General features: G+C 39.1%; 2 protein-coding genes across 7 annotated transcripts; one reads left to right on the top strand and one right to left on the bottom strand.

Annotated features, from left to right (window-relative positions):
- Positions 1–1,477: 1,477 nt before the first annotated feature.
- FANCB (FA complementation group B) lies at positions 1,478–17,028 on the bottom strand. Of its 3 annotated transcripts, none has more exons than XM_074814767.1 (9): positions 16,921–17,028; positions 14,941–15,979; positions 13,805–13,957; positions 13,200–13,292; positions 8,454–8,582; positions 7,428–7,594; positions 4,985–5,427; positions 3,897–4,134; positions 1,478–1,966 (listed from the first exon to the last, which is right to left on the bottom strand). In XM_074814767.1, the coding sequence occupies exons 2-9, from the start codon at positions 15,874–15,876 to the stop codon at positions 1,546–1,548; spliced, it is 2,580 nt and encodes an 859-aa protein (XP_074670868.1). In that variant the 5' UTR covers positions 15,877–15,979; positions 16,921–17,028; the 3' UTR covers positions 1,478–1,545. The 3 variants fall into 3 exon arrangements, with proteins under 3 accessions (XP_074670868.1, XP_074670869.1, XP_074670867.1); XM_074814768.1 differs by lacking the exon at positions 16,921–17,028 and adding an exon at positions 16,530–16,907; XM_074814766.1 differs by lacking the exon at positions 16,921–17,028 and having other exon boundaries at positions 14,941–16,907.
- A 205-nt stretch (positions 17,029–17,233) lies between these two features.
- Positions 17,234–58,293, top strand: MOSPD2 (motile sperm domain containing 2). Of its 4 annotated transcripts, XR_012621956.1 has the most exons (16): positions 17,234–17,331; positions 17,507–17,573; positions 26,503–26,658; positions 27,390–27,476; positions 29,892–30,046; positions 35,453–35,513; positions 36,667–36,705; positions 37,702–37,826; positions 40,391–40,561; positions 43,283–43,395; positions 46,842–46,938; positions 47,744–47,840; positions 48,481–48,610; positions 52,629–52,731; positions 53,243–53,486; positions 56,268–58,293. XR_012621956.1 is itself a non-coding variant. In XM_074814763.1 (15 exons), exons 1-15 carry the CDS (start codon positions 17,323–17,325, stop codon positions 53,387–53,389), a joined length of 1,554 nt encoding a protein of 517 aa, XP_074670864.1. In that variant the 5' UTR covers positions 17,247–17,322; the 3' UTR covers positions 53,390–55,269. The 4 variants fall into 4 exon arrangements, 3 of the variants coding, with proteins under 3 accessions (XP_074670865.1, XP_074670864.1, XP_074670866.1); XM_074814763.1 differs by lacking the exon at positions 56,268–58,293 and having other exon boundaries at positions 17,247–17,331; positions 17,510–17,573; positions 53,243–55,269; XM_074814765.1 differs by lacking the exon at positions 56,268–58,293 and having other exon boundaries at positions 17,253–17,331; positions 53,243–55,269.
- The last annotated feature ends 63,603 nt before the right edge of the window (positions 58,294–121,896 follow it).

Below are 121,896 nucleotides of genomic sequence, written 5' to 3'. Positions count from 1 at the left end.
AATGCAAAATTTCCCTTCTATATAGTCAAAAAAGGAGACATTTAATACTTTAAAAGTGAGATGACATCACTAAACTGTTGAATTTACAAAGCACAGCATTCTCTCATTTATTGTTTTTCTAGCTAGTGGTCTGTCTTTAGATGTGCATTGGTTTACTCCTGTTGCCAGTATGAGAAGATGTCTCAGACTGAAAAACATCACCACTCTAATGCTTCTGGAAGACATACATGCAGAAGTTGAACTTTCTGATGAATAAAAGATATATAATTATTCTGAAATGTCAGTGTTCCTTTGAGTCAAAACATATCTTCTGTTCTTCCTGCCAAACTTTTATTATCAGAGTACATGCTGCAGATGTTAACTATTAAAACTGTTTCTAGGAAAACAGAGAAGCAAAATTTTTACAACTTTGGAAAAATGGTGACAAACACTAGGAATGTTCTGCTTACATAAAGCAGAGATAAAGGAAAGTAAATTGTTGTGCTTTGGGATTTTCTAAGCTTTCTGCGACTCACAAAGCTGAAAAATGGTGGAAAAACACGATTTAAAAAGTCACTACCTCAGCAGGTAGTACCTGCAAGATCACAGGCAGTTCTGTTCCTGGATGCATAGGCGGTATCTTGTTCAAACTAGAGAAGGCAGGAATAATAGGCAAAGAGTTGCCCATTATTTAAAACACTTGAGATAGGCCAAATACACTGAACAGCTAGTATCAGCAGACAATCATTTATGACTCGGGGAACAAGCAAACAAATCTTCTGACATTGAAACTAGGTTAAGGTCCAAGGAGGGACAGTTTCCTCCAGGATATACCAATGAGATTAGCCCTACCACTAGATTCTGGGTGGGAATGGACTCCTCAAACCTGAAGGCGTTTTATTACAGTGTGCACCTTCATGAGTTCTTAAAATTTTGTAAGAGGCCTGATCTGGTTGTCCAGCTCAAATAAATACCCTGAAATCTCTCAGATCTGAGGGTGATCTCTTGAAGATAGGGCTGCAAGGTACAATCAGTTTTCTTCAAGTGGCATCATTAAAAGTTATTTCAAAGGCTCCATATATCACGAAGATAAGCTGCCTCTTCTTGGAATTTGTCAAACCCCATACTCAAATTATGAATTAAAATTGGTTTCTTAACTTAGATCCTTTCTATAGCTGTCTTAAGATTTCTAAAAAGAGCTTAAATCTTACCTGTGTAAACAGTCATCTTTCAAATTTAATAGGACTATTTTAAACAGTAGATGCTTGTTAGATTTTTTTTCTGATATAGTTCATTTATAGTTCAGGAATTATGACTTTGAAATAGGATTTATTAACAAATACCTTAAAAATAATATTTTCAAAATTTGTAACAAAATCATGACTCAGCTATCTTTGATATTAAATTCTTGCCAAACCAGCTACAAGTCATCAACCAAAATACCGGTATTTACCTGTAGAAATAATTGAGCTATAGAATAAAAATAAGTACCCATGAAAATATAAATATTATTTAATAATGTAATTTAAAAAAATCTTTATTCAAAATAAATTTAGTGAATAGTTTCTAGGACTTGCTCAGTCTCCACACAATCATATCTGAACTGAGCTGAGCTTCTGCTATTTTCAAAGCAAGTTCCTGGTAAAGGGCACCATTCATTGTTTGATTCATACTTAGCACACTCTCTTCCCGTTCATTCTGAAGCTTCTTTCTGAACTGCTGAACTCCTTCCTCACTGTCCAGTAAAGAAGCCACAGGAGGATCACTGATTTTCGTGCCAGGCTCATTCCCCCATGTGAAACTGTTTTCAGCTTTACTTTCTTTTGAGAAGAACAAACTCCTCAAGGTGAGCATTTCTTTTTCCAAAGCCAGTGCTAACTGTTCAGTAAGTACACCTTTGCTTCCAGATGTCAGGAGTTTTACATCACAGCTTGGTGGGAGAACTCTAGTGAGGCTATGAAGGCACTGGAACAAGACAGTCAGATTTCTGTAAAATAAGATTATTATTACTAAAGCTACCTTCTATCTTCAAAATTCTATAGTGGGAAATAAAACAAAGTTACTTTAAATCAAACAGGGAAAAACTTATGCTGATTATAGTTTTAAGTATTATCTGCACTGTACATATAAGAGTAAGAAAGGGCTCTCTAATGGTGTGCACACTAGCCACTGTATGTCAAAGAACTGACACTAAGCAAACTTCAGCAACATAAATACTCTATGCTAAAATATATGTCCACGATTAGGGTTACATGTGAATCACTTTAAGACGCAGTTCATTATATGTGAAGGCCACATGTAAGAGCACAAAGTAAATGTGTTGTCTGGTCTACATTTAGGTGCAGAAAAAAAAGTCACTTATATTCATAGATTGTCACTATCAATAGGTATGTACAGCATGGCTATTAGGTGGCCCACAGCTTGTCTTTTTTAAATGGCCACTGGAGAGGGAAAGTTGCACTTAAAAATCAGACATTCAAAATTATTAAGAAACCAAGATAAAATAATGCTGGGAACCGATACCAGTGTAGCATATACAACACAGTGACACATTCCTCACTCTAAGAGGAATGTAGAGTTTGTTCAAAGACTTATTTCCAGTATTTCCCCAGATGAACTCCTCAAAAGATGTCTTTGGTTGAAAAAAATCCCCAATTATCTCAGGAAAAAAACCCAAACAAGGCACGAAAACCAACCAACCGACCCCCAAAACCCCACAAGCATGCTTAAGTAGCTAGTTTTCTCACACAGATCAGAAATGCATCTTTCCTTAAAGTAGTTCTATTTCAATTTAGTTATCTTAACATTCCACTACTTATAACAGATACCATTTATTTTGGTTCTGAAAGGCTGTGGAAAAGAATAGTCTGTAGCTCCCACCTATCACAGAAATATCCTAGCTGGACAAAAGTTCTATCTGAAGATGGGAAAAAAAAGATATAGAAAGTACAGTCATAGTTACACCATAAACTTACAGCTCACTAAGTATTAATGTAAATTGGATCAAAAGTGAACAGTTTTCAATTAACCTAACTTCAAAAGGAACCAAAAGTCTTGAGACTTAACATTTTACTGATTGATTTGTTAAACATTTCAGCCTTTCCTCTTACATAAAAGAAGGAAATCAACTCCTAATTTGAGTAAAAGATTGAACCTCACGATAAATTAGAGACTCTTAAGATATACACCTTTCCTTTCTTTTATATTTTAGCTTGAGCAGGCAGCATTTTTCAATACTTGAGAAGTACTTCTCACGTTGTGAGCCATATCCAACTAAATCGTAAATTATGGCAGTATTACTAACTTGTGTAGCCTGGTTTAGGAAATTTTATAGATACTTGTCCAAGAATTTACAGAAGAAAAGGAAATCACTGAGACTCTTCAGATTATTTCATTTTCAGAATCATGGTAGATAGGAAATAAATATATCAGAAACATGAACAAAATTAGACTAAACTACAAAATGACATAGCAATAAATTTAAATTTAGTATAACTTGGTGTTTGTTGTATGTTTGGGGTTCGGTTTTTTGTTTTTAACATCTTCTTAAGGAATTTTTTCTAAATCAACACATGTTGAAAAAAAAAAGTGTATTACACTAAGAATAATGTAAGAAAAATGAATACAAAATTATGATGCAGTGAAATGAGCAAATGAAATAGTACCAAGCAGATATTAAAGGAGACTAGACTTATTTGTAATTCAGTGTTCTAGCCTAGACAAAATGCAGTTCAGGTTCTGCCATAGTTCTGATTTGAAAAATAATTCTGTTACTGCTGATGTTTATCATATCATCATATTGGAAGCCTATTGGTTATGATTTTGGCTGGTGTTTATGGTACCAGTATGAAATAGTGTAAAGATAAAAAAGTGTGTATGCAAGATGAGTATACGCTACACTTTTTGAGCAATTTTACCTGCAAAATAATGTTAGAACTCCTTCAAATGGATTTTTCAGTGTCCAGTTGAAAACTGTACCGTACACATTTCCTGCTTTATGACAGAATATGTTGTCATGGTATTCCTTAAATGGCGTGCACTCCATTTCTCCCAGTAACCATGAATTTACTGGAGTCAATGTGCAGTCAGAAGACATGATCTGAAAGGAGAATCTGACAGATACTGCAAGGACAGCATGTATATCTTCCATGGAACCTACAACAAAATACAGTAAAGAGATATTTGACCTAAATATTTTGATCATGTTCCGTGCGTTAAATGTGCTTAGATTTTTTGTTCACACTCCCGGTTTTATATGAAGAGTTTGCACCTGCATTCAGGCATTCTTTGGGAATTTTATTCTCACTTAAATTCTTATACCTACTTCTGTCAAGCAAAATAGTTAGCTGATTAACAGAGCCCCACCTATATAAAGAACGCTCTAAAGATAAATATCGTCTTGCCAAAAGAAGACTATTAATAGCCTCCTGTGATACTAAGATGACATGTTGGCTTTAGCCAATGATACAGCAATATAGGAAGAAAGAAACTAAAATTCACTGCAAATGATCAAAAGGATATTTCATTACATGAGCAGAAGCCCTGTTCAAAATCAATTCAATCAGGCATATTAAAGGAAAGGAAAATAAATTACCTTAACAGACGTGTAGATGAGGAAAAGCTTCGATTATTTTAGTATTATTTAAGAGCTAATACTATGTCAGAAAAAAAAAAAAAAATCTATGTATCTAATCAACAGTATCTTATAGAAAAAAAGCAGGCTTCAGCATTCTGTACTCAGACTCATCTTCAAAATTAACCTTTCCAAATAAACTTCAGCACTCATGCTAGCACAAAACCTTATAGCAAGTCACATAACATTTTTTCCATTTTGAAAAATGTTCTGTCTTGCATTTCACCCAGCTTTTAATTCCCAACAGGTCCATGCAGTTTGTATTCAAAGAGACAGATGTGATTACACCTTGAAAACTTAGCTTGGCATCACCTACACTAAATGGAAGAATCAACCATATATTTATGAATCCAAATTATATCATCCATTTACCTGTACAGTAACTATTATCCCTTAGCATTGTTACTGAATATTTTCCATTTGAAATATCTTCCAGACTTAACAAAATCTTCCCACAGAGTACAGTAATCTTTTTGCTCTCCTGTAAACGTTTTTGTTTCTTTGCATGTAGAAGAACTATGCAACGTACACGATGAAATGCCAATAATGGTGAAAGGTTGGTAACAGCAGTGACTGTCTTTGTTTCATCCAGCTGAACCCTTGAACATCTCTTAGGAAACTCTTTTTTCAGCTCATTCTTGCTGTGCAAGTCCAATTTCATCTTTTTTGGAGGAGGCTCAGTCTGACACGAGGAGACAGCCAATGCTGAGAAGGCTTTGTTCAGCTTAATGATTTTATTTCGACACTCGATAATGGGGGAAATCGAAGAGAAGTTTTGATCCATCACTAGAGATAAACTGACATCACTCAGTGACCTGTGAAAATTCATAAGATGACTGCACTCCCAGTTTGTATTTTGCCTTCTGACAAATAACCAGAGCTTTGCAGATACATACAGACATTTAAGATTACCACAAACTCCAATATCATTCCAGGTTAAGTCACAGATTGTGCAAAGAGTATAAGTCCTTCAAATGACTATTTCAGCTAAGCTTAGTATAAAGTTTTTCAAACGTGGACTGAATTTTGTAAGAGCTTCTAGGAGTTAGATGCCTCATTGCAACTGAGAGAATTTGGTTGTCTAATTCACTAAAAAATGTTGAAAATTACACATAACCCACATGGATACTCTATGACATTTATAATAGATTTTTAAAGACTTAACTTTGTTTTAATAGAAAATTATAGAAAGTATCAATTCTGCCCTCTTTGACAATTAAAAGCTCTTCTGATGTTCTATATTGTTTTATAATGTTCAAACAAAATTGAATGTATAAAGTAAAAGGTTTAAAATACTACTACCTTAAACATGCATTAATTTCCTGAAATGTAGGAAGAACTTTATTTATTCAACACAGGGTTCTTTCATTTAAATTACTGTTTCAGATCCTCTCTTAATGAATATTTTATTCTGTCAATCAATTCAGTCTCAAGATGTCACTGACATCTGAAAGTCTTACGAATGTCTAATTTTCTTTACTGAGAAATATCACCACCTCACAATGAAATCTAAAACATCACTGCAATCTTGCATTAGTAGGAAGCACAAAAATAATCAATAAAGACTTACAGTGTTGGGGCTGGAGAGAAAGCAAGCCCTTTTCCCCCCAAAACACAGGTCACTGTATATAGTACTGAACCAGAGCCCAGAAGACCTAGGTTCTGCTGCTAGCCTGCCAGGTAACCTTTGACAAATTACTTCATCTTCACAGATCTTTTCTCAAGTGTAAAAATGGGGGAGAGGGCAATATCGCTGCTGGTTTTTAAAGAATGGTTCCAAATCTTCTGAAGATTTCTGAAGCTATACAGGAATTGTTTCATTTTCAAAAACAAAGTCATCATCATCAAAGCTACAAAAATAAACACTGGAAAGGCAAAACCAATCGTTTGCCTCAGTGGCTCTTAACAGAGGCTGTCAAGAAGATGAGGTCAACTTTCTTGTAAAGTTACAGCAATCTGGCAGTTGCGAAATAATATACCCACAGCGCCAGCAAAATGGCCAAAGGGCGTAACAGGTCAGCTCCCTCACAACCACTTGAATGATTTTCAGTGGCACCAGTAGTCTTTAAGCTTACCCTAACACAGTCTCAGCTACACTGCTTATGGGAATATAGCTCAAAAGGTAAGTTCCGACTCCACCAAAGTTTACATCACACAACACACATCATAAATTTATGTTTCATGTAATCCTGTTTTTTAAACTGTGTTCCAAACTAGTTCCCTCCCTGTGAAGGCAAAATGACATAAGTAGTAGTTACAACTAGAACTGAGCAATTAAAATGAACAGAATAAGCAAATAATTTTAAAGACAAGAATAAGCAACTCATTTTGAAAGTTTTGAAAGCTGAGCATTAAATTGATCAGAGAATTTAAAATGTATTCTTTTGTGCTTCTTTAAGCAAATAACTCTTTAGGAACAGCAAGATATTAACAGTAAGGTATCAGGAACTCTATAGCTGAGAGAGCTTTATCTAAACCACATACTGATGCAGCATAGCTATGTCAACACAGATTATAAAGAACCATAATTTTTGTCAAAGAAAACTCTGTTGTAAAAAGCCTCCAGTAATGATGAGATTATACTGACACAACTGATTTTTTGCTATACAATGTATTTTTTGCACAGTGCTAGACAGAGACAAGCAGCAGCAACAATACTGACAAAGACACAGACTTGAAATAGTTTATATACACATGTTCAAAATAAAAAAGTTCAAAGCTCAAAAATCCACTCTTGCTACTGCAGAGCTTAACCTGCAAATTCAGTTTCTATGAAACTACTCAATGAAATTATTAGATAAATGTATATACTTACAAGTAAAATGACTCAGTTATCTTTACTCCAACTACCAAGCTGTCACCCACAACACGCTGCCACAATTTCTCTATGAAGTGCTCTGGGACTTTAGACGCCAATGATGTCTCTTTACTAAGAGAATGAGGAGGATTTTCTACATCATCCCAGAGAGAGACAAGACCTTCCTTACAGAAAAACGTTTTTTTTTAGATAAGTGGAGATATTAGTTCTTTTTATACTGCATTACTTCATGTTTTACCACAAATGATTGCTGGAAGTGCTTTTAAGATACATAAAATTAAATCTGTATAAACTATTTATTCTCTACGATAGATTAAAAAGATAGAATTGCATTTTCTTAGAACACATGATATCATGAAAAGCACAACTCATTCTATCCTTGTAAACAATCACAGGTATAAATCTTGAACTGTCATACAATTAATTGTCCAAAGAAGATTTAAGGTACTAGAATTTATTTTATATCACTGTATTAATTGCTTAAAATTTTTTTGTCTAAACCTGGACTTGAATGGGACCACAACATTAACTGAAAGGGAGATCAACTCCATCTCAAGTAAATTAGGAGGCTTCTTTTGAGCAACATATTAAGATAACATTTTCCCAACCCCCATCACCTTCTCAGCCCACAGCTCACTCTGCCCCCATTATAAAATCAATGTTGTTTACAGCGCATTTTTCGTAACATGTTAGATCACAGACATATATTCAATATCTAGGCAACTGCGCCAATTAAAACTGTACACTCCCCCTACTGTTTGTCACTCTTTGTTAGAGGTTACTCCTCCAGACAACTCAGTTGGCAGGAGATATTGTGCAAATCAATTTGAAGTAGACAACTAAATTTACTCTTATCTCCATACATTGACAGGTTAAGGTGATGAACCAGATTGAAAAAGCAGATTAATAAGTTTTGGTAGTGGCAATCCCTACTGGTGAAAGCAACAAGTGGTTGAGGGAAACACCCTCAACAAATGGCTCAGCAGAATTCAGAAGTGATCTGTACTTTCTTCTGCATTTTACCTCTTTTGCAGTTGGTAGAATATGGGTTCTTTCTTCAACAAGATCTATTAATGCTCTGCAAGATTCAAGAATCACCCTCTTTTTGAGCCTTAAATGCTGCTGTAGCTCTTGAACAGAGGTGTAACCAGCCTGTAAAAGATAAAAATGACTGTTAGACTTATGCTTAGGTCTACTGCAAATAAGAATTGATACTGAGGCTACCAAGATATCTTTTCAGTTTTCCATTTTTATGCAAGTATCACAAGTCAAGATCCTGGCGTTCCTCAAGTAATGCTTCTAAAAAATGTTCAAGTTGGGCTACTCTGCTGCTAAAATATGAGTTTAAGAATCTTGGTCTCTCAGTATTAAACCTGGAATTTAACGTTTACTTTAGAAGCTTATCTTATCAAATTATGTAGATATTCAGCCCTTTCATTATTATTCCTGCTTCACTTTTCCATTGATACCAGTTTTGATTTCTTCTCAAGACTTGTATTCATTATTGGTCAAGTAAATATATTGAAGAGTAGACAGTTTTACAAATAGACATACATCATACATGCAGGCTATGTCTCAGGTAAAAAAAGACCAAAAAAAACCACACAACAAAAAACCACAACATGCCAGCACCAGCTTCTTAGATTTTAAGAAAGCCCTTCAAAAGCTATTCTCTGGAAAGCAAGATCCTGAGAAGCCCAGTGCTGCCAAGGAAAGAACAAAGCTTACCATTGGAATGCAAAACAAAACTTCCCTCCTCCCCACCCCCCCAAAAAAAACCCCAAACCAAATCACAACCAATCATACCCAACCGAAAAGCCTTGACTAAAAAGCACTTCATGTAAGCAAAGTGATGCCCTCTGCTCAAGCTGAAACAAGCAAAGGGCATTTAGAGCAAGTGGCACTCATCATATCAAGTTCTGTAAAAAATTTATTTGCAACCTAGCAAACCATATATCTTAAGTACCATTTCCAAGCAATAATCCAGTGTCAGACTTGAGTCAGGAGAGGAAAAGGAAGAGTTAAGAACAAAGATAATTCTACAGTACCTTCCTAATCTAGGTCATCACAATACCAAACCATTACTTACTCCCATTGCTGAGCAACTCCTGAATAAACAACTGAGAAGGAAAGCAAATGGAGAAGCACAGACTGAGAGCCAAAGATCCACTGATGTATACTTGCTGACCAATCTGACTTTTGCAAGCCCTTCTTCCCCATAAAGCAATACAAGAAAGAGACCTGAAATTTACCACATGGCAATCCCAAAACTCTTTAGCACATCCATCAACTCTCTCTGGAGCAAGAGACATGCACATCCTTTCTGCCATATGCCAAGATGTACTGCCCAACAAGCATTAGCAGAAGTCACAATCTTTGCACCAAGAAAATAAAACTAGTTCACCTTAAAATAGAAAATAAACATCAACATAAAAACAAGGCAGTCCAGAGACAAACACAATAGAGCTGTGAGTAAATCCAGCACGAACAGCAGAACAGATGAATCACTGTCAAAAGCAAAGCAAATGAAGGCAGAGGCTTAGTAGTAAGTGGAACAGACAAGTGTTTTGACACATTGCAATTAAGGTGGCAGAATTCATAAATAGATAAATAATTTATGTATGTACCCATACATACAGAGCTAAAACTACTGGCTCAGTAGTGTGCCTCAAGAACCATGGCACTTTTACAAAGGAAATAAAATAGAAAGGAAGATTCAAAATTTATAGGTCTAAAAAATATTGGGAAAAGCAAAAGTAAAATGGAAAAAGTAGACAAAAAAGAGAGACAGGACATAATTCAGAGATCTATAGGCTGAAACTGCTCATATGGTAAATAACTGGTTCTATCTTTTTCAAGTGACTGAAATCCCTTATGAAGAAAATATCAAAAAGAAAATTGGCCAATCCACAGCAAGACAAAAAAATAAATAACACACTAAAAATAGTAATAAAAATCAAATCTACAGAACATTTCTTAAATAACTTTCTACCTACCACCAAATCAGCATTATCAGAATGAGAACAAAACAATTAGACATTGCAGCAATTCAATAAATCAGCAGTAAGGATTAAAAAAAAATACCTACCCCTAAACAGGCAAACCAAATCAAAGGAAACAAGTTAATCATAGGTAAAAGAATTTGGCATTATAATTCTTACAAAATTGTTAAATACTTGGGGGGAGAACAGGCCAGTGGACATAAAAACACACTTCTGACTCATGCAGTTTCTGCCCCAACAGCCAACTAAAACCATGAGAAACCTAACCTCAGCTGTTGTAATGTAACTGCAGTACTCTGCCAAAGGAAGTCTTCAGAAGATACTAAAACAAGTGTTAAAGGAAAAAAATCTTCAGAGGAGAAAAGGCTGGGTTCAGGCCCAAAAGATTGTATACAAGATAAACAGAACAGTTAAAAATTTTTCAATTTCACTACCTGTAAAATGCAACTTATATGTATTACTGTGTATAACTTAAAGGCAGCCTACTTATTTGCAGTGGACCATAATTCAGTCCTGCCAAAGTTCTCACATGGCTAGAAAACAGCTACGCAGTTGTGGAATAAGGGGTAAGCAATGAAGTGTAAAAAAGCGCTGCATCTGCTATTTCATTTTCCCTAGAAGACAAGATTCCATAGAGACTGCCAAAACAGGATTTGATTGCGTATTTCTAGAAGACCTGAATTTTGATGATAAATATCAAGAAGCACCATTCCAAGGCTAAATAACCTTTGGAAATTCCCAGTCTAAGCCGAATCCATGTGTTATTGCATCAAAACAATTGCCCTTGAGATTCAGTTATACATCAGAAGACAAAACCCAGCAAGATTACTTCACTGTTCAGGGAAACATACAGAACATTGCAGATCTCAACAAGAAGCAACAGTAAGGCTAAAACCAAGTATCTGCACCTACTTCCAAATTCACCAGCATGACAATTTCAAAGATTTACAGCATTGAAACATAGGAAGATTTTCAACTTGCTTACAATGCTTGCGCTAGCATGTGGCTTTGAAAATCAGAGATCAAAAAGATCTTAAAATAAGTAAGTAAATAAATAAATTAGGTCTTATTAAGGCTTGTGTGTCTGTAATAAGAACTTTATCAGTAGATGATACATGAAATCTCCAGCCAGTGGCTTGTTTCCAGGAGAACCAGTAGAACGTGCAAACCAGACTATTGCCTTGATCCTAACACAGATTCACAGAACTACACAGCTGAAAGTCAGTTGGTGTATTAAAAGAACAAAGTCATAGAACAGTTACATAGAACATGCAGCTGTCAATGGCAGGGTAGACAATCTTCATTACAACAGTGGAAGGAGCAACAAATGGGAGAGATGGAAACTAATTTTTGTTCTGTAGAGGAGGAAAGTAATGTAATGAGTAGGGAAAGAATGCAGCATTAAAGAAATCAGTTTTAAAATACATGACTACCCAAAAGAATCAAGAAACAAACAAACAAAAAAAGCATTTGGAAGGAAGTTTGCACTTCTGCATGTAAAAGTCAATAGTCCTCTAACGTGCACACTGAAGAACTGTAAAATGTAAGGTCAGAATGGACCTCAAGAGGTCCTCAGAATTAATCCAACTTCTACTTTCTTGTGTCTTCCAGGAAGGAAAGAAACCTACTGTCCAGTGTTCTTCAAACAAAAACTTTTATCTTTTGGAAGATGTATAATAATATCTTTTCAGTCATCTCTTTTGTAATTAGAACTAGAAAAATTGTGGGGTTTTTTTCAGTCTTTTCTTAATGGGTTGTAGTCCTCCTTTTTTTCCAGTACTACACTTTTCCCAGTTAATTTACTTCATTTTTAAAGGCTGGAGATAAAACTGCCACAATATCCTACTTAAATTTTCAATAATTCGCAAATGATGGTAATAGTTAGCTCATACTTAAAGCAGTCAGACAAGTAACAATTGCCTCACATCATTGACTCAATTTGAGATGTATCTATCTCCTAAAGCTTTTTTTTCTTTTTTTTCAATAATCTTCCTATTTTGTCAATTATTACCCATTTGGTATAGGCCAACGCACAATACTGCAAAAGAATATCTTGGAGAGTATTTTGGGGGTTTACTAACAGCATGAAAGGTAGAAAGAAAGGCAATGATATATTCCCATTGATTACTTGGACTCTGGCAAGTTTCCCCCAGCTTGTTTTATAAATGATGCTAATTTAAAAGGAGGATACATTTTAGCTTCATTTACTCTACTTTACAAAATTATCCTTATAAAACTGCTAGCAACAGGACGAAAAACATCAGCAGGTGGTGAAATAACCATGGTCACTAATTTGGGCAAAAGTAAAAGCCAACTTGACTGAAGTCCATGGACAAAGAAACAGACTAAGACTCTTCTTGATTTTCAGGATTAGCCATCACTCATCAGTACTCACTGGGAACTTAGCACTACTGTATCAAAGAATGTAGTGTGGAGCAAAAGTAAACGTTCTCATTTTATTAAACTGGCATTTAAACACCTATGAGTAAAATGACCGTTATGAAGCTTTGATAGGACAGCTTCAGCATTATCTCAAAATTTTAATTAAAATTAAATTAGACTCTTCCGATTACCCAAATGCATTTGTAACAACAGAGAGAACTGAAACACAGGCTACCACTGATTCAAAAAGGGATACTTAATGTTGTGTTTTCCCTGAACCATTTGTCCAATAAAAACAGTAATATTAACCTTACCCTTTAGATAACTTAATGATATGGAAAAGTAATTTGAAGAAAATATGGAGGCAGAACTATTGAGTACAAACCTGTAATCTTGTTTCAAGGGCTCGGACAGTAAGCAAACCATTCTCTTGCAATCCTTCTGCAGCAGGAACAACATGTTTATAATTAATACCACTCTGAAAAAACAAAACAAAACCCTGAATCAATTAAAAAGCTGAAAGTAAGGTACAGGCCATTACACAGCATTATAAAAATCTGGGGGAAAACACAGAAAACCAGAAGAATCACAGTACGCATCTTAAAAGAAAAATTTTATATTCTGAAAGCAATTAGAGGTTGACAGTACGTAATGGAAAGACCCAATTATGAGAAGATAATTAACAAGCACTATGTTCTTAATTAAGAGTTCTTAGCCAAAAGGTAAGCATTGTAGCAAACCTGTTACATATGGGAAGCATTTTCAATGGCATTACTTTAATTTCCCAAAAGAATGTTGATGCTATCGAGGAAGTAGAATAATCTCTGCAGATAATTTATGATTACAGGGGGGAGCATTGTATTCAAACTTCAGGGCATTTCACAGCAGACATCCAATTTCACTTTGCACTGATACTTTAATGATTTCTTGAAGTCATCTTAATTTAGTAAGCACAGACTGAGTAGCTGAAAAAAGGCAAGCTGAACTTACTGCATAGTTGACCGCTCCAAGATCTGTTATTTTGAATGTACTTAACACGTCTGCATTGGAGTCATCCTTAAAAAGCAGTAACAGTTGCTCACTTCCAGAGCCAATAAAATCATCCACCAGAAAAGACTTCACTTCTTGCCATTTGGAAGCCACCTACAGTAGACAAGGTTTAAAAATATATATATATATATATTTGAATTAATCTTGTATTTGAGATTTCATTTTGGTGAAGCTCACTTTTTCTAGAGAGGCAGCCTGTTCAGGTGTGTGGAATACAGTATTTTAAGAAGTTTCAAGCTCTCACTCTTACTCCATCATTTAGAGCCTATGTAACTCTGGGAAAAATTAGCCATTCCTCTTTTAAACATCACTTTCCAGAATGCAGGTTGCAGAGATCACAACTTCTCAGTATACTCAAACAGCTGAATAGCTGAATGCTGTAACATTTATTTAGAACCAGTAATACCTGCAGATCAGTTAAAGACATTATACATTTGGCATTCAGAAATATCTCTGCTGCATTGCACACAAATATTTATGAAAGGTAAAGACAAATTTGTACAATAATGCCGACAACTAAATAGGACAAACATGCATTTCTTGAGTTATGTAAGCTTTCCTGACAGAGTATTACAAAACCCTAGCAGTTAGCTCCATCTCTCTTGACTTTAGGAAACAAAAGCAAGGCCTCTTCTCATTTTCATGAAACAATATTTTTTGTTACTAGGCTAATGGGACTTGAAAGGTTTTTTAATTCCAATGAGAACTTTATGCTTTGCTATTATATCAGTTTACTTTCACTTTAACACAAATTACGTGGGCACACTCATAACTGAATTACAACTTCAAGTTCTCATACTATGAAAGTTTTTAACTAGCAACACAAACTTTGGTTCCGATTCATAAAATGTATTATTAAGTAATAGAATACAGGGTTTATTTTCAGATATATATAAGCAAGCAATAAAAGCAAAACAATCTCATACTTTAGACAGGTTATTTTAACAAAAGCAACAATAACCAAAAAAAAAAAATCTATAGAACATGTAACTTTTCAATCACAGAATCTCCCAGTAAGACAATATATACAAAAAAAGACACAGCAGTAAAAGGGACCTGTTTAAAGCCACAAATACCTGTAAGCTGTCTCTCCTCTGTACAACACAAATATTTCCGGAAGCAAAAGAGACAATAAATAGCAATTCATTGCTACTGGTTACAGCTGTTTTTACTGAACATGGTTTCTCATAAGGAAGCTCACAAACACCTTTAGGGAGCCCATCTTGGAACCAAATAAGCTGATTCTTGTGAGTTACGGCAACAAGTGATATTCGGAGCTGTTTTTTCAATATCTCATTCTTGCAGACATGAACAGAAGATACCACTCTGCTGTAAGCATGAGGCATAAAGCATGTGCCAGTTAGCATTTTTTGTGACTCAATTGCATATCCGAAGAACTCACTACCCCAGATGGCTCTGTCTGAAGTGGAAAACTCATCCTCATCTTCACTCTCTGGCAGGCAAGCAGTTCTTATCCCTAAGACAACAGTGCCTTCATCCTCAATTTCACCTGTCCACACAACAGAAGAAAGATGAACAGGAGCACTTAGAACTGTGCAGGTGTTGGAAGAGATGTAGAACAGCTTGTTGGCATGCCTCCACAAAACTGAAGGGCCAGCAAACAACCTGATGTCTTCTTTCACCTCATAATCCAATTTAAAATGAAAGGACTGCTCAAACTGATTTGAGCTGTGAAGCAACAATAAAAGGTATTTGACAACATTGTTCCGTTTTCTCTTTTTCATCAAAATGCAGGGAAGAATAATCCCTGTCCTGGAATCCGTTGTGCAGCTACAACAAATTATATCCATCTTTAAGGGACTGGCACGCATGCTGAATACTCCAGAAGACTTCTGAACAAACAGTTTAGTGTCTCTGTCGAACGCCATTCTTCTGACACATAAATTCATTGTTTTATCAGCTGCTCCCTCTGCATGTTTTGTTTTTGACAGATAAAATATAAGGACTTCTCCATTGTAGGACAAGAATTGTTCTTGCTCACCTAGAGGCATCTTTATCTTTATGTATATTCCTTTACAAGAAAAATGTATGTGTCTCCATTTTTTTCAGGATTATTTCTCTGTGGAAATTTTAATCTATCTGGACATTTTCCATCTACAAAAGTGAACAAAAAAAAAAGTCAAATCGTTCTGGGACTAGCTGAACTAATCCTTGAGAATAAAAAAAATTATATGTTGTAAAGCAATGACATAGACTAATTTGAGACTGTGAGGCCAGCATGTGCTTTAATCTCACAGATTAAAATGAAATTAAGCAACCTTGTACTGAGAGATTTACATAATAGAAACATATTTCAGAAATGCATCATCAACATGCTCATCAACAGCTACACGGCATAATAAAAATTAAAAGCAAACAAACCAAGCCATACTATGCACTGTGTGTGTGACTGAATTCAAGGCATTAACTCCACAAGTATACTGAGCAGACTGGAAAGCAGCAGTGCTTCGAATTCTCAAATTTAAGAGCCTTCACTCAGGTGGAGGCTTTATTAATAAATATAATTCATTCTTGGCTAAAACTGTAAAGCCTCTTTAAGGAGAAAGCTCTCTGAAGAAGAGTCCGGTCATTTTGCCGCCAAGTAGGCTCCCTCCCTCCCCCAGACAAGACCCCGGGGACCCAGGGCGAACCGCAGCCGTCTCACCAGGTTTCACTCAACTTTCGGGGTACGAAGCGGCGCCCCTCGCCTGGCTCGGACGCCTGGGCAGGACAGCCTCCCCCGGCCGGCTGAGGGGGCCTGGGCAGCTGAGGCGCCGCGGCAGCCGCCCCCGCGCCCCTCACAGACTCGGCCGGGCCTCACCACCCCCCTCCCCGCGCCGAGCGGCTCCCAGGGCGGCGGCAGCCCCAGGGCTGAGGCGGCAGCGGGCCCAGCCCGACTTCCGCCCCTGAAAGCCGCTGTCCCCTGACAGCCGCTAACAGCCTCCCCGCCCAGCCCGACCCGGTTCGGCCCAGCCCGGCTCGGCCCGGCAGGGGCCACGCTACGGAGAGAGCCGGTGCAGGGAGGCACAGCAGGCTCCACGCCGGCCAGGCCTTACCCGGCTCCCGAGGCCGCCGCACTCCCGGCCCGGCCCCGCCCCGGGGCGGGTGGGGGAGGGATGGGGAGGCGCGCGCCCGTCCGAAACTCGCGCCGCCGGGAGGCTGACGGGAAGGGAAGCGGGGGAGGGGGCGCGAACCGAGCGGGCCCGGGGGCGGGACCAGGCGCCGAGAAAGGGGCGGAGCCAGCGGGAAGAGGCTTCCGGGTGGGTGGCTTGGGCCGCGCCGGCGCCTCCGCGCTCGCGGCCCGGGGAGGGCGGGCCCTCAGTAGGCCACGCCCCCTCGGCCCTGCGCCCCGCCCCCTGCCGGGGTCACGAGACGGCTCTGTCCCCATTTATCTCTGCCCCGTGCGGCGGCGGGTCCTGCTGCCGCGCTGCGGGCGGGGCGGGTGGCTGTGCCGGACCATGGCTGAGGTGAGTCCCTGCGCTCCCCCTCTTCTCCCTGCTGCCTTCCCGCCCCCGCCCGCCGGTCGTAGCTTGGGGCGGGGGGGATGGCTGGGCCCGCCGTACGGGTGAGGGGCCAGGGCTGTCTCGGGCCCCGGCCTTTCCTTTCCTAGCGCGCTCCTCCCGTTTCTTGTTTCCCCCTCAGCAGCGCCAGGACAAGGCCGCGCTGATAAGCGAGACTCGGCGGCGTTTCGATGCAGACTACCTGCCAGGTGAGCGCTTCGGTGGTGGGGCAGGGGGTGGGCCGGGAGCTGTGGGCCTGGCTCCGTGGATGTGGTCCCTGGGACTTGCCCGGTGTCGCTTTTTCTCCGTGGGTTTCCTCTGTCCCCGCTCCCCAGGTGAGTGGGTGTTTCTGCCTTTTCTTCAGGTGACCGAAGCTACCGGGTGGGGATGATGCACAAAGCTGGAGGTTTTCTGTGTTGGCTCTTGATGCTTTCTTCTAGGTCTCTGTCTTGGGCAACAACACATGTCGGAACAAAGGGTCTGGGTAACAACTGTGTTTCGTTGTAGTGTGGGGTCCGGGACACTGCTGTGCTTGGTGCTTTTTGGACAGAAAACGTGGGGGGGGGGGGGGGGAAGAGAAGAATTCTGACCTCGACCAGTTTGTCAAGGAAAGAGTTGTTTTTCTGGAGTAGCTTGCACTTCAAATTTATGTTGGCCTTAATTAAAGCCATGCTGCGTGTCCAACTCAATTCTTAAGTGTATATGCTTTTAAACTTGTAAATGAAAGCCAGGCGCTCCTGGGCATGCCTTGGGGAAAGGCAGTACCAGGGTAAGCCTAGAGGTATTTTGTTTTATTTCAGGTTTGATTTGCATTGCTTATGATAGAAGAATATATAGTAGTATGCTAACAACTACAGTAAGCAGTACATTTTATTATGAATGTCTAAAGACTTTCTATTAAAAACATTCTTCTGTCCAATTTTTAATGCAAATACAGTAAGAACCCAGTAGTTTAGGAGTTGCATGCGTCCTTTTTAATATAAGCCTCAATCCTGCAAACACACGCCTTACTTTGATGTTCCTGATCAAAATTATTGAGGTTACCTAGTTACTACTTCTGCATGAGGCTTGCACACTTCTGTGACTTCTTTGTGATTGGCTATAGCATTTTCCTGGCAAACTGAGGGTCTTGAGGGTGGTACAACTTTTGCTTCATAGGGTTGCTCTGCTAACTTTCATAAAGGAAACTACTTTGGCCTTGATTAGACATGACCTGTATTTCTGGCAAGATGACAAAACTATAGAATAGTGTCTTGAAGAAAGAGCTTAATTTACCATTTGTTATTTCTATGTGAATCAAGATGTCTTCAGCAGTCTTAAAGATCAGGCTCAGGAGAGTGGAGGATCATCTTAAACTATAAATTATTTTGGCTGTTAATGTTTTCAGTTAATGTGTATATTTTCGTATGACCGGTGATTCATCTTGCTTTGTATTCTATTATCCTAGAGTCACACTCATAAAAAATGACTTTAGGAAGCCTAGAAATGCTTTGGGACAGTTGCTGCTGAAAGGGAGTATTACCTTTTCACTTGACCTATCCCTTACAATCTTGAAATTCCACAGGTTTCTCTAGTTGTAATGAAGCCTCTGTTGGGCTGGTTGTTACAGCCATTAAAATAATTGAATACCATTGCAAGGTAAGCTGTAATCCTATTTGCAGTATTTTTGAACATAGTTTCTCAGTAAGCCCATTTTTGGGTCATGGTTTAGGGCTCTTAGCCCTTTCAAGAAAATAGGATTAGGATTTTTTGAGTTTACATTCTTAAGTCCCTCCTTTGAATTTAGGAACACCACAAGCAAATTAATGTTGTCATGCCCACTTCAAGTGTGAAAAACGGGGGTTTAGTTTTATTGTGATCCTTCAGCCTTTACTGTTTGTTCTAAAATGTATTCTTTTATGCTTCCTCTTAATGAAAAGGGGTGTGGAGCAGTGCATGTGTGCAGACACCCCCAGATAGTGACTTTCTATGTTATGAAGGTACAAATGATGGCTTCATATCCAGAAGTTTTAGTCTGCTTTCAAAACTTGGGGCACACTGAGAAACGGATACTTTCTGTGAAAGTTTAGTGTGATCATAGAATTGTGAGCATCTACAGAATGAACTTAATTCCATTTACAGGTGAGCTGCAAATGTTAAAATTTGAGTAAAATTTTCAGGCAGCTTTATTTCTGGACAGTGTACCTGCTACTGTTTTATTTTCTCTCTGAGGAAAACTGTACCTGATTATCTAGAAACTTGGTGTTTATGTTATGAAATGATTCTTCCATGTTATGGAATTCATAGTTACTGGTTTCCCCTCCATGCGGGAAGAATTGCTAATGGTCACAGATGCTGTGATGGTCTTACAGTAATGTTTATTTTTGTTGTGAAATGAAAACTTAGAGGGCCTTCGAAATCCTCATTTTGAGTTGAAGTTATTTTATTGGCAGAAAACAATGTTTTAAAGTAGAATATGCAAAAATATGTTATTGAAGTTACAACCAAATGATGTGCTATGGTCTTGACAGTTTTCAAGGTAGGAAAGAATTGTTTTAATAGTCAGATACAGTTTGGAAAATACGGTGTCAGAAAACCTTAATAGCTCATTTTCCCAAAGTTTGCACGAGAACTTTTTTGATGTTCAGCAAATGTGGCCATTGAGGGATTCCAGAAGGAAAGCTTTGCCACTGTGAGATTTTAATCTGCAAAGCAGTGTTTAGTGTTAACTGTGATCTTGTGGTGGTGTTTTTCTCTTCAGTGAATCTTCTAGCTGTATTTGAACGAGAACTTCTGTTCCTATGAGGAATGTATATCCTTAGTAATTAAACCCCTTGTATTTAAAGGGCATATTTCCAAAACTGAAAAGTTCCTGTTAGTTCAGTAGACTAGTAAATGCTGTCTGATGTGGTAAGCAAGCAGCACTATCTTTGCAGTTTTGAGGCCTAATTTCTGTTTTGTCTGTTTGGATTCTTTGTGATAGTTGGTGATGTAAATGATTTGGCTGGTGACAGGAACAATGAAAACAAAAGAATATTTTCTAGTACTGACTGGTACTAACAATGTTTTCTAGCAAACAGTCTTGTATTTTTCTTCCTTAGAGGATTTCTAAAATTAGCTTTTATTTCTGGGCTATTACTTTCCATTTTAATGTTACAGTGGAAATTATAATCAAATCTTGGTAGATTTTTCCACTCAACAAGTCTTTTCCATACATCCTTTTGCATATTTACCATTTCTTATTGTCTGTGTTCCCTGCCCCTTCCCATTTGCATCGTCTTCACTTCTCCTTTAGGCAAAGCTTAGTTTTCAGGAAAAAGATTTTGCAAGAGAGGTTTCCCCCTCCAATTAAAAAGATTAAGTTTAATCATTACTTTCTTTAAGCCAGTAGAAAAATGTGTTTTGTTAATCATATTGGCCAATTGCAAATAAAATTGTGGACATATGGGGCATCCTCAGAAAGCATAGTGATATGACTGTTGTAGAAAATTCTTAAGGTAATGTTTCAAACACCTGCTTATGCCTTTCTTGTCTGAAAAATCGATTTTCCCTGATTCTTGACTTTCAGGCTGAGAGATGCTAGAGGGATAAGATAGAAAACATGGATAGGATAGAAAACATACTTTTATAGAAAGGTATGTGATATTAATGCTTGAACTTTCTACTGAAAGTAGTCTTTGTCACTGAGAGTGTTCAGTTTTGCTAAAAAGATAATTTATCACATCTTGTGGAGGTAGATACTTTATTTGTTTATTGCTGCTTGATTTTGTCGAAATAACTCCTTATTGGGAGGAAATAGTTTTGTTCACTTCAGCTCTGTGCCTGTATGGCTACTGACCTTCTTAAATTGTTTTCAGTCTTGCCGATTTCCTCATGGAACTATTGAAGGCACATACCTGAATGGTTATAGTACTTAGCTTAACATGTTAGGCATCAACAACCAATTAAAATGGGTTTCCCCTTTCTAGCCAAGGTCAGAGGAATAATTATGGCTGTTTCAGAGCAGAGACTTTTTGGCTGAAATAACTTAAGGCAGTAGTTAAAGTGAGAGGCTTTGTATAATGGAGCACTTGACATACTTTGCTAGATTGCTTTTTTCCAATTTTTTGTACAAAGGTACATAGTTGCTATCCCTACTTAGCTTTGTGTGTGACTTGTTCTGTAACATTTTTTTTTCTAGATAAGAGCTCTTCCTGAAGGGAGGAGGAGTCATTCTTACAGGTTGTGAATTCTGAACTTCTGGATTAATTTAGTGTGGACTTAGTTATACTGCCTGTTTTCCAGTCCTGTAGTCTGTCTTCTATATTCTTGTTGAATATTCTCAATTTTCTATTTTTCCTAAAGCATGAGTGCCAGAAGACATCATAGCAGTGCACCAGTGGTCTTCTGGCAATGCAGATGGCATAAAAAAAAAAGTGAAGAGAAAGGATGCTACAATTTGTGTGTCAAAAGAATTTCATGAATTCTTCATTAAAGTGTTGCAGTGAAATCTGTGTTTGTTTAGCTTTGCATGATTCTGGAATTCTTTTCAGAGCTGTTGTCTTGTGTTATACAGGATCCTTTATGTTGGAAGGTAGTAATTAAGCCAGAGTTTCACTGTAAGTTTCTCAGCTTGGAGACCACTATGAAAAGGGCAGAAGGTGGTCTTAGAGGAACAGAGCTCCTCACTCAAACAAGAAAAAAGAAGGCAACTAATAGGAAGAAGCTGCTGTCAAACAGAACTTTTCCTGTCTCTCCCAGTCTTTTCCCTTGACCCCAAATGTTCAGTGTGGAAATGAAAGTAACTTTTAAGTAGCTATTTTTAAAGTAAGGTTAAATAAAATTATGAACTTGAAACCTTTAAAGTTCTGTCTGATTAATCTGGCTCACTGAAATTTTCCTGAATGTCTTTTTAGCTGAGGGAATGAAGAGAACTAATTTTGGCCTCTTCTCACAGAATCATCTAGGTTGGAAAGGACCTTGAAGATCATCCAGTCCAACCGTTAACCTAGCACTGACAGTTCCCAACTACACCATATCCCTAAGCGCCATGTCAACCCGCCTCTTGAACACCTCCAGGGTTGGGGACTCCACCACTTCCCTGGGCAGCCCATTCCAACACCTAACAACCCATTCTGTAAAGAAATACTTCCTAATATCTAGTCCAAACCTTCCTTGGCGCAACTTGAGTTGTTACTGTTACTCCATGATATATAACTTAAAACTTGGTTTTAATTCTCTGGTAAATGTCAGATTTGCTAAACAGATTATGCTTTCTCTTGCTTTTCTGGATCTGAGTCTTGCTTAGTTTCTACACAGCTTATCAGTTTGCAGCATCCTGGTTTAGCCCCTTTCACTGGCTGTGGAACTATTCTGGGATACAGTAATGTTTAAATCTCTTGGGCTGAGGGAGGAACTGAGTTTCCAAGCTTCTGGACAGTTGTTGTAACTGAAATGTTTCACAAAACTGTCACTGCTGTTATATATGTGGCTTTCACTGTCTCTTCCTGAACAGAAGTAGCTGTGAATGCTGTTCCTTGTGTTATTTTTGGGGCAAGTGAGGCATGTTCCAAATACCTTATGAAATTCTGTCTGTTATGGATTTAATTACAGAGATGTCACCTTCCCTGAGTAGAAGGTGACTAAACTTAGTGTGACTGCATTTTAGTGGCAGTTCTGCAGGTGTGAAGTAACAGGCAAATTTCTAGTGAGAAAAGCATCAGTATATGTTCACGTGTATCTTAAGTGGGTAGGCGTGGACATTGTCTGAGGTAAGATACTTCAGTTTATACTTTCACCTGAATTTCCATTTGGGTGCCCCTCAAGTTCTGTTTCCTTTTTGTCCTCTTAACTGTTGTGCAGGATATGTTTAGATTATGTGTTGAGAACCCCAAATTATGTGTTGAGAACCCCAAAGGTCTATTTTTCAACTAATTCTGTTTTAACTCTAGGAATTTCTAACAATTCAGTAACTGCAGTCAAGTGTTTCATGAGTGATTTAAAATTAGAAACATTCAGATTATTTCACAGCGTAGTTTGAAACCAAGTTTCAAGATGTCTGTAGAATTATGGGAAAGTCACAAATTTGAAGAGGAATTACTCCTCTGTATTGACGTATTTTCAATGACTGGATTATTGGAAGGACTCCAGCAATTTCATATCATTCTGCTTTATATGTGTGAGAACACCTTTATTTTGGGTTCACAATCTCATTCTAAATCTTATTTTGTAGCAAGAATTGGATAAATCAGGTAAGGTTACAACATTAATCAATACTTCTGTTCTATCAGTGTAAGCCTACCTGATTGAAATACTGGCATCCTGCAAGTGCCAGTGGAGGCAGAATTTGACTAGTTGTTCCTGCTTCAGTGTGTTACAGTATATATGTAAATTCATACTACCTGTGTCTTGTTGAGAATTTAATTGCTGAAGAAAAATATCTTAAACTCTCCCTGTTTCTGAATCCAGCTTGCTTTTCATTGATGTTGAAAGTTTGGCTAAAATGTTATTTCAATTCCTCTTTCATTTCCTTAAAATATTCACAAAGTTAAATGTCTGGTTTTTAATATTATCTAAGTTCAGAGTTTGGGAAAACTTGCTAGTGGCCCAGCAATGTGTGTTCTGGGTGTGTTCCACATAGTGATATGTGAATGTTTTTTTTTTTTTAAATTATTGTTTGATACAAGATGTCATTCTGACAGTTCTGCTCTCGAATCGGTACTGAGAGTAAAGACAGCCTTAGAAAGCAGTGTGAAATGTTATCCTCTTAGTTTTAACTGGTGGTGTGTGTTTTTTCTCTTTAATTACACAGTACCCAAATCCCTTATACAAATAGGATATACATGGGTCTGATTTTTGGGTCTGATTTTTGGAAAAAGTACTTGGCTGATTAGCTGCAGTCACTCTTACCTGGAAGCTAGTGTGTGTAGTAGAGATTATTAAATCAAGTTGAAGTAAGGTAGCTCAGGTACTGGAGACATGTAATACTCATGTTAAAGTAAATCTTTGCTCTTGCAGAGGCCTAGTTTGGTGTGGCTATGAGTGGCTGTATATGGTTTGGACAGCCAATATAGCATAGTGGATAATTCACAGCATAGAATAGTTTAATATGCTGTGGCTAAGACAAGCCAGTGCTTCTCTTACTGTAGCTGGCTCTGGGTGTGCCAGTTTAGTTACTGTACCTGACAGTATCTCTGAAGGGGATCTGAGTTGGAATGTGTGTTACATGCACAGAGGCTGTGGAATCTTTCTACCCTTTTGAGTTTTTAAAACTTGACTGAAAAAGGTATTTGGCGACCTGTTTGAACTTAGAAGTTAGCCTTGCTGTGAGCAGGAGTTAGGAGTGAGATGACCTACAGAAATCCTCTTCAGTGTTAATTTTTATGGCTCTAATTTGAAACGAGGCACTGCTCGTGTTTCTCAGGCAAAACTCTCCAAACTGCAGATCATTGGGGGAAGAATCAAATTTCAAATAAGCAGTTGAGATTTTGCAAAGTTTAATACTGAAGATCTTTGCAACTTGTTCCATCTGTGGTTGACCTAGAGCCACAGAGAAGTTGAACAGCATTTCAGTCTTGTACTGAGTGTTGACTTTACTGGACTTAGTCAGAATGTAGGGAATGAGCTGTTTGGTGCAAGTATGGAAATGATGAGAAAGGAACTGAAAGAATGAGAGTTTTTAGTGGATTTGGAGGCTTTTGGGCAGAGAAGAGCAGCTAGGGGACTAAGATTAAGGGAAGTGGGATTTGACAGTAGGCTTGGTTAAGGAACAAGGTAAGGTAGTGGGATGGGATCAAGGGAAGGAGAAATTTGAAACCTAATGTAACTGAATAGATTGTGAGAAGCAGTCAGATGTGAAGAGATGCATTGGAGGAGTGCAACTATAATAACTCTTGGTGGATGGGCACATTTAAAACGGGTATATTCTTACAGTTATATTGACTAATTTGTGACAGGAAACAGTATAAATTAAAAGACAAGTAAAATAGGTCATATCTTTGCACACAGGCCAGTAAAACTAAAAATTAGCAGAGTCTAATGGTGCCTTTTTCTGAACATCTTCCTCAGAATTAAGATGTCTGAAATATACATCCCTAAACCATGCAGTCACAGTTCTATATAGTTATTTTAATCGTGATGGCCCTGAAAGTAGTTATTTTGAGTTTATTGCTGCCGACAGAAGAATAGTCTTTCAGTATGTGAAAATTAACATCTATTTTATTAACAACCAGTCTTAACTTTTTTCATGCTAATCATAAATTTAAGTGAATAGTTTAAAAGCTTGGTTTTTTTAGTAGTTAGCAAAGAAATGTGTGTTGGTGTCTATTGCGTTCAGAAGCCTTTCTATCATAGGCTCTTGATTTACATTCCAATTATGCAGATTTCTCAGACAAAGAGGAGCATTGATCTAAAAACTGAGTCTTCACTTAAGCATATCTACAATAAAAATAGGTCCACTTAGGCATTTGTATTTTACAAACCTTTTCCTGTCTAAAAAATAATAAAAAGAAGTAAGGAGCAGCAGCAATTCCTGTTTCATCTGAAGTTCTTCCTAAAGCATTTTAGCCTGTTCTCCTGTTGCTAATCTGATAGAGTTTGAGGCTTGGGGGTTTTGTACTGCTCTAGTTGTATGTAGTTTCTGTTCAGTAAGGTAACAATTTACAAGTGTAGAATGTGTAGTCTTTTTAAAGAAAACAATTTTATTTAATGCAATGATATATATAGCGCGTGGTCAAAAATAGTTATTTTAACATCTGTTCTCTGGTGTTTTGTGGTCTGACATGCTGATGCCTATAAGTTTAAGAACTCAAGCTTGAGCTAGTGATGCTTAATATACATTCATCAGTACACAGATTCTTAGACTATATACTAATTTGTGTTAATTATAATTTTTCCAAAACCAGGTTTCTATACCTACCCTACACACACCTTCTTTTCTAATGTTTTTTTCTTTGAATAAGAATCACAGAAAATATTTTTCTATGGAGTAATCTTGTGTTCCTAAATATCATTACAGTAGACAGATGTTTTTAATCAATTTCTTATGCCATGCTTTGTCTGCTTGAGACTGTAAAAGAAATCCTATGTACCTAGTAGATGCTTATATTGAAATTTGATAAATCTCTTTTTCATCTTTTCATACAAATGCTATAGCCTTACAATAATTTCTTTATTTGCTAGATAAATCAGATAAATACGATTCTAGAGATGTGGAAAGACTTCAGCAAGATGATAAATGGGTTGAAAACTATCTGATTTGGCGTCACGATGTTGTGGATGATACATTAAAGATGATTGATGAAAGCTTTCAGTGGAGGAAAGAATATACAGTTAATGGTAAGCTGTGTTATAGAATGACTTTGTGTGTTGCTTTTCTATTGAACTACAACTGACTTCTATATGTAGTTTTGTTAAGCACCTTTTAAAGGTTTTGTAAGTACTGCAGAGCTGAGCAAGAACTTTTGTACTCAATTTAAAAAAAAGAAAACTAAAATTACTGCTTTTCATGTTGACCAGTGCTATCTCACTGTTGTGGTTCCATATGTCTATTGAAAGGTTGTTTAAGAGGAAGGAAGCCGGGCAATTATCTCTTGTTTTGTCTCTGTATTTGCTAGAATGGAGTCCTTAAAGGCAACAACAACAAAACCCACAAAAGAACAGGATTCTGTTGTTCATGATAGTAGCACTGACACCCTAGGTAGAATAGATGTGGTTTTTGTCCTGTGAGAATATTTTGAAGCTGAGCTCTATCTACAGGACTTCACAATCAGAATTAAAGGATAGAGCAAGAGGGGCTTCAGATACAAACAGAAATAAACATTTGCAGCTTCAGATCAATTTTTATTCTTATTTCTTCCTAAGTAGATCCTACTCTACAGCATGAGAGGAAGAAGATAGTAAAGATATCAAATGAGCTCAATATTTGCTTTAGTTTAATAAAGGCTTTGGGAAGTGGTTTATAAAGACATTCTTGTATTGTTAGACTTCTGCATTTTTAGTGACTTCTGTTAAATTACAATGTGATTATTAATATGATTACTGAAATAATCTTTCATTTGGCTTTGCAGACTTGACAGAATCTGTCCTTCCAAAATGGTTATTTGAAAGTGGTGCTCTCTTTCTTCATGGATATGATAAAGAGGGCTATAAATTATGTAAGTTACACAGAATACAGTATTTTCAGTCATTGATCATTATTTTTTGTTTCCATCATTTTAGTGTCTAGTTTGAAAAATAAACGTTTGGAAAGTAGGTATGTACTGGCAACTGTTTTTACTAAAAATGATGAGAAGTTGATAACTGAGTATCTCTTTGGATCACAGAAGTGGAATGAGGAAACTCAGCAGTTTCCAAATATCTTAAACCTTTATCCTAACTGTAATGCAGTTTTTAACTTTACTGTCGAAGTTTCTGTATCTCCTGTGGTGTGTATATGACTAGTATAAATGTTCACTATTACAGTACATTGTCATTGCTTTTCTAGCAGCCCATGTTCTTGCATACTTATGGTGGTTCACAGGAGGTCTGTAATAGTTTTCTTTTGTCTCTTTCATTTTTTCTGATCTCATTGAAATGTTCAGTAACAGCGTGAACAGCTGAGAACTGTTGGAGAATGAACTCTCAAGTTGTGTGATTAGCTTCTAGTAATGAAAGAATAAGATTTGTAGGGAAACAGTAAATATTGCCTGAAATACTCTGGAGTTTTTATAATAGTGTATAATAGATGGTCAGAATTTTTTCTATAACTTAATCTGTTGTAACATCTCGCATATTTACTTTTAATTAAATTTAAATCCTATGAAGCAAAAGAGTCTTTTTAAACAAATCATTCATGAGGCTTTCCAAGCAGTGATCTTGAACCTTGAAAAAACCAAAAATTTAAATCTGAAATTCTGCTTTTTCTTGGTTTACCAGGGCTAGTTTGTACTTCCAAAATACACTAACTATCCAGTGTTTTACATAAATGACTGTTTTAAACACCAAAACACTAGTTTTCCAAAAAACAATGACCAGAAAAATAGAGCTTTTATTCTATGGCAGTGTTGTGTCAGACTGTCCTTTTTCTTATTGTAAGATATCACTGCTATATGAAAAATTGCTGCATTGTTATATTTCATGATTCTTCTCTTAGCCTCCCATGTAAGTATTCAAGGATTAGTGGTGGTGATACCTTTTAATTGCATTTAGAAAGCTGAGCATGATTATACTGGGTGGTTCCATTTGGTGAGATAGGGGGTGGGGGTGGAAGTAGAAAAACATGACTTTCCTGCATAATTTTATCAGTCCAAGCACCGATGCAAGTGTTTCATGACAAGAATGTGTAAGTCAGGTAAATAATAATTTCTGATTTTATTTTCACTGAAACATAACTAATGGCTCAATTTCCCATACCTGGAATGTTTCTTCTGTGAATGGAAATTGAGTCAGAATATCTGACTTGGTATGCAAATTCAGATTGTATCATAGGTAAGAGTTCCTGGTTAGTCAACATGTGAGAAATGTGTTTCTTGGGCCACGTGCTCCATTCTCATTGTGATATGTAAAACAGACACTTTAAAGTATAAAGAAGTTCTTCAAGAATTATTGGTTACTTTCACAAGAGTCCTGGTTTTGAATAGGGGTATCTTTGAAATTCTGAACTTACAGCATCTATTTAATATGCTAGGTTTAAAAGAAAGTTTGTTTCTTTACATGCGCCATAAAATATTTTTATTTACAATTGGAAGTAAAAGACATGGAGAATAAATTTGTTTTTTAGTAAGACTTTTCAAGTTTCAGGGAGAACAATTAAGTTTATCTACAATCATTTTCAGGGCTTGTCTAATGTTGGTATTGTAGAGGCACCAAAAATGAAGGCCACTCTTTACATTGTGGTCCTGAATATTTCTTTTATCACTTCATTGTATAATCAGTAATTTGGTTTCAGGCACTTTTATAAAGTATGTTACTTTGAAATATGCTACTTTCATGGAAAAACTTGTCTCTGCATGACTTGTTTCTTATTCCAGAAGGGGATGTATTGGGCTTTCATTTATATAGTGTTGCTCATCTTCTGGATTTTTTCACTTCATTTTGAAAGGTCTGATGCTTTTCATATAACTCATAAGGTGTGTATAAATAGTTTTTCAAAACACATCAACTACAATGTTGTAGAAGACATAAGCACGAAAAGAAACATAAATTTCACAACCCCAACAGTACTTACAATATTATGTTTTGCATAGATTCTATCTGAGGACTGTGTGATTTAATTTGAATTATGAAATTATAATCTAGGTAAGAAGTAGTCTTTAAATATATGAAAAGTATTTTCCACTCTATTTCTTCTGTGCTATAATTCTTTGTATTTTCAGTTTTTAAAAAGTTCCAGTATAAAAATGTGAGCAAGACAAGGGGTGTGTGTGGAAAGGTGTGCAGTTGTTTTTACGGCTGTTCAGTGGCCACAAAATCAGTAGAAATGTAGAACACACTGAGGTGAATACATTTGTTCATCCTGTATAACTATACATAATGTTTTCTGCTAATTTGGATCTGTTGATTCAATTTTTGTGTGTTTTTCTTCTCACAAGTTTGGTTCAGAGTGAAGCATCATACAAGAGATCCTAAACAGCAACTTGAAAAAAAGAAGCTGGTTGCTTTTTGGTTAGAACATTATGCCAAGAGAGATCATGGAAAGCCCTTAACAGTGGTATTTGACATGGCTGAAACTGGAATCAGTCACATAGTGAGTATTTTTGTCTGTCTGATTGCTTCTGAATTATTTAATTTATGTCCCCAGAAAAAAGGGAGTCCCCGTGCAGTCCTTGACACCTAAATAACTTAACAGTTGCTCACATCAGTGATATGTAGATTTTGTTCCTGTGACATGAGCAGTTTCCAAAATCTTTTGTTACATAATTAAACTTTAAGTCTTGTGTAGCACACTGAAAACTAACTTTGGTTCAGTCACCAAACTAAAAGCTACTGAAGCTCAGCAGCTTGGTTTGTCAGTCATCGTGGATGACAGTAGTAGAACTTAGTTTTTAAGCACCCAAAAGGCAATAGGCTGAGCCATCTTTATTGTGAGTATAATTGCTGCCACTTCTTCAATAGCTCCATTTTCATTGCTGTCTCCTTTTTTGGATGAATCAGTCAATAGTAAAGTATGGAAAAATGGGATAATGGTGAAGCATTAAAACCCTCAGGTGCAGTTGCAGAGATCTTTGAGAATGATGATCTGTTCTGACAAGTCAGCATCTTCAGTAGACAATTCTGATCCTGGTCCTGCCTCCATCCTCCATGCTATGTAAGCTGTCCCCATACATTTAAATTGTGTTAATTTCTTAAGTCCCTGCATGCACCTTTCCACCCATTGAATTTTGTTGAAGAGAAGTTAGCTGGATGCAGAAGAGCAGTTCTTCAAGTTGGCATGGCTTTCAGGATTCATCTTATATAGCTGGAGTCTGTCTTTTCTCTAACTAAACATGTTATTACAGTAATGAGACTGATATGGTGAAGAAATCTACACGCTTGTGGCTGTGTACAGATAGAGAAAAAATGAGGGTGTCTGAACAGATGTGATAGACTTCTGAATGGTAGGCCTGTCTATCAGTTTTTACTTCAGGAATAATTATCTTCACTCCCTTTTTCAGTTCCTTGTCCAAGCTGTCAGCTTTACTGAATACTGCTTCTTCTAAGCTTGACCTTACATAAAGAAGCAATTCCAACTTTTCAGAAGAGACACTTGTTTTAGCAAAGGCTTTTATGCATTTCCAGATGTTCCTTAGGACTACAAAATGAAGGAGGAGCCGTGTAGCTCAGTCACTTCTGTAAAGTGACAACTGTTCAAAAGGTTGCAATTAGATAAGTAAATTCCAATGATTTTGAGTAGGATTTCACCTTTGGCTTGGACATAATTGTAGAACTGAATCATTAAAGAAGCCAAGAAGAATTACACTGGTTTTGGAAACTATTCCAGACAACTGTCTGCCATTTGTACAATAATTTAGAAAATTCAGTTTCTTCATTTTTAAAAACATTTCAGAATTAATTACTTAAATTCCATTTTGTAGGTGTTTGGAAATAAGTATAAAAATACTTTCATATCAATTAGTCATATGTCAAGTCAGTAGTCAACTTTGGGAATTACTTGGAGACTTCCTGTTATACATAGGACTGGGTAATACCCTGCCTGAAGTAAACTTCAGAGAATGTTTAATTTTAGATGCTCACTGGAATTTAGCAAATTCTTCATGTATGTTATATGAAACTTCAGTGTATTTAGGAACTGTTCCTGAATTGATGTTCTTAACGGTTAAGTCCTGTGCCTATATGGAAAAGTAGAAGACTTGAAGAATGTGATTTGTGGAGGTTCCAATTTCCAGAAGGTTTGGTTGTCTCTTTGGCCATAATATTTAACAAATTGATCCTGACAACATTGCTGTGAAATGTTTAAATTTCCCCCAAACTCCTCCCCGTGGAGTGTTCTTACTTTAGAAAACCAGTAGTTGAGTATTTTTTAAATTTTTACTAAAGCTTTCACAAAGCATGTGAGTATCTGTTTTTATATGACCTCTGGAATTTCATAGTGTTCGAGGACACTCCATATTTGCTTTTGCTTCAGTGATTCCTGCACACTCTCTGGACCTGACGTAACTTGGCATCCATACATATGCATTTCTTTGAGGGATGCTAAACTATACTGAGATTGTAGTGTGGTGGCATCAACGCTGTGGCATGTAGAGTGGGGCTGCTTCTAGTCTGAGCTGGAGGTTCAGCACAGTATGGTATTTTTCCATTGTTTTCCATTGCAGTGCAGAAATGCTGTTATCTATTTCAGGAGTCAAATCAGTTGCCTTAGTACATACTCCTTGTGAACAGTTTTTTTCTGATATGATGGATTTCAACCTACAAAACATACAAAGAAATGCATTTGGTTCACTTATTTAAGCATTTACTTTAGTAAATTGAGATAGGGATCTTTGCTGATGCCCATTGGTATTTCTGTCAGATGTGTCAGCACTTTTATGAGGACCAAAATTACAAACTACTCCTTGGGGAGTTATTTGCAAATATATTGTAGTTGAAGACAGAATTGTCAACTGCATGCTGTGGGTTTTCTTTTTTGTGGTTCTCTTTCATTTCCCTTGCTTTGAGATAGAATTTTTGATCCCAGTACATTCTTCTCCCTTCTCAACACTCATCAGTGCACTGACTGGTTGCACAATGTCATCTGGACTTTTTGTATATTTTCTAGAAGTTTTTCAATACATATTTTGCTCCTAAGATTACTCCATAGTTGGATTTAGGTATGTTTTATTAAAAAAATCTCCTGGTTCAAAAGCTGTTCCTGTTATAGAGCAGAAGTTCTGGTTAATATCTGGATCACTAGATTTATTTAGTTCCAAGTGCACCAGGTGCAATCTTTGTTTTATGTTGTCATCTTTACCAGACCTGGGGGGGTTTTGTGATTCACTTAGGTATGAGTCTGGGCATCAGCTTGTGTACAGCTTTATCTACAGTTGCTGTTAATACAGTCTGAACGATATACTACCACTACGAGTAGTACTTGATCTGTTTAGTGGCATAGAATGGAGCTACAGCGTTCTTATTGGTTGAGGTCGTCTTCTAAAATTTGGAAATGAAAATGTGTTTTTTAAACTTGGGTAAATTTCGGAGTGAATGTATGTTGTAGTATCTCTCTGTTCCTTTAGGTCTGGTTTTCTACCTATTAGTATCTTTATAAAGAAAGCATAAATGCATATCCATAGCTTACTATAGCCATCTTTAAGATTTGCTTTGTAGAAGCTTGTTTAGAAGATTAGAACAATATCACCTCCTTCATTTTTACTGATCCTCAACTTAGACAACCTAAAATAAGGAATTTTTTTGAGGGGTGGAAGGAGGCAACATTTGAATAATTTTAATGTGGATAGATGAAAATCTAAATTCTGTCATTCTCTTCAACTGAGTTCATTAGAAAAAAGTGTACATTTCTAGCACCCACTTTCAGGAGCAGAATCTAAGCCGGTTTAGATGGCAAGACAGATCTTGCCTACCATTACATATTTATAGATTTAATCTAATAACTAAAAATCTCATAGATTGGCTACAGGTAAAAAAAAATAATCTTATTTCTATAGAATACTGAAATTTTTCTTGCCAAATGCCATGCTGTCCGGTTTTTCTTAAATGGCTAAAACTTGTATCTTGATATTCTTTTTTTGTTGGTAAGGCAGGAATGCACTTAAATATAAGCAAAGAAGTTTCCTTTCTGCCTTTTCCAGGCAAGATGGTTAATGTTGCATTAGAACCTTGCAGCTGTGCAGTACAGGGCCATAAGCTTTTGAGAGGATATTTTGACAAATATGGTGTAGTTCTGTTTTGCAAGGCAGAGTTGATGCTCTTAAATGTGCCTTGAGAGCTGTCAATCCATACTGCTAAAGATAATACTAGAGCCATGGTTTTATATAACAAGAATAAAGGATTGTAATGATTTCCTTGATGTGAAAAAGCAACTTCATTTGGGTCTTATGGAGCATGTCCTGAAGCAACTTCTTTGTGGTGTCTTTGAGACTCCCAGAAACACCGTTTTCAGCAATTCCTGTCTGTAAGTGTCCCATTATACGATCTTGCTTTGTAGTTAGTACGTTTATCACAGAACAGGAATATTTTTTTTAATGGCTGTTTGTAGCCATGTAGAGTAATTGATAAATTTTATCCTAAAAGAACTTGTTTTTCTAAGTTATTTTCTAGAGTGTGCTTCATTTATTTGTTCCATTGCTATGGACATCTACTCTATCAGTTTTTATCCCTGGTATGCAGCCAGGTAATTCTGATAGCTCATGCCTTGTGGCACCAGTTTAGGTAACTAGAATAGATGCAGTTATTGAATGATCTGCTGAAATCTGTACTAATTCCGGATTTTCATCAAAATAATGGTTCCATCCTCCTAATATTTGATAATGCTGCTTTTGAATAGGCAGCAGAATAAAGAGCAGCATTCCTGTTAATGCACAGGAGACTCTAATTGCTTGGAAATCTATCACTTTATGCTATTAAATGAAGGATACTGCATTTGGTACAAGCAACAGCCTTCTATTAAAGTCTACCTTCTGCCTCTAAAGATACCAAGCTTTCAGTTAGTTTCTAGTTATTGAAGCTACTAATAAAGCTTTCAGGTGGGTAGAAAATCCTCTTACGGGTTGTCGAGTTTTTTCTCTGTCTGCAAATGTTATAATAGTGTGTTTACATCACTCCAGGAGGCTGTTCCCCATAACATTTTTACTGTTATGACAGGCATTGGATCCTCCATCAGCAGTATATTTTGTTCTGTTTCTGAAATTAGTAGTAGTAGTGGTTGCTTCTGTTAGGATGACTGGGGAAAGCTATGAGTACTCATGGCAGGCTTTGCACCTAACCAAAGTACCTTATTGTGATAAGGTATCTCTTACTTTATTGTCTATACCTGTTTCATAAAATGCTTTTTTTGCCCATTTCTGTGTAGTCCTATTATACCTGGATTTTGCAATGGAGAACTGCCTGTACTATTTCTGTGTAGCTGCTCACTGGATGGAAGCACCCTGAACATGGGTGGTATACAAGCAGCTCGAGTGCTGCCTCTGCCCACAACTTCTCTGCATACCACAAGCTAATACTAAAACCATTCTCTTAAAAAGGAAAACTTTTTTTTTTCTGGAAGATCCTGAGTTCAGTAGTATATTGAACAATATGTTAGGTAAATTATTGACAGGAAATTTCAGTATGTTTAGTGTTCTCCCCTATAAGGCTTTAAGATAATCTGTCAAGCTTCTCTGGTGCTAAAGGTTTATTTTTCCTGTATCTTTCCTGTATGGCTTAAAACCTGTTGATACTCTACAGAAGTTTAGATACCTAACTTACTGCATTAATAATAGGTCTGTTGACTTCTTTCTTAGATCATAAAGCTAAGTTTGACCACAATCCTGCAACAGTTTAATGAAGTGAAAAGCATTGCATTCAGTTTGAATGATGTTTGTAGTATGTGTAAAATTTGAGTATAGATGATTACAATATAGGTGCCTTGTGCTATTCAGTAAATGCCTTAGCTTAACTAAGCCTGTATTTTTGATGTTTTGACTTATATTGCATTTGCTCTGTGCTTTTATTTTAGGACTTGGATTTTGTTCGGTTTATTGTCAACTGTTTTACAGATTATTACCCAAACTTCCTCAGTAAGTATTGTACATTAAATCTGAAGTACTGTAGACTTGTGCAATAAGAGCATTTCATAATATTGCAGATGATGGGGTAGATGAAGTCTTTTTGCACATGCTTTATGTGGTGACTACATGGAACACATGGATGTTACAGATTTGGAATATTTTTGTGCTCGTAAGTCAGCACAACTTTGTGTTGTAAGTTAACTTTACATTCATCAAAAATCAACTGGCTTTTCATGAAAAAATAACCTAAGACATGTTTTTACAGATGAAAAAGTGATATAAGCATTTAGTAGAACTGAAATGTCCTGTTTTTTCCTTTGCTCCTTGTTACTTGTGTAGGAGCTTTGCAAACTTGCATGGCAGTTTATATCCTTTAGGAGTCTTCAGGGGATGAAGAATGAATGGCTATAGAAAATTTTAGGAAACAGTGGTTTACTCCAAACAGGAATAAAGCATGTTTGTGTGCACACTTGGAAAAACCTGCATAATTGCCTGTTGATTTTTGTGGATAGGCTAGGTCACCTTAAATGAGTTATAAATTTTAGGTGAAAATGTGCCTGAGTATTGAAATTCTGTACAGCAACTACTTAAACTCTCAACTTGATGATCAAAGTTCAAAACTTATAGGCAAGTGCAACATGTTTTTAGTTTTTTGATATTAAAGAAAAATTTTGGGATGCTCTAAGTCCAAGTACTAACTTTTCAGATTTCTCTGATTAAACAAATCTTGGAAGAAACGTGGATTTACAAAGACTCTTGCTATTTCTTTCTTTAGAAAGAAGAGGTGCTGAATTATACCTGTTAAACTTCCTTTTCAGTGTTGCTTTTCTACATCAGGTTGAGATTTTACCTTTCTCTGCCTTGTTTGGGGAGATTCTGTTGGTAACTGTGTTAGAAAAGTAGTATCCTAGAAGTGTATAAACAGTGTATAACTTAGGATTTTGTTAACTTCCAAGCAAAACAGCAAATGTTTTTATATAGTAATAGAAATAGGTTTATACATATTAAAAACAACTCTACAAAACTGCTTCTATGGTGAAGTGAACATGGACATTTCTAAAGATGAGTATTCACTTTTTACATGACCAATATTGCTGTGCTTTCTCTTAAACAGAAATACATAACACTTGGTATTCAGATTATTTCCTTTTTGTCTTTTCAGCAAAGATAGTGATCTTTGAAATGCCATGGATAATGAATGGTGAGTTGTTTGGCTTTTGTTTTTTACATCATGATAACTTTTTAAAATCAGTAGCATAAATAGGAGTATAAATAGGCATTTTCTGCTCTGTGTAGATACAGCTGAATGGTGGAATTTTTTAAACATGCATCTTTAAATCTCTCAATCAGTAGGTTGCATACTTTTTCTTTTCCTTCTAGCATTGTATTTTGGATCATATCTTTAAATAGAGCCTGTATTCATTCTGTGATCTCTAAAGATTGAGACCTTGATAAACAGTCTATTCCTTGAATGTTTCCAACTGTAATCCTTTCAAAGCTAGATCTGTTCATGATTTAGGAATACTATCATCAACAAATGATAGACACTTATACCCAGCCAAAACAGAATATACAATTTAAGATAGATGCTTGACACCAGACACTGATACTGTTACATATGTTTTGGTGTGTACTTCAATAATTATCATTAATGCTTATCCTGTACATTAGAATTATTCCTGTATTTTTAGAATACATATTTTTATGTAGGCTTTATATTTTTCTGTATGTTGATGTTCTACCATCACTGAAATAACTGTGGTGTTTGGAAATGCTTTGTAGATCTAAACAAGTGTCCTTTAAAGTAGCAAAATATTTCAACTGGGAAGAGTATACATGTATCTTTCCCAACCTCCCTCCCTCAAATTTGAAATACAATTGGTTTTACTCCCTCAGTACTTGCTGGGCTAAAATCCAAGACGACAAAGTTGTCATTAATTAAATCAAAGATACTCTTTCATGAAATTCTGTTGTCTGTCTGCATTTATCTATATAAAAGTGTATGTCCATGAAATACTTTCTGTGTAAATTATACTCCTTTCATGCACTGTTTAACCCCATTATAACAGATACTTTCAGAGCAGGTCCTGCCATATTTTACAGGATATAGCTCACTTGTGTTCTATAAGGTCTATCAATACACTGCAAGAAAACGCTTCCTGACAACTTTGTGTACCTCTTTTTTTTTTTTTTAAAGCTGCTTTTAAAATTGTGAAGGGTTGGCTTGGCCCAGATGCAATAAGCATGTTAAAGTTCACGAACAAGAATGATGTACAGGAGTATATCAGTGGAGAGTATCTTCCACCTCACATGGGTGGAACTGTAAGTATATTAACACTTCATGGTCCTTTTGTGATATTGAGACACACCTGTATAAATTACATATGTGGGGCTGAGAGTTGGCACTTCATGGATGTGAGATTTCTTGAAATTGTTCTGCTAATGATAATTTGTAAATCACACTAATATAGGTTAACTTTATGAGAATTTGATATCTGGCAGTCTTAAATACAGAAATATTTTTTTCTGAATCATTCATCCATGCTCCTAGAGCAACATGATTGTGTTGGTCTATGAAACAAGTTATGTGAACAGAAAATAGGTTTCATGGCCCTCAGTTTTCATACTGCTCCAGAGCTATGATTCGGTAAAGACAATCATATTGCTCTAGGAGCAAGCTCTGATAAGCAGTCTGGAAAACTAGGCTTAAGTGCTCAAAAACCACTTGCTCATGGTTTTCATTTAGTAATAAATGTATACTAAGTCACTGTTTTCCTGATCCCCAATCTGTTGTATTCCACATTCTACCCTTTCCAGCTGTTGATATTGCTGGTGGAACAGTCCAGTCCTTAAAGCATACATGTTTCTGGCCAGCCAGGGAGATTTGTTGCCTCTTCAATAACATTTTGTGCAAGACTGATACACATACAGTGTACACATTGATGCAAGACATGTAGATACAGTAGGGTTTTAGTATGTGCAATTGCTCAGTTTTCCTTTTGTCAGAGATGGATTTAACAAGGATGAATTGCCCAAGATGCCCTCCACTGGTGCCAGTATTGAACAAAGCGTGCAGTTAGAATGCTGTGCTCTTCACTTTAGTAACTGAATTGATAGCCCATAGCTTGTTTTCTTGGAAGTCCCTTTTTATAGGTCAGTGTTCTGAAGTTATACATCAGGTGTTTTGCATGTCATTTCATGGCCACTGTGTACATGTAATCTTAGAAAATATCACTACCATGATTAAGATATCTCTACCACAATTGCTGAACATAGTGTAAATTCTCTACATCTGCTATAAAAGAAGACTATTAGTCTGTAGAATGGATGTATCAAGCATTGAATAAATCTGTCTTGTTTGCCTGTCTGAGATTTTCACCCTGTTAGTAGATAAACCTGTGTCAGTGAAATTTATGGACTGTGATTGGGAAGTGTGGGACTTTGAGTAGTCCCAGTGATGAGATTCTGTTCAGCTGCTGAAGCTATCCAGCATCGTGAATTAATGTGGCCAAGTGAAATGTTCAGTAAAATTGACGTCTCTTAATTAAGGTTATTTTGTCTTATGCCTTTCATCATATGCTGGAAGGGAGTGAAAAGGCTTTTTATCGGTTTGGTTAAGGGTAATCTGGCTATTTCTGCCTTGTATGTGGAAATGGAGGATGTCAGCATTCTGCAAGCCTACTGGAATGTTTCTAACAGTCTGGAGTTCTCCTCTAATAGCGAATAGCTCTGTTGCTGATACTTAAAGCTTGTCCTTTAGGCCCTTAATTGCATATTGCTTGAGCCAGTGGGTACATTTCACTCATCTAAAGGTCTGTGACTTGCTTCAACCTGAACAGGAGAGAATTTAGGCCTTGATTTATAGATTAACGGGAAGTATGCTGCTTTGGGGTTTCTTTGGCCCTGTCTAAGGTTTTTCCTTTTACTTCATAACATCACACTATTCTTTGTTTTGAGAAAACATACTTGCTTATGGTGAGCTCTCTTGAAACACCTTTTTTTAACTCCCTGCTGGTAGCATAGTTTGGGAACTGTGGGCATGCTCAAGTCTGCCTCACAGGAGTCAGAGCTATGTTATTTCCCCCCTCCACTGGAAAAGCTGACAGACTAATTCAGTTTATTTTGCGTTTAAAAATGTTTGAAAATGCAGTAGGAACAGAGATCCCTTTTTCTAAAATTAGATGTAATTAAACAATTTTGAGAATGTTAAGAGAATTTCTAGTTAGCAAACCCTGTGTGTTTTTTTTTACTGGTCTTCCAATAGAAAAGATACCTTTACTGTAGAAGCATTGAGAACTTAAGTATGCTGCTTCTAAATTACTTGGATGTCTTCAATATAGTCTTTAAATTGATCTGGCATTCCAAAGACAGAGGTCTGAGTTGCAGGACATGTTAAAGGTCCACACACCAGGTTAAACTTGAGGGATTGTTTGGGGTTGTTTTGTGGTTTTGGGTTTTGTTGGTTTTTTTAAACTGTGGCTATTGTGAAACTAAAATACAAAGAACAAGTTTTTCATCACTTCTGGGACACTCTTTAGAATTAGCTGTCATAGTTTTTAAACGATGTTTCCTAGAACTAAGAACAAAACGTCAGTATTAAGGCTATGGATGCTGATCCTCAATAGACCATGTTCTGCTGTGATTATAAATAACAACAGTAGTTAAAATTTAGTGGCTTCATTGGTCACTATTTGTCTATTAGTGAGAAAATAAAATTTATTGGTACTGTCAGCTTTCTGCATAGGGGTTTGGCTTAAAATTGACAGTGAAGCATGTAAGTCATGTGAAACAAAAAAATTAATTTATAGTATTACTATTAAAACTAGAGAAGGTGCTTTTCATCATCCTAAATAACTGGTCCTTTAAAAATGTCGCTTATGTTTTAGGATTCATTCAAGTACAGTTATCCTCCATTGGTCGATGATGATTTTCAAACTCCCTTATGTGAAAATGGGCCCATTACTAGTGAAGATGAGCATGAAAGTAAAGAAGAGATAGATGTGGACACTAAGGAGACTGGGGAGCTGAATGAAGAACAAAACCTTAATCAGAAAAAGGTATCTAACTCTGAAGGTTGAGGCAAGACTAGTTAAATGGTTGAAGTGGGACAGGAAGCATATATTTTTTTTCTTCTCTTCCTTCATGTGTTGATTTTTTTCAGCATTTTTTTTCTGCCCTCCAGTTTGACAAAAGAACCCAGTAAAACTGATAATTATTCTTGCAGTTCAACCTTGCTTCTTAGTCTAAGACCAGTTTCATGCTTCTGAATGAGTATCTCTGCAATATAGTGAATTGTATAGTAAAATTTTAAAAGCTTCTGTGTTTTCAGAAGTTATGTCTTTCTAGTTGGTTTATTTTCAATCTTGGGTTATCTAGTGGTGTACACCTTAAAATACGTCTAGTTTTCTCAGATGCTTAAGTCAGTATGTACATGAGAAAATATTAACAGTTTAAATATTTGTACTTTATTAGATATTATTTTCTTAAATTATTGATAAAATCTCAAAATATAAAAGGTTTCATTTAGTCTCAGGAGAACTTGTATCCCTAATCCATCAATCCTGTTTTACAATATAATTTTCCTGCAGTGGTGTTTATCCAGAAATATAAAGGCATTGTTTTACACAAGTCCATATGAAGTGATATTTAGTAATATGCAATGATAGTGGGCATATTGCTCTTGAAAATAGTAGGAAAAATCTGAAGTTCACCACTTTAGTGCCATGATTAATTTTTGAGTATGAATTGCAAAACTTATGTTTAATGGAGTGGAATACTTTATTACACTTTCAGTTTCATTTACTGCTTTAAGTTTTTGTCAGAAGAATTTGAAACACATGGCTCACTTGAAGTAGTTCAGTTCTTTGCAACTTGGCTAGCTATTAAAAAAAAAAAAAAATTCACTGACCTTAAGTTCAAAAGGAAGCATTACATGGAACCATGGTGATTTTTCTGACCATTAGACTCAGTAGCTTGTTTGGGTTGTAGCACACTTTCCAAACTCTGATTCTCAAGTATGGAAACATGGAGAACTCTTGTTAAGTGTGAGTTCGTTTTGGTGCTTAATAGCCTCAGTGTTTTTGTTTTTAATTTGCTTGGCTGACTTCAGCTTTCTAGTTAAGGTAATTTTTTACTTTCACTTTTAAAAATAATGATTATTTTATGGTATTTTATACAGTATAATCAAGCTGCTACACAATCTTTTCAATGAACTAAGCTTGACACTTATGCTCATTATGTATCAATCTTAAGGCATGTTTAAGGCCTTACCTTTAACATACTTTTAAAATTGCAGACCATATCTTGTTGGTACTGTTTCTGTAAAAAGTAGATTATTGTTTTGCTTCAACTCACTATTCTTCTGTTCACATATTTAAGAATAATAATTGCTATTTCCTCCACAGCAAGTATACCATTGTTTACCACTTCAATGTTATGTTCTTTTCCAAAATGTTTTTCAGAAATATTCCCTTATTGTTTCAGAATGGTTGGCACTTCTTATTTCCAAGTTAATTATTTTTTAGTTGACTGTCTAAATATAAATATTCAAGTATTTTTTAATAAGGCTGGCTTCCAAACTAACATTTCAAGTGATCTGTGAGATATCATTGTCTTCATTTACTGCACTATCAGCCTTTAGATAAATTCTTAGTGATGACAAGAATCTGCATATGATTTATTTTATATATGTATGCCTTCTCTTATTCTATAGAAGGGCATATTTCTTTCCACAGAGTAGAGGGAGCCATGAGTGATAAACTTGGTTAGTAAGTCCCTGTCCTATAGATGCCTTCACCTTTAACATGTGCTATTGTAATATTTTTCTCTGGTAATTTTATTTAGATTTGTGTAGAATAAAGCCCCACACATAACGAGTGCAGTGTGTTTACACACTAACCTTTTAATATAATTGTAATTATAAAAAAATCAGTGTTGTCGCTTCTTTTTTATAAAACCTATTTTCTATAAAATTTTGTATTCCTTTCATTCCCATACTTCAAATTTACATAAACTGAATTGTCTTCATGTCTTCTCCCTGTATTAAGTGGAATAAAAACAAGGCAAAGCAAATTGTTCAGCTAGCTGATCTTGAGTCATGATGTTACTAATTCTTTGTCTTCTATATTTCCCCCTGCCCCGTTTTGCACTTAATTCTGGAGTTCTTTCATTTTTTGTATAATAAGATGTCCAGGCCTGCTGTGTATTTTCTTAATGTAATAGAGGAAAACGTTCAAACTAAGATATCTAGAGTTTTGGATGCACCAATTCAATCAGCATTATTTCTTAAGTTCTCCAATACTTCAGAGTTCCATCTAAAAGCAATGAAGATATGTTTAGCAACTCTGCAATACAATAAAGTGTGAAAAAGTTACTGTGTTTTCTGTTCAGTGTTGCAGTGATAGTATTGGGGTGTCTGTTTTAATTGAAAAGTTTTGCCATGGAAGAATAACATCAGTGCTTTATAATCTTAAATATTTGAGGTACTATAACTTAACATGTCTGGAGTTTTCAAGAATAACCACCTTTGGGCATCAGGAAAGTACATGGAAAAAACAGAGCAGCAGTTCTGTTTCATGCATGCTCAATACATAATGTAACTTATGTAACAAATTATTCAGTGGACTTCAGGAAGCTTCAGGGAATGAATATATATTAATCTTTGTCTGTAATATATAAATTGTTGAAATAACCCTCCTCATTCTTTGAAATACCTGTATGTTTCTGTAATGTGTCATCCAGGTTTCTAGTTAATGATTATAACTATCATTTTTACTCAGATGAATTCTGTAGAACAAATTTCCAAATCAGAGGAAACTGACAAAACAGAGATCAAACCAAAAATTGCAAAGAAAGCATTAAGCACTTTTAAAGGACCTTTATTACATATCAGGTAACCTTCTTTAATTTTTTTCCAATGTGCCTTGGACACTTGAGTACTGAACTAATTGGTTTTCAAAATAAACTATTTTTTCAGATTATTAGAGGGAAAACAAGTTATAAACATCCTTTTAAGAATTATTTTTACAAAGCTCAATTTTTCTTGTTTTACCTTTTTTTAGCAAATCTTTTGGTGTCACCATTGGCATGCTTTTTGTACTAGGTAGTAGGTCTACATTTCATAGAATCGTAGAAGCATTTCATGGTTTCATTGAGAAACTGTTATTTGATTTAGTTAAACCTGTGCTTATCTGTAATGAGAGCAGTGGTTTGACATTGCATTGGCTTAAAAAAACCAAAGCATTTACTAAGACAGCTTTCACTGTTAAATTTTGCTTGAATTCTTTTAACTAAAGATAGTGTAAAGGCATACTCTACTAGTTTGTGCTAATTAAGCTTAATGAATGGGTCCAATTTATTTTGTGTGGAAAGTGCTCTGTATAAATGGCATATCTGCTCAGAAGATGTTTGTCATTCAAGATGCTTACATCTTGCAATTTATCTGCTTTTTATTGTTAAAGTAAAAAAAAAAATCAATTGGCCAATATAACTTTTCACTGCCTCAGATTAAGATGCTTGCTTAGAAATTGATTTAGATGTTAACTTTTATTTTCACTTCCAGTTTGCTATTAGATGAATGAAGACAATATCTAATTTATAGGTAATTCCTTAGCTAATTTTGTAAGTGCTATACTGAATTAGTTTTGGAATGAATTTGAATAATGACATGCTCATTAGCATCAAAAAAATATTTTGTATGTGTCAGATTTTCCTGGTTTTGAACTGAGTTATCTTTAGTCCTTTGTGCAAAAACCTCCTCTGTCCCATCATACAAGAAACTGCAGTCTATGCCTTTGTATAGACTTAGAATTATGATTTTAAAAGAATGTTTTTCTGTCCTTATGACAAAAGGAGCAGTGTTCTCCCATCCACTCCTAAAAAAAAAAAATCCCCAAAAACAAACCACTACAAAAAAACCCACCCAAAACCAGCAAGAACCACAACCATACAACCAAAAAAAAATCCCAAACAAAAATAACACCTAAAACCCCCCACACGAAGTTCTAGTTCTACCCTTAGAATAGAAGTGTTGGACTTCATGTAAATTACATGAAAGAGTAAATCTAATTATATGTGTGCTAATACTTGTAGTCTTGCTGTAATGGAAAATAAAAGACTGTGTGTCTCTTGTCCTTGCTGTTTGGTTTATTTCCCTGGAACCTTTCTCAGGACACTGAACTGAAATGTATTGAACTGATAATATGTAGTGCCCTTTATGACTAGTCACAGGCACCTGTCTCGGAGAAGTCCCGGGGAAGTTCTGCCTGTATAATAAGCTGCTTTCCTTGCTCGTACCAGCACTGCCCTGTGAAGAGAGCAGCCTAGAGCCTGACTGGGCAGCTGAGGAACAGCAGCTCTGGCACCATGAAATGGCCAAGAACTGGCAGCCTTTCCACACCTAACTGCGGCTGCAGAAGACTCAGTTGGGGACCTCCTTAGACCCCCTGCAGGAAAATTCCTTACCTCTCACTGATTCATACCTGTTGGCTCTGGTGTGTGACCAAAGCTGGCTACTTATGCTCTTCTGTTTCTCATCTTTGTAGTCATATTCTCTAGTCACCTGTCTCACTGATTTAGACCACTCTTGCATTTGCCTTGCATACCTTTCTATGAAAGACTGGTCTTTATTGACCTTTTTCCTTAATAAATAACTTTATTTGAGAAGACAAAAAGCAGCACTTTACTTGCACTGTCTGGCAGTGGTGTGTATTGAGATGAGAATTTGTAGTACATGCTGAAATGGTTACCCTGTGCACATCAGAGTAAAAGTGTTTTAGTAAAAGTTAAGAAGCTAGATGTTCATTTAAAATAAAACACCCCACCCTCCCAACAACTCTACCCCACCCACCCCCAACACTACGGAACTGCTTGATTTCACCGACAACAGGTCTACAGCCCTATTTTTTTTTTTATCAATAGCCACAGTTAGTGGAACAAAGATCAGGTTCTGGCAGAATGTTCCTTTCCTTGAGCTCTTTTTGTGGCATATTTTGATGCTAGTTAATGCTTTTCTGCCTCATTCATGGTTCATCTTGCAATTGCTGTAATGCACAGCTGCAATAGTACACAGTATTAAGATACCCAAAATATTTTGTAACTACAGTCCTTCCTTTCAATAGTGTTATTTACTTAAGTTGAAAATTTGGGAAGGAAAAAAAGCTGAGAGGAGAAGGGGATACAGTTACCCTATTAATCTGTTTTAAACCCATCACTTTCTTGCTTCCTGCTGCAGTCAGCACACTTCCTTCTTCCACACCAAAAAGAAAAAAAATATTGTGGACTGTCTAATGCATTGTAAAACATAGGCATGCACACACACGCAGAGTTGCTATTGAACTCTGCTTCTAGTATGGCCATTCAGGTTTGTCCTGCAGCACCAAGGACTTTTCTTCTCAGCTAACACTGGTTTAAGTGAGAGAAGAAGGAAGGATTGATACTGTAAAAGGAGGTCTTCTGAGGAGGAGGTCAAGCAAACATGAAATTGGCATTCTGGAAAGGGAAGAAAAATACAACACGATTTTTGAAAAAGGCTTTCTGTCAGACAAATAAGCAGTTCTGTAGCACTGCGTAGTATGGCAGTTCTTTGTGTATTCTTAATGTGACACGTTGAAAGAAGAGTTTTTCACTTGTTACTTGAGTTTCCTCTCAACTTACAGTAGTATAGGAGCATGCCCTACTTTTTGCCTAAAAGTGTTCATTTGAATGCCTATTCCAAAATGAGTTGTGATAGTTTGATATGGTTTAAAATATTTCATGCATGACTCTCCTAATCACAGAAGAATATTAAAAATGAGCAATAACTTTATTTATGCATGTCACCAGCAGTATGTGAAGACTGACTCATAAGTACAAGTGAATTTAGCTGTAGTGGTTGAAATGATTGCCACTTGCAGATATCTGCCTGTTCCTTTTATGTGTGCACTATACCTATTACAAGGATAGATGTATGAGGTGGAAATTACTCTTTAATATTACCATAAATTAAAATTAATGAGGCTTTCCCTTAACACACTGCTCCAAGATGCAGTGACTGAAGTGACCGTATATATCTTGGCTATTCCTGCTGCTGCAGGTGGTCACACTCTTCCAGATGGAAGAAGTTAAGGGCAGTAATCAGCTGAGGCAGCTAGGTCCGCTTGTGGTCATGAGTCAACCCTGAGCTTCACTACAATATTTCTGCATTTTGTTTTCACAGCTTTTTTGATGAAAAGCTGTTTATAGGGACTGTAGCTACAGGGTTGAAAGTATTTTATTTTCCTGTAGGTGTGCTCAGTTTTTTTCTATGATATGTTGTAAAGATAATTTGAAGAAACTAATTATTTTTAAATTTCTTGCTAGCCCAGCAGAAGAGTTATATTTTGGATCCAAAGAAACTGGAGAGAAAAAATGTTTGATAGTTCTCACAAATGTCACTAAAAACATAGTGGCTTTTAAGGTAAGTATTTTATATGTGGCCTGGTTTTCTTTACTAAATGTGTAACATTTTCTTGTTTTGGTTAAGGAGGAAGAAATACTCTTAAAGCCACTTTTCAGTCTAAATTTTTTATTCTGTTGTGATGTTTGAAGCAGATAAAGAAATTTGGCTGACTTTATATGTGTACCACACTAAAGGGGATAATCAGTAATACAAATCTTTGGAGCAGTGACTGAAAAAGTGCTATGGTGATGGTTAGGTCTTTACTGAGAGTCTAATACTTAGTGAAAAAGAAAGTCTTGAGCACTGAAAAGTCATCTTTCTAGAATTCTTCTCCTTTTTAAATCTTGTCTGGGATCAAGTTAGTAATGCTCCAAAATGATGCAGATCTATCTGTAAATGTCACCATCAAAGGAATGAATGCAGTTATATTTGCTTCAGAAATACTGAGCTGACTCACATCTTTGGTTTTCTACCACATCTTTCGTGTTCTCTCCACACACAAATAACTAAAGTTTCTATACTTTCATATTAAAAATTTTAATAGTCTGTTTGATACTCTGGGCTCTTCTTAAATACATATATAAGAGAGAAAAATAGTATTTGCCATAAAATAAAGGATAGAAGTTGTCAAGAGAGAGGAAAAGGTGAAATACCAGTGTCTGATTACTCCTACAAAATAAAGTATTTTGAACACTGTATGTATTACTTGGTCTTAATATTTAAGATTTTGGGGATTTTATTTATTACAGAATGAGGGAGGTTATGAAACAATCAGTTTGTGCGTGCATTTACTATAGGCTTGCTTTGTATTTTTTGTTTGTAGGTGAGAACAACTGCTCCTGAAAAATACAGAGTAAAACCCAGTAACAGTAGCTGTGAGCCTGGCACATCACTGGATATAATAGTCTCTCTTCATGGTGGTAAGTAAACTCTTACAATAGAAATTTTAAGGAGTTTGGACAAGTTTTATTAACAGGCTGTTGCTCCAGATACTAACCTTTGTATGTGCTTGCTGGGATGTATGACTGACACCCATGTCTGCTTGACTGTTGTATGAGAATGTTATTATTTGTAAAAACACATGGATGTCAGACAGCATTTGAGTAACTACCCGGACTGACTTACTACTCCACAGGCATAAGCAGCTGTTGACTGCAGCCTGTTCTGTTGTCTCTGAAAAAAAGAAAAAAAGTTGCAGTGGCAGCTGTCTCACTTGTGCTCTATTATGGTGGGAGTTTATCTGTGATAAATCAGTTTCCTAAATTGTTAGGAAGGACAGAGGCGAATTTGCTGGAAAATGCATTCTTTACAGACTTCTGGGTTGTCCTTGAATCATTCAGATGAAACTAGTTCTGTTAAAATGAAACCGTAGAATTTTAGGAAAACTGTAATCAAAACTGTTGAGCTTAAGAGAATGATTTCATTATTTTTATTTCTAGGAAGTCAGTCCTGCAATAAACAAGCTCTCATTTTAAAATTCTTTTGTTCAAAAATGCCTCTATACACTTTGTAATACTGCCATTTTATCTAAGCACACTTTTTTTTTTTCTTTGAGGGCAGGTTTTGCAGCTTCTCTGCAAGATCGTTTCCTTATCATGGCAGCAGAAATGGACCAGTCTTCTGGAGCAGGTGTACCAGAACTGACTCAGTTTTGGAAAGAAGTCCCTAGGACCAAAGTGATGGAACATAGGTGAGCATTGACAGGAGGTTTTCTTAGCCATTATCATTTAGCTGATTTATTACACTTGCATATCATAATCAGTGAAGGATTCTCCAAACACAGTTGTGTGCTTACTGATTGAAGTATATTGCTGAGGCTTCTGCTCTGTTTAACTGATTAGAGGTTTTTTTAATGCATAAAATGTCATGGTATTCTGCACGTGCACTTCTTTTTATTGTTGTTGTTCTTGTGCTGATTAAGAGTTAAGTGGAAAAATGTGAATGGGTGTGACAATACACATGGACAGTATGTTATTTTTTTAAAATAAGAATGTGCACTTGAATTTTCTAGAAAAAAGGAAGGAAAGAAGACATATGAAATGCAAAACTGTTTTCTAGACAATATTAAAAAATATTCCCTTTCTGCTAGGGAAAATCATCATTTTGTAGATTTCTGTAAAACCTGTCGCATGTTCATATGCATGTTTTCCATATTTAATGCTGAAAAAAATACCACTTGGAAAATATGTTTCCCCACACACTCTTTTAAATACACCTGTTACTCTTCTCTCTCATCCGTTCACATTTAGTTATATCACTGTACATTTCTAGGAAAAGTTCACTGTAGTTCTTTTTCACCTAGAAGTCTTAGAGCTATGATATTGAGATGCTGTTTCATCTTTAAAAAAAAAGTAATTTGACTGTATTTTTACTTTAGATTGTTCCTGGTTTGAGGTGGGGGGGGTGGTGGGGAGTGGTGTTTGGGGTTTTTGGTTTTTTGGAGGTGCCTTTACCCCCTCCATGGCCAAAATGAACGTAGAAAAAAGAATTTTTGAGACTTGATGCCTAAGTCTGGCTCTATCTTTGCTTCAAATGCTTATCCCTCATTTCCCTATTAAACAAAATCTACATCATGTGAGTGATCTTAAGTGTCCTTGCATAAATGTTGCAATTTTTTTAAAGAGATACCTTGAAACAATAGGGAGAGATTGTTTACATTAGATTTATCACCTGCAAAGCGTGTCATGTACTTATGTTACTGATGAATACAAAACCAACCTTTACTTTTTATTAAACCCAGATTAAATGTAGTGGAGAATATAATTATTGTCTTTTTAATATTATATGTGCAAGTACTTTATCTCAGGAAGGTACTTAGATTTTATTACACATATTTGTCCCTGGTTTTGTTTTGTCTTTCTGGAGAAGTTTTAGGGTTTCTTTTTCCTCAAAATGTTGGAGGCTGTCTAGGGTGCAGTGATCATGAGATGATTGAGTTTTCGATCCTTGGAGAAACAAAGAGAGGGGTTAGTAAAACTGCCACCTTAGACTTCCGGAGGGCTAACTTTGACCTGTTCAAAAGACTGATTAACAAAATCCCTTGGGAGGCTGCCTCGAAGGAAATGGGAGTCCAGGAAGGCTGGACATACTTCGAGAGAAGTCTTAAAGGCACAGGAGCAGGCTGTTCCCGTGTGCCGAAAAACAAGCAGGCGGGGAAGGAGACCGGCCTGGCTAAACAGGGACCTTTGGCTGGATCTCAAGAACAAAAGGAGAAGCTATTGCCTTTGGAAGAGGGGCTAGGTCTCTCATGAAGACTATAAAGATTTAGTGAAGTTATGCAGGGAGAGCATTAGGAGAGCCAAAGCACAGCTAGAGCTCAACTTGGCTACAGCTGTTAAGGATAATACAAAATGCTTCTATAAATTTGTTAACGGCAAAAGGAGGATTAGGGAAAATCTCCCTCCTTTACTGGATGCAGAGGGAAACATGGTAACTAAGGATGAGGAAAAGGCTGAGGTGCTCAATACCTACTTTGCCTCAGTCTTTAGCAGTGGAACTGGCTGTTCCCTGGACACCCAGCCTCATGAGCTGGGAGATGGGGAGGGGAAGCAGAATGAGGTCAGCACAGTTGAAGAGGAGGTGGTCAGAGACCTGCTACACCACGTGGATGCACCCAAGTCTGTGGGACTGGATGGGTTACACCCAGGGGTGCTGAAAGAGTTGGCAGATGTGCTCGCCAAGCCGCTTTCCATGATTTACCTGAAATCATGGCTAACTGGGGAGGTCCCATTGGACTGGAGGGTGGCAAATGTGACACCCATCTACAAGAAGGGCAGAAAGGAGGATCCAGGAAACTACAGACCTGTCAGTCTGACCTCGGTGCCAGGGAAGGTCATGGAGCAGGTCATCTCGAGTGCCATTAAAAGTCATATAATGGACAATCAGATGATCAGTCCTAGTCAGCATGGGTTTATGAAAGGCAGGTCCTGCTTGACAAACCTGATCTCCTTCTACGGCGGGGCGGCCTGCTTATTGGATGAGGGAAAGGCTGTGGATGTTGTCTGCCTTGACTTCAGTAAGGCCTTTGACACCATTTCCCACAGCATTCTCCTGGCAAAATTGGCTGCTCATGGCTTGGATGGGCACACGCTTCACTGGGTAAAAAACTGACTGGATGGCCGGGCCCAGAGAGTTGTGGTGAATGGAGTTAAATCCGGTTGGCAGCTGGTCATGAGTGGTGTCCCCCAGGGCTCGGTTTTGGGGCCACTCCTGTTTAACATCTTTATTGATGATCTAGACGAGGGGATCGAGTGCACCCGCAGTAAGTTTGCAGATGACACCAAGTTGGGTGGGAGTGTTGATCTGCTCGAGGGTAGGGAGGCTCTGCAGAGAGACCTGGACAGGCTGGAGCGATGGGCTAAGGCCAACTGTAGGAGTTTCAATAAGGCACTTCAGCCACAACAACGCCCAGCAGCGCTACAGGCTTGGGGAGGAGTGGCTGGAGAGCTGCCAGTCAGAGAGGGAGCTGGGGGTGTTGATTGACAGCCAGCTGAACAGGAGCCAGCAGTGTGCCCAGGTGGCCAAGAAGGCCAATGGCATCCTGGCTTGTATCAGAAATAGCGTGGCCAGCAGGGACAGGGAAGTGATCTTACCCCTGTACTCGGCACTGGTGAGGCCGCACCTCGATTACTGTGTTCAGTTTTGGGCCCCTCACTACAAAAAGGACATTGAATTACTCGAGCGTGTCCAAAGAAGGGCAAGGAAGGTGGTGAAGGGTCTGGAGCACATGTCGTACGAGGAGCGGCTGAGGGAACTGGGGTTGTTTAGTCTGGAGAAGAGGAGGCTGAGGGGAGACCTCATTGCCCTCTACAGCTACCTGAAAGGAGGTTGCAGAGAGCTGGGGATGAGTCTCTTTAACGAAGTAACAAGCGATAGGACAAGAGGTAATGGCCTCAAGTTGCGCCAGGGAAGGTTTAGACTGGATATTAGGAAGCATTTCTTTACAGAACGGGTTGTTAGGTGTTGGAATGGGCTGCCCAGGGAGGTGGTGGAGTCCCCATCCCTGGAGGTGTTTAAGAGTAGGGTCGACATAGCCCTTAGGGATATGGTGTATTTGAGAATGGTCAGTGTTAGGTTAATGGTTGGACTGGATGATCTTCAAGGTCTTTTCCAGCCTAGATGATTCTGTGAAAATAGAAAAATGCAACAGCCTCAATTTAACCATTTCATTAGCAAATAAATTCATTCCCACACTAATTGACTTCCATGTTATCAGAGGAGCTTCTCCTGTATTTTATAAATCATGTAGGATTCCACAACCTTCAGTTGTGACTTGAAATTCTGTTCCTGCATTTTCAACTCTGGAAGAGGTGGACTCTATGAAAAATATTGTTGCTGCGACTTAAAATGGAAAGAAAAGCTTTAGATTTTGTTTGCTGTTCAATAAATTGTTGCATCTCTGGTAGTAAGTATTTGACTGAATAATCCAGTGCATCCTGTGCTATGAATTTGAAGTGATGAAGGTACATTTTAACTGAGCATGCAGATAATTTTGATCTTGCTTTCCATATCAAAAGCTATCGAAACATAATTGGTGGACTGAGGAAGCCTTTTCAGACTACCATTACAATAATCATTTAGAAAATTAATCAATGAGAACAGATAATAAAGTGCATATAATAACTGTTAGATGGACTATTTACTATTAATTCTACAATGTTACATTAAATTTATGATTTTTGGTGCATATTTTTTTTCCCCTTTCACAGGCTCAGGTGTCATGTTATAGAAAGTAGTAAGCCTTCTTCTCTGACATTAAAAGAGAACGCATTTAATATTCCAGCAAAAACCAATGAAGATGTGCATTTACAGGTAATAGTGTATTTCTTTGTGCTGAAGATTGAACAAAATTATAAAAGATGATAGAGATAAAAAGAATTTGAACTAAGCCTCCTTGATACTTCATAAATTATACTATTTGAAAAGCTCAGCAATTGAAAGTAACTAAATCAGTGATAGTGATTTTGTGATTATTTTGTTGAATGGCAGTGGTTTAATAAAATACTACTTTCAATGCAGCTTGCTCATTTCTCTTGTGTATATTACAGGTGTAGGGTATCAATGAGCCTCAGCTGTATCTTTTGCTTCCTAATGTAAAGATGTCACCTATATAGGCAGTATGGGCTATCCATAACTTAAGATTTGAAGCTCCTTTAGTAGAAGAGATTCCTGAAGTATGTAGTGATAGAAAAGGTATCACTAAGAGAAGTCTTGTTTCTTAATTTTTTTTTCTGTGCTTATAGTTATTGGCTAAATAGTTCTAAATTAACAAGTACTTTCATGTGCAGTGATTCTAATGTAATGAAACTATATCTATTTTCAGCTAACTCATTTACTGCAAATTAATAGAAAACTTCAAGAACAGATTGATCGCTGCCTCTGGTTCCAGCAGTTATCAGTTGTTTTATCGTTACTATCAGTTACTGTTGTTGCCTTCTGCTTCTACCTGGCATATACCCAGAGAAGCTAAAAAGAATTGCTGTGCACTGGATGTGCTGTCTAGCATGGTTGGTTGCAGTGGAAGAGATAGCAGTGCTGCGCTTGGATTCTGGAACTGCCAAAATGAGGTTTGTGAAACCACAACAACAAATGATGATACAATTTACTGACAAAAAAAAAAAAAAAAGAAGAAAAGAATGACCAGCAAAGGAAATGACTAGAAGTTGACACTTAGAACAGGGCATGAGGAAGATGTTAGAGCTAGGATCTATTTTCACAGTACAACTCAATAAATACTACTGAACTGGAAGGAGGAAGCCAAATACAACACAATTTAAAACTGTTTAGTTTTTTTTTTTCTTTATTCAACTACTTTACCATATTTAATTTCTTTTCTTCATACTCATTCTTACATTTTGAATTACTCTCCTAGAAGGTACAAGCAGTTAACTTAGTGTATTCTAAAGGTTCATAATCTATGTACATACACATATAAAGGAAGATACTTCTTAGTAACTATTTTGGTAATTCAGGCTCATTGCTTTCACTGGTTAAATTGGTTATTTTTGTGCTTTATCTGAATGCAAAGTTGCTGTAAATATTTCCTACCAAATAACATATACACAGCCATAACGACCAGGAATATAACCTTTGTTTGATTCCAAAGATACCGATGAAATAATCATAAGACACTACTCCTGTTTTGTTTTTTTTTTTTTTAAAGCAACTCTTAGTCAAATTGTGAAAGGACTGTGAGAGTTGACTTTTGATGACCTATTACTGGTTCATAAAAAGGCTAATAAACAGTCAGTGTAAGAACTTATTCTGAGATGTGCAATATGCTTAAATTACAGAGGAATTTATGAAAAAGCAAGTCAGGAAGATTAAAAACTGTTGAAGGCAACATAGAAGTGTTATATCTGCCATTTCTCAGAAAATGTTGTGGAAATGGTGTATGAAGCTAGTGAGAACTTAAGCTAACAAGGATTCTTTGTACTCATTGCTGTAAATATGTATATTAAAATGCTAAACACTTAAAAGGAGACTGATGGTATCTTTCATACTTTTAAAATTTTCACTCTTGATGAGGTCTAAAAATTTTAAATTATTTCTTTACTAGAGTTAATTTTTGCTACAAATTGGCTTTGTAACAGATCATTTAGTTTTGTCTGCTGACTTCAATATATGAGAAGAGATTATTGAGGAAGATTAAAGGTCATATTCTACTTCTGTCTTTTTGCTTACAGTATCTCTCCAGTGTGTTGTAGATGTAGTATCATTTCTAGGAAATAGAAAAGGGCAGTTTAAAAAAATGCATTAATAAAACATTAATAAAGCAGCAATATGATTACTAAAAGAATTAACATGTAAAAGGCAACTCTACAGAACGATTTGGTGCACAGTCTTCTTTCTTAATTTATACAATATTTTACCATATCTACATTTTCTTAGTTTTTCACTAATCTCCTTTCTGTTCAGTTTGCTTCTCAGTATTTTATTTTCTTAATGAGTTGGCAACTTACATTGTTCACTGCTTACTATGATGCTGTTATTTAGGCTAGTTTCATGTGCATGCAACTCAGATGCTTTGCTTCCAACAAAATGGGTTGTTGTCTTGTTGAGAAAGGTAACGAAGAAATTTGTAACCTTAAGATAATAACCACCATGCTATTAAAATGCCAATTCCTTAATTTGAGTGGATTGAATAGCACTTTACTGTAAAATTGCAAGAAATATATTCTTAGAGTCTTTGCCAATATGAATATTTTAATGTTTTGGTGCTTTCATATATTTTCAGTATTTTATTACTATGTTGGTATTTTCTTTGTATGATAAACCAGATGAACATCTTTTCTATTTTAATATGTTTTAGAAAAATACAGCTACAAAATAAATATGAGGAAATATGTAGTCTTGAATGTTTAGTCTTTTAAAAAGCTGCATCTCCTGAGGTTTTGGTTCTCTTGTTAGTCTGTAGATACTTAATATGAAAGAGGGGTCAATATGGTAATGACTCGTAGCCTGTTGTATAATAGAAGTTGTGATGATACTTGTCAGAGAAATGTAAAATAGATGATCATGAGTTCTTAGACAGAGTGCCTAACATAATAACATAGCACATGATATTGGCATGTAAGCACTACCATGGCACGAACAATGCAAATCCACAAATCCAAATATTCTTAGTAAATCTATTAGTTAAACATCACACAGTAAATGGAAAAAATATATATAAGAAAAAAAACACCAAAGCAACAGTATTTTCTTCTTACATAGAAATTGCCAGTAGGCTACTTTGTAATTTTCTTTTGTGAAAACTTCATTGTTTATATCATCACAAAACATACGGTGATCCATCACTGTTTTCCCAGTTTTCAGTTGTCAGTAGTTTCAGGTTTTGTGTGTCCACCCTTGGAAACACAGATTTCAGCCAGTCCATTTTGGAAGGTTTTGTGTCTAACACATATTGATATTACACAGTGCACATCAGTAACGTGTTTTGATACGATACCCAAAATTGAGTGTATACACAAAAGGTTGTTTTCAAATTTTTTATTTTATTTATTCACAGTACATGAAACTCAGTTTGTAAAGCTGGGGCATTTTAGAACTTAGACAATTCACAAAATAGGATTTTGATTACATGAACTATTGAGATAGAAGATTTCATTTTCCTTTCCCTCATTGTAGATTAGCAGTTATTTTTGGCTTTTACAGACAATTAAGAGAAAGCAATGACTGTAATCCTATAAATTAGCAATTTGTGCTCCAAAAGAGCACATACTCTTTTCCTAGCAAGCAGTTTTTGTGCCCTATTCTTAGGTTCAGTTTTTTACGTTATTAAGTAAAAGATTAGGTTCAAGACTTCATAGATAGTGCTTTATTTATCATCTCTTCTCTACTTCCAGAGTCTTGCTGCAGGACAGCTCTGAACCGTATGCACAGGTGGTGTTGCAGTGACACCATTCACATTGGCACTGATGATGTTCATCCTGAAATTATTTACGGTGGTTTAATGTTACAGTATATTTGAATGCTCAAGGAGGTATTAAATGGGAAGTACATTTTTTTAAATAGTGAAAACAGGAATTTTTGCATAAGGACACAGTCATGTTGAGTTTTTTTTAATTAGATGCAAAAACTAAGTATCAAGGAAAAAACACATTGGACTAGGCTAATTTGGAGGAAAAAGTCTTGGTTGTAATATTTTAGCATTTAGAAAAATAAACACAGACAAGCATTTTAGATATTTTATTTAAAAAAAAAAATGGAGGGGTGGGGAGGCAACAGGGCCAGGAACAAGGTTTTTTAATTACTTTTCTATTTCATCAGTGATTCCCTGCTGTAACTGATTTGTCTCTAATGTTTGCGTTCAGGTTCTCTCAAATATTTGTCCCTGCTTCCAGGTGTTAGTTTATATGGCTTTTGTTGGCTGTGTGAGGTTTTGTAGAGAGCATTTTAAGTCACTGCGCTGTCTCGGGGATCCTCATACTTTCTGTTGGAGTGGCAGCATAAGGGTATAAATGCTGTTCTGTTAACAAAGGACAGTGTTAGCTCGTTCTTTTTCTAGTGCTTTATTGTGGAAGTGGATGTTCAGTCATAATAATAGAACAAATTTGAGAATTGACCAAACACTATTCTGCAAAATGCATCAGAGGTGCTGTAAGAATTCACTGGTTTAGATCTTGTAGTAGTTCCACAGGGTGTTGTCTAAGACACGAAGATGTCTGTATTTGCAGTATATTAGTTTAGGAAGAGGTAATCAGTTCTAATTAGCCAGGAAGAGCAAGTTGAATGCTCTTTTCTGAGCTTAAAGAAGACATCTTAAGTCAATTTCTGAAGTGCGTGGCTTACTGTTCCCTGGAAGATGGCACACTGAGGAATTACTGACTTGGTATTACAGCAATTGCTACATTTCCATTATGTAGGTGTTAACACAGGTAAGTGATTTCAAGTTAATGATTCAAATGAACAATGCTTTTCAGTATGCCTAGTTCTGGGGCACGCTTCAGCATCAGCAGCTTCTGGCTCTGTGTTTTCTGCAGCTGGTGAGAAGTGTAACCTCCCGTTTTCTGTTTTCTTAATCATTTCAGTCCCAGTTTTCAATTCGAACCTTGCTATTCTTGCTTTCGCTGCTTTTATAGTGAATGCCTACAGTAGTACACGCAGATCCAACTTGAAAAGTAAAATGCAGGAAATCCACCTCTCCAGAAGTGTGGCAGTGGTGAGAGGTTCTCCTTTGTAGAGGAGGTGAGCGAAGTTCCACGTGCTGGTCCTGACTGAGAGGGATTTAGGCGATTTCCTGGTAGATCTGTGCAATTACTACTTTGCTACTTCTGAGTAGAAGTACTGAAATCCCCCAGTTGTATGAGCAAAGAGTAAGTAGCTTGCCAGATTTTTACCAGTAGGTATCACAGCTCCTGGTTTACTTCTTTCACAAGGCTGGTGCATCAGCCTGCTTACTTGGCATGCTCTAGGTCACCTCTGTTTTCCTAAACACTGAGAGAAGGACTGGGCTAACAGCTGAAGAGTGCTCAATTATTGCTGTATGATTGCAGCTAGTAGCACTTGTTTTTTAGATTGCAGTAGGCAATTTGTTCTGATGGTATTGCTGAAGTTAATAATGAAGTCCAAACACAAAGCCTGTTTATCAGTTGTCAGTCATTGTAGTCTTTGCTGTAGTCTAAAGCATAGCAGTAGCCCACCCAAAGGACTGCTACGTTCTTCCTTATGCCAGTTCAGGGTCTCTTGATCTGTTAGTAATACTTCCTCTGTTCTATTTTAATTCTGTAAATACCAGTTGTGCTATATTGGTACTGTATTGGAGTTGGTTGAAATGTCAGAAAACCTAAATATGAAAAAAAATGTCTGTAACTTCTGTTTATCTTTCATTTTCTTTGGTCAGCAATGGAATATATTCATCATTTTACTGTCTCTTGGTGTTTTTTCGCAAAATATTTTTGGAGGTTTTGCTTCCTGTTAAAAATATCTTGTTAGAAGGATGGTAAATTATGTGTTTTGTTGATCTTGATTAGCCCATGAGATATGCCAACACTTGATGGTGATTCAGCTGGCAAGAAGCTGTGATTTCCTTAAAGTATTCAAGGATTATTTTTTTTTTCATTTTTCAAAAACGTAAAGTCACTGTGCCTCTTTTTTCTTTAGTCTTGATCAGACCTTGCTCCTGAAATAAATACATCTACACAAACTTACTTGAGTGAGGAGCAAAAGACTTGGCCTATTGGAACTTACCAGAAGAAACAGATAGTTGAATATGTACTTTCTGTTTCTGACCCAACTACAAATAACCAGTTACATCTACTCATGTTATTTCAGTACATGTGTGTATACTGTGAAGTAGCCACACAATAAACTGCCATTGCTACTTGATGAGAAAGTGAGTGATAGATTCACCCCACATATCAGTTTTATCCAGAAAGCCAGGAGGGCCAGGTGGAGCAATGCTACATAATGATGTGCTCTTCCTACAGCAGGCTGTCCATGTGGTCTCTCTAGAGCAAGTATTCACCTGATTTTGGGCCCAGGAGAGGGGAAGAAAGCAATCTTGGTAGGTTCTGGTTCAGATCCATTGTGGTTTCCTTAGATTTGCAAAGAAATGCTTCGGACACAAGACACAAGAACTCAAATCCAAGCCTCCAGTATCAGTCCCACCATCCCATTTTGTGTTTATGATGAAATCTGAATTAAGATATCCTTCAGGTAATGATGATCCTGTGTGGTGTTTAATTATTCAAAATTACAACTTTCTTGTATTTCCACAGTCCTGTATCAGTTAAAATCATTGCCAGTTTCATTTTTGACAGCTTGGAGCTGTATCTGAACACCTGTTCTCCAAGCTACAGGGAAAATGTCAGAATGAGGAACACCATTTAAATAATACAGATTGCAACAGTAATGTGAAAAAGAAGCATAAACAGAATTTGTTAAGCTTTTATTTTCTAGAATGCTACAATTGATAAATTGCTGAAAGGAAAAGCGAATCTGGGCAAACACCACAGATGCTTCATTAATCTGGTACAACTAACACTTACAGATTGATGCTTAACCTACTGGCATCTGAATTACTATAATCCCCATGCCCTGAAGTGCATTTTCCTGTACACAAGTAGCATTTACCATATTTTCATTTTTCTTACAGTTTTTGTAGAATTTAAACTTGCAGCTGATGGTGATGACTCACAAAAAGATTTTGTAGTGCTTTCTAAAGGAAAGTAACATTTTCTTCTTGAGTTCACAGTTTAATGGACTTTGTTCTGCAAAGAGGATGTATAAACGTGGCTTCTTGGTCCAGTCTGGAATTAGGTGGGAAACCTCAGAAAAGCAATGCTCATTCATGCTAGCCAGTTGCTAATTTTAAATACAATCCTGAACAGGTATGTGTTGATGTATATGTAATCCCAGATATTGCTGTTCTAGTGGGCATTGTGATTGACATGACACTTTTTCCTGCCCCTCACATTGGATGTGTGTTGGAGTTTGGAGTAGGACTTAAGTCATTTATTTCTAGCTCATACTGAAAGTACACTCCAATATTCCTATGCTGGCTGTTCCGTACTGGTATATGGGTGCGGAATATGGGGAACTGGTACAGCCTCTCTGTTCTGAGAGTCTTCAAGAGCATCCATCTACTCCAGCTAATTCCTAAATTGAGGAGAAATTGCAAAAACATCAGAGGAAGGGTATTTAATTCTTTTCACTACTTCAGGCAGGTGCATCAGCTGAAACCTTGAGAAGTATTACATGATAAATAAAAGGTGAGGTAGCCAAGGAAGGAGCTGTAACTTGGATTTGTCTGCTGTGAGCTGCGCATTGAAAAAACAAGGTAGACAAGCAGATTTTGTGCTTTGTCCATTTTCAGTTGAGATGTACCTTCCATTAACCATTTCAGTTTGGAAATATATCTGAAGTTCCTTAATCACACAGATGCTGTCTCATAGCAGTCTGGCCCAACAGATGGCAAATCTTGCAGATACTGAACATTAAAATGCAGGAATACACCTCCTTTTTAAAATTCTCCTTGGAATTATTTACTGTAATCGAAAATACAATGCTGTTTTTGTTAATCCCTGGAAAACTCAAGAAGGTGTGGAAAACCCACACCATGTTTACAGGAGATTCATAGACAAGAATCATAGAATCATAGAGTATCTTGAGTTGGAAGGGCCCATAAGGATCATTGAGTCCAACTCCCTGCTCCTCACAGGACTACCTAACCGTAAACCTTATGACTAAGAGCATCATCCCGACACTCCTTGAACTCTGATGGGCCTGGACCTGTGCAGAGCATTTGACACTGTCCCGCATGACATCCTTGTCTCTAAATTGGAGAGGCATGGATTTGATGAATGGACCACTTGATGGATAAGGAATTGGCTGGATGGTCACGCTCAAAAGAGTTACGGTCAACAGCTCAATGTCCATGTGGAGAGTGGTGACGAGTGGCATTCCTCAGGGGTTGGTGCTGGACCAGCGCTGTTTATCATCTTTGTTGGCAACATGGACAATGGAACTGAGTGCACCCTCAGCAAGTTTGCTGACAACACCAAGCTGTATGGTGCAGCTGACACACTGGAGAGAAGGGATGGCATCCAGAAGGACCTGGACAGGCTTGAGAGGTGGGCCTGTGCAAACCTCATGAAGTTCAACAAGGCCAAGTGCAAGGTCCTGCACATGGGTTGAGGCAACCCCATGCATAAATACAGGCGGGACAATGAGTGAATTGGGAGCAGCCCTGTGGAGAAGGACTTAGGGTGTTAGTGGATAAAAAAACTGGCTATGAGCCAGCAATGTGCACTCGCAGCCCAGAAAGCCAACCGTATCCTCGGCTGCATCAAGAGAAGCGTGGCCAGCAGGTTGAGGGAGGGGATTCTCCCCCTCTACTAAGCTCTTGTGAGACCCCACCTGGAGTTCTGTGTTTAACTCTGGGTCCCCCAACATAAGAAGGACGTGGACCTGTTGGAGTGAGTTCAGAGGAGGCCATGAAGATGATCAGGGGGTTGGAGCACCTCCCTTATGAGGACAGGCTGAGAGAGTTGGGGTTGTTCAGCCTGGAGAAGAGAAGGCTCCAGGGAGACCTTATAGCAGCCTTCCTGTACTTAAAGGGGGCCTACAGGAAAGATGGGGAGTGACTCTTTGTCAGGGAGTGTGGTGATAGGACAAGGGGTGATGGTTTTAAACTGAAAGAGGGTAGGTTTAGGTTGGACATAAGAAATTTTTTATGATGACGTTGGTGAGACACTGGAACAGGTCACCCAGAGAAGTTGTGGCTGCCCCCTCCCTGGAAGTGTTCAAGGCCAGGTTGGACAGGGCTTTGAGCAACCTGGTCTGGTGGAAGCTGTCCCTGCCCATGGCAGGGTGGTTGGAACTAGATGATCTTTAAGGTCCCTTCCAACCCAAACCATCCTAGCATTCTATGATTTTATGATTCTGACCACTTCCCTGGGAAGCTTGTTCCAGTGACTGAAATGAACTGGCTCATTCTGTAATGACTCTTCAGCTTTGTCCCTGTTTGTCTTCAGTACTATTCTTGTTATATTTGAGTACTTCACTGTCTTTTTGTGTATTTATCATAACAGAAGTCCTGTAAAACAGGTTGTTCCTACTGACTTTAAAAAGGGAGAACTATGTTCTAAATGATCACATTTGCCACTCCAGCTATAATGACTATGATGTGTTTAAAAAAAAAACAAAACAAACCCAAACGAAGTTACATGAAATGATGTGTCAAAACAGTTTGCCAAGTTTTGGACCAGGCAGGTTTATTAATTTTAATCTACTCATGAATCAAAATAAGTCTGTGACAAATTGGTGGAGAAGATAGAAGCTTTCCTTTTTGTGACAAGAGAAGAACATTTATAACTCAGAAGCAGTTTCTCTGCTTGAACATCATTTGGGGTGAGTCGGAGAGGATAACAGGAGCCCGTACTGTGCAGCATGCAACGTGGTGTCTTCTCGTGCTTCTTCACTCTACCAAAGTGAGTTACTATTGCGTAGAGCTGAGAAACTACAGTACGTGGCATGACACAGACTGCATTTCAGGTGATATGTGTTTTGAGATATGTTGCAGTGTTTGACTTGTTTCTATGAATGAAAGCAAAAACTTTTAATTATCACTTCTCAGCGTGTTGAAACAAGGATATTTGCTGCATGTATTGATGAAAAAAGCAAAGGGATGTTGCATACAGTTAATAAGCACTTTAATGTTTTGTGACATGGTCTACTTATACTTTAGAGAACTTTCCAAATGAGTTACTTTGCAGTTTGATTGTAATGTAACACATGTTAAAATTTTCTTTTGTATTTTTTATAGTATTTCCAGTGTATTTTAGGAAACAGAGTTCAGGTCTTCTGGAACACTGTAAAAAGTTAAATTTTACATCAAAGTTGCACAGGAATGTTAATGCCGGAGAAGTTTTTCAAAGCAAATACATAATTCCTGCTAACACTCCAATATGAATGACTGTTGTAGAGGGCTAATAAAATTGGTTAATTAAGACATTAGGGTCCTGAGAACTCTTACAGTTACAAAATAGGGAGAGGTTATTACTTATTACCAATTTTGTTGCAAAAATGCACCTTCCACCATCTATTTTGAACAATAAGTAGGATGAAGACAAAACAATAGGAGGAATTAACATAGACAAAGCAGTGATTCCAGCCCTAAGGGCCCTATAGGAGGCAAAATCCTTGGGACTCCCTAAGCTCTTCTCTAAAAGGGCAAGGGAGAGAGATTTTTTTCAAGGTCTCATGATGTTGTTTTTAACTGGACTGCATAAATATAGCACAATTTGCATCATCTTCACACACTCTCATTGCTTTGATATAGCAGCATGATAGTGGCTCTGATAGTGTTGCAAGCATTCTTGCCTTGCAGCTCATGCTACTGGGGAAGGGAGGACCTTGCAACATCTAATTTCTGGACTATATATAATTTATCAGTAGAAATGTGGAATTGGAAATTCATGTAATCAAAACTCTTCCAAGCAAGCTGGAGCAGAGAAAACAGCAGTGTGTCAGCTAGGAGTGAGAACTAGATTTTTTTTTCCCTCCCATTTGGGCTTGATCATCCCCACTTTCCCAAGTCTGATTTCCAAATCTCAACGTCCAGATTGTAGCCAATCATATACTGACCCATCAGCACAGAAGAAACACGCAGGATTTGTAGCAGGGCTGTCTTGTTAGCATTGTAATGTGCAATCTTCTAGTTTGTCCGCAAACCTGGGAGTTTCAAAAAAAGCCATCTGACTAAAGTGAAGCCTAGTTTAGCTGTTGCTAGTTGACTGTGTACCATTCCTCAGCAAATCCATTCTCAGTCCTCAGCTCCCTGTCACTGTAGGAAATATTGCAGATTGACACCATTTTGAATTTTGCAAGCAGAATTAGGAATATCAGGCCAAACAGTCTTATATTGATGACTCGATATTTCCAACTTCATCTCTGCTGTTTGAATGGTGGCCATATTTTTTTTTTCCACAGGTGGTAGTACTCAGTGTTGTGGTTCAGGTCCTCTTAATTTGTCTTTTTAAGTAAATCTAAACTTTCAAAGAATAAAGGAAAAATGCAGTCATCTTCCAGTTGGATTAGGTGCTCTTGGGTGAAAATCTCATGGCTAGGTTACAGTCTACTCAACCAGAGGGAAATAAATTTCCAAAGTTTCTTTTTGAACTGCCCCCACTGCTGAAATTCAGGGAGCTGTATACCTGTTTACCAAAGTGTCTGTTTCTTTGGTAGAGTTTTCTGAGTCATGCTTTAGTGAAACAGGATTGCAGTCTTTTGCTAATGAAGCGTTCTTGTCTTTAGCGTTAGGTTACTGCTTATGAATCATCAGGAATGGGAGAGGTGCACAGATAAGCCTCTGAAGAAAAGAAAACGCCAACTCAATTTGTAATACCAGACTCTTTAGGATAGGTGTTTGAAATATGCCTACAGTGCATTCCCCTTCCTGAGGACAGACACCAGGTAGCTGTCTGGAGGAATGAAACCTTTCCCTCCTTGCTTTGCTCTGCGTGCTGTGAAAAAGTGCAGGAGGGGGATGTCGGGGCACTCAGACTTGAATACCTTCCCTGTGACAGCACTGTTAGGTTCTTTCTCCTGTAAGGAAGCACTGATATTAAGTGAATTTATTCAGTTATCTCAAATCTCAAATGAAACATGATTCCATTTCCTATTTGTTATCTCTTCCAGCAGCACAGCTGCCATTCTAGATGTTTGCAACTGTATGTTTGCTGATGACTTTCTTGCAAGTCTCCCAACCTCATCTGCTCCCATCAGTGCTTCGGTTTTTGTTGCTGCAGCTCTTTCTCAGTTTGAGGTAGTCGCTGCTTCACCTGCATGCACTATTTTTCCTCACCCTCTATTTTTCCCCACAACAAAACATGGAGACAGCTGATATCCAGGCACTCACAAAACTAAACACAGCAAAGCTGAGTGTTTTTCAGGCTGGTACCACAGGCAGTCCGGCAGCATAGGAAATTTTTCTCCAAACCAATGTTGTGTTGGCCATCTTACATTGTGTATAATTATTGTAAGTAAGTCCATCAGTCCTACTTCTAATTGTACAAGCATATTCCAACTAACTGTTGCTCTTGTGTGTGTTGGGCTTTAACAGTGTATCTACAGCCTGGGATTAAACCGTGAAATGTAAAGTTAAACAACTGTGAAATGAAAAAAAAAGTTTCTCATATAGTAACAATGACTGACGAACATGTGCTAAGCCAAAAACGGTTCCTTCTCCTAGCAAAAATAAAAATAATAAAAATATTCAAACAGATGACTTTCAGACCTGGGGAGAAAAGGAGGCCCAAAATGCATTCAAAGCAGCTTTGTCTGAAGTGTGCAGTCTGCAGCCAACATGGAATTACAAATTCCTTGTTTCAAAAAGTTTGAAACCAACCAGCTTTCACCACGGCCTTGAACAGGCCCCTGGAGTGCCTAAGCCACCCTTCTGCACAGCCTGCAGAGATGTGACCACTGGATCTGGTAACTCCCTAAACACCTAATCAAAGAAACAGATTAAAATATTTGTGTTGGATTGTAATCTTGGTTGCACTGGCTTATTTTGAGTGTGTTTTGTAAAATTTGGTTTGTTTTAAAAAAAGGTGTAGCCAAGAGGTGGAGTCACTGCTGATGCTGGTTTGTTTGACTGCTGTTCATTGGGGCAGGTGGTAGCCACCAGAGGGATGGTGTCATTCTGAGAGCAGCAGTACATGTACCACAGAAGTCCCCTGGGCTGCGGTGACAGGCGTGAAGGGAGAGAAGGAGGAACCAGAGAGCAGAGACTCCTGGAGAGAGGAATGAAACACAGCTGGGGGACAGAGAGGAGACTTTCTTTTGTTTGATGGGATGCAAAGAAAACCATGAAAAAGTTGCTCCAGTGAGAGACAGACTGGAGGAAAGGACCTGCCTTGCAAGCCATTGACTTAGGGAAGGTAGTCATTGATGAAGCTTTTGTTTTCATCTGTCTCACCTAAAGCCTCTTCCTCTTCTGTTTGTGTCATAATATAACAGTAGAGACTGAAAAATCCTGAAAAGAGTGGTTCTTGGCATAGTGACCAGATGGAGAAGACATACATAGATTTGTGTCAAAGTTCTGGGTGATTTGGTATTCGGTCATGACACGCAAGATGAATTAAGCTCAGTGCAAAAGAGATTCCTATTTTTGTTCAAGTCTACAGGTATTTTTTCCAAGTACAGTTTTGCTTGCATGTGTGAAATCTCCACTTGCAGGATACCCATTAGCAGTTGTGCGAGTCTGGCCTCTGCTTATCAAGGACCATGGGCAGGGAGTATGCGCCACGTGTTTGATGGCCTCAGGCAGGACTGAGGCAGAGGCCTCCAAACTCTCACAAGTGGGGCACAGGAGGGCCGGAAGCCTTCTGATGTTTGCTGTGTGCAAGTGTAAAGTAGCTTCACTGTCCTCCTGGAGAAAATGAAACACCTTCCAGGAAGCAGCAGTCACAAAAAAAATGTGGAAATTTCTTTGGTAGCCAATTGAAGATTGCTTTGAACCATGTTGTGAAAACGTCTTGACTGGCAGTCACCTGTTAGTCATCTCTGTGTAATGATGGGCAGATGTACATGTGAATGCCCTTGCAGGTAGATTTGGTGGCTCTCAAAGCAAAATACATGTTAGGGGTTTTCAACCATGTTCATAAATGCAAGGATCTTTCTTGCTAACCTGTCTGGGCCAGCGGGCAGAACACCTGGCTTATGCTACTCTGAAAACACAGCGTGGCTTAACCAGAGGGATAGCTGCTCTCCTATTGTCTCCCAAACAAATTTCAGTCTGAAAGTGCTGTGATACTTCAAATACAGCTCTGTTGTGCCAACGAAAATAGTCTTCATACATTTGTAACACTGGACAATTTTTAGGCTGAATAGTGAATTGATCCTCAAGAGAAGTACAAGGAGAAATAGGGGACTATTTAGTGATCAAATTGCCAGTTTTGTTGGTATTTCCATGACAATAGCAAAGAGACTGATAAAAAATCTCTTTGTAGAGGACCACAATTTTGGTTGCAATGTATCAGCTAAGGAAAAATAAGTCATACAAAAACTGTAAGTACTGCAAATTGGGTTGATGCAGGAATCTCCTACCTATCTCAGCTAAAAAGAAAATAGTAGCAACTACTAGTAACTACCAGAGCTGGTTGTGCCTATACTGATGTTATTCATGTCCAGCTTCTACTATGAATAGGAGTTTTCAATTTTAAAATAAATGAAGTACAGAAAGCCTCACATGTTGAAAAGAGATACCTGAAACTGATGCTCTTCTTAAGTAAAGAACTTGATACCAAAAAGTAATCTCAACCATCTTCTTTGAACTTATTACCAAAACTGTAAGCAAATGAAATGTCAAGGTTTATTTCTATATTAAAATATTATATTAAATATTTTTTAGTTAAAGTTTGTTGAGTAAAATTTCTAAATGGGTATATTTCTCTTCCAGGAAATGTACAGAGTTCTGCAATATGAAAATGAGTTGCAAACTCTCTATATAAAGACATACATCTTCAGGGTAGGGATCTATATCTTCTTTGAGGCTAGGGATCTATTGTGCTGTTACTTACAATAGGGTTTCCTTCTAGAATGGATCTGAAATTTCGTAGCACACTCTGCCAGAAGCTGTGGGAGAAACTGATAGACAATTCCCAATGTAGTTTGCTACATAGTGTTGGAGGATAATGGAGTCAAAATATTATTGAGTTAGAGAAAATATTTGATTGGTGTAAGTCAATGTGTTGCTAGGATTTAGACCGGAAGGGCCCTGAGTAAAGGTGATACTCCAGGAGTTTTAGAGGGGTTGAAAACAATTTTAGGTTATTGAATGTAAAGGACTTTAATTGTCTAGCAGATGAAACAAAAATAATAAACACTTCTATTACATGACTCTCAGTCAAGGGACACTTGGTGATGTTGAAATGAAGGGCTGGCACACATGCTGCAGGCTGCCAAGGAGGACAGGGGCGAATGGCGCCGGGTGCATCTTTGCTGGCCACATCTGAAACTCAGGAGGCACAAGGCAGTGTGGAACAAGGAGCCCAGCAGAAACCAGGCAGGGGTTTGCCTATGATCTTTATTCTATTAGCTCTGCATCAGACTTATGTAAATTGTGCTGGAATTGCTAGTTATGATAATCTTCAAGCACTGAGGGTGATCAAACATATCAGCTTAAAAATACAAGGCTTACATTACAGGGAAGTGATTTACCCTTCCTCAGTAAAGCTGGTGCCTGTTGAAAGATGGGAGCGGTTCCAGACCATTACATTACACTGAACATTGATCTGTAGTGAAAAGCAGCAATTTTCCCAATTTCCATGCTGAAATGAATCAGAACTCTCCTATCAGATCTGCTTTGTGACCTGAATGTGTAGGAAAAACAAACAAATAAGGCTTATGTCTTAATAAATAAAAAAGACAGGATTGAGCTCTACCGATATCATATGTAGAAACATTATATGTAGATATTGCATATAATAGTAATTTTACTACCACAAAAGAGAAAATATTTTTGCAGGTGATGAAGTTTTCAAGCAGTGAAGTAGAAGTCCCAGTTCTAGTGCTCCTCAGTTCCCCTTACCACAAGCCTGGTAAATGACTGGAACTACACTTGCACATACACTAGTAATATAATGATGGTCTGTCAGCACAAATCAGAGATTTCTTGGCTGTGGATAAGCACTATTCATAATTTATAACAATCATGATGCTACTGAGTGTAGACCTACTTATTCTTCAGTGTGAGACTGAAAAATCTGATATGATGGAAGATCTTTTGGGCCTCCCATTGCTCAGTGCTCTGACCGTGGGCTCTGACATGTTTGAAGAATGGAGAAAATCTCTCAAAGGCATGACAGCCACTAATATAATTTAAGTTGATTGATCTAAATCGGACAGATGGGATTTGCACAGATGGGAGACCCAGTGTCATTGGCAAAAATGACTCAGTTACTTTGCTGGAAATGTTTTAAACCCAAAACTGAGTAGTACTCTTGCAATATCCACCAGGATACTCTTGTGCCAAGCAAATGAGTTTCACAGATGTTTTAAATACTGCTCTCTGCTGTATCAACAAAGTCTGTGTGAAGGCATTTCATTTCAGAGAGATTTGTAAAAATGACAAGCTGGGGAAGAGAGTGCTCCTTTGCAATGCTTGTTGACTGTCAAAGAAAAAAAGCCCTTGAAAAATCTAAAAAATAAGAAAACCAGTGCTAAAATTTCTGATGGAGAGTGAACGTGCTGAAGGCTGCAAGCTGCTTGAAAATGAAGAGTGGGTAAACAAGCTGGCTTTCCTCACAGATATTTGTTTTTTGCTTTGTGAGTTCAATATGAGTCTCCAGGGGAAAGATTGCCTTTTGCTGTGCTGCATAAGGTACTTTCTTCTCTCATGAAAAACATGTAGACTTCCACGTAGCAATATAAACCACTTTCTTTTTTTTACAGTAGGTAATGCCAGGAGGCATAAACTGTAGGAAATGAAACTTCTTTTCTCTTAAATTCATGTAGATCCAAGCCTAAGGACTCTGAGGCAGAAAAGAACAGTTTCTGTTCACTGCAGATGCTGACAAATGCAGGGTGCCAGGATGGAGGGACCAGCTGTCTGTCCTGGCGTGGCCATCTGTGAGAGCTTGGCTTACAACATCAGGAGTATGTGCAGGTTTTGCTGCATGGAAAGCTGACCCACCAGCAAAGACACTGGTCTTTTTGGTCTGTGGAGACCAGATAAAGGTCCATGCTCCACTCCAGAGGTCCTGCAGTTCCCTCAGCCTTTCTGTGCATCCTTGCACCATCGGGATGTGCAGGACACGTGTCCCAGGTGGCAGGAGGGCAGCCGTCCCCTCCCATCACCCCAGAATGGCAGTGCAGGAAGTGTAGGGATAATGGAGATCCCCTCCCTTCCTAGTGCTCCACGTTGTGTGCCATGGAGTCAGCCCCAGGGAAAGCATCTTCTAGGTGTTTTTGTGCTATTTCAACTTTTTGGAACGCAACATGCTCTTACCCATGGGCCTTTTTTTTTTTTTCCTGAGAGAAGATTTTAGGATTTCTGAAGTAAATGCTCCACTTAACTTACTGTTTTCTCTTTTCATGGTGTACACATTTGTATAGGTTTTATACATGACTTAAACATCCATAAAAACAAACCCTGGCAAGCAATACAGTTGGTATCTGTAGGGATCTATCTCCCCTTAGGATAAGTTTAGAACAAGTTACCATTTGCCTCTGTAAGTGAATTATTTGAGACTACCAGTCAACCTTATTTTAGGAGGTGCTAGAGAGCACAGATCTTTAAGATTCAGGGAGGAAAAACTGAGGGTAAAATGTAGCCCATGCAAGATATCTCTGTGGAGTCGGTTCATTTCCATGTTTTAACAGGTGTAGAAATAGCATGATTTATTTCCTTTACCATATTTACTTGCACCACTCTTGGTCATAATGTTGTATCTCGCACAATGTGACAAGGCCCATGATGGTATTACCTGGTGTTTTGCTACTGGAGAATTTGGGTTTACTCAAGTCAATGAAGTTGTATATCATCAAGAAACTTCTGTTGATTAAAAAAATAGTAATAACTTGCAGGTGATTGGAAACTAAAATTAGATTACTGTAAGAAAGCACCTGGTTTTCTTTGTCTTTAAGAGACTTATATATGTGGCAGGGCTGGATGCACCATGGTGTGGACACACCAACTGTGGTGTTAGACTGTTGTCATGTTGTACAGCCTGCACTATGCACAAGCCCAAGGCTGTGCTCCTCTCACAGTGCCTTTGGAGGGCAGGAGCAGCCTTGGCCTCTGCCAGCAGCTCCAGCAGGGTCTCGCTGGGGAGGGGGAGTGGAAGCAACAGAGGGATATAGCTCTTGGGTGAGGCTGACCCACTCAGCGACTCACACCGACAGGCAGCATTGTTCCCATCATGCCTGGATGCACTGTTGGAGGTGTCCCGGTGGAGACAGGAAGCAAGAGGGGGAAGCTCCCATTTCTCCTGCAAACAGCATCTCCTGCAACCAGCACCACTGGTGCCTGTGCCAGGACAGAGCAGCGCACGGAGGTCTTCAGGCCCAGGATGGAGGCTGATGTATCTCAGCATGCTTTGTTGCTACTGGAGCTGGGGGTGCTCAGCATCTCTGAGTAATCCCAGCTACCCTGTCTTACATTTATCACCTAAGGAATCTTCTCTCCCCCAAACCTGCCATTCTCATATCAACTTACAGTTTCCTAGAATCAAGAGTAACATCTGGGCTGTTACATACATGCTGTTCATGATTATACATGCACATATGCATGCATCTATCTATGTGTTTATCTTTCTATTTATTTATCTATACACTTCTATTTGCATAAGTACTTTATTTTTATCCATTTGACCAGACTGTAGCATAAATGTCAGTGATTCTGGCATTGTCTTTCAGCAGAGAAAGAAAAGTTGGGAAATATCTGTCTCTCTGTATATGCTTTTGCCATGACACCACTTTCCATTTCTGTTGTTATTATATGAGAAAATCATTCAAATCCCTTTTCAAGAGACTCATAATTGAGACTCACGTTGGCTTGGTGCTGTCTAAAAGAGGTGCAGAAATATGCAAAGTGCACCAGACACAAAACATGACCTTTTCTCGCTCTTGTCAAATGTAAACCAGCCTCTCCCCAAGCAGCTGGAGAGCTTTGTAGAGCAGCTCAGAAACATGTGTCACCAGCTTCAGCAGGTTTCCACTATGTCTGTCCTCAGTGTTTCCCCTGGGAGCCTATGCTGAGGCTTGTGGGAATGGATCCTTTCAGCATTGTAACTGTAACAGGGTTACAGTGATGCCAGGGGATCGAGCAATGATGGGGCTTCTGGAGACAGTCACGATTCTCCACTCGTGACATGCTTGCACCTACAGCTGAAGCCCTATATTGTGTGACCTGCTGTTTCAAGAGGCAACAAGGACCGTCTGAGCACAAGGAGGAGATAAATACCATTAGCAGGATGGCAGCTTTAGCAATGAAACAGGTTCAAAGGCATGGTGGTGGGGGGGATGTTAAGTGAAGGTGAAAATACTTTCTCTTCAAAGGATGAGATGGTGGATGGGGTGGGGAGAGGGCATCGCAGCAGAAGCAGTAGCCAAGGAGTCCATCCCAGGGAGCAGTGGATGATGAGGCCCTTTTAGACACAGGGATGCTGGCTGGAACTGGTGGCTCCTCAGCTGGCAGGAAGATAAAGGAGGCTGTGGACCAGAGTGACTACACCCTTGTGTAAAATATACTGAGTTGTCATTCTTCATTTTTTGGCTTGGCTTTAACTGGAGTCTAGTCCCATATGACTGGACACTAGGGTCTTTTTTATCATTACTGCTACTGTCTGACCCCTTAAAATCACTAGTGCAACACTACTGGTAGGCTGTTTTCCCTTACTTTGATAAACTCACAACAGACAAAGGGGCCATCAGTGATGCCTGGTTTAACCATAGCAGCTTCCCCCACTCTCCTGGGGCAATCGCAACCCAGAGATTTTCTCTCAAGCCCACAGGGTTAAGAATGGGTAAGGACGTGAGAGAGTCCTGAGGTATGGCTGCAAGGTTTATGCTTTTCCTGAGGCTCTAAGACAACTGGGAAGATTTGTTCATCATTCTCCAAATTCTTGGAACACTCCAAATTCTCATTCTTAAGCTGTAATGCAGGTTGTTACTTGTCTGCAATCACTCTTATGTGTGTTTTATTATCACTCTTAAAATAAAAATCTCACTATGTAAGGTAAATATACCAAAAAAAAATCTTTGCTAGTGGCTTTCTGAAAGAAGGAGGGATGTGTCCACCTGTCATAAAAGATATTAATTTACTTTAAAAGTAGCAAACCGAGACGCTTTCTTGTAAGGCTGTTGAATGTTCTGGATGATTCTTTTCCCCCATCCCCCAGGTAAAAGTGTTGTTCTTATTTAACAGAGAGGAAAACTGAGAAACAGGACTACAAATGGACAGACTGCCAGATTGGCATAAAGCAACAGTCCATCCATCCATCCATCCATCCATCCATCTGTCCGTCTGTTCATCTGTCTGTCCGTCTGTCCATCTTTCTCAGCATTTCTTCCACATCCTTCCCTCCAGTAATGGCCATTATTTTCCCAGTTGATACTACAAACATGCTCAAGTGTGAGAGCAGCCTGGTAGTGCTTTGCCCCTGCATCAGGACAGGTTGATGTGACCTTCCCATGTCATGAAGAGCACAGTGCCTCCATGAGTGAGAGGACCCAGGGTGCTGGGAGAGAGATGCAGCTGTGTTCCGATCCAATGTCAGGGGAGGTTTCGATATGATCCCAAGAGCAAGATTAAGACACAAACGAGGTCAAGTGCCATATACCCAAACCAGGTTTTTTATTATTAAAAAAGTGAAGAGGGGTAGCGATAGGACAGAATGGAAGGAAAAGACAGAAATAAAGCAAGGATGCGGGATAGGGCTGCAAGAATAGTCACCACCATGGATCCAGCGGCGTCCTGTTGGTCCTCAGTCTTCAGTTCTTCGGTGGTGGGTGCACACGGATCTGGCTTTGATGGTGGATGCACATGGAGCAAAGTTTTCTGTTGCCTTTTTAAGTTCATCGTATCCACTGATTAGCATATCTGCCCACCTTTAGTTTTTTTTTCTCTAGTCCTACAGGTTTTTGTTGCATCTGGCTTCAAGGGCAGAAACGTTTGCCTCTTACCAGTTCATTAGCAATGCATGCATGGTGTCTGGCCTACAATAGAGCCACAAATGGCTACACAATGGGGCCAGCTCAGTACGTGTCTGCCCCTTTGACAATGCAACTGCAAAGAAGTGAGGGGGTGCATCCTTCAATACACTCCTGCTTCCCTGGGTGACATTCCCCAGACCAATTCACAGGCCGGAGCAGCTTCTCTTGGAGGTTTGCACAAACACAAGCAAGCTTTGAGACAGTCATATGACACTTCAGTCTCTCACAAGCTGTCACTCTGTCACCCTTACCGGGGGATCATGTGCATGTGCTGGGCTGGTACTCCCGGCCCAAGCAGCAAGAGTGTATCAGCGGGTCTGTACTGAGGGTCAGACCCAGTATAACCTGCTGTGACCGCAGAGCTGCTGTCCACAGAAGATCATGCTCTGGGACATGACCACAGCTCCAGTCTTGCAGCACCTTCCTTTTCCTTCCCCTACAAAAAACCTAGCATGACATTGATAAGAAGTCTGCCCTGGTTATGCAGAGGGTGACAGTGGCAACCGAGCCAGATGTATGGCTCCTTCGTTAATCAAACTGATGGAGAGATCAGTGATGGGAACAGTCAATTCTGAAACATGGAAGGCAGCAAAGTTGCCCACTTCCACTGTTACAGACAGTGTACATGATGCACAATACAACATTTGTGACAAACAGACTGTATACAATTAATCCAATGAAGTCAGGACTGCACTAAACTCCAGCTCTCAACACATGCCTGTCTCATTCCCTTCTTCTCCTCTCTATATACACACAAAAAAATCAGACAGTTTCTTCACACTGCTGCAAGCCTTGCTGCCTTGCCATGGACAGCTTGCTGCCCACTGCATGGTCTGCTCCTCCCAGAGCTGGCAGGAGCTAAAGCCCCACAGGGCAGGTGGTGGGCTCTGAGACAGGAACCAAGAATTAGGGAGCAGTAGAAAAGAGCCTGGTAAATTCTCATTTTGAATTAGAAAGCTAGTTTAGGTCAATAAATCAGTCTGGTGCATAGGGGTGAGTGCAAGTGTAGGGTTTTCTTTCCACAGGAGGACCCAAAACCAGTTACGTGGAATTCAAGGAAGGAGAACTCAGCAAGTTCAAATACCCTATGAAGAAAGGCCTGAGCCACAGAGTCTCTTCTCGTTAGCATGCATCACAAATACTACCGAACATGTCTCAATAATTTTGTCTCATTTGAGAGGGGGTTCAAATTCCCTTATTTCAATACTTCAAACATGACACTTATATGAGATGATTTCTTTCCAGCTGCATGAATTCATTTATAATTTAAATTTTCATCAAATTGAAATATCATCCAAGTTCATATGAATTTAATAAGTGTGGAGGCAAAATAAAAATCAAAACATTGAGAAAGGGCAATATTACAGTTCTAGGGGTTATGATCTCTTCTGACAACTTGACATTATTTACAAAGCCATGCACATCTTATTATCTGAGTGTATCTGGATACTATGTTTACTTGACAGTCCTAATAAGGCACAGGTGGCTCCAAACAGTAACTGCAAACATATATAAAACCAACCTGGTTTTCCCCTAATCTATAGCTCAGGAGTAATAAGACATCTAGTAGATTATTAAAAATAACAAATAAAAAAAGCACACATATCTTGACTTCCTTCTTCTACGTTGGCTTAGTATTTTCTTATTAAATTTACATTAGAGAGTTAAAATAAGAAGGCTAATTGGTTGGGGAAAAGGTAGTGTCCATTGTTTACTGGAAAGACCACTGCTCTTTTCATACGGTTTTGCAGAACGTGGAAGGCACAGGACAGACTGCCAGTGACTCTTACACATAGGCTACAAAGCTGTTTTCAGAAGGCAGTTACTCATTTTATGTCCTCTAGAAGTAGCCAGATATGCAGATTAAAAACAGTGTTTGCTAGTATGTTCTCTCCATCTGAGGCTAAGGTTTTAGTGAGCTAAGCAATTCAGAGTGAAATAATAAATCTGTAAAATGAAGGGCAAGTCCAGCCAGAGCTTAACACAACCAGCATTGCCTGCCAATATATGAAACAGTTAATTTATTATTTTATTTTAGCTCTTGACTCTAAATACAGTTGTAGAAATGCATTTAGAGTATTAGCGATTGTGGACAACTATAGTCAAAAGCATGAGATGAGCTGAAGAGATCTATGAATGTTGCCAGAAGTCAGGCCAGGCACGGGGTTGTGGGAGCCCTGGGCTACTGCAGAGGGCTGTATTAATGCAGTACTGAATTGCTTTTCCCAAGGCCCTGCTGCCAGAGAGAGATTGGGTCAGCCTTCATGAGTAAATCCATGAGCATCCCATGGAAAGACTGAATAGTCAGCCATATGAGCTAGCAGCACCCACCCTACTGATTCAGAGTGGAACAGAGCAGGTGGGGGGAATTCGCACCCATCACTGTTGTCTACATCTGAGTGTGATTGATACTCATGTGGCCTCCTGGCTTTTCCCTAGCACAGCTCCCAGGATACTTACAGGAGTCCTTCCCCGCCCTTTTCATAACAAAGAGAATCACCTTCCCCTGTGGGGGTTCATACAGTATGGAAGAGGATGTCCCACACCCTCCCTTTGTTTTCCCTGTGTAGCATCAGGCATACTCAAAGAATTTCTCTGGTGATGTTTTTAATCCTGAGATCACATTATTCAGTTTATATCTTTCATAAGGCATTCATTACTCTAAGAAAATACTCTCGGCCAATTTCTTAAAAATCAGTATAGTACTTCTGAAAAGAATCAGCAGAGGAAATAGTAAAGCTATTGCTCAAGCTGAAGCATTAAAAACTTTTTCAGGATGTTGCATTAAGTAGGTAAGAGTAAGTCTCTGGTAATATTAATGGTACTAAAGCAGCACGAAGGCTCTCTCACTAACATGACTTCACTAGTGCTTTTCCTATAGTCTAGACTTGAAGAACATTTTGATCTCTGAGTCCTGGTAAACTTGTGAGATTTCAGGAAGTTGGTCTTCATATTGTTGTTTGCTGTGACACAAGCAGCTTACTAGAAAGAATTCAACTCACTCTCACATTATAGCATTAACTCAAGTCAAGAGGCCTTCCTTGCACTGTGTGTAGCACTGAGACACATACATCCTCCAAAAAAGTGAAAGATGAACAGAGACAAAGCTGAGGAGAGCATGAAAAGCACATTGCTTTCCTTCTGCAGCAGAGTGGTGAACTCCTCAAGTTTTAAGATTTGTTTTCTGTCTTCTTCCTCCTTCTCATCCCCTCTCCATTGTCAGTACAGAAGTAAGAAGACTTTGTATATTGGGGATGTACTGGGGAGATGTGAGCAGCCTCTTCCAAACCTCTCTGTAAGGTTTTTAGTCTAGGATGCCAACATCAGGTATTATAACTGACTACTTTCAATAAGCAGCAATGCTTCACCCTTGGTAACATTGCTATTACACCACTGCTCCCTTTTCCTGGATTAAAATCACAGAATCATAGAACCATTTAGGTTGAAAAAGACCTTTAAGATATTTGAGTCCAATCATTAACCTAACACTACCAAGTCCACCAAATCCTAGCACTGCCACCAGCAGAAATTACTAGGGAATGCAAATGTAACAGGTACATGCAGAAACAGGTATGTGAGCTTTTCTCTGTTGCTTCAGAAAAGCAAGAAAGCTCAAGACATCTTTGGGAGGATTTCAAGTGCTGCCTCCCAGGCCCACAGCCACCAGGGTAGAAGAGATGGCGTGTGTGATTCCCTAGTATGGGGATGATCTTCGTTTGACAGGAGTCAGCAATGGTCTCAAAGCCAGAAAACTCAAATCTCATAAAAGTTGCTCTGATATCAGTAGAAATTCAGAGAAAGTGCAATAGTAGTTCTCCCTGTTGAATGAAGCTGGAAGTCACACCATGTGTACCTTTTTTTATTTTTTTTTTTTTTTCCTGCCAGCTGAAGGGGATATGTTTTTTTTTTTTTTTCTTCTTCTGTGATTCTATTTGCTTTGGAGATACATATATATCATGTATGCTGCATTTTAGCTTCACTTTGCTGATGGTTTTTGCAATATAAAGTCCATTACTTTTTCCAGCCTGGAACTTGATCAAGCTTTACTCTCTAGAAAATGTTCTCATCAGAGGGTTTTGCCCAAATGTATCTTTCAAGAGCAGGAAGTTGTATTTTTACCAAACCTGATTTAGAAGGACACGATATGATTGAGACTATCTTGCTTACATAGCCTAAACAGGTTCATGACTTTTCTTGCTCTGTTTGTCTTGTGATGTTTTGCCCTCGGTTGGCAAATATGATGATTTGAGAAGAGTATATCCAGCTAAAACCAAACTGAATACAAGCTATGATTTCCTCTACTTCCTTGCATATTTTTCCCTTAAAGGTTGTATTCAAGGCTGTTTCTTGAACAGAAGTGTTTGTAACAGCGTAATGACCCTGTTTAATCCTGACAAAGGATGGGAAAATTACAGCAGGGTCCTTTGCACTGATACTTTGAAGTTATTTCATATTACTGTTCTAGTGGATTCTTTATCACTTGGAAGTTCAGGAACATAAGGTTCATTTTCTTTAGGAATGGCTTCTGTGGTCCTTGTCAGCTATTTACTGCTACCTGGCAGTCTTTAATCTTTGCTAGACAGACTTTCTTTCGAGCTAGGCTTCAGAAGATCTTGCTCTTACTGAGAGATATCCAGCTATTTAGTGGTGTTTTAAAAACCTTCAGTTAGGTTTTTCCTTTTGCTTGCTGTAATAATAAAACTTTTTGGTGAAATTAGTGACCACTCAATATATTTTTTGCATTGCTTTTCTTTTTTTTCCATTTACAATCCCATTATTGTTCTCTGGATTAGGCAGTTGCAGGTTTATCACTCCCTAAAGTTTCACTCTCTAAAGTGACAGTTTACTGGGAAACACTGAGCACCAAATATTTGAACTGAACACAAAAAACTTGTCAACTGAAGAGCTGTTTTTCATAGAGTGCTGGACCACAGCAGTTTCTCCTCAGGTTTGACTCCAGCATCAGGGTGAAGTGCAGAGCCTGGCTGATCAGAAGAGGACATTTCACTGCAGACAGAAGGATGCTGTGGGAAGTAGTCCGAGACAGGGAATGAGTCACAAGCAATGTGCTAAGCCACCTGGGATGAAATAAGTTTAACTGGAAAATATTTTCACTATTAGTGCGGACAAAACACAGTAGAGCAGCTAGGGCAGCAGAAGCTGTGGGAAGGCAATGGATATGACCAGAGCCGCCTCCTGCAACCCCCAACCACGTCGGAAGGGAGAAGAGGCACTGAACTGACACCTCACAGAGCAGCCATCAATAAAATCAGTCCCCTGTGGGTCTGGATACAGCTTTCACCGGTGCTTCCCTGCATTTAGCACTCAATTTTTTATAGTGAGAATGAAATAAGGGGTGTTAAATGGTTCCCAGTTTAGCTCGTATAATAGAAGTGTCAGACTTCAAAGGAGCCATTAAAAACACTACTAAAAGCAGCCGCTGAGCTCAGTGTTGATGGGGAAAGAAGAAAGGAAAAGAAATATAAAAGGGGTGTATGTGTAAGCACTGCAGAATGACAACGGTGTCAAATGTAGTGGGGACAAGGACAGTCATTCCCTTGCTGATACTCATAATGTGGCAGAATTTGATGTTGATAAGTGAAATCAAAGTGTATTTAATTTTCTATTCAGAAATATTTGCCACTGACATAAGAATTAAATTAATAAAAAAGACATGGAAAGCATCTATCGGATAAGAAGAATATTTTAAACTTGAATTTTAACATATAGGTGCAATTGTGGTGTTTAATTGAGCTTGTTTGTAATGATGCTTTTAATGATCATTTTAATGATCCTTCAGTATTTGTTTTGGCTGGCTGACAGCCTGTGAATTGTATTTACACAACTAAATCTGATAGTGTATTGCTTTTCTTTGGTATCCACATTTCACTCATGCAGAAATCACAGATAACAGGAGCTATTAAGCTAGTGGCTAAAGGAGTTAACAGTCCTAAAATAGATCTTTAAAAGGAGTGATGTAAATCATGTAATACATTTATATTTTCATATTTTTTCAGATAAAACTGTGGAAAATTTCATATCTTGATCTATATAACTCATACTTCAGACACCTCACAGCCTTTTGAAAGTACCGGTTTTGGTTCAAGTTATCGGGTAACAAATACAAAATCAGAGATTAATAATATGAGAAAAAGGGATGTCAACAAAGGAAAGGGGGCTATAGAATAAACTTCTTGTTATCACATGGACATGTGTATAAACCCCCTCTGGTCATGAAGTGGGGGAAAAGAATAGTCCAGGTACTCTATACACTACATGTGTGGACATATAGAAAATTACTAAACATTTTATGCATGCTTAATTCAGTGCAGAATTAGAGAAAGATTAGGAAAAAAATGGTTTTCAAGGCTCTCATTTGCCACTGATATGAGCTCTGGTCTGCCACTAAAAATGTGCAGTTGACATTACTAGCTCAGACAGCATTATAGATTGGGGCAACACTACTCAGACAAATAATTAGGATAGTTTTACACAGCATTTTTAAAAATAACAGAGGAAAACTGAGAAAAAACTCATTGGGCATGGAGTAACAGTGCTCTTCTAAAAAAGAATAGACATTTGGTATCAGTAAGGTTTTGTTTTACGTTCCTGTCTTAATTTTAATTGATTTGTGTAGGATACAATAGTTTTCAATTTTAGAAGAGAAGGAACTCATAGGGAGCTTTGAAAATGACATTGGGTCAAGAAAGATGAAGGCAATGTCATCAAGAGATCAGACCAGAGGGCTGCACATCAGGAACGTCTGCATCTATTACTGTCTCTCCCTGTGAGACCTTGCTGAGGTTATTTCATCTCTGTGTTCCGGCTCCCACCTTTCCCGGATATCACCTTTGTCACTAGACTTTTTTGAAACCTTTTGAAAAGTGCAAAACTTTAGTTGATTGAAACTTGATAAGAATTCCTCTCTTTTAGGAAACACATTTGTAAGAGACAGTAAAGTCACGTCTTCCCATGATGAGAAATTGTGATCATTTACTCTGGTAAGTCAATACAGTTAGAAGAAGGTTTATTCTGAGTTGTTGAAATCCACAAAGGAGGGCCCCAAAATTCATGGGGCACCAGAGAGAGTAAGTTCCCTTGTCCTAACAAGATTATCTATCTCCAGCTCTGTAGTACAAAACCAGAGGAGAAATATCTGCAAAGTCTTTGCCAGCAGCTTGATGGTGAAAGAACCATGGCAAGACCTTCCCCTGATTTCTCCAGGGAGAAGGACTGGTCTGTGGGTTCTGCTCTACAAACTGCTTTGGCATTTTACAATCATTGGTGATGTTTAGATTCACAAGCTTGAAGTAGGAGCATAATTTAAATCTGAACTCCATTTTCAGTGCATAAGTGGAAGTGAATCTCCCAAACTTTTCTGATTATGCCAGTCTTGTCCACTGTCCCATTGGCAGGAAGGATGTGTGGATGATTCAGGTGGGTGATAAAGTAACATGAAGTCTATATAACCTTGAAACAAGTGGGAACAATAGTTACGCAAAGTATTTTTATAATATTCTAAAATCTTTAAGATGAAAATAAATTCAAAACTTCAAAATGTAGGAACTTTGCAAAATTATATACTGTGGCAATAATGCAGTCTTCAAACACTGAGTAAAAGATGGCATGAAGTAAAATCAAGGCATACTGACTTAATTGCACCACAGTAAAAAGCATATTAAAGACAGCTAACCTCTCCTTTATTAAGTATCTTTACACATAACAGGAAAACCTTGCTGTGAAAAATGCTGCCAACTGCTTCATAAAAGACCCTATCAGACTAGACTAGACTAGACTAGTCTAGACTAGACTAGACTAGACTAGACTAGACTAGACTAGACTAGACTAGACTAGACTAGAATAGAATAGAATAGAATAGAATAGAATAGAATAGAATAGAATAGAATAGAATCTTTCATTTGGAGTGGACCTACAATGATCATCTAGTCCAACTGTCTGAGCAATTCAGGGCTGACCAAAATTAAAGCATGTTATTAAGGGCATTGTCCAAATGGCTCTTAAACACTGACAGGCTTGGGGGAGCAACTGCCTCTCTAGGAAGCTTGTTGCAGTGTTTGACCACTCCCTTGGTAAAGAAGTGCTTCCTAATGTCCAGTCTAAACCTCCCCTGGTGCAGCTTTGAACTGTTCCCATGCATCCTGTCACTGGATCTCAGGGAGAAGAGCTCAGCACCTCTCTCTCCACATCCTCTCCTCAGGAAGCTGTAGACAGCATGAGGTCACCCCTCAGCCTCCTTTTCTCCAAACTGGATGAGTCCAAAGTCCTCAGCCACACCTCACAGGACATTCCTTCCAGCCTTTTCACCAGATTTTTTGCCCTCCTCTGGACGCATTCAAGGACCTTCACATCCTTCTTAAATGGTGAGGCCCCGAACTGCAAACAGGACCCAAGGTGAAGCCAAACCAGTGCTGAATACAGCAGGACAATCGCCTCTTTTGACCGACTGGTTATGCTGTGTTTGATGCACCTCAGAATGCAGTTTGCTCTCTTTGAAATAAAGGAGAAAAGGACTGAGACCAGCCTAGAGATGTGATATCCTTTGTCCCAGATCAAAGGAAGAGGCAGGAACAGTCTCTAGGAGATGGACACTTGCATATTATAGCAGCCAACAGAGCTGTAGTTTTTTGCTGCCCCATAGATCCCTGGTTCCTAGACTAGAGTTCTGTTCACCACATTATTCAGAATACCAGGCAGCCATTGCCTTTCACAGTTTACACAGATATAAGTAATTGGTTCAATGTTTTCTACAATGACAGCCCAAAAGGCAGACTCATAATCTGAAAATACAGGCGTATACAAGTATCCACCATTTGATTAGAGATAATGGCATAGAAATGCAAGTTTCAAAGCTCAAACTTTTCTTGTAGGTTTATTAGCTACATTGTGAAAAATGCCATAGTTTCTCCTTTGTATTTTTCTACCGTTTGTGACTTGTTGCTTGGAGATATCTGCTGTCCTACATCTAGATGGATCTCTGTTTACTGAGATTCACAATAAATCTTTGACAGTATTGCAAATCAAGGAACTGCATTCATTAGTATCAACGGATATTGATTTTTATAGTATTGAGAGATAACAAAAGAGCAGGCCAATCTGTGCTGCTACAGAGTTATCTAGCTCACAAGCCATAAACAGCATCATAACTGGAAGTGAAAACATTCTGGAGCTGCAACAGTGCACAAGGTGCAGAACAAAGGTTGCAACCTGTGCTTGTTACAGCCGTATAATCTCTTTGGAAAAGAAAGAGAATGTATTTCTTAATGGAAATTGGTTCATAATGGAATTTTTTTACAGTGTGAGATTTCGTAATACAGGTGTTGATGTGCTTGCATAAGTCTTGAGCAAGACAATTGGCTTTGTTAATCACAAAGTCTGGGAGGCCTGCTGGATAATTTGAAGAGTATCGTTCCTTCTCCTTGACAACTGAACATAAATAAAGCTGTATCACTTCATTATTTTATCATATAACTAGTAATAAGAACACCAAATAACCCATGGTAATATAAACAAAAACATTGCTACTTCCCACATTTTAGCTCTCATGCAGTTTAACTCTATCTGCAAAAATCCGTTTATTCCCTGAGGAAAAACCAGGATTTAACACCAGCAATAAGAGCTGCATTTCTCAATATTTTCTGCTCAAGATGACTGACCTTAGACTTGTCAACAACTGTCCTTAGGTATAGTATCAAGATTAGTTAAATTTTCCACCTCAACATTTTTTTCCTAAGAAGCCTTTCTTTCCCTTATATGCTAGTTTGTGGCTGACAGTCATCCTTGACATTGATTGTCAGGTTGATTTAGATTAACAGGATCAGAGGGAGAGTTTTCCTAGGCAGTTCCCTGTGGGATGTGTCACTGACATTTGTAGCAACAACTGCTATCATTTTTAGGAGCTGCTTTCACCAAGCCTACAGCAAGGATGGTAAATAACAATGACTGCGCACTGTAATGTCAGTGTTTCTTGACTGCAGATCTTTGTCGTCAGAAAACTATTCCTGCAAAAAGCCTTAATGACTTCAGTGAAAACACCTTCAAGTAACTTTGTCCAATGTTGAAGATAAAGAAAAGGGGACAGAGTGAAAGAGAAGAACAAACTTTGTAAAACTGTAAGCTAGATTAATTGAGGTAAATTAATTAACTTGTCAATGACTCATATATAATAACAAAGAACTTAATTTCATTTCTAATGTCAAATATTGGAAATTGTGTGCACCACTTTTCACATCACTGTGTATCTAAGTGCTAAGCACAATTAATTTTTTATATACTGATGTCTTTAAAAACATTACAGACAGTCATTACATAAACTTAATTTGGGAACAGAGAGACAAATGTCTCACCCACTCCTGGCTCATTAATATTCCTGAGAGGTAGATTAGATATTACACAAACTCAAAAAAGTATTGTAAGTCCTTTGATCCTGAGGGATCAGACAGACCATAGTTCATTGTTAGCATGCAATGGTAAACACATATTCTATGTCTAGTAGAAGTAATATCTGATATGCACAACTAGGGACATGAAAATTTTGTTAATATTAGATATCTTCCTCAGCAATGAGCAGGCATGAAGTCATGGTAAGGAAAGTAGAAAATGCGTATGAGAATGAACTACTGGACTTCAGAAAAATGACAGGAAACTTTTATAACAGGAAGATCACCCAATAGCAATATTTCAACTCATGGTAAAAGCATATTTAAGATTTTGAAAAATAAAATAATAGGATATTTTTTAAAATATCCACATAACTGTGTTGTCATTGCTTTTAAAGGAATTGGTCTAAAAAGAGTTACCTTTATCCTTAGACCATCACAACTTTAACCACACTATTGCTAATTGTTATTTATTTAGTTAGTTAGTTAGTTAGTTAGTTAACATATATTATAACAGCGATGTGTTGTGAGGTGCAGCACAGACATGTGCAACAAGACGTGCAGGAAACCAGTTTTAAGTGCTCTTGTGTAATCGGGACACAGGTGACAAGGTGCACAAATGATAGGGCAGCACTGCAAGTTGCCCTGTTCTGCCTGGCTCCTGGTCCCACTGCCCTTGGTGGGGAAGTGCAGCTGGTCAGGGGGAGCTGGGGCTCCCGCACGGCTGCCTGGCATGCAAGAAATATTTTGAAGGCAATGTGAGGCAAGGCTGTGGAGCCAGGCAAGCGTGGCTCTCTGAGGAGGCAGAGTCTCACCTCCATGAGTGGCAGAGCTATTCAGTATGGCTGGGTTGTGATGCCAGCAGTATCTGTTGCTCATGGCCATAATATCACCCACCCAAATACACCAAATTGTTGGTGAGAGTCCCTTGCCTGCATGGAAATGACTGGTGCTCTTGGGGATGAGCCAAGGTATCCAGGATTTTGTGGCATGAAATGTGGAGACATGACATAAGGCGTGTGGGACACCCACATCCTCATGTAGAAAAAACTGGAGGCCAGGCAGGGACCCCTCAAGGCCTGTGTTTTGGCAACTAAATTGCACCCTGTGTATCAGGATATAGATTTCAAGCACTACTAATCAGAGTAGTGGATTTGGACAAGTAGCTGAAGATATCCATGAGAAATTATGTCCTGTTACAGTCCAACTGACTCCCTTGGTCTCCCATCTGCATAGGATTTTTTGAGGAGGAAGAAAATGGTCTTTTAAAAATACAAAGAAAAGACACACAATAAGGGTCTTTTAAATCTGTAATAGCATGCTCATGCTTGCATAACTAGAGTTCTCCGTGGCAGACATCCATTGACACCCTGTAATAACTAGATACAATAAGATACCATGGTGACTAAGTGGAAACATTAGGACTGAATCCCACTGCTCTTGTCTTGTAAGGCTTTGTTCATTTACAAGCTTCTACCTTCTCTAATATTTCCTATATCAGGTGTTTGAATATTGCTAGGCCATTCAGTGAGAGAAGCAGCATAGCCAGGAGACCAACAAATAAATGTTATCAACCAACAGAAGCTTTTCCAGTAGCTGGAGCAGACTGGGATGTCCTCAGAGGAGCGCAGGGGGATGTACAGCAATGCTTCCTAGCTCTCACCTCCAGTTGTACATATTGGTGTGCACTGGTCTCTCATTTTCCTCTGTCTTTTTTTATTCCCCTCAGCAGTTTTGGAGAACTGATTGCTTGATCTCACATTTACTCATTACAGAGATGTACCATTTTGCATCAGTTACTATCATCTTCAGCAGGGCTATCATTAGTATACATACTGATAAACTTAATTTGAAGGTTAGCTAAAGTAATACATATGAGTGAAAGGTTCTGGGGATGTGCTTAAATATCCATGTCTTCACCTAAGTATCCCTGTAACAGTAAGTCCAGAAAAGCTGGGATGTGGGTAATACCTGCTCATGCACAGGAAATGTTCCCATTTCTGAATGTGTCCCCATCATAAAACTGTTAATAACTCCTGTCAGTTCTCCTAGTTATAGAGAATGTCATTAAATTAATTTATTGTCTTGAGAGAACTATGTTGGACTGAGTCCTCAAAGATAATGTCACCTGTGGAATTTTGAAGAATTTAATCTAAATAATTTCAAAACAGTATTTGGCATCTGCATAGTGGGATTGAGGCGTTAAAGTGGAAAATATCTAAACCAGACTGCAGACAGTTTGTGACTTGATGACTAAATGGCAGTAGTTAGTATGGTAATAAGCTACCTTCTGGTAATTCTTTACAGTAAGTGGCAAAACACTCCTAATTTCTCCTTTGTAGTGTAACAGTTGCATTAGTCACAATTAATTACACAGTTTCTCCCATGAGTGTCAGACTTACATTAATTGTATAATGATTTATTTGGCTTCCCACCACACAGTAGCTGAGGCAGTGTGCAACAGTTTAAAGCCACCAGTACAAAAAGGCACTACATTTTCTCTATAAAGTGCTTTTGTCTTACATAGCAGAGAGATGTTGGTGGAAGGGAGGCGTACAGCTTTGCCTCCTGGCTTCCCTGAGGAAGGCACACACTTCCACAAACCAGGTACATGAGATCTTTGTGCAGGTACAGTTTATCACTGTAACAACAGCCAGTACTGCAGCATCCCTTACCATCCATGTGCATTAGCATGCAGAGTCCACTACAGCAAGGACATGCACCCTGTACCACAATGGGGGAGGAGAATGTCTTGTTCTCCAGAGGGATTTCCCCTGACTCTTCATTTCACAAGCAATATTGTCTCTCATTTTAGATGTGCAGAACAAAATACAGCTTTTGTTTCAAAGCCATACAGTTAGCAAGCAAAGAGAAAATGCAAAGCATCTCTAGGGAAAGAAGATATCCGCCTGGAACCCTTCTGCATATGAACTGAAGTAAAGTGGCATCTATCAGGCATTTGTAGTGTGCAGTGATAGTTTTCGTTTGAAAGATACTGTACATGGAAAAGCAGTCCCTTTTGGTACCATACATATTCTTTCAGTACCCCAAGGGTACCATGCACTCCAGCCACCACCATCCACTTGGTCTCCAATCCACAAGGACTCCCTCTGGGCTTTTAAATGTTGTGTATCAGCCAAGAGTGAGACTACTTAAGCAGCTTGTTCTTGAATATTCTTCACATTAGCTATGTAGCAGTCATTTGTCCCAAAAATTAGGTAAGAAAGATGACAATTGAAATCTTGTTTTACTAAACCATACTGGCCCTAGGCCTGTTTCCCAGCTGTCATTAGGCCATGTGAACAATGATTCAACTTCTTATTCATCTGGGAAACAAATATCTAGGCTAGATAATAGCAGGAGCACAAACCCATTTACATGCTTCAACTGGTTCTCCTTCAGCTGAAAGTCACAGAGCTTTCTTAGGCATATGCTTACAGCAGGATCCCCAAATCCATTTCTTCTTTGGTCCTAAGGGATTGACTATAGATAGAACTTTAAAGTACAAATTTTATGTTGGGGAAGGAGTATGGAAATGAAAGTTTTGGTATTGGCTATACATGCAGAATAAGGAAGAAAGGAATTTTGAAGTGGTGTAATACGAAGAAGCCAACAGACTTTTGGTGGGGTTCAAGACTCAGCTGTTACTGAAAACAGACGGACAGAAAGTTTTCAGGTGTTCTCTTTGGAAAGGCTACCTGTTTTAAAAAAACCCAACCTAGGGTTTGCACCAACCCTCATCTAAAATCCTCTCATCTTGAACATGATTTAACATCAGTTTTTCTCTTTTCATCCTCTGCATCCCCAAAATATGAATTGAGTCATGTGCAGCAAAGTCCATGCTGTCAATTGCAGCACCTAACATTGGCTGGAATAATACATCTGAACAAGATGTGCAACAAGGTTTATGTAGCTTCTCTTTCAAAGCTTCTTTTCCCTTTTCATCATGGGAGAATGTTTCCAAAATAATGTGACCATCTTTGTTGAAGCTGTTGCACTGTGAAAATGCCCACTGGCTTCACCTCACATTTTTAGAAATGAGCACAACACAGAACTGAGCTCAAACATCCAAGTGTCAATAAAACAATGAGATTCAGAAGGTTTCTGCTTCTTCTCATCCTTCACCTTTCTCGTCCCCACCCTGCCCTTCACCATATTACCTGGAGCTAGTGTAGAATGCTGGGGCTTCTGCAATGTATGTCACATTTACATCCATGTGGCTACTGATTTGTTCCTCACAGGCTGGACTCCGTGTCTGCTCAATGTCCAATCTTTTTTTATAAGGCAGAAAGGAAGTATTGTTTCCAAGAGAACTAGGCACTGAAAAATCACTGAAGCTTAAATAGGAGCCAGGACTTTTCCTGACTTCTAATTTATAAGAAAGGTAGAAGGCTCTGAGGTTATTTCTGATTTTTTTTTTTTTTGTTACAGATCCGGACATCCTGGATCCCTGCTCATCTATATTCAGGGTTTGGTCACAATCTGTTTTTGACTATCTATCCCACATTACCACAGATGGGGAAGGAGAAAAAGGGGGAATAATGAGTGCATGTCAAAATCTAACTTTGATATGAAATCCTAAAGTGCCCAGTGTAGCACACATGGATCTGTTGTATACCTGAGATGGGTTAGGTTTAAGTCTAGGGTTGCGCTTAGTACTGATAGTAACAATACCATACAACTAAAGGGTTCAGGAAGTCCTCTAAAGCCAGAGTGAAGTTTGGTGCTGGAAGGGAAGAAGGGCTGATGGGCAGCTCTGCAGCAGATGGGGATCTGTAGGGATCTTGTGACTGAGTCATCTTTGAGATTAGGACTAAGTTTAGACAGTGAGGTATAAGAGCTAGCCTAATTTTTAGACTTTGCAGGAGGGGAGGGAATGAGCTATAAGAGCAAGAGAAATCTGAAGAGTAAATTGTATTGCTGTAACAGCCCAGGTCTGCAGTTCCACTGGACACTAGTTAATGTTAGGGTTAGGGTTAGTGTTCAAGAGTTTATCCTTCAAGATCATCAGGGCAGTATGTGACATCATGCCATCAAGAGTTAGTGGCATCTCTCAGACGAAGTTCCAAATCAAAATCTAACTGCAAAACCACAGATTACAGTCAATGCCAGGTTACTAAAATGTTGTTCATCCTTACCACCCCTAGCCCTTCACCTTAGCCTAAGGGACTGAATAATGTCACAGGAAATATTGATGTATCCCGTTTAAACAAAACCAAGTCTAAATATGAATCTGAAATCTGCCTTACCCTAAAATAGTGCTTCTATTATGAGCCATAGGAAACTAACCCCCTGGTCTGCCCTAATGGTCTGAACAACTTTGAACAATCAGAATTGATACTTTTCTTTGTATACTTTCTCAAAATATGCCCTTAACCACAGCCTTCAGCTATAGACCCTAATATGGCTAAGTAACATTTTATTTAACCCTGTTTTGTCATTTTCTAATCTTGCAATATTACTGTTTAGTTTTACCTAGCAAACTTAAGCCTAACACTATTCCATTTGTTATGTTGCCAAAATTTGAAGTCATCAAAGCAATTGTTCTTCAAGTCCTTTTATCCTGAATACTGACCTAAATCCAACAAAAATCAAGACGTATTTCCCATGCCTAGTAGCAGCAGTGCTAGTTTCAAATGAGCTCATAAAAAGGCAGTGCTATAATCTCCATGGACTAAAATGAGAAACATAGCCATAAATCATTGAAGGCTTTATGCCCAGTGTCTTTGAAACACTATTGAAAAAAAAAAGCTGCCATCATAGCTCAACCAGCTTTCCAGAATTCAGCCAAAATTAAAAAAGAAACTTCTCAGACTTGTTGGTCTAAGATCTTTTAAAAAGCCTCAACACTTTAAGGTTTACAATAAGTCTCTGAACACCTGGGGAAATGTCTTTAAACTCCAGCCAGAATTACGATAGAGGGTGGAAGGATCGGGTAGGTTAATTAACAGGGTCCCACAATTAGATTTAGGTGCTATTTGGGATTGTGGCTTTTGTGTATTTTCAGGGACTCAGTACACACTAAACCACCTTGCTTTTCAACCTCAGTATTAATGAGCCCATTTCTAACCTCACCAAATAGTCTAGGGACCCCTAACAACAATAAAACTGAATCCTAACCTTTTCACAAATATTAAAACTTTAAAACCATAGTCTAGTGTCTCCAACAGCTACAGAAGTATTCCTACACCAGTTGATCTTGATGTAATTAGTCCTCATTTTATCCCAGTGGCCTTCATATCACAGTCCAGGGGTCTCTGTCAGACTCTGGATGTTTATTCTTCTTACTGTTATCAATATTTAGCAACGATCTTTGCCCCATGATGTTTGCTGCATTGTGGATGGAAACCTAATTCTTTACTCTCTTTCTGTTAACTGCGAGTCTAACTGTACTTCTGACAATACCTTAGCCATAAGCTTGTCCATAATCATCAAAGACAATAAAAGAAGTCCCAAATAACCATCAGCTTTTTTGCCCTGTCTAGCCTTGCAGGATCAGGCAATGACGCTGCCTCTTCAATCAATTTGGTCCCAGAACTGAGTTCTAGGTTAAATCTTGATTTCTGAAATACTTAGAATCATAGAATTATAAAATAGTTTGAGTTTAAAGGCCATCTAGTCCAACCCACCTGCAACTGTATCAGGTTGCTGAGCCCCATCCAACCTGCCCTTGAATGTTTCTAGGGATGGGCCACCTACCACCTCTCTGGACAACCTGTTCCAGTGTTTCTCCACCCTCATGGTAAAAAAATTCTTCCTTATATCTACTCTAAATGTACTGTCTTTTAATTTAAAACCATTACCCCTTGTCATGTCACTACAAGCCCTACTAAAGTCTTTCTCATAGGCCCCCTTTAAGTACTGAAAGGCTGCAATAAGGTACCCTCAAACCCTTCTGTTTTCCAGGCTGAAAAACCCCAACTCTCTCAGCCTGTCCTCATAGGAGAGGTGTTCCATCCCTCTGATCATTTTTGTGGCCCTCCTCTGGATGGGCTCCAACAGGTACATGTCTTTCCTGTGCTGAGGACCCCAAAGCTGGATGCAGTACTCCAGGTGGGGTCTCGCCAGAGAGGAGTAGAGGGGAGAATGACCTCCCTTGACCAGCTGGTTACATTTCTTTTTAATCAACCCGGGATACGGTTGTCTTTCTGGGCTGCAAGAGCATGTTGTCAGCTCATGTCCAGCTTTTCATCCACCAGTACCTCCAAGTCCTCTGCAGTGCTGCTCTCAATCCCTGCATCCCCCAGCCTGCACTGATATGGGGGATTGCCCTGACCCACGTGCAGGACCTTGCACTTGGCCTTGTTGAACCTTATGAGGTTCACATATTTGTCCAGGTCCCTCTGGATGGCATCCCTTCCCTTCAGCATGTCAACCACACCATTCAGCTTGGTGGCATCTGCAAACCTGCTGAGGGTGCACTCGATCCCACTGTCTGTATCACTGATGAAGATATTAAACAGTACTGGTCCCAGTATGGATGACTGAAGGACACCTAACTTCTAACTATATTCCTCCTTGTCATGTGATGTGTCAGATACAGCAATGAAACTCATCAGTAAAATATTCTCAGCCTAACCAGCTCTAATCAATATTAGCATAATACTCCTTTGACACAGTGAAAATCAAAACACATGCTATTCTCCCTCTAACCAGCATATTTTACTAGTCCAGGGAGCAATGCAAGATCTTTGCTTCCTGCTTTCCCATGCCCTAAGCCCTGCTTTAACCTATGCCTTAGCACTATAGAGCAGCATCTTTGGTCTGACTTGACCTTGGCTCCTTGCTAACCCTGGCCCTCATCCTGGCTGCATGGGACTAGGAGCATTTCACAATTCACCTACTGACGACAACCCTTCTTCTGGGAAGTTGTCACCCTAAACCAAACCTATCCTTAACACTCTGGTGACTGCCATCTGTGCTAAGCTGATGTGTTTTTTTCCCTGCCAATGTCTGCCATATCAGGAAACAATAGTAAATCTTGCTCCTTGACCCTTGCTCTCCCAAAACTGAACAATATCTTGCAATGACTTCCTATGAAGTCATTCACCCTGAAATAATCTCACTACACTCCATCACTTCTCCTGGCAACAAGCCATAAACTGTATTCTTCAATTTCTGCTGTCCTAAACCTTTGCTTTTAAAGCTAAATCTAACCTTTCCTCTAACATCAGAGTCTAGTAATCCTTGCAAAAAATGAAAATAACATTATATCATAAAAGTTTATCACAACCAGACATTGTTGATGGACAATGTAGAGTCCAGAAATAACCCTGAATCTTCTGCCTTTGCCATTAAAAATTCTTCCTCTAGTCCCAACTTTAAATGTAAAGATATGAGCCTGACCTTTCATTAAACTAACCTAACACAAACCTCTTTTCATCTGTCACTGGAAAACCCAGTGACAAATATAGCACTTCAGCCCTTTTATTGCTACATGTGCTCTTAAATGCATTCTCTGACCTGATCTTTAACAGTCCAATGACTCCTGTTAACACCACTTAATTTACCCACACCAAACCTTATCCTAGCTTTGCTGTCCTTCAATTTCCCATGATAATCCATCTGTAAACCTAGCTTTTAAGCTTCTGTAGCCCAGAGCCTAATCTAGTGCCAAATCAAAATCTACCTTTAGTATTAGAGACCAGTGACAGACATCTCCAACTACCTGTCATTCAATCACATTGACGTCACCTGCCAACAAAGCTGCTTCTTCAGATTTTACTGCCCAGAAGCTCAGTGTTAATGCTGGTATAGCCCTAACTCCAGTTTTAGCCATAGCACATTTTGGAATCAAGCAAAAGTTGCTTGCATTTGTCACTGTCTGCCATCATCTTAACTCTGCAGGCCTTGCAAAACCTATCAAAAAGTTTTCTGGCCCTGTCGCTCCTAGTGCTAAACTAATCTCAGCTCTAATTCAAACACCATCTGACTCCAGCTTTATGTGTGACTTCACCAGATGTCTACTTATAAGTAATTTATTGTTCCTAGAAATAAATGGTTCCAACCATACTAAGCTTTTGATGACTGATCAACAAACTTATGTCATCAGTTCATGGTAGTTTAAACCCTAATTCTGACACCTGTCAGTGCCTTAAATCCAACCACTTCCTAAGGCTGAATGCATCATTTACATTGCTCTTGTAGTAGGCCTGCAGGCTGTATAGGGTCCAGCATTAATATTACATTTTCACCTTTTTCTGGCCTTTGTCCTCATCCTATCCCCAGCCTTCACTTTGGGCGTAACAATGGTGCGGAGCCCCTGAACTGCTCTAGCCCTGGCCACAGGCCAGAAGCTATTCACCATTCCCAGCATTGTGTCTTTCAAGTTCTAACAATGAGCTGAACTCCTCCACCTGTGATGTCCAAGCCCTCTTCAGTGTTAGTACTAATAGCATGGGCCTTTGATTCTTACTAGTTCTGTGAGACTATAAAGAAAACATTGGCCCTTCTAAACGCAAATTCAGGTGCCATCAGTTCCTGACTTGATAGCAGCAGCAGGTAATAAAACACCTAGAATTTAGGATGTAGCCTTATGTAGGTGATCCAGACACTTACCATCAGCTGGGAGAGCTGATATCTCTCTAGTGACCCTGAAGCCCTTCATATCTATAAGTATGTACATATGCCCAGTTCACCATCATTGACAACCAGGTCATCAGGATGCAGGACAAGTGAAAGGGGAATAAGTGACAACCTGAGAGTAAATCTGTGTTGCCAATGATCTCTTGCGTAATACCCTAGTGGCTGCAGGATTTGTCCAGGCACATGATACTACGACCAAGGTCATCCTTAACCAAAGCAGGCTCACATCCCTCACCCAGAAGATCAGTTTACAGGCTTTGTGCTGATGGGACAGTGAACACTTTTCACATGAACTTGGCACACAGGGCTGCAAGATAGATAGATGGATGACTATGTGTGTGTGTGTACACCCATAATGCACACACAGTGGTTGAAGGAGTGCATTTTGGGTGATTTGGAAAGCTGCCTGTGGCCTATATGCCTAAATTCTGCCTAAGGCTCACTGCAGAGGGAAATTTTGTAAACCAAGATCTTACCCACTGTGCCTAAAGCTATGTCTCTCATCCTCACTAGAAAAAAAGATTTATTTCCTTTTTGTCAGTGCTACAATATCTTCTCCCAATAGTTTTGATTTGCCTCCACCATAGCTGACATATGAGTTTTCACCTTTCCTTCCTTGGGACTGCAGAAGACTGTTGCCATATGCCAGGTGTCAATGTGCATCACCCCCATCGTGAGTGGTGTAGAACTGGCAGTGTTGAGAATCGACATCAGGTATGAGTAATCTATGTGTCATGGCTTTGACATGTCACCGGTCAGATGATGTTCCTTAATGAAGCCCATTCATTCTTGCCAGATGAGCCACGGATGCAGACATCAACCACTTCCACAGATGCAGCTTGATGTTCAAGACCAGTGATCGTGTGGGAGAAGGGGGACTTTTAATATCTGAGAATGAAGAAAACAGCTAAGCCCAGTTCTTGCTGAAGACTGTGACTATCAGAAATGACCCTGGAGTCTGGACTGAAACCAGTGTTATTACTTTTTAAAAAAATAAATAAATAAAAAAAAATGTGTCATTCAATCAGTTTTAGAAAACTCTGAAACCATGAAATCAAAATAGTGCTCTGGAAATAAGAGATTTTGGTCCTCACAACAGCAGGTAACTTCTGTTGAATGATAGAGATATTTGCCAGGGTGAAGTAGGTTATTTTTATCATAACTCTCTTTCCATTAGTACATTCCCTGCTGGCTTGGAGGATTATATCTCTTTTGGCTTGGGGGATTATACCAATTTGTTTTGCTACAAAATCAATAAAAATAAAAGCTAAAATGACAATTAAATCCAAGAAAGCCCAGCTGGAAAGCATGCAAAATTCCTCTCTTCTAATTAAAGTCTGTGCAAACCACAGCTTTACAGAGGCATTAGGGAGGGAGGGAATAAAAGGAGCATGTTCCCACTAACACATTTACTGTAACTGCCTTTCAGTCCAGACAAATTACTGCAGAATGTTAACCCAGCACTTTAACAAACAGCAAGGCCTCCAGGGTCTCCCTCATTTTGGGAAAGGGAGGGGAAAGGTGAGGTTGAGTATGTAGGTGCCATATGTATACCCTCTCTTGCTGTTGGGTGTGAAAACCTTGCCATGTGCTCTAAAGACCAGCGAAATTAGTATGAGCTGACTTCAGTGGGCTTTGGATGATGTCTCTAATGTGATTAGGAAGGTGCAATATATGCCAGTTAATGTCTCCCTCTTTAGTCTGAGCAGCAGCAATTGGCTGCTAAAACTGCTGGTTTGGAGCCAACATGCAAGAAAGTGGGTGTCCGGATAGGAAAAAAACCCAATGGCTTTTGGCGAACACACCATGGCAGGCTGCTGCCTTCATCTTCTCATGTTGCTTCCTCTGTTAGCACTTGTAAAAAGACAAAAAAATAAAGAAAACCTCCAACATTCACAAAAAACCCAAAAGAATATCACAGCATAAGAGAGTAAAATACTGATAGGCACAACCATGAAACTAGAAGAGAAAAGAAAATGTGATGGGTGGAAAAAGACCAATGAACTACATGGACAAAACTTTCTACTACCACAAATTGAATGCAAAAGTAGAAAGATCATAGGAGGATACAGGACCCATATTTCTGTGGAGCTTGTTGAAATACTGAATCTATGAACAAAACAAGCCACAGGCTGTCCTTCTATATCAGTACCTTATAGTAGGTACTGATACATCAGTGAGCAATGCTGGATTGCTCTCCCTCGCCTTAAACCCAACTTTACTTCTTGTTTCTGCATCATAGCACGGTGTCTTGACAGTTGGTTGTCACCAGTCTTAGGTGGTAAGAAGACACCATTGTTAATGTCAGGCACTATTGCTAAAGCTACTGTTCAGCTTTAGTGGACAGGTAGAATGAGATGAAGTTTCCATACGGCTAATGCATTTTATATATGCGATCCAGTTCCAGACTGGAGTTGCACATCATGAAATGATTGCAGAATGCCTGTCTGTGATGCTGCTGCCCTTTGAACTGTCAGCATGTTTTGTCAGTGAGATGAATGGATCCACTTGAAAGTTAGCCCTACAGATTGCAAAAGTTTTCACCTCTGTCAGTGAGGTATTTTACAATGGAAATGTTCCAGCCACAATACTAACAACACCTTCCCACTGGAAACATTAGATCTCCATAGCCCCTGAAAACCAGGATCTGGGCCTCTAAAAGAAGGACTAAGCACACTTGTTCATTCTGATACGGGCTATTAAACTGTGTGCGCTGATACCGCAATGCCTGACCACTCAGGCCTGGAGACGAGGGAGCCAAAGTGAAGCCTGCTCTAGAAAGACACAGCTGTGAACAGTGGGGGCTCATGTCTCAGACATGTCCTCTCCATTGGATATGCAGGTCTGCTGTGTAGTGCAGCCTTGGCGGCCACAGGAGAAACACCCTAAATTGGTAGAGGTAAAGCTGTTTCTTAGAACAAGGTTATTTAAGCTGACAGAAGTACTCTTCTGTCAGCATAATTAGATATACACTGAGGGGTTTGCTGGCATTACTGTCATCATGGGAATAAGGAAGATTTTTTTTCCACTCTTTTCATTTATATTGAGCTGTTGGCAAATTTCACAGTGAAGGCCACATTTAGGATAGCAAGATTATACTTTGCTTGAGAGAACCTCAAAAAGGAATGCCTCAGGCATAATATTGGGATTGATGCTGATTAGATAGTTGAGACAAAAATTGTAATGAACCCTGTGAACTTCAATAGAGTGCATTTGCTGCTTGTCCTTCTCTAATAATGTTCTGGCACAAACCACCTCTCTCCAATCCAATATGCTGGTCTATGCATAACTCCAGTAGTTAACCTTGACGGTCTGAAGAACACGGCTTTGAATTTGATATCATGTTCATTTCTATCCTTTGCTGTCAAAAAATATTAAATCTTCCCTCAGCCACTTGCTTTGCATGGTGAAAGACAGATGGTTGTGCTGGATCATTCCACAGCAGAGCAGATGTTGTAATCGAGGACCCAAGTATTCTGCCAAATTAATTAGACTCTTCCACTGATCTGGATAAAAAGAACAGTGCACTCTGCATTTCAAAGGGGTCTTGGTTCTAATTTATACCACCCTGCCAGGTTATCTCCTGGGGAATATGGGTATGACGGATTGTTCTTCTAGGGCATTGTATTAGATGACTTCGAAATAGGGTAGAAAGTTGGTAAGCAGGTATCGAATCTTTAATACACCATCCTAAAATGTATATAGAAATCTTGAACTAGTAGGGTGGAAAGACCTATGACATGTATGTTCCCATATCCAATAATTTTTGTATCTTGCGGAAGAAAATTGCCTTGTATCTAGTATTGTAGCTTAAGTCTTTGTCAGCTAAACTTTTTACATACAAATCCATGAAATACAAAATATGTACATTTTTTGCAGCTTTTCACAATCTTATTCATAAGGCCCATAAGTAGTGCTCATAGTTTGTATACCTTTTTTTACCTTATCGGAGCACTGTTTCAGAACTTCTTGATTCTTGATATAGGGGGAACACATGTATGAGGAACACAGCAAGTTTTTAAAAAGAAGGTTTTGGATACAGTCAGTAAGGTATGGACAAGTATGATATTGCTGAGCTGCACACTATAAAATAACATTCCTCTTTTGGATCATATTTCTCTTTGGTGCAACACCAAAGCAAATTCTCTCTAAAGCGTCAGTATGCTCAGGAAGATATCAACAGAGTTTGAGAAAAACATGGTTCTGAAAGTATAACTCTTCAATAAGAAGTTTACTGAGAAAGAGTCCCTATGGTTTCTCTGATTTGCACAGTTAAAAAGGATCTCTGCACATAGATAAGTTTAAAAATGTATCTATTATGGCAAATGGAAGGACTTCATTGTACAATTGGATTTGCATGTCTTCTTTAATGTATTTCCCTTCCTTAATACTTAGACACCTATTTTGATTACTACAGAAAAAATTACATTGTCCACTACTGTCTTAATGTTTAATGCTAGAGTACAGAAATAATGTTGGTTATTCTATAAAACATTTTTTCTTTACCATATTATTCTAAAATACTAGAAAACAATAACTAAAAAGCCCATGGCTGATGTTTTTAGTACCAGAGCACTGTTCTTTCAGTTTAGAAACTGAAAGTAATGGGCTACATCTTCAACTGGTGTAAAGCTGTGCAGCTCCATGAATTTGAATAGAAAGATCTCAATTTATACAAGCTAAAATCTGACACCATGACTCTTTGTCAAGCTGCATAACAGTCTAAGTATGTCTGTTATCATGGAAGACAGTGCTTAGGTAGTGTCAGAAGCTGTGGTGTCAAGGGAATGTCTAGAAAACACAAAAGCTAGTACTGTAAGGGTTGCTAAAATGCACAAATTTTACCAGGTTTTATGATGCTGTAGCTTATTAACTTTTGTTGTTTATTCAGTCCAGATGGGAAGGTAACAGCAGTCAGGTATTTCTTGAGAAAGTATATTGTTTAGCAAAAAATACCCTTTTCTCTGAGTATGACAGAACTAAGCAAGGACACTTTCCTTGCTCCTCAGATCTGAGCCAGCCTCTGCAGCCAGTGCTTGGAAGAGCTCCGTTGTTCTGCCCACTTTGGGTCCTCTCCCAGTGCTTTGTCCATCCTTTCTCAGTCACGCCTTTGCTTCCCTGCACGTGGCCTCATCCACGCAGTTCCCAACCCCTGCCTTTGCAGTTGGTGATTGAAGAAGTTCCTGTCCTTCTCCCTGAGACACTTTGTGCTCAGACCCTTGTGGCTGCAGTACCGTTCTTCAGTTCAGACTGCGTAAGGGAAAAAGTACTTAATTTCTTTTCAATTCAGTCAGAAGGAAAGATCCCGCTTCCATCAGCTTATGTCTAATGCCTGTTGTAGCACAGGGATCAAGGCACACTGGCTGTCTACTGCTGAATCTTTTCAGAGTGCTGGTTTACTTGCGTGACCGTGTTGTCCATGGTAGAGTCCATTTCTCTGCCTTCTGTATAGATGCACCATGCTGCACCTTTTATCCAGTAACAAAGAGACCTCATTGCACTGCAGATTTGGAATTTGCCTCCAACCATAAGCGTTGGTTAAACTGGCCTCTGAATCCACAGCTGCTTCATATTCTCCTGACATAGCAGTGACCAGTTATAATTTGGTGCTAAATGGGCTAGTGATGAAATTATTCTCCTCTCCTCCCTCTGGTAAAAAAGCCATGTGCCAGCCACCGGCCAGGTTGTCACTTCACACGTGTATGCTGTCCTAACATCTTCTGTGCTACTTCTTCCTAACAAAAGACACTTGCTGTTTCCTGAGCCTTGGGGAAGGTGTGCCTGCAAAATCACCTCCAGCTTGAAGGAAGAGGGCCAGACTTGAATCTTACAGAGGTTTATTTTTATCTTTTTGAGAAAATAGGTCTGAGTTTAGTTCCTGTGCTATTCCTCACATTATTCCTTAGCAGTGTGAGATCAGCATGTAGTCCAATACAAGTTATTTCAGGATGAGATAACAATTTCCCAGCTGCTCATGGTGTGTTTTAGCCATTAGAACAACCCTCTGGGTAGCTGATCCATGTCCTTGACATTTTTGTTGTGCTAACTCTTCAGGGGGAAGCCTCCTATGAAAACACTTAGTGCAATGAAGTTAGTTGCACTGTCCCACTGACCTTTTTACTATATAATGGCTGGTGGATTTTAGCATTTAATGCAAATAAACCCAGCAGAAAACTTAGCTGCTGAACTTTGCCTAGAAATGAAAGGCTCTGAAACCAAAAGTCTCCAGTACAGCAAGAGAACAACGCAGAGGAGAGGTTTGCTGGCACAAGAAGCTGGTGACAGAATAAGGTGATGCTGCTGAAGCCATCACATCCCAGCACTTCAGACAAGTAAAAGGCATCCACCTCACTGGTGAAAGGCAGCCGGTCAGCATGGGCACCCACAAAGACAGTCATGGCAGTCATTTTCTCTCATTGCCCATTGTGTTTTCTGTTAAACACACAGTCTGGGTGTACTGATGGTGAATGATCATATGTAAATCAATGGATTTTTTTTCATGAACAGGCATGCAATGGTCCTTTATTTTAACTCCTTACTTTGCTGTAAAATATATGAACAATGCCAGCTAAGATGAATAACATGTTTTCTACTCTGACTTGGCTCTATTTTATGATTATTCTATATTCAGAGAAACTGTAAACTTCAGGAGGCTTGCTAAAAATAGGAACTTATTTAAACATATGTCCAAATATGTTAGCACAGCACAAGGGATTTTCTTCCCCATACATTCAATTGTAACTAGCACATCCTTTCTGATACTATATTTTGGAGCAATATATCACACCTTCTTTTTCATAAAGGAAAATCTGTGCTTAAGCACCAGTGACTTACAGTACTAATTCATTATCAGAGTGCCATGGAACTGGTAATGCCCTCGTGTCATGACATAATCCATCACTGGAGCACGTGCACTGTTGAAGAGTTTCTACAAGGTCCCTCAATAAGCAAAGAGGATTTCTGCCTTCCAAAAGCAAACAAATTATACATTTTTCAGGAAAACATGTTTTTTCCCTCTGAAATTATAAAAACTTGCAGGGATATGCAGAATTTATATGACATCACTATTTATTTTATGAGACAATTTCAGGCTCATTTGAAAATGAGCTGTTCCAAAACCCAAATCTGGCATTATAGGTAAACATAAATATTTGAAAAATGGATAATTAAAATTGTAGTGGAAAATGTCAGAGATTCGTATAGTGAAAGACGTGAGAAGCTGTGTTCTTTCCCTATTTCTTTTACTTCATATATTATTATCCTCATCTGAATGCCTGAGAACATAGATACTTTCAACTCAACGATGGTCTTGTGCAGTGGGGATTGTTAGTCCTGTTTTATTCTCTCTCATTTTCTAGGTCAGAAGAAACTCTGGCAGATGCTTTAAAATAGATGCCCTAAAGACTGGAATGTGCTTTGCCTTATCATTCATTCTGGATACATTTATTAAACTGAAAAAAAATAGCCATGTCCTGAATCCCAGCTTGGAGACAAGCTTACTTCACTTCCCCTCACACTTTCTCGTGGCATATCCGTGGCAGTGGCTCATGCAGGGATGCCCCAGCCTACTCCAAGCAAGGCCACTGAGTATCAGGAACAGCCCAGCTGTCGTAGCACGGGGCTCCCTTCTGGCCAATTTGATCTGCTCGAGTAAGCTGCTCGCACTAACGAAACTGGTTTGGGTATCTCTGCATTGTACTTCACCCCTTATTAGTTTTTACACCTGGCCTATCCATCTGCTCCCTCAGCTAGTGAGTCATGCTGTTTTGCATTCTGCACTTGGTTTTGCTTATGCTGGCTTTACGCAGTTGCAATTCGATTGACTTCAGTGGCATTACTCCTGAGGCTAACGAGAGACGGAGATAAAGGCATCTTTACTTCAAGATGAATGCAGATATGGGTCCACAGCCTCCTAATAAGGCAGCTGTGGAAATGTCATAAATTAGGCTGACTATTCTCAAATCATGTTTATAAAAAATGCTGAGGTATCCATAAACAATGTTTGGTTCCTCAACTTCTTAAAGGAGAAAGGTGCAACCATAGAGGTGTGCTGCTTCCCTGGATAACGTCAATTAAACAGCATATCCAGCTGCTCCAAATTCCTATCACTGACAGGGGATTTTAAGACTGCTTAACTGAGTCTAGTACTGAGCTTCTAGCATGCCCAAGTGTGTGCCTGTCAGGGGGCTGCAGAAGGGTACAATGAGCCAGGCATCCCTCTGCAGGTCCCTGGTCCTGAGGGCTGTCAGGCAGCTGCAGGCATGGAGATGTGCCTCAGCACTGAGATGTGATGTTGTGCTATTGTAATTTGACAACAGCTCTGAGTCCTTGGGACTGAAAGGTTTATTTTGCTGAACATTGTACTGACATGTTAGAGTTGGTTCCTACGCAGAGGAAATTCCCACTGGAGGTGAACAGAAGGGAGACTGTGGGAAGGAAAGGGCAGGATGGGGGCAAGGAGTGACTCAGTGGCACAGCCTGGACTAGGACTCTGGCAACCTGAACTCTTGTCCCCATTCACTAGGATAAATACTCAGCTCTCTTCATGGGACTCTTCCTGATAGGTGATGTTGCAGCACCAAACAGACATCAATGATTTGCCTCTTCTTCCTCTAAATCACTACATAACTTTAGAAATATTCTTTGCTTGCACTGTAACAGGTAGCCCACTGCCAAAATAATTATCTGTTGACTCAAAAGCAAAAAAGACCCTTTATTATTCTGTTCTTGTGACAGTCAGAGCTAGGAACTGTCACATTACTACTCTGCGAGGAGAGCTGAGGAAATTAGGAGAATATTTACAATTTCAAGGAAACCTCTAAATGACTTGTTGCTGCTTCTTTTTTTTTTAAAAAATAGACCTAATTAGTGCTTGCAATAATCAAAAGTACACTTTATCACCTGTGATATGTTCTCTCAAAAGAGGATAGAAATCACATATGCTCCTTGGCCACCTTTTAATATTTACTATTGTGTATGCATACGCATGAGGGTATAGAGACTGGCTGGTCTATCAATAGTACAAGGGAAAGAGGTGTTTCATTGCTGAGTTCCCAGCAAGCTACTGGCTGGTGCTGGAAAGTTATTTCTCCTCTCTGTAATTTTTATTTTTTTTTCTCAAAGCCCCACCTAGACAATGAAATTAATAATTATTTGATGATAACTGTTTTTAAACTCAGTGTTTCCTCTTTAAACCCAGTGTTTCCTCTCCAGAGCAAAATCACGCTTTCTGTGAAGAACAACTCCAATAAGGACCAACAGACTCACTGAGCTCCAAGCAACGGAGTTAACTAACTTGTTAACATAGCGTCAAAAGTGGAGTATTTTGTGTGAATAACACACGGTAGGAAAAATCAGAAATCTTTGGGCAATGGCTTAAAGAAAAATCTGATACTCTGGGATGATTTGCAACTTAATCGAGGCCACATGAGGGACCTGGAAACACCTCCCAGAGCCTGTGTGTTGCACCTTGGGGAATTCCACACCAGTGACAAATTCTTCCCCTTTTAACCCAAACACCTAATTTCTACAGATTGCACACATGATCTTCCATGGAGTCAGGAAAACAGGCTTTGTACTGCTCATCTCTTTTTCCCAAACTCTAATGTGTTCTTAAATCTTTTCTCCTAGAAATACTTTTTCAGCTGTGGTCTTCATAAATTAAAATTAATTTTATCTAGGTAAATTTCTTCCTTTGGATTTATCTGTCTTGCACACTGCAGTACAGTGTACAGATAGCTAGACTAGTTTTGTGTCAGCTATGCCCAGTATAGCAGTTTAGACACTGGAACAAGCAATGTTGCACAAATTTATTCCACTGAAAGTCTGAGTATGACTATGTTGCACTGAAGTTTATTTCAGACATGCTTCCTCCTGTCATCTGTCTTCCCCAGTGCATTTTGGTTTTGCTTTGTCAGATCTCATTAGCTCTTATTACAGAAATTATATTAATTTATGCTGAAATTTAGACTCTTGTAGAGCCAGAACTTCCCAGCACTAAACATATAATATCACCAGCAATACGAAGAAAATTACCTGCAAGCATAACACCAAACAACAACATTATTCTATCTGTAAAACTAGATTCAGATAGGTTCAGACCTTTTAGTGTCTTAACACTGGGTGAATCCTCTTGTGTGGCAACACAGTACAAAAACCAGTCAATTTATTTTCCCTGGAAAAGCTCTCCTGAACCTAAATTACTTGACTTAGAGAGTGTTAGTAATGAATGTTCTTAATTTGAAGTTGAAATACCTTTGATCATACAACAAAATGAGATCCTCAAAGATGAAAGAGTGCTCTGCTGCTAGACAACTGGCAGAGCTTGTGAAAATAATGATCACTTGCATTTAGCTACAGAAAAGACACTCCAAGCTTGGAATGTGTGAATAATGATTATCACCCACAATGTTCACACAAATGCCTCTAATGACCTCTGTGATTTCCAGAGTGAAGTGTCATTTGAGAAGATGGAGATAGGTTGGCATAAAGGGTGGGTAGAAAGGACTCTCCCAAACTGTCCACTGTCTGTTTGTCTTAGTGGGTACTTCAGAGTCAATGGGACACAGATGAGGAGGGGCAGGAAACCAAAGTGGCTGCCCACAGGGGAATTAGGTCGATATGCTTACAGGTTTCACCTCCTCACTTACTGATAACCTCGAAGTGTTTGCTTTGTGACAATTCTAAGGCAGTTAGGCCTCCAACTTGCAGATCTGTTAGCAGCATGGCCATCTGGAAAATGTCTCTGCTGTTCTCGTTGACAAGCCTTCTCTCCTCTCATGCAACCATTATCTTCCCCATTAATGGCCCTTGTTGAGGGGATCCTGTTAGTGAGGCAGTGATGTTGGCTAGGAAATGGGGTATTTCCTAGCTTAGACCTAGTCAGTAGAGCTGCCCTATTCATGGGCTGCAGTTTATCCCAGCCACAGACTGGGTTCACTGATGTCCCCACTGCACAGATGTCCCCACTGCTCCAGAAGAAGCAAAGCTACTCTGGTCCATCATAGCCAAGGGACCATTTTCAGTCTCATCCGTCTCCTCATGGCTCACCCTGCCTCTGCCATCGCATCCATGCCTGCTGTGCTGCTGGGGCAATGCAACCTGGCATGTGGGAGCTCACACAGCTGCCTCTGATGTTTGAAACAGTGCTGTGAACTGGAAACTACAGTGAAGATGTCTTCCTGCTTTTAATGAAACAATTATGATTTTCCTCTCCTTTGCTGTTGAGTGGAATGTCCTCTCCAGACCTGGGAGAGCTGGATGCCATGCAGGTGTTTGTGCCCACTGCCAGCTTTCATCAGGATAGGATGAAAGGATAGGAAATATTTTGCTCAAGAATTCATCCATTCCTCTTGCTTATTCCTCCTCTATCATTGCAATCCTCTATTTATGATATTTGTATTTTCCTCTGAGATGTCCAGCATAGAACTTGCAATTCATGAAAATGGGCAAAAAGAGTGCTTAAAGCCATATTCGTGACCTACCCTTTGAGGACTATAGCCTTTCTTTTAATGCTATATTGGCAGTCCCCAGGGTCCTGTGAGCTGTTGTACCTTTTCTCTAACATGCCAGAGGCTCCAACCCTAACTTATGGCAGGGTTTGTGAGGAGGCCCTGTGACAGCAGCTTTTCTGGTATCTTTTGTAGTTGCTGCACTGGAATAGTGTCCCCTGGGATAAATCGGAGGTTTTACAATACTTTTACTGTTTCCAGCCCATCTACTGATAAATGAAATATATTATGAATCTAATGTTAGTAATCCAGAGAAGTAATGGAAAAGTGCAGTAGACTTATAAAGGCAAGGGCCTTCTTGTCCTGAAAACACCCTTGTTGATCTGTAACAAAAAAGACAAACTGAAAGCCGCAGAGGAACTGAAAGGATAGGTGATTTCTGGATTTCCATCACACCTCCCAGTGTATCCCTGAAAGGACAGAAGCACTGCACCACCCTTTTCTGTCTGTCAGAGAGGATTGATTTCTAGTATTCCTCTTGCACTCCCTTCAATACCCTGTCTCTGCCATGGAAATATGTGGAACCACACACACTGGCTGAATATATGAATATATACCAATATAGTCCAATATATATACTCATATACCACATGGTACACAATATGGTGTACTCGGAATATCCAAAATCAGATATACCTGGGGAGTGGCACAATGGCATCCCTCCCAGGAGCAGGGCCCTTATGCTGCTGAAGGCTCTGCCATCCCAGGAATGCTCAGGCTAGAGAGTCTGCATGCAGACTCTTACGTGCTGTAGGATTAAAGGCCTAGTAACAGTATTTCATGTGATATTATACAAGATGGTTTTGGCATTGACTTGCCTCTCACCCTACAATACTTTATGTAGTAGTGGCAGCCTCCCCTCCCATTAATAGAGGCAATCATGACAAATGAATCACGAGTCTCTATATAAATAATATGCATTATTCCTGGTCTTGAATAGTTAAAAATAGATGGGTATGTTTTGTATTCCACAGGCATGAAGCAGGTAGATGATGACTGAATGCAGCTGGGAATTCATCTCACCTAGTTCAAGCGAGATGTATTATTCATGTGTAGTCAATGACAAGGATGAGTAGTCAAGCTTGAGAGTCCATTAAAAAAACAAACGTAGATCCGTGCAAGCTAAATTGGTTGGAGCTACTTTGTGTTTTTCCAGACTGTGGCTACAATGAGTGGCTCTGACTGAAGTCAAAACTTGTGATCTTTCTGAGGAGCCTTTGGGACTGGAAGGCTGGTGACAGTGGGAAACAGAGAGTCCTTGCACATAGCAAAAACTGTAAAGAGAGTAAGGCATGACTGCCCATGGTTGCCTGAAGCCATTAAATTTAAATGAATTGTAAATAAAGTTAAACCTAAAGGATTAAAGAAGGTCAAGAACTGTCAATTCAATATTGGCAACAGAGCAGAAGCGTTCACCCAGCGTCAGGTTTTGAAGCTATCTATGAAGATCAGGAGTCACAGAAAATCCACACCAGCAGCAATGACTATTTTTCTTCTCTCTGACTTTCAACTGATATTCATTTTGCACAAGTCTGAGCTTTCCTGGCACCTCTGACAAATGTCCACTGGTACAGGGACATAAACAGCGACTTGTTGGTGACCCACTCTTCCAGGCCCCAGTGCAGGAGGCAGTGGCTGCTTGCCTCCTGCTGCAGCTGGTTGGTGAGATGCTGGGTCAGACCTGACATCTCCCTGGAATGGTCCGTGCTAACAGAGCATGAGGTTCCCCTTGCCTGCCTTCAGCTGCCCAAATGTCAGACACCCAGGGCTCAGTTTGGGCACACCTGAGCAGGTGTTGGGCGCTTCTATGTCCTGCTGTTGGTACCCACTCACATGTGACACCTATGTAACTGCTGTGGTCTGTGAGTTCTATGCCACCAGGATGAGATTCAGCTGCCTACATAAAGGTGTCCAGTGCCACCTGGGATGCCATAGCATGTCGTGACTGGCCCCTGGCTGCTGCTCCAGGCACCCTGTAGGCCCTGTGCCATATCTGCTGGCCTAGCAGAGATGACTCATATGCCCTAGAGTAGTCTGAATTAGATGCCTAGCTTTAGGTAGCTGATCCATTCCCCTGTACCTATGTTAGCTACTCTGGGATCCTTCCTCTGTGCTCTGCAGCAACTTCCAGGACACGCTTTGTCTGATCCAAAGACAGGATGGGATGGGTGTCATCTGTGAGGTGGGTGCCATGTACAGAGACTGGACTGGCCCATAAAGGATCACCTTCTCCAGCTGAATAGCAGTTTTCACCCAGTTTACTCTTGGACTACAGAAAGGGAACACATTTTCCAGGAATTGCACAGAAGCATAGCAAGCCTTGAAAAACAGCCAAAGATGACATGTCATGAAATTTTTAAGCTTTTCTATATCCATGATATAACAAAGGTTGGAGCTGGATCTCACTGTGGGTTAATTCCTGTGTTAACTTTGTGTGGAAGGAGTTTATTTTGAGAATAGATCTGGCAGATGGATGCATATTGTCATCAGTCTTCTTTAATGCTTAAATTCAGATTAGCAGAGGAAAAAAATCCCTCTCTGTTTTGTACAAAAACCTGGAATATGCTCATAATATTATGGCACTCTGTTCTTCTGTCAGCAGTTAATAGTTTTCCCTCTCTTCCCCTCCTCAGAAAACTACAAATCCTAAATAAATGCCTGGGCCAGGAGTCACCCTGTGTCACAACAGCTGGCCCACATAGGAAACATAATTGGATTCATTTTACACTCCCTTGAGGAGGTAAGAAATTCAAAGTATAATTAAACTGAATTAAGCCGTTTGGTATTAACAGCACCAGATTTAGATTTAGCTGAAATAATAGGATGTTACATCTCATCAGCTAGACTTAAGGCTGTCTCGAATGAGCTACCTGTTGTGTTGAGTAAATGATAGACCCTGTGAAATCCCCAGTACACTGGATGCTGTGCTTAGCACACACTGTGATTAGGACACCCTTCAGGGACAAGGGATGTGCTTTTCACAGGGGTCTTGTGACGGCTGCAGAGTGAACACAAACACCATGGGTGCCACGTGCCAGCTCATCACTGCAGACCTCCAACCGTTCTACCCCCAAACCCAACACAGTGCCTCACCTACTGCCCAAGTTCCCTTTATTCTGGCAGTTGGGAAAAGAAAAAGGTGTTAACAGAACCATACTGTTGTGCACAAATAACAAGGGGGGACTTCATTCTCCAGCAGCAGGAACCTGAGGTGCCCTCACCACAGTGCCTTTCTATGCAATATCTTTACATCGTCAAACTGGATGGAGTTCCACAGTAAGCTGGTTGGGAACTGATGCACATGATGTGTGTGAGAAAAGCCTGATGGAAATGGGTTTGTGTAGCCTGGAAAAGAGCAGACTGTTGAGGGGAACTGGTTGCAGTCTTCAGCCTCTTGAAGGGGAAAGATGGCAGTACATGATCAAGAGGTAACAGGTTGCAGTAAGAGAAAACGCCACTTTGATATAAGAAGAAAATTGTTTACAATGGGTTAGCATTGGGACAGCTTACACAGAGGAGTTGTGTCATCTCCATCCCTGAAGATTTGCATACCTTATTTGGACAAGGCCTGAGAAGCCTGACAGAACTTTGAAGTTGGCCTTGCTTTAAGCAGGTGGCTGGACTTGTTCACCTCAGGAAGTTCCTTCCAAAATTAATCTTTCTGTAACTTTATGATTTATTTATGCACACCCACACATACATTCAGTGAAACGGTTACATATATTATAAACATTTTCACTGAGTGATTTAATGCATAGTGATGTCTTAAATACCTGCTTACCTGTTTAACCACCCATAGCCTCATCATGTGTTTGCCATATACCAGTTTGCAAATGATCTCTGATCTTTCTGATAAGTTGCAAAAATTTATATGGCCACATACAGAGCAGGCTTGATTCAGCTGAGTGATAGGCTTCTTGTTTGTCTTGTCCTGTTGGCATCAGCAGTATCCAGGACTGCTCCATAATAATCAGCCCAGCTGAGCAGTGGCAGCAGACAGCCTCCCTGTTACTCATCACATATTTACTTTGTGATCAGCATGCACAGATGTAAAGCATGAACATGCAGCTGAAATGGGCTCGATCAGCTGTTCTGTGGGTGGCTGGATGGGAACGTGCATCATGAGACCTGGCATTCACCTTCAGCAATGCCTTTTGGTGACGGCAATGCTCAAGTGGTGAAATACTTATGGAAGACTTACCCTTTGACCTTGCTTGTTAGCTGAGGAGATAGATTTTGGCATCCCACTGTCTGTCAATAGCTACTTGTAAAATATCTATTTACTTTGTGTTTTGAGAGGTAGAGAGAACAGGATGGGATGACAATTTCACACATCCTTTGTATGCTAATAATGACATTTTAAGAAGATTGCTGGCAGATACTAACAACTAAAAATCTGAAGATATTATCAAAAAATATGAAAGAAGTGTTTCAAAGAAAATGCCTGTGGCTGCTTCTGAGGCAATTGCATGGATGCAGATGAAATGCTTGCTCAATAGGAACAATACAGATCTCAAATGTCTGTTCACCCACTTGAGAATGTGAAGCAAAATATTCTTGAGAGTCATAGAGTGATTTTCCAAAATATTTTTTTCTCAGTAAATTTCTTAAGTATAAAATGCCTAGGTGAAACATATTAAAATTCCTAAAAAGAAGGAGGAAGTAGTAGCCACAGCTTGCTTCTCTGCAAAATGGATGAATATAAGAAGCAGAGTTTTATTTTCTTTGCTTTCCTATAAAGTAAGGCTATAGTATTCCAGTACTTAAAGGAGGCTACAAAGAGGATAGAGTCTCTCTCTACACAAGGAGCCACATGGAGAAGGGGCAACAGGTACAAGTTGCATAGGGGGAGGTTTCACCTCAATATTAGAAAGAAATTTCTTACAGTGAGAACAATCATTGACTGGAACAACCTCCCCAGGGACGTGGTAGAGTCTGCATCACTGGAGGTTTTCAAGATGCAATTGGACAGGGTGCTAGATAATATCACATAGGCTTCCTTTCCCATGAAAGGTTGGATCAGATCATCGTTCAAGATCCCTTCCAGCCTGGCCTGTTCTATGATTTTACAATTCTACTAACTCAGAGGAAAGCAAGTCAGCAGCAATGTGTACCTAGTGAGGCTAAGCATACTAAAATACACTCCTCATTTGAAGCCAAGTCTAATAAACAAAGCATAATCCGACTTTCTTCCAGTGAGCAATATTCTTTTGATTAAACACAGGATGTTTGATCCTCTCTGCTGACTGAATTTAGGAAAATAAAAAGATGAGGATATGATGAGCAACTGTTGAGATGGAAATTGGTAACAGCAGGACACTTGAGTAAAGAACCCCATTTTGATGTAGGTGATGCATTTTCATTGGAATAAACACTGCTTAAATACATGTATTTCCATTCTCAGAAAGAAAGAACAGTCAATATATGAAATTAATTCCAGCAAGATCATTTACTTCCAGGGAATAATGAAATTATTGAGTTTTTAGTGAAGAGGTATAATTTTTCAAGAACTTTTCCTGGATATAAATCATGTTTTGTAGCTTATTGATAGTCTGATCACTAGCCCTCAACTTTAGACTTGCCTTCACATGCTCAAATAACATCTCCAGTGTTTGTCACTGACCCTCTGGAGTTTTCTCTGATCCTTTGGAGGTTCAATTATTAGCTCTTGCTCAACAAGACTAAAACCAGCCTCTAACCTCTTCCTCCTAAGTCCTCCTCCACAACTCTTTTTCTCAGTTATATGAACAGCGGATACTCCTGTTACCTCCTGACTTCTTCAAGTCAAATCTCACCCGAGGCTTTCACCCCTGGTTTTATTTCAGCGTCATGGGCTCTTGTTGCAGAACATATCTGAATCTGGATGCTGCTGCCCATGCTTCTCTCCTTTCCCACCATCTGCAATATGCTCTGCTTGCTCTTTCACCCCCAGCCTTGCTCTGTCCATATGAACACAGAAATGTTGTTGCAAAAATAATTTTACCCCATATTTTGACCTTGTTGCCCAATCATTTGTATCTGCCAGGGTGCAAAGGACTGAAGTGGGGCTGAGGCACTGGGCTGGGGATTGGGATATGAGGTCAGGCATGGAGCTGGGGATGTCAGGCTTAGGCAGGACCTGGGCAAGGGCCAGAACCTAACTGCAGCTCCTGCACAGGGGGCCATGCCCCAGTCCTTGAAGCTTTTGCTCAGACATAGAGAACAGCATTTTTGTCCACAAGTCCAAAGTCCCTTCTGACCTACCTCACTTCTATATTATCTTTCACTGAGAATTAAGAAGCTGATTTCCATACCTGAGCTTCTATAATTTGATTATTATTATTATTATATTTTCAAACAACACTTTTTCCTTTTACCTACACAACTGTCCAAATGTGGGATGCTCTTTCTGTACCAAGCTACACCATGATCTCCTAGAAATCTCTCCTTAATTCTCTGTTGTGTCCTGAAATATACAGAAATGCTTGATGGATTTTAGACTACCAGTGTGCTAGCATCACTGTCTGATATGCTGACCAGTATTGACTTCTTTTATCTTAGTATTCTCCAGACAGTCTAACTTTCTATATTATCACTTGTCCCATATTACAAAGTCCTTGGGCTAGACCTAAGCTCTTTCCTATCTTTGTTTGAATAGCATTTATCACAGTAGAGTCCTCCTCTGTGATCAGTGTTCTTAAACACTTGGGCTATATAAATAATAATCTTTATTGCAAATGCCAGCAAAGCGGCTCTTTGAATGAAAGTCAGGCATGAAATACAGGCAAGTCATTCTCAGCGATCCAGCTCCAGCAGTCAGCTTTCCCATTTCAAACAGGTAATACTCAGGTGTGGGTTGTATGCTTGTGATTCTTCAAAGCAATGTGACTGTGGAGATTTATACAGCTCTTAGTCCTACTTCTCTTCCAATCTGATGATCACGGAGCAGTAGCTGAAAACATTGATAGCACCTGGGAAGCCCAGCAGAGATTGGGTCAAGTGTCAAATAGATACACTGACTGAAATCCTGATGTCTGCAAGTCAAAAGAATTGTCTTTGAGTACAGCGAAGCCAAGATTTCACATACAGAAATTCAAGCCAGCAATGTCATGAAAAATTGCAGAAGAGAAGGGATGAATTAGCTAAAGGTGCGACTGAAAAGAGGATTACATCCACTCCCCTTTTGGAATCTAGTTAGAAATACTAAATTTCCAAATACCATGTGTCAAGGAGTGCCTGGGAGCCATTTGGAGGATAGAGGTTGAAGTTGGGGTAATGGAGGAAAATATGTTTAAAAGAATATGTTTTAAAGTATTTGAAGTGTTTAAAAGTTGAATGAAACCAGAGTCTCACTTTCCAAATGCTCAGGACCTTGCATACCTAACTTCCATGGACATCTTGGAGTATTTGGAGCATAGGCACTTTTGAAAATCTTGCTGGGTGCCTACTTAAAAACTTAGTCCTTTGCCAGACAGCCCTCACTGAAAATCCCTATTAGAGCACTTTGGAAAAGTTTTCCCTAAATTGCTTTATAGCCAGTAAGAGGGGGATAAAACAACAGAGGATGACTGTCAGGATTGTTTTGCCCAGCCATTCAGAGATCAGCATCACTGTCACAAAAAGATGACAACTGCCAAAGGGTGAGTCCAGCACCTGCACTGGCCAGGATTGCGTGTTCACTGGGCATGGAAGATTAACCTGGAAAAAAGGTACTGGTGTTCCTGCACTTGGATTGGACACAGGTCCATTCCTGGCTCTGTTAACCCACTGTATTAACTTGATGGTAATTCTATCTTGATGCTAATATGCTCAGTTCACTTTACTGTTCTTTGTCGCATAAAGTCTAGATACATGCTGCAGCAAAGCAGTGCAGTAACGTGAGATCTTCGCTGTTAAAGGTAATTTCATACTCTCCCATGTAAGGGAATTACTGTCTTGGGGTTTTCTGCTCATTTTATACTCTATAAATCTAGCATTTATTGTAGTATCTAGTTTAAAATAAGACACTAAAAGGTTACATGTTTGATTAAGGAGGTGATGCAGATTTTACGGGAAAATCAAATTTGAAGATCTGGAGGATGCATTAACATTTAAGGTCTTCAGATACTCTGTTGCTGATGATACAGCATTCACTCATGAAAATGTCAGAAAAACACATCATCTCACTCTGTTATTCATTGCTTGATAGGAACTTAGTCCTGAATAAAGGCTAGTTAGAGATTGAAAAAAGCCTGAAGTCAACACCTCCCATTTCAGATTAAGGCCCTGTAGACAAATCTTCAAGAGAAAGCAACTCATGAAACCCTTGTTGAAATTTAAAGTGGAAGTGGCCTGGCTCCCAGCTGGCTGGTTGCCTTGCTGGTGGTTGCATGGGGCTCTCACGCTTATCCAGCCCCTGGGCGAGCAGCAGAGCCTGCAGACTCCTGGCCATGGGGCAGAGGCAACCAGTGCTGCTGGGGCTGAGAGGGACAGCCTGAGAGCAACGGGCTGCTGCCAGACATGGGCCATGGATGGGCTTCCAGGAGGGTGAAGGATTTTCATGATGGGCCCTCTGGACATCACTCGAGAGCTTCTAGCACTGAGTTAACTTGCTTAGTTATTAGTATTAAAAGGCTCTTATTGATATCACTATTAAAATAGCTGTTTCTTGATAATGAATGTCAAATATATGTTGCAGGCTCCTTCTTCCAGCTGTGTAAGCAGGCAAAGCCCTCCTTTGCCAGATGTATATGCCCATGGAGAACAGTATCAATACTCTAACAGACAGCTTTCTCTACATTAAAGGCACCAACTACAAGTGATGTAAAAGAAAAGGGAGAAGACTTCATTTCCCCTGCCCAGGCTTTCTGAGGTGAGAAGATGTTGCTTTAACTGGTTGCTGTGCCAACCCCTCATTTTCCTTCTCCAGCAGCCTCAGACTCCAGGCAGAGCTGAGGTACAGAGCAGCCATCAACTGCATCCACAGGTACAAACATAAACCCAGCCTGGTCATTACTGGATTTCCGATTGCCTCAACTTCTTGTCTTTGATGTGCCTCGGAAAGAAATAGGGCAGAAAATCTGACAAGTGCGTGTATGGGTTTGAACAGGAAAGCTGAAGGCATCCCTGTGTTTGCTGGTACTCTAATTTATCACTTTTCCCTGCACAGCAGTGAATGCACTGATAAACTATTCACAGCTGGGCTATGGATGCACTTGGTATGGGAGGCTTCTGTCTACTCAGGCTATGCTTTTATTCCACCCCCTGCTTCACTACAAGACGTATACATCTAAGCTGTAACCACTTGGGCAGACTTGGGCCTGAAGCATTGACCTGATAGAGACCTCAGCTGGAATTGGACTATGCCCAATGACAGCTGGATATTTCTTTTTTATTTATACCTACTTTTTATCTTGTTTGTTGCTTGTTTTTTGCTTGGCTGAATTATTTCCACTTTCCATCCTCTGGAGAAACATCCATTGACTGCAGTGACATCTTGCTTAAAGGAAGGCGGTGCTGAGCAGAAATTACAGCTGCTGTGGGGAACAGTGTGTTACTGTGCCCAGCTTCTGATTGCATCCAACAAGTTATTTCAGTGCAGGTTTCTGTTTTTCAGGCCAATGGAAATCTGTGATTATCAGAGGAGCTGAGAGCACTGCATTTGTTCAGTCTTAATAAGAGAAGGGGAAGGGATGTGGGAAGGTCTTATTGCTGTCTTCAACCATCAAATGTGAGGTTAGAGACAAGACTGTGCTAGATTCTGCTTGGAGGTGGGTGGTGGTGGGACGAGAGGCAGTGAGCACAGGAGAAATTGTGATTTGGTAGGAAGAAACATTTTGCACCACAAGGGTTGTCAGACACTGGAACAGGTTGCCCAGATAGTTTGTGGGATTTTCCACCCACAGAGACTGTCAAAACTTGACTGGATAAGCCCCTCAGCAAACTGATCTAAGTTTCTCCATTATGAGCAGGGGGTTGGACTACACAGACTTCAGAGTGCCTCCCAATGTAAATGGTCCTGTGAATCTCTCTTTACAATTTTCCATGTGTTTATTCAGGCAGTGATGATCAGCCCTGCTTTTCAAGATATAAAAGAGAAGAAGATAAGATCTCCTTCCAATGAAGCTGTACAGGCACAGATACAGCTCAGGTGAGTATCCAAGGTAGCACTGAGGGAATTTTTATACAGGCAAATGCTTTTTGACTTGGCAGGTATAGTTTCTCAAGATGCCCTTCCAGTGACATCTTTTTCACAGTTGCCTCTGACTTACAAGAGCCTTTTGGAATCAGCTGCTGCTGGGAGCTGTGAGAGCTTCACCTGGGGATACACCACTGCCAAGAAAAAAATCTGTGTATTTTCCGGCTTCCAGTTCTGGAGTTACTGAGCATGCATTGAACCACTGCATGCCTCCCTGTGCACATCTCAGGGAAAATGTACAGTAATTGGAGGCTAAACCTTTCACTGGAGGCTAAACCAGACCAAGTAACCATGCATTGTCTTTGGGCATGGAAAGTGAAGAAGCATTACTGCAGCTGAAATGTATGTGTGACAAGCACGTGGTTTGTGAGTCTGGGGCCAATATTCATACCTTCTTACAGCTTTCTGAGATGTTTGGTGTCTGTGCCAAGATTCTGTGGAAAGATTTTAAAACAACTTTCTTGTATATTTGATATTTATATTTTATAACTTGGTAAGAATTTTAGAGCCCTGGAATTTTAAGGTAGAGTTTTCAGGTGGTTTAATTTTTTAGATAATTCCCATACCACTGTCATACTGATACAGGTTGAAGAGTGTAGACATGACAGGTTAAGTTGATTGAAGAGTCATTTTTGCTCTCACAGAGTTGAACAGTTGACTGTGGCCAGCCTATGCCATACAGGGTAACTGGCTTCATCCTGTTCTCTAAAACAGATTTAAATCTTTTATTGGAAGGATACTAAACAAAATTAAATAAAGCAGAGCACTGGACATTTTCATACTTAATTCTAATGTTCATCTCAACAATTTCCATTTACTTCTCTCCATTTGTATGGGGTTTTTTTTTGACAAAATGTCCAAAGATCAAACTGTAGGTACCTTGCTGTGATCTGATATCCCAAAGAAATCCCCAGTCAATGGACTGCTAGGACAACTTAACTAGAAAATAGAATTTCTAATCTCTTTAGGCTAAGGACAAAAACAAACTGACCATTTGAGAAATTTACTTGATCATTTCTCTGGGAGGGCAGGGAGTGTCAGTGGGGCTTCACCACAGGAAGGGGGTGTAACGTTAAGGAAGCGATCTGGGGAGGGGATCCCAGAAAACAGTGCAGAGAGTGGGCACATCTGAAATGGTGGAGTTGAGAGGGGGAGTGGGGTGTCTGCCATGTGGTGCCAAATGTCACACTGCAACTCCAGTTGTGCATGGTGGACATTGTTAAACCTGCATATCTAGGTTGGATTTATCCAGTTCTGCACCTGAGAAAAGTACAAAGCATGTTTTCAGTGGCACATGATGCTCAACATCTAAATATGTGCATGTAGTACTGTGGAATTTCTTGGGAACAGAATTGCCTCATGACCAAACAACATGAGCTAACACCACACCATGGAGTGCCAGTGTGAACTGTATAGGACTTTAAAGAGTTACCTCTAGGATCAAAAATTTATACAAATAGAACTACTATTACAGAAAATCAGGTTTGTATTTTTAAATTATTTTTTATTTCCTTCAAGCAGTGGAAAAAAATGTCAGATGAGGTGGCAGCATCCACTAGATGGTGACTGCAGTCTCCCCTCTTCTCTCTCCATGTCTTGGGGAAAAAAACAAAACAGAGAATTCAGGCAGAAGGGCTTTCTCATGAAACATAGTACTTTGACTATAATGTGCTTTCCATATTATAGATTTCATTTTCCTCTGTCATCTTTGAAACAGTAGGAAACAGGTGACTGATATAATGTGCCTTAGGAACTTGACAAGTTAATGAATTCAGAGAACTTAATGATTTTATGTGTCTGAGTGTTTTTAATTTTAAGTCAAATGCTGCTAGGAAATTTTTGGCTTTGGGATTTTGTATTTTCCTTTGAATAGATCATGAAAAGTAATCTTGAGACAGTGCAGTAACCTTGCATTGTAGTAATGGGCTTAAAGTGAGACTGGGCAAGAAGATGTAAGATGTATATAACATAAGCTGCAGAGCTTATACGGTCTAAGCTTCTAAAGGTTTATCAGTGGCAGAAATAACTTTTCAAACCCAGGAAGGGTGTCTGCAAATGAATACATCAATACTGCATACCAGATAATGCATTGGGTAATTTGAAAGTCACAACTGCTTTCTGAAATTCTGTGCATTCACAAGCTACACCTCATTAATATTTATATTGGAGTCTGATAAGACCTGCAAATATTTAGGGTTTAATTAGGAAATACTTTAATTAAAGGAATGTGTTTTTAAGTGCTATTTTGAGTTCACCTGGCATAGACTGGACAAAGGTTGATGTTTCTAATTATTCAGGCTGAATAAGCACACTGATTCACACAGAATTTCAGGAGAAGAGTGCTGTATAAACCTAGCTGATTGCTCATGGATACCACAGTAGCTGAATGTCACTCAAAAATGACATGAGATCTTTCTCATGCTTAGAATTTACATTTAATCATTGTATCGATGTCCCAGTATCAGCTATGCCTGAGGAACAGGTATTTGAAATAATTGTCTTTTGCAGGCATCAGCTAATCAAGGAAGATCCATAACGTGGTTTTCCAAAGTAGTCTACCCAAGGTGCTGTTTCTAAGAACAGCCTCAAATTCAGCAATGCTGTTAAGAGCGACAGGTCACTGACAGCCCTGACTGTCACAGCTATAAAGGTAATGGCCATTACCCACATTTCATGTGTGTGGCAGTCCTCATAATACCTAAATTACTGGCACTGACCTTTCTGTGGTAACAAATAAGAACACCTGTAGGAAATGGGCTTGTGGGAAGTGACTGAGAATGGAAATGGCTTTGGACTTTAGTGTTGGGGAAATCTCAAAGGAAGAAAACCCATGTGAATGGGTTCTTATGTGCCTAATTCTACACCATAGGACATGGATTTTCCCTTTGCCTCTACACACTTCTCTCAAAATACCCAGGTCTATAAGTCAGATCTATAAATATACAGAACTATTGAATTCCTATTTCATTTTCTGATCTCTGGTTAAAGGGATGGAGATTAGGGCACAAATATCTTCTGTGAATCTTGTCTGGATCTTCTTAGATGTATTGAACATGTGTTAGAAAGCACATTAGTAAAGAAGAATGTACTTATTTTTCTGCTTAATTCCCTTGGTAATGATGTACCCAAAATTGCATTTACTGGGTTCTATTAGAAAACTTATCTCATCCCTTTTCTTCATTTTCAGTCACAACAGAAAGCCCATAAAGAATGGTAATATCTGCAATTTTCCAAAGAGTCTAAAGCAGAAGCAATTAGGGACCTTGTAAGATGCCTTCTAACTGCAAACCAGCATATTATTGTTGTATTATATCCTACAGCTCATATTTGAAATGTGCTAGAATATCCACTCAGCTGAATAAATTGAGCATAAGAATATAAATTTCACAGATTTCTATGTAGTATGAACTTTCTTGTTGAGAAATGAAGGTTAGATGCATGCCACGAAATACAATACTTCCACTTCTTTCAATGAAGTCCACCTCACAGTGTAAGAAGTGGTGAAGATTGCTACCTATTATTTTTTAAGGTAAAGGCAGAATAAGAGGGTATTTAAATTAGCATTAAGGAATAAGCGATTGTGATTTCATAATATTATAATTTAACAGATAAACAAGTCCCTAAATTGGTGGGTGAAATGACAAAAGTTTGCTTGGAGGACTTCCCAAGCACTTTGTTTGTAAAAGTCAAATGAAAAACAGTAGTATCACAAATTGTAGTTAGAATAAGCATAGAACACGCCAGTGTTAGGGGGCATTGTGTTATTAACATGAGGATGACCCCATTAATATTATCAGCCAGACAATGGCCATCAGATAGAAGTTGTGGCAGGAGTTGTGTGTTATCAGTGGTGATGCTGTCGTTTATGTTCTTGCAATGAGCTACTCCTCTTTTAATAACTGGAGTCCTCACTCTGTGTTTAAAGATAAGGAAAGAAAGCTTCCAGCAAAGTAGTTATTGGATGCTCATAGGCTCAGCCAAATGTTTACTGAGAAATGCTGCCTGTAACGCAAGAGCAGAAAGCTTATGAATTATAGCTTAAAAGGCCCACAGCACGCACTGGAGTGAGAGGTACAAATTTCCTTGTTTTCTATGTAGTTGTGATTAGCCCCTTGATCTCAGGTCCCCCAGACTGTGAAGGAAATGAACAGCCACAGACAGGAGAGTAAACCCAGTCCTGTTGGCCAGGTTCATCTATTGAGTACCCTGGAAGTGTAGATTTCATAACTTTTTTGTGCTACTGGGTCCTGAAACACAGTTTCATGGAGGAATGGAATTCTACCTAGAAGGTATGAGCACATTGCCTGACCAGTTTTTCCGAGGAAACCCAGACCACAGCAAGACACATGAGGACAAATAAATTCTTATCAGCCTGCTCCACATCCCAGACCAGGCACTGCAGCCTGATCTCCCTGTTACAGAAGTAAGTAGAGAGGATGCCCACTCTTTCTCCAGAAAAATGTGGGACATTTTCTCCCTTTCAAAAAAGGAAACAGGGACTCTCCTTTCCACTGAGAGGGAGGTGGCAGGTTTTATTTGGAAATCCTTTCTCAGCTGCACAGCAAGTCACCCACAGCCTTGTGACTTGCTTGCACTGCAGCTGAGGTGTTACTGCTCATCAACAAGGCATTACCTTACAAATCGAATCCTGTCTAAGCTTTGACACCGTACTGCATACGTAGTAAGAAACAGATAGGCAAGCTCTGTACATCCCACTGCAAACTACCTTTGGGAAAACCTGTTCTAGTAGAAATCTGTATTAAAGAAAGGCAACTATAAAGAAGACACACAGTTACTTTTTTTTTTCCGTAAATTACTGCAATAAAATTTAGAGATTGACAAATGTGCCATATGTGTGTGTGTGTGCTAAGAAACTAAAAATTATTTAGTTTTCTGCGTTCTGCACCTTTACTTTTTCTGGGTGTGAAATCATTTGAGATAACCATCATTTCACCCTTTGGCTGCACTAAATCATTAGAATGTACAGAAAACAAACAGTGCTCTCTCTTGGAGACCTGATTCTTGCCTTTGATGTTTTGTTGGTTTTCCTTCATCTGGAATAAGTTATTTGGGCATAGATGGGTGCTTTTTTGAGCATGCAAAAATACATTGGCAAGAATGAACATTCTTACTGAAAAGTGAGTGTATTTTGCTTACATGTTGGCAATGATAAGAAAGTGAAAGGAACATGTGACACAGAGAAAGAACTCAGTATACATTAATCCCTTGAAACACTGAGGCTATGTTTTAGAGGTCATGCCAATATATTCACCTTCACTGTGACACAAGACTGTTCATTAACCACTCTGTTACACAAACTGCATTACTAGTAAATTCTATTAATTCCACTCATTTATTTATGTGACTTAAACTTTCATTCCCCCACCTGAGACTCACAGGTGCCTCAAAAGCAGTGTGTATATATTCAGCAGCCCTATCTGGAACTTGCATGTTTAATGCATGGAATTGCCTGTGTCCTGTATCTTCTGTTTTATTAACAAGACATGAAGTGAGAGCAGTCAGAATGTCTGCCTAGGAAAGGTAAGATCTGGGGTCCAGCCCTGGCTAAGATAAATATTTAGTAAGCAATAGTCACATTTAATATTCGTGTCTTAATCATTTAATCTTTAAAGGAGAGAAAGACTGTAAACGCCTTCTCCCACGTGAGTCTTCTAGCAGCCAGGCTTCAGGATCTGCACGTTCCTTCTCTCTGACCCATACAACAACTAACCATTTCCACAGCAGCAGATTAGTATTAGCACAGTAAGTTTTGGACTAGCTCATCCTGGATGCCTGGTCACTTGGACTGGATCTAAACAGGGCCAAGGAGTCAGACTTCCAAGGACCTTCTCCACGGGCAGTTTAGATGTAGCACCACTGTCTCTGGAAAGGTTGGAGAGTGTAGCTCTGACCTCAGGAGCTGTGCTGTGCCAAGTTTTTGACAATTTTATTCATTAGTATGAATAAATTCATACTAATGGCACCCATGGCACCCTGGGCTTGCTTATGGATGAGGGTGAGGTTTTGATTGTGCTCGTTATCTTCTAGACATTCTGTTTCATCCCTCACATCCTGGGTTAATGTTGTGACATCTTGTCTTTCAGCTGTGTTTTGTGAACAGGGCCTGCATAATCTGCAGATTTCTGTTAGGGTGCAAAGTCATGAGTCCCTATAGTTGGGCTCTGAGCCCTGGGGAGCCACGTCCCTCCCTGCAACTTTTCTTGTTTCAGCTGTTTTTCTCATTCATTCCATTAGCTGCTAGCTAAGACAAATTCTACTCGTAGGATACCAGGTATACCCGTGGTTTGGCTGTGAACTCTGGACACCCAGTGCAGGGCTGAGAGCTCCCTAAGGTACTGAAATAGGCAGTGCCAGGCACTGCAGTGCTCATCACTGCCACGCTCAGCACTGCCATGTGCAAGTTCTCTGGTAGATCAAGCATAAGGGGTTGCTGTGAACACACTGTATCAACATAAAAAAGAATGAAATGTGTGTAGCTGTGATAGAGCTGCTTCTTGGTTTTCTTACTAAGAACCACATGGACATGTGGCACAACAGAGTCCAGTCTGCACTTGGGGTATGATATTAACATACAGTTTCTTTCTACTTCACCTCTTATTGCATAATATGCTGTATATCGTTCTGCCTGATGTGATAATGCAAG

This window comes from Strix aluco, chromosome 2 (assembly GCF_031877795.1).
Source record: "Strix aluco isolate bStrAlu1 chromosome 2, bStrAlu1.hap1, whole genome shotgun sequence".
Taxonomy (NCBI): domain Eukaryota; kingdom Metazoa; phylum Chordata; class Aves; order Strigiformes; family Strigidae; genus Strix; species Strix aluco.
The sequence above is the reverse complement of the archived record's forward strand: the minus strand, read 5'-3'. Positions and strand labels throughout refer to the sequence as shown.

Coding starts and splice junctions, on each gene's coding strand:
- MOSPD2 (XM_074814765.1), top strand. Junction 30,047..35,452: donor AAACTGGAATCAGTCACATA/GTGAGTATTTTT, acceptor CTTTTATTTTAG/GACTTGGATTTTGTTCGGTT. Junction 52,732..53,242: donor ATGAAGATGTGCATTTACAG/GTAATAGTGTAT, acceptor ATCTATTTTCAG/CTAACTCATTTACTGCAAAT.
- FANCB (XM_074814767.1), bottom strand. CDS start 15,876: ATGCCTCTAGGTGAGCAAGAACAATTCTTGTCCTACAATGGAGAAGTC. Junction 7,595..8,453: donor TTCTACCAACTGCAAAAGAG/GTAAAATGCAGA, acceptor TTTTTCTGTAAG/GAAGGTCTTGTCTCTCTCTG. Junction 1,967..3,896: donor GTTCTAACATTATTTTGCAG/GTAAAATTGCTC, acceptor CTTATTTTACAG/AAATCTGACTGTCTTGTTCC.